This window comes from Oncorhynchus tshawytscha, linkage group LG23 (genome assembly GCF_018296145.1).
Source record: "Oncorhynchus tshawytscha isolate Ot180627B linkage group LG23, Otsh_v2.0, whole genome shotgun sequence".
Lineage (NCBI taxonomy): Eukaryota > Metazoa > Chordata > Actinopteri > Salmoniformes > Salmonidae > Oncorhynchus > Oncorhynchus tshawytscha.
In genome coordinates this window covers 15,645,818-15,786,662 of record NC_056451.1, presented here as the reverse complement: position 1 = coordinate 15,786,662, position 140,845 = coordinate 15,645,818, and the positions used below count along the sequence as shown (strand labels likewise).

Sequence of the window (140,845 nt, the reverse complement as noted above, 5' to 3'; positions counted from 1 at the left end):
GAAATATGCAGATACATGTGAGAACGTGCCAATAGGATCTCACTAGCTCGTGCTCGGCTCTGCCTACCTCCTTACTTGTTCAGCCCACTATGACTAATTTGTTACCATTGAAAACGACAGGCGGTGGTCTATCTTGGTTTAGTTATAATAATCTTTGGTAAAACCTTCAGCTAAAAAGCCTAACATACCAATTCTGCATCCGTATTGGCACCATATTCCCTACATAGTATTGCACTAAATAGGGAATGGGTGTAATTTGGGATGTACACCCAGGTTCCAAACAGGCCCACCAGGGGAGCCCAACAACCAGATCTGGTCTGTATTGAAAAGCAGCTCTGGGATCTGTCACAAACAAGTGCCAGTACCTTATTCAATGGTGCAGGGGTACTGGAGTTGTTGAGGTGGGTTTATACATAAAAAGTGACTGGTAGTAGGAGTATATAAATACTTATGGTAGTATACTAATGATAATATATACAGTGCCTTCGGAGAGTATTCAGACCCCTTGAAGTTATAGCCTTATTCTAAAATTGATTAAATTAACAATTTTTCTCAGCAATCTACACACAATACCCCAAAATGACAAGGAGAAAACAAGTTTTTGAAAATGTTGCAAATGTATAAAAAATAAATGAAACAGAAATACCTTATTTACACAAGTATTCAGACCCTTTGCTATGTTGCATCCAGTTGCATCCTGTTTCCATTGAGCATCCTTGAGATGTTTCTACAACTTGATTGGAGTCCACCTGTGGTACATTTAATTTATTGGACATGACTTGGAAAGACATACACCTTTCTATATAAGGTCACAGTTGATACTGCATGTCAGAGCAAAGACCAAGCCATGAGGTCGAAGGAATTGTTCGTATAGCTCAAGATTGTGTTGAGGCACAGATCTGGGGAAGGGTACCAAAACATTTCTGCAGCATTGAATGTCCCCACCTTCATTCTTAAATGGAAGAAGTTTGGAACCACCAAGGCTCTTCCTAAAGCTAGCCGCCAGGCCAAACTGAGCATTCAGGGGAGAAGGACCTTGGTCGGGGAGGTGACCAAGAACCCAATGGTTGCTCTGACAGAGCTCCAGAGTTCCTCTGTGGAGATGGGAGACCCTTCCAGAAGGGCAACCATCTCTGCAGCACTCCACCAATCAGACCTTATGGTAGATTGGCCAGACGGAAGCCACTCCTCAGTAAAAGGCACATGACAGTCCGCTTGGAGTTTGACAAAAGGCACCTAAAGACTCTCAGACCATGAGAAACTAGATTCTCTGGTCTGTCGAAACCAAGATTGAACTCTTTGACTTGAATGCCAAGCATTACGTCTGGAGGAAACCTGGCACCATACCTATGGAGAAGAATGGTGGTGGCAGCATCATGCTGTGAAGGTGTTTTTCAGTGGCAGTGACTGGGAGACTAGTCAGGATCGAGGCAAAGATGAACAGAGAAAAGTACAGAGAGATCCTTGATGAAAACCAGTTCCAGAGCGCTCAGGACCTCAGACTGAGGCAAAGGTTCACCTTCAACTGGACAACGACTCTAAGCACACAGCCAAGACAACGCAGGAGTTGCTTCGGGACAAGTCTCTGAATGTCCTTGAGTGTCCTAGCCAGAGCCCGGACTTGAACCCGATCGAACATCTCTGGAGAGACCTGAAGATAGCTGTGCAACAATGCTCCCCATCCAACCTGACAGCGGTTGAGAGGATCTGCAGAGAAGAATGGGAGAAACTCCTCAAATGCAGGTGTGCCAAGCTTATAGCATCATACCCAAGAAGACTCAATGCTGTAAACGTTGCCAAAGGTGCTTCAACAAAGTACTGAGTAAAGGGTCTGAATACTCATGGAAATGTGATATTTCACTTTTTTTTAAATTTTTTTTATGAATTTGAAAAAAAATTCAAGCTGTTTTTGCTTTGTCATTATGGGGTATTGTGTGTAGATTGAGGGGGGAAATTATTTAAGCGATTTTAGAATAAGGCTGTAACCTAACAAAATGTGGAAAAAGTCAAGGGGTCTGAATACTTTCTAAAGGCCCTGTACTTGTGAACAGGAGTAATGCTGACTAGTAGCAGGATAAATAGATACATGGTAATGGCAATCAATAATCAAAGAACGGCAGTGTAATGCTGGTAAAAAATCTAATCAATAATAATTTCAGAAACAACGTAGGTGTAAGGAGGTGAAAAGAGTGTCAGTTATCTGTGAGGGTATATGTGTGTGTGCGCGTGTGAGTAGGAGTGACAGTGAAGGTGTGTGTTTGAGTGGGTAGAGACCTGTGGATGGGCATAGAGTCAGTGTGGATAGTCTGTGTGAGAGGGAGAGCAGTAATTGTTAGCCATTTAACAGTCTTATGGCCTGGGGATAGAAGCTGTTTAGGAGCCTTGATGCACCGTTACCGCCTGCCAGATGGGAGCATGGAGAACAGTTCATGTCTCGGTTTTGCAATTTATCGGGCCTTTCTCAGACACCGCCCACACTGATGCTCTGGGCCTTCCGCACCCCCCTCTGCCTTTCGGTTGAGGGTGGTGCATTTGCCATACCAGATGGTGATACAATGCTCTTTAATGTTCTTTAATGTAGTCCATGATCAGCTCCTTGGTCTTAATGACGTTGAGAGAGAGTTTATTGTCCTGGCACCACACTCCCAGGTTTATGACCTCCGCCCTTAGTGAAACAGAACACCCATGTTGTGCGCAGGAAGCTAAACTGCAAGTGATAGATGCAGATGTAAGTTACACACAGTTGTATTAAAAACTGTTCCCAATCCCAAATGTCCCCCTAATCCAGCGTTGCCATTTCCCTATTAGACATTGTTAATTGGTAGTAGACTGGATAGATAATGTGTTTCGACACTGTCACAGACCCGAATGGGAAATCATTGCAAGTCATAAGAAGCTAATCTAATTTACAGTCATAGCTATATCGGAGAACCAGCGTATCCTGTTTCAGAGCTTGCGTGTAATGCTTGTGTTGAACTGTGCTTTGATTGCCGTAGTACCACATTGAAATGAGATTAGCACAAAGTGGCCCAGTCATTTAATCCTAATGAAGGTTAGTATTTCACAACTTTACATGCAAAGCCTACTGCCTATTGTATTATGTCACATCCTTTAAGGAGAACTTGCTTCAATAATATATTAGCATTAAGGCTGAAAGATATACTGCATTATGATGCTGTTATAACAAGAATAATGAACTTGTATAAATAATTATCATAACATGTAATAAAATATTAAACCTGTTAGCATCAAACAGGCTTCTCCCCCAGGTTTTTAAATCATCTACACATGGGGGACCTTAGCAGCATACTTTCAGATGACTGATTGTAGTTAACAGGAGAAAACGATGTCTAGTGGATATCAGACCTAGGGTCAAATAGTATTTTGAATGTTTAAAATACTTATACTGTGTTCGACTGATCTTGCCTGGCGCAATGGAATCATTCAAATCAATGGAATAGTCCTGATTTTGCAAACATCTCCTATCTGGCACACCAGGCAACCTCAACCAAACTGTCAAAGTATATGAAAAATGATTTGAACCCATATCTGGTGGATATCATGGATGGAATGTGGGCCTACTCCAAACAGACTGTCTTTTCTGAGTCATTCCACATTTCTGAGTAGTTGGGTATTTTATGGAACATACAGTGCCCTTTTCTTGTGATACATTGAACTGCTGGCTATCCAATGCTCCTCTAATAATACTGTCTTTGTATTGGGAGACACAAATAATGTACACACAGCAGAGATGTATCTAACAGTCGCATTTGCCTTACATCATTACATACTTTTCAGGAGTTAGTAGGCTACAATGTTAAGATAATGTTGGTAAGGTAACCTAACTTAGACAGATTTGAATTCAGCAATTCTGTCCCATAGCCTGGTATTGTATAGTGTTCCACTGTTTCAATATCGCATAACGTCATTATGAGAAATAGCATTTTTCAGAAAGACTAATTTGACACCTTAAATGTTGTTCTAGACTGAATTAATACAGTTTGTTAGAGGCCATTTTAATGGCAGTAGTCTCATAATTCATTGCTAGTTGATTCCTTGTGCTGCCGGCCGCAGAGAGACCATATATGATCTGTCTCTTCCCTAATGATCCTCTTTGATTAGCTTATCCTTCTGTTTTCTTTTGTGGCTCCTGACAGTCACCCAACCGAGGATCCAAAGAGCTTTCTGTTCTAATTGATCAGGCCACAAGCAAGACCACATACTATTCACGCTAGTGTCTTCTCCGAATGGGGAGTTTAGTGCACTCTGAGCACATTGAGTTCAATGTCATTCATTTTTGGGTCTATTCCTCTGTGGATTTCAGATGTTGTAAAGCAGTGTTAATGTAGTGAGGTTGATGCCGATGAACTGAGATAGAAGAATTTGAATAAAAAGGTCAACGGAAAGCCCTGTTACGAAAACAATGCATGGAGCATTTTGTAGTTGCAATGCGATCAAAGCAGATATGTTCCAAAAGGTAAATCACAGATGTTCTCAATAGATATTGTTGCAATGTACGTTGCATTTCAGTGCGCAACGTTGCATTGTTTACTGCAGGCCTTTTCTGTAGGTAGAGCTTGTATTAAAATTGTAAGACAACCGCGTAACTCCTGTTGAGGCAAGACAACGGTTCAGTTTGCGTTAACATTTTGAATAATTATGATAAAACAACTGCAAAAAATGTCTTTACTGTCACAGTGAAAGATGAGCACACACACACTCCATCAATTTGTGTTGCTAACTGAATTAAAGTTCACAATCTAAAAGACTGATGTTCGCAGGTGCTATTGTTTGTGTGCAGAGCTATGAAGACAGAAATCTTCAGTCAGTATAGGAGATAGTGGAGCCTTGCTAGCTTTCCTGCATCTTCCTCCTAAATCTAATTGTAAGGGGCTGCCTTTCCGCTTTCCTCAGACAAATGGGTGTCAGATCACACTCCCAGTAGCTAAAAATACCCCAGTAAATCTCTCTGCGTGATGAATCACAAATCAAATTCAGTTTGATCATCGGCCCTTGCTTTGTATTGTACTCAGCCTTGGACCGCACACGAGTCTAGTGGATTTCAATGCAGGCAGCAGTAGTCTAGTTAGCTGTCTTTGTGTGATACTTTCGACACTGCATATTGTTACTGTAGGCTATCAAAGGAAGCCTGTCCAGCCTGCCCTTCTGAGTGCTGTTTGAGGTTTATTTGTCCATTTATCTGTACAGCAGACAACAGCAGCATATGCAGCCTCCCTAATGACAGGTCCTTTCTCATGTGGTCTGTGCATTTCCCAGAAGATAAGCCCCACATCATAACGCAGCAAAGCTTCTCGGTTTGCTTACAAATACACTGTTAGGTGCATGTTCAACTGGTTTCCATGCGTGTGTATGTGGAGGTGTGTGCATGTATGTGTGCATGTTTTCAACTGTTTCTGTGTGTGGGTGTGGAGGGGGGTGCGTCGTAAGTGTGTGTGAAGCATGCCAAACATATTTGAGTGACAGATTAGTTAACTGTCGCCTCTGACAGCCCCATGGTGAGGCATGTTCATGCTGCTCATAAATGTGTCTTTCACCTTGGTTAGAATGGTTAGAATGGTTACTGTAAAGAGACCATCCGACTGGAGTGGTGTTAAGGTGCCAAAATACTGGACAAAAGGACTGTAGACAGTTGCAACTGTTTTTTTACATTTTCAAATGAGAATAGAGTAGAAAAAAATAAGAAACTTGAAATACCCTGTGCATCAACCAACCAAGGAAGAAACTCAAGCCTTGCACAGGCATGTTAGCAATAGCATGACTGGGAGGCAGCCCAGCTGCTCTCATTACAAATCCGGTGGTTTTTGTGTGGTAATTTGTTGGTGCCGCATTATGTGGTAATGTGCGTGGTAATGGTAAACTGTGTGGTAGCTGTATACCACTGGTAGTTTTTGACTAGGACGATATGGTCCTATGGTACATTTTGGCTAACTACTTGTCCAGTGGTAACTGAAACAATAAAAATGAGTTTAAACCAATAAAACCTATTGACATAATGTCATTAAAATCAGATGGAAAAAAAACATTTCTATGTTTTGTAGCAAAAAAGCTAGAGAAAGATAAGTGTTTCCCCTGACATCTTCAACCAATTAGTAGTCAATTAGTAGGCAATTAGTAGGCAATGCCTACTCACAATTGGTCAAAATCACACAATGCACACCAATGATGTTTTTGGAAGACGTCTTCCTCTATCATTTTAACTACAAAACATAGAAATGCACCATTTTGACATATTTTTATGTTCTGGTGGTGGTGGATATGATGAATATGAAATTGAACAATTATTAAGTTTCCCCTTTAACAATGCGAGGCTGCTCTCTGAATTCATACATCATATCCTGCCATTGTTCCCTTGAGCAAGGCACTTAACCCCATCACAAAGTAATATAACTGCACTGTTAGTTAGGCTACTGTATAAAACACGTGGTCAACCCTCCATCAGGAGCGCTACTCCTGCTTTGATCCAACCCTGAAACACACCCAAGTCTGTTAATCAAGGCCCTTTTGAGCAGATCATTTTTTTTGAATGTGGTGTGTTAGCGGGAGGCTGTATCAACATTTCAGGTGAACAAAAGAAAGTATATACCAGCGTTGGCCAACCTTGCTCCACTGATCCCTGATCTCCTGAGTGAGCAGACTTCTATTCCAGCTCAGCAATAGAACACTTGATTATCAACCCATTAGGTTCCATAAGTTGAATCAGGTGTGTTAGTGCTGGGCTGGAACAGAAGCCTGCACACCCAGCAGACATCCTGGAGTAGGGTTGGCCTGCTCCAGTTGTAATAGGGTTATACATTGTGTCACTTTTAACTGTATATAGCATTTGGTAACATGCAATCTTAGAATAAATGTTGCTATCTAGAACCTAAAAGGGTTCCTCCTCTGTCCCCATAGGATAACCCTTTGAATAACCCTTTTTGGTTCCAGGTAGAACCCTTTTGGGTTCAATGTAGAACCATTTTCACAGAGGGTTATACATGGAACCCAAAAGGGTTCTACTATGGGGACAGCTGAAGAACCCTTTAGGAACCCCTTTTTTCTAAGAGTGTAGGTATACATATAACCCGGTAAACAAGGATACAGCCTTAGTCTCTTGGGACATTCATTGGGACCTCTTCATCTGAAGACAGGCTTTCATACTGTAGCTCTCCGTATCTGAGGACAGAAAACATCACAAAGAAACAGGCTTCATTATACAAAAATTAGACGGGCACTGAATATTATATTGCTATTGTCTCTCTGTCCTAATAGTTTCCCTTACTAAGGACTGGAACTGGAGAATCTTTTCACAGTTTCCTCCCAGAAAATGACCTGCCTATCCAGTAGCCTACTCTCTCCCTTTTCTGACAGCTGGAGCTGCAGTCCTTTCACCCTCTTCCGTGGCATCTACATTGCATTTGTGGCTTGTGGTTTTACCTTACAATTCTAAGAACATCAAGTTAGCTAGCTAATAGGAAGTTAGCTAGCTGATGATATTTAATTCACTTAGCTCCACAGTAAAGTTAGCTAGCTAGGCAGCTCATACACAGTGGCCTATCTGTTTGCTTTACTTTCTCTATCAGGATATTACAGCATTGGTTCTACTCTACACTCTTAACAGTAAATGTGCCTGGAAGAAATTTTTGTAGTTAAAAAATTGCCACACCAGTGGAACCTTTCCAGGTCAAAAAGGTTCCACGAGGAACCACACTGAGAAGGGTCTTCAAGGAACCTCTGTGTAAAAGTACAAACCGCAAGCTTTTTGTGTTGGGAGAGATTAAATGTTTAACCTTTTTAATAATATATTGTAGAGGCGGGAGCCTATCAGAAGATTGGAGGCATAGCTTTCAGGTAGTTACTTTTGGCCACCCGTTAGAGTAAATGCCATTCCTGTTCATCATGTTAAGCTTGTACACGGCAAATGTCTATGTCCTTGAATATTTATACATGATACATATTCCAATATAATATTAATAAGGTTGCTGATTACATATTGTCTTAAAATGGTAATTATTCCAATTTAAGGATTTGCATAAGCTCTTGACGAATTCATAAGAGTGTAGAGTAGAACCAATGCTGTAAAATCTCATACCGTCCCTGGGAGGGGTGCGTCACCTGAGTGGGTTGAGTCACTGATGTGATCATCCTGTCTGGGTTGGCGCCCCCCCCCCCCTTGGGTTGTGCCGTGGCGGAGATCTTTGTTGGCTATACTCAGCCTTGTCTCAGGATGGTTGGTGGTTGAAGATATCCCTCTAGTGGTGTGGGGGCTGTGCTTTGGCAAAGTGGGTGGGGTTATATCCTTCCTGTTTGGCCCTGTCTGGGGGTGTCCTCGGATGGGGCCACAGTGTCTCCTGACCCCTCCTGTCTCAGCCTCCCGTATTTATGCTGCAGTAGTTTATGTGTCGGGGGGCTAGGGTCAGTTTGTTATATCTGGAGTACTTCTCCTGTCCTATTCGGTGTCCTGTGTGAATTTAAGTGTGCTCTCTCTAATTCTCTCTTTCTCTCTCTCTCTCGGAGGACCTGAGCCCTAGGACCATGCCTCAGGACTACCTGACATGATGACTCCTTGCTGTCCCCAGTCCACCTGGCCATGCTGCTGCTCCAGTTTCAACTGTTCTGCCTTATTATTATTGAACCATGCTGGTCATTTATGAACATTTGAACATCTTGGCCATGTTCTGTTATAATCTCCACCCGGCACAGCCAGAAGAGGACTGGCCACCCCACATAGCCTGGTTCCTCTCTAGGTTTCTTCCTAGGGTTTGGCCTTTCTAGGGAGGTTTTCCTAGCCACCGTGCTGCTACACCTGCATTGCTTGCTGTTTGGGGTTTTAGGCTGGGTTTCTGTACAGCACTTTGAGATATCAGCTGATGTACGAAGGGCTATATAAATACATTTGATTTGATTTGATTTGATACATCCTAGTAGGCCTCAATGAATCTACAAAACTGTGTTCAACCTCAACATGCAATGACAATACAATATAACAGATGAATAGGAATGTAATTTACCAAAAAATGTCTATCTGTAAGCCACGATCCTACTAAACCACGCCTCCAGTCCAGGGTTCCTCCAGGAACCATTTGCTACAGGAACCCATCAAACAACCAAAGTTGCAAATATGAACAAGTGACTAGCAATGGTTCCTTGAGGAACTCCAGGGGTTCAGAGGATCTCCAGGGTTCCTCGAGTCACCACAAATTTTAAGAGTGTAGTGTACTGTATGTTAAATAGGCTGGGTTGATTCACCTCACCTGTGTCGGATGGTAAAACTAAACTCTCTACAGACCCGATATTGGGTCGAATCCTAACTAATGCTCCATGCATTGTTTTCTTCACTGGGCTTTCCGTAGACCTTTGCATTAAGTCCTCTGCCGATCAACTGTAAATATTTAACTCAGGTCGTTATTGCAAAAGAGAATGTGTTCTCAGTGACTTACCCAGTTAAATAAAGGCTGTTGTGTGGTAGATTATCTCTATTATCTATTTCTCCTAATATAAGTTCAACAAACATCCCACCGCTTTCTTGATATTGGTCTTCTCAGATGGGAGGGGCCTCTGTTGGGTGTTGCTGGCCTGCGCTTGAGGCCCCTCCCTCTTGTTAGGCTGATCAATGAGGAATGAGGAGCTGTATTCTTCAGATCACTTACTTATGCTCTGCTGCTTCCAACTGACGGAAGGAAGATCCACACTCACTCTGAGGTAAGCTAACAGATCTCCTCATTCATTCAGAAAAAGACCAGGGGGGATGTATTGTTATCAGCAGGGTAAGATACTGTGTGAGATTACTCATTCTGACCTTCCATATTTAAGCCTATAACCTTCTATCTGTTTTTTGCTGTTGTGTGTATTGCAATTCAGTGAAGGTAATGTAATAACGATCAATTAATAACGATCAATTAATAATAACAATACGCTTTATTCCAATTTTGTATTGTCCTTTGAAGGAATACAGCTTCAAACCATACTATGTTTAGCTAAGCAAATGTGGAACTTTAAGAGATTGACAAAATGAACATGCATGTTTAACTAGGTAAAGAGGTGCAGAAGGACAGGTTTTGTCTTATTCCAAGCACCACAGCAAGAAACACTGTCATGGCGTGCATGTTCTCATGGAACTCTTTAACCATAGCAAGTTGTGAATAAAAACATAGCTGAGATTGTGCCTTGCCTTGGAGCGGAAACTGCTCAGTAGAGACGGAGAAGAGTAAGATGCTTGGGGCACAGTGCCGATAGGTTGGGGGAGGTCAACATCTCACCCTCAGACACTGAAGGCAACATGACACATAGAAAGCAGCGGTATAATGCATTCTCACTGTTCCCATTGAAAGATTGTTGGTTAGTTAACCTACTGAATTGATATGCATTCTACTTCAGTATGCACATTTCTCAGGACAGTTAACACACTGTGGTTTGTATTATCTCCATGTAAGAAGATGACAACGTGTTCTGTATCTGAATTCATTCAAATCAGTGATTATGTAAGCTCTTTCAAAGCAGGTATTTGCTTTGCGTCCTTGATTTTGTATTGACAGTGTATTACCTTTTATTTACCCAGACATCAAAAACTATCATAACAAACAGAAGGGGACAGATCAGACTGGGTGTTCTATGAAGCGCTACAGATTGCGCAATAGAAATGTAACGGTCATTTCAGAGACAGAAGACATATGCAGCGTTTACCGTGAATGCAGTCTCTGCTAATGTGGGAACATTGCCTTTAAATTTCAATCGCGCTGTAACACTGAAGTACTACGATACGGATTGAATAGAGCCCTGGGTATCTACAGCCTGTTAAGAACCAGGCCTATCTACAGTGAATGAGTGCAGTTAGCATAGATGGCATTATAAAGTCCAGCGTGGTGTGTATTCTTATCTCTATGTAAGAAGGTAAAGTGCCTGAAACAAGAATATGTGTTCTGTATCTTAATTTATTCAAATCAGTGATTATATTATGTAAGCTCTTTCAAAACAGGTAGGCCTAATGCTTTGTGACCTCGATTTTGTGTATACTCCATATATTTGTTGTTGACAACTTTGTAGTCATCCTTGGCATAAGGATGCAGTTACACCAGTGGTTACCAAGATGGTCTGAATTAAAAGGTCAGAGGTTAGGAATGTAACCTTGTATGAAACTTCATGTCTTTCAGCAGGTAAAAACTTAGAGTTGAGTGTTTTTTTGGGGGGGTGGCCAATATTACCACTACACTACATTACATATCAGATCCCTATGCAATTAGAAAAGGTCTACAGCAGGGGTACTCAACTGTGACCCTACAAGTTCTGGAGCCTGCTGGTTTTCTGTTCTACCTGATCATGAATTGCAAGCAACTGGCGTCCCAGGTCTAAATCAGTCCCTGATCAGAAGGGAACAATGACAAAATACAGTGGAACTTGTTTGAGGGGCCTACAGTATCCTTGTAAGAAAGAACAACAGCCTTGTTGTTAATTTAACATTATCAAACATCCCTGACAAGGTGTGAAACACATTGGATTACCTCTGAGTCTGTGAAAGGCTTCAGCTCTGGAAATAGCTCCCACAGAGTCTGTCATCTCACAAATGACAACTGTGACCAGTGTGCTTGTTCAGAGAGATAAACAGAAACAGTCACTTTATGGCTAAACTAGACCACTGACAGTCCTGTAGCTGATGACACAATGCCTAAGTCCCAAATGGCATCCTACTCTGTATAGTGCACTCATTTTGATCAGGGCCTTTAGGGCTCTTGTCAAAAGTAATGCACTGTGTAGGGAATAGGGTGCCATTTGGGACGTTCACAACAGGTGATGACACTGACACACAGAAGAAAGAGATACTAGTGATATAATTGCTGTATTTATCGGCAGTTGCAAGCATGTAATTACTGTGTCATAACCGTTTATAACCACACGTTCTCAAAAAAAAAAAAAAAAAAACAGACAGTGCATTTAGCTTATCAACCAGCTTATTATTAGAATCAGGTGTGCTAGACTATAGGGTTGGTGCAGAAACCTACAGGATGGTATAGCGCTCCAGGAACAGGGTTCAGCAGCCCTGCTTATTGCATTGGGGTTTGTTCAGTCTGTGTAAGACCTGGACAACATGATACTTGTCAAATGAAACCAGCTAAAACTGCCCTCTGCCCTACAGGAAATGGCTTGCAAGTTTGGGACATGTCTAGCTTTCTTCTTTCTCCTGGCAAGTCTGGCTGTCATCATTACAATATCCGTGATCCAGGGTCATAAGCGTGTCTTTGAGTCACGTCTGAAGGTAAAAACAACAACCACATTCCTGATCCTTCTCTTCTCAAATAGCTGTATTGACAGTGTGAAGCATCTGCTAAATGACTCAAATGTAAATGTATTACCTCAAATTTACCCAGACATCAAGACAATCATCACAAGCAGAAGGTGACAGATCAGACTGGGTCTCTACAGCCTGTTTAGGAGTCAGGCCAAACTACAGTGAATGGGGGCAGTTAGCGTAGATGGCATTATAAAGACCAGGGTGGTGTGTATTCAAGGCAGGTCTGTTTTGGGGAAACATTTGCTGTGAGTGGGACACACTCGAAAGGAAGGACGACACTTGACTAATTGACTTGATACAGCTTTGGGTAACAGGATTAATGCATGATTTCTTATTAATCAAAAGATGACTAATGTTTAACTCTGTGAAATGGAAACCAATCACCTTTAGTCAGCACACCAGGTCTATATATGAGAAGGGAAAACTAACTTCAACACTGCAGGAACTGAGACTCTGAGGTTGGTTCAAAGAGTGTTTGTTTTCTTTCCAAAAAATGTAGCATTGCTTTATTTAATCTTGCTTGACACAATGGAATGGTACTAATGGAAGTAATCCACAAAAGTGCAAAACCTGCCCATCTACCACTCCAGGACAGGCTCAACCAAACACTCAAACATAGCAAATACTTGGCCTGTTTTCAACCAAGCACTCAAAGATAGCAAATACTTGGCCTGTTTTCAACCAAACACTCAAAGATAGCAAATACTTGGCCTGTTTTCAACCAAGCACTCAAAGATAGCAAATACTTGGCCTGTTTTCAACCAAACACTCAAAGATAGCAAATACTTGGCCTGTTTTCAACCAAACACTCAAAGATAGCAAATACTTGGCCTGTTTTCAACCAAACACTCAAAGATAGCAAATACTTGGCCTGTTTTCAACCAAACACTCAAAGACAGCAAATTCTTGGCCTGTTTTCAACCAAACACTCAAAGATAGCAAATACTTGGCCTGTTTTCAACCAAACACTCAAAGATAACAAATACTTGCGCTGTTTTCAATCAAACACTCAAAGATAGCAAATACTTGGTCTGTTTGAATCCAGGTCTGAGTCTGGAATATGCATTATTCCTGCCTTTTTTACTTTATTAGGATCCCCATTAGCCAACACCAATGGCAACAGCTAGTCTTACTGGGGTCTGACACATGACATTTACATACATTTAAAAACAATAACATGTAGTGTGGGCATGTGTTTGCATCTATCAGTTTATGTCAGTACAAACACACAAAAAATACACACAATCAGTCCTTTTGGACTGATGTGAGGACAAACTTGACCCAGAATCTAGTTCTAGAGGTCAGAGCAAAACGTTTCTATGGATTTGTCTTCATGCCTGAGTGAGTGTTTCCTGTGTTTACAGAGTAGCTGCATTTTTAAAAAATGTATTCAGGTTCTGTCCCTGTTCTCAGCTTTATGGAAGTAATAATCACACCATAATGGAGTGCAATCATTGTGCTTCTAACCAATCAGGAACGGAGTGCAATAATTGTGAGGTATTTGATGGACTGTACTTTAGGGGATAGTGGTTGTTTACCATAACATACGTTATTGCCTTTCATTATACAACGTTCCTGATGAGTGAAGTAATCCTGCAGCAGGAGGGTTTGATCGTTCAAAAACAGAAAAAAGGATCATTTCTAACGGGAAATGAGTTTTGATAGGCCAGAGTAGGCTATAGTTTAGGTGTAGCCTATGGTTGCATTTCGGATACACTTGTATATCGTAGTGGAGATCAATGTCTATCTTGTGTTATTAAGCTATATGAAATAAAAGTTGTGTACGGCTGCATTTTAGATACATTTCTGTACATTTGAATGTTGCAGCAGTAGGACCTACAGTAGTAGGACATTTATTCTGTCTGGTGCTTTAGCGTTCGAGTGAGCGAGAGAGAAAGAAAACTGTGTGTTTTTGGTGAATTAATAATAAGGCTTATCTGTGACAACAAAGTGATCAAATTAAGACAAAACATCTGTATATGAACCAGCATCTTGAATATATAGTGTGATTTTCCTGCTCTCCTCTGTGTGCAGTATGGCATAGTAATTGACTCAGGCTCCTCCCGCTCTACTGTGCATCTGTATCAATGGCCAGCAGAGAAGCAAAATAACACTGGAGTGGTGAGCCAGACACTCAGATGCATGGTCGCTGGTGAGTCTGCATGTTTTTAAAATCTTTTTTATTGACCCAACCCCCTTCAGAGGACTAAAGTAACTTTATATTCACAGCTATTTTGTGAAATAGACATTTTACATACATGCTCAGTATTACAAAAACATAAATATTTTTGGGGGATAAACACATTAAATGTGGATACATAGTACTGAGACATATCCGGTGTACATGATAGGGTTTTCCATTATAACTAGGGTTAATTTTAGATGAATGTTGTGAACAGGGTTAATTTTAGATTAATGTTGTGATTAGGGTTAATTTTAGATGAATGTTGTGATTTTTCAACCACTCCTGAACCTGTGACCACAACAAGCTACGTGGGGGCAAAACCAGAATAAATGATCTAATGATTCTGTCTCTTCGCAGCTAAAACCTGCAGAGCTGAGATGGTTGTATGCCTCATATACTGTATGCTGTATAACATTCTGTTGATGACAAGAATGTTATATAATAATCTACATTTAAAAACGGAGTCTGTATGTTCATAATGAGAGGCAGTGTCACTGGTGAGTCTGCATCGTAATGTGATGAACCCGACAGTCTCACTCAGGTCACAATCTTGTCCTTTTTTTTATTGTACTTTATGCCCTTTTTCCTTCCCAATTTCAATCTTGTCTCATCGCTGCAACTCCCCAGTGGGCTCTGGAGGCAAAGGCCTTAGACCACTGCACCACTCGGGATGGCCTTGTCCCCATCTTTTTTATGAAGATGCCATAATACATTACTCTTTGGAAAAGGACTTGCATGTGAAATGCACTTATCCTCATACAGCCTTTCAGTACCGTGTGTCACACTCCTTGTTATATCATATGTTTAAGGGCAATTCCGCCACTTTTAAACCTCATATTCATCATCTCCAGCACCAACCAGTGTCTACATATGTGAAAAGGCGTGTTTCTATGATATGTGGTTAAAAAGATCAGAAAGTCCTAAAATAATGCTTCTCTGTGACATCACAGGGTATTATTAAAAGTTTAAAAAAACGGTGATTCTCAGAAGCAGCAACCTAAGTTTAGACCAATGGAGGGTATTTTCTTGCTCCCCCTGTCACCGTAAATCTCATAGTGTTTGAAAATCACCGTTTTTCACTTTTAATGAAGCCATCGGGTACAACTTTTTAACTTTATATTTTTTTCTACAAAACTTGTACCGTTTTCACAAATGTTGAAACTGGTATTGTGCTGGAGATAATGAAAATGAGGTTGAAAAGTGGTGGAGTTGCCTTTAAAGCACCTGGTTGAAAGCACTATAAACGTAATCCAGTTTTGTCTAGTGATGCAGTCTTGCTAGCTGTCTAGTGCACAATTTGCTTGTGATATAGATAACATGTATTGTATGACTCTGAGCTCAGTCTGATTTGATTCCCTAGGCCCTGGTATCTCGGATATGTTAGTTGACAATGCACAGGACCAACAGTCCTGGGCGTCGATCAGAGAATGTATGAACAACATCACAAAAATCGTCCCCGCAGACCAACACAATTCAACCGTCCTCTACCTTGGGGCAACTGCTGGGATGAGACTGCTACAGTGAGTTGTGGGTTTGTCTTCCTCCATTGTGAGCGTACCTCACCAATCTTCTAGGTATGGAGTCCTTTACAGTCTATCTGGCTGACCTATCTCTGTATTTGCACTTCTGGGAATGGATCCATGGTAGATACAGAAGTAGACGTGTGCATGCACACACACGCACACACATACTGATCCCACACACAGAATACTAATAGGTTTTACACCATATTTAATCAACCTACTGTAGACCTATTATTGACCTCTAAATTCTCCACTGGACTGGAGATAATATACAACCTCAAAATGTATCTCTCTCTTGATTACAAGTTCACAGAATGAAACCAAATCCAATGAGATCTTAAAGAACCTGCAGAACTACCTCCAATCCCTGCCGTTTAACTTCCAAAACGCCTCCATCATGTCAGGGAAAGAGGAAGGGCTGTACGGATGGATCACCGTCAACTACCTGCTGGGAAACTTCCTGGAGGTACATTCCAATTTTACATTAACTTCAAAACCTTTACAATAACTTTAGAATGACCTAAATAACTCTTAGGCATACTGTATGTATATGTACTGATGTGTGGGGAACTGTCAGTATTGTGTGTAAATGTATGTATAAACAATTTATTTGTTCTATTGCTCTTATGTTAATTGTGTGTAGTTCTGTCCTTGAGCTGTTCTTGTCTATTGATGTTCTGTATTATGTCATGTTTTATGTTTTATGTGGATCCCAGGAAGAGTAACTGCTGCTTCAGTCAACAGCTAATGGGGATTAAAAATAAAGACATAAAGAAATAATGGACATTTTAACACAAAATCAATATTGCAGATAGATTGTTGGTTATATCAGTGTAATAATTATATGGCAAGTAGAAATCAAAACTGGATGGTTTTGAAGGGAAATATATTTAAACAAATATATGGGGGATTGGAAATGATGCAGACAATTATTTCCAATCCTCCACATATTTGTTTCTTATTTTTAAAATATATTTTCCTTCTTTATTATTTGACCATAACCCTACCACCCCTCCCCTAATTGGAGTTAACTAATGGACGACAATACTTAGGCTTCTACTTCCAGCTTATACATATTATATACATTTTATGGACACGGTACAGTTTACATCAGTGATCTTTTATTTTCTATATTTTTTACCCTTCAGCTACCTTCAACCCCTCCCATTTATTTCTGAAAATCATCCAGTTTTGATTTCTATTTGCCATATATTCTTTAACTGTGATGTTTCACAAATGTTCTGAACCTTTCTATTCTCATAGTTTCTAGTTGTAAATTAAAGATGGGCATTTTTAATAAGACATCTATTATAGTATTGATCAAATGACTATGGCTTTTCATGTCACCCAGCAGTGCTTTTTGCAGAGTTAGCTTTAGGTAAATGTGGTGATTTCTCAGCTATTCCTGAACCTGCGACCAAAAACAAGCTACATATGTGCAGTACCAAAACAAGTGACCTAATGATTCTGTCCCTTCACAGCAAAATCTGCAGAGTTGGGTCGGTTGTATCCCCAATACATTCTATTGGTTGCAAGAATTTTGTATTATCATTTAAATTGAAAAGCTGTTTGAATCCAGTTTTGAATCCGGCGTTGTTTTGTATACCAGTTAATAAACCATGTGCTATGGAATCAGCACATCAAACATCTCTTCCCATCTACTTTGCAACCTGTATGGTGCAGCTGTCATTTTTTGTCCTTAAATGGAACTGGTATATTTTTTTTATTGATAAAAAAGAATTCGACCAATTTTGGTCTTCAATGCAGGGCCGACAGACAAGTTCCTTAGCTTCTAAGATTGTTTTGCGGCTCTATATTGAACCTTTTTGAGGACCATGTATGAAGCGAGCCATTGAACCCTTCAATATAGCAACATTTATTCGAGCAGTGTAGGGTTTTTATCAGAATGCATTTATCATAATACAGTACAGTTCTCATCATTGTTTTTCATAAAGATCATCATTGATTTGCAAACATCAATCTATCCTCTGGTTTGTAGAGAAACATATGGAACATGTGGGTGCGGCCTGCCGGAGGGAAGATGGTGGGCTCCATGGATCTAGGAGGGGCGTCCACCCAGATAGCGTTCACCCTCCCAGATCCCAACGCCCAGGGAACAGACATCGTACAGGTCTCCCTCTATGGCTACGAATACAACATCTACACTCACAGCTTCCTGTGTTATGGGAAGAACGAGGCAGAGAAGAGAGTCCTCGCTGCTTTAGTGAAGGTACTGTGTATAGGAAATCTGGGTTTACTTCAAATAGTATTTGTTTTCTTCCAAATACCTGATTGGTTATGCCTGGAGTGCTAAATGGGCTGGTTTTGGAGTTTTGGGACTATTCCAGCAGTAAAGAAAAATAAATACTATTTTAACCCAGAATCTGTTATCATGTCATCCCTCACATTCGTTCCTGGCAGCATTGTCAACATGATGATGATGATGATGATGATGATGCTTTTATACTAAGCTAAGTGCCTTTTTTTGTAATTAATGCAATCCTTCTGTCTAAGTCCATAACACCCATTAATATCTAATTACCAAATCCTAAGAAATCTGAGGACACCTCATTACCTTGACACTTTACTGTCTCTCGGAGATGAGGCAAAGTGCATTATGGTATTAACCGTATTGATCTGTCCATTTCTATATGGTTTTCTTTGCAAGCTTGGTCGAAAAGTGTCTGTTTTGCTAGGATGGTAGATAATGCATGCACAACTGAAGACAGCCATTTTGAGGAGACAATGTAAATAGTGGTCCCACTTTACTTATGGTTGTTCTTGTACCTGTGTAGTCTAGCAACGCTGTAATTACTACAGTAGAAAAGAGGTTCAAGCTCAGCTATTGATCCTTTGGATTCCTTCTTCATGAATGTTCAAGTGACATACTGTAAATACTTTTACTGTGCTCTCTTTCTCTCACTGATCAGAACTCTGAGAACGCTACACATGTGACCAACCCCTGCTTCAATCTTGGTTACAACATGACTGTGTCGGCTGAGTCCATCTTTGGGACTGAGTGCATAGAGACGCCTGCCGACTACGATCCCAAGCAGATGATCACCCTGAAGGGGTCATCAGACAACGGAGCCTGTAGGGACGTGGTGAAATCCATATTTGACCTGACCTGCACAAAGAACTGTTCCTTTGACGCAGTCTACCAACCATCCGTAGGACCGGGGGACTTTCTGGTACAGACAGACAGACAGACATGCTGTATATATATAGGGCATATTTTACAGTTATCTAATAAATATTGTGTCTGTCTGAGCTCCTAACCCATGTTCCCTCCCTTAGGCCTATGCTGGGTTCTTCTACACTGCTCAGGCTGTCGAGCTGAAAGGCATTTCACAACTGGACCAGTGGAACTCCTCTACCTGGGAATTCTGCTCTTGGGACTGGCCCACCGTGAGTCCATGTTGTTGTTGGTGGTAGTGGTCACTGCTCCATGGACTGGCCCACTGTGAGCCCTTTTACACTGACAGCTACTGATGTAGAATCTTAATTTGAGCCAGTGTGCTACAGCAGGAAAATAATCCTGCAGCATCAGGAAATGTGAATTATTAAGTCTGAAATTTCAAAGTGGAAATGACAAACTTTAGAATACACTACAAAATACACTGCAAGTTTCTCAGCAATGAAAGAGTGATCAAATTAAGATCCTACATCTGTATAGCAATTTTCACATTTATAGCTGTGACAGAGAAAGGGAAGAGCATGACATTAGCTAAAATAGGGGTAAGCATAGAAGTAAAATATGAGTAAATAGATGTTCTATTTAATGATGTGGTGTAAGCTTACTCCACCTGAGAAAAAGTGACCATGCATTCCATGACTATTGGGATCTGTTGGTATATAAAAAAGTGGACAACAGGTCAACTGTACTGTGCCATCTGAGGTTAATTTATGAGGACCTTTCCTGAGTGGTGTTTTAAATGGAACTACTGTACACACAGACAACAGATGCATTGTTTGTAAGACAGGGGTGCTGCCCAACCATTATCTAGGCTATTGCAATGTATTATTAGAAATGTATCAGAAGAAATGATTAGAGAATTGCCTCAACACATGGAAAATGTGATGGATAGACAAATGGAATGTTTGTTTGTTTTTCTTCTTTTTTTAGCTCAAGCTAAAAAAGGCCTGGATAGCTGAAAAATACAGAAAGTCCTACTGCTATTCAGCACATTACGTCCAGACATTACTTGTAAATGGCTACAAGTTCAATAAAGACACTTGGAAACACATTGACTTCCAAAAACAGGTAAGTGTGGCAGAATACAGCCAGGTACCTTGGAGGATCCAAACACGTGCTTCCAAATGAAAGTGCAAAAATTGTCATAGTTTGTAGTTACGAATGTTTTCATTGTCATATACTGTACTGCAAAAAGAGAATCAAACAAGTAGAGAGTGACTCATTCCATTGGAAACCAATATAAATGTTGGGTATACTATAATTAACAGAGGCCAAGATATTGACAAGGAAGTGGTTAGAATCGTTTCCTATGCCCCCAGGAAATGGAACTTGTGATGGAAGTCCAGACTGGAACTTCCAGCTGAAGTCTTTCAGTCTGTTAGACTCAATGAAGTGTAACATGAAGTATTTCTTTCAAAATCAAAGCACAATACAGACTGGTTACAGTAGCTTGTTTGACATTATGAGAAATGGGGGATTTGTCCCACAAGATGATGATTCTCTGTTTTTCATTCTTACAAACAAGCAAGCTACTGTCTCTCTGTCCTTTTGTGTTTTGAGTGTCAGGAAAAATTGATGCCCTCCGTCCCATCATCAGAGGGGGTTGAAAGACATGACTTCTTCAGTGGAAGGGAAGACAGATTTTTGAGTCATTTTCCCCCTGGGGGGCATAGTTTTCCTCAATTATTTATAAACGGCAAACATTCTTCTAACTTGTATTGTTCGTTATGCATTGTTGTCTTTCAGCCTTTTCCAATAGACTATTGATGTTAAAAAAGCAGCCAGGTCACCCGTGATACATGTCAGTATTCAACGTCCATCCATGTCTGAGGACGTCGGGAGATGACGTGGAAACCGGCCACTAGGGGCAACAGTGAGGCTGTTACTTTCAATTAGGTTTCGGTTTTGCTAGGGCGTTGTGGACAGGGATGGCAGATGGGCATAAGCATCTATAACTTCGAAATTTGACGTTTGAGAAATATGGATGATTCTAATTCTGATGTGAGACTGTGAGGGCTTGTAGCAAAAAATATATGATAGAGGATGCCAGAATTGGGAAAAGGGTCAGGATTTCTGAACACCAAATCGACCACTCGCGCCTACTCTCCCTCCACTCATGTAGATCAGAGAGGATTGGATAGGTGGAAGCAGTAAGGAGATATTTCCACCTAGCCAATCAGAAGGTAATATGAAGATATTGACATAATTTTTATACTGTATCCATCCAATCCTATCAGACTGAATGTAGTGCCTAGGATGTAGAGGCTAGGTGACAATTTGGAATTGAGCAATGACCTGTTTTAAGTCTGTTCGTCCCATAAATATTTTTTATCCCAAAGGCTGGGGTGTAGGAGATAGTGCTTTATAGGTGTGGCAGTGAAGCGTTTGAGATTTTGCAAAGATGGGTTTAAGCTTCTTCAACTAAATAGAGGCAATGCATTCCATGACTACTGTAGGTATTTAACTAAGGAGAATAGATCAGTTGTGCTGAACCATCTGGGGTTAATTTGTGAGGACCTCTGTCTTTATAGGGATGGCAGGTAGCCTAGTGGTTAGAGTGTTGGGATTGAATCCCTGAGCTGACAAGGTAGAAATCTGTTGTTGTACCCCTGAGCAAAGCAGTTAACCCATTGTTCCCCGGGCGCCAAAGACCTGGATGTTGATTAAGGCAGCCCCCCACACCTCTCTGATTCAGAGGGGTTGGGTTAAATGCGAAAGACACATTTCAGTTGAATATATTCAGTTGGACAAGGTAGGTATCCCCTCTTCACTCTGTTTTGTCTGTCCCCTAGGTTATAGAGGACAGTGGTATTCAAAGGTGGTGTTGACAAATTTAAAATTAAGAGTACATTCTATTTTATGGGACAATATACAAATGTTTTTTAAGAAAGATCACTTGAAACCTATAATTTTATTGAATAAATGTATTTTATAAGAGAGCTGAACATTTTATGAATTGAAGGTTATTTGGTGATGTGAAAATCAAAATGTACCGATTTTAAGGTTGTATCGTTAGATTTGGGGTAGAGTGGGATCGCCATAATTTCTAACGAAAAAAAATGGGGCACCCAGAAATTCAGGTGGAAGAAAAGGAGTCCCATTGAAAAAGTTTGAATATCATTGGTGTAGGGGTTAGGGGTCAGTAGTCTGTCTGTTTTAAGTGAGTCTGTCTTTCTTCATGCAGTCTTCTCCATCTCCTATGGTGTAATCTCTTGTAGGCAGACAACATAAACATAAATGCTATGTTTAAACATGGGCACCGATGGCCAACGAACAGCAATAGTTCCGGTGCTTAGGTTTTTCGGCACTGGTTATTTGGACAAATCACGATATCGCAGGTGTTAGCATCTTTGGAATTTCAAAAGGTGAGAGGACATTCAGAGGGGACATTCAGCCAATAGACTTGCCCGTAATATGCAAAAAGAGAGAGTGGAGCTCCTCTTTCTGGTTCCGGTCCTTGTTTTATCATCTTTTCATCTCTTTGTATGGGACCCAGAACTTAATCGAGAAGCTGACCAAAGAATTTAGTTTTGGGCTAACCCGAGATTACCTAGGGTGTAGGGCAGGGAAGACTAAACTGGGGCCTGTATATACAGTGCCTTGCGAAAGTATTCGGCCCCCTTGAACTTTGCGACCTTTTGCCACATTTCAGGCTTCAAACATAAAGATATAAAACTGTATTTTTTTGTGAAGAATCAACAACAAGTGGGACACAATCATGAAGTGGAACGACATTTATTGGATATTTCAAACTTTTTTAACAAATCAAAAACTGAAAAATTGGGCGTGCAAAATTATTCAGCCACCTTAAGTTAAAACTTTGTAGCGCCACCTTTTGCTGCGATTACAGCTGTAAGTCGCTTGGGGTATGTCTCTATCAGTTTTGCACATCGAGAGACTGAAATTTTTTCCCATTCCTCCTTGCAAAACAGCTCGAGCTCAGTGAGGTTGGATGGAGAGCATTTGTGAACAGCAGTTTTCAGTTCTTTCCACAGATTCTCGATTGGATTCAGGTCTGGACTTTGACTTGGCCATTCTAACACCTGGATATGTTTATTTTTGAACCATTCCATTGTAGATTTTGCTTTATGTTTTGGATCATTGTCTTGTTGGAAGACAAATCTCCGTCCCAGTCTCAGGTCTTTTGCAGACTCCATCAGGTTTTCTTCCAGAATGGTCCTGTATTTGGCTCCATCCATCTTCCCATCAATTTTAACCATCTTCCCTGTCCCTGCTGAAGAAAAGCAGGCCCAAACCATGATGCTGCCACCACCATGTTTGACAGTGGGGATGGTATGTTCAGGGTGATGAGCTGTGTTGCTTTTACACCAAACATAACATTTTGCATTGTTGCCAAAAAGTTCAATTTTGGTTTCATCTGACCAGAGCACCTTCTTCCACATGTTTGGTGTGTCTCCCAGGTGGCTTGTGGCAAACTTTAAACAACACTTTTTATGGATATCTTTAAGAAATGGCTTTCTTCTTGCCACTCTTCCATAAAGGCCAGATTTGTGCAATATACGACTGATTGTTGTCCTATGGACAGAGTCTCCCACCTCAGCTGTAGATCTCTGCAGTTCATCCAGAGTGATCATGGGCCTCTTGGCTGCATCTCTGATCAGTCTTCTCCTTGTATGAGCTGAAAGTTTAGAGGGACGGCCAGGTCTTGGTAGATTTGCAGTGGTCTGATACTCCTTCCATTTCAATATTATCGCTTGCACAGTGCTCCTTGGGATGTTTAAAGCTTGGGAAATCTTTTTGTATCCAAATACGGCTTTAAACTTCTTCACAACAGTATCTCGGACCTGCCTGGTGTGTTCCTTGTTCTTCATGATGCTCTCTGCGCTTTTAACGGACCTCTGAGACTATCACAGTGCAGGTGCATTTATACGGAGACTTGATTACACACAGGTGGATTGTATTTATCATCATTAGTCATTTAGGTCAACATTAGATCATTCAGAGATCCTCACTGAACTTCTGGAGAGAGTTTGCTGCACTGAAAGTAAAGGGGCTGAATAATTTTGCACGCCCAATTTTTCAGTTTTTGATTTGTTAAAAAAGTATGAAATATCCAATAAATGTCGTTCCACTTCATGATTGTGTCCCACTTGTTGTTGATTCTTCACAAAAATTACAGTTTTATATCTTTATGTTTGAAGCCTGAAATGTGGCAAAAGGTTGCAAAGTTCAAGGGGGCCGAATACTTTCACAAGGCACTGTATATCTTTATTTTTGGGGGGCTTAGTCAGAGTTAGAAAAGTAAAATACTCAAGGTGCAATTTCAAAATTTGGTATTGCATTAGCAGTCTACAGTTCTACTATTAATCATCGCCAAATTACAGTCCGGGCACGCAGGGCATGTGCCCACGAGCCCTGACCTCTAGGGGGCCCCATTGATTTTGTTAGTCACTCAGAAAACATATGAACATGGCATAAGTCATGGCAAAATGTGTAGAATGGCAGGAAATTCGCTTTAAAACTGCAACAACAACAAACAAACAAAATCATGGCAAAATGTGTAGAATATCAGGATATTACCTTTGAAACTGCAACATTTTCTCACCGTCCTATGGAAACATGAGTAGAATTGCACAGAATTTACTTTAACATTGCAAGAAACAAAAACAAAATACTACCAAGAGAGGGGGGCACTAAAATGTTTTGCCCATGAGGTGGGTGGGCCCCCAAAATGGTGCTTCATATAAACTTGGTGGCAGTTTCTGTGCCACAACGGTTACTTTGTTTCGTTCATCTTTAATACTGGTTATAAGAATGTGTTGATAGGTGTCAAGTTATATGGCTACAATTTGATTAATGTTTGAAGTGTGATTTTATGAGCGCTTACTAAAAGGTTATTGTTTAAATACCCTAAAAAACTATTGTTTACCTTTTATTTTTCAAAATAGATAATGTCTATTTGTTCGGCCTGCGGCCCACCACTCAGATTATATTTTTGGCCCACCAAGCCCAAACGTTTGTTCACCTCTGGTGTAGGGGCTATGGTGTAGAGCAGGGATTCCCAAACATCTTTGGCCTGTGATCCCATTTTGATATCAATAAAATGTTTGCCACCCCACCATGCAAAAAAAGTGATTTAATCAACGGCCAATATTAACTTTTTAAATTGGTGCTATGACAGTTTATTACAAATGAGTCTGTCTGTCTTCAAACAATTCTGTCTGTCTTTGTCAATTCTCTACTGTGTGGTGTGCCCCCGAGGGGTCTGTCTCTCCTCACGCTGTCTCTCTGTCCCCTCCAGGTACATAACACAAATATAGGCTGGAGTCTGGGCTACATGCTACATACATCCAACATGATCCCTGCTGAGGCCGAGCTGGTGCGTCTGCCCATGGCCAACTCTGTGTTCGGTGGCCTCCTCTTCCTCTTCACCGCCCTCACCATTGTCAGTGTCATGTTCCTGATCATCAAGGCTGTGCGCGCCTGCTACTGACCCCCACTAGAGGGCAGAGTGTTCAAATTACAGTTAAACCTAGTTAAACTTTCCCAAAATGTGTTTTTTTCCAGAAATCTGTTTTGGAAGATTCCTGGAATCAGGAGGGAATGGAATCCTCCAACCAGGATTTCTAAAAAACCTTGTAATTTTGGGAAAGTTCCAGAATATGTACAGCCCTAGTTAAACCCGATGGAGGAAAGTGCTTCTGGTCCGTCCCAGACACCGTTACAGCAGGCAACAATAGAACACTGACAGGTGCAAGGTATTATCACCAGATATTATCATCATCAGTTAAAGAGATTTAACAGGATCTTAAAGCCCACATAGTCTTATTCATTTTATTGTTTAAATCATCACTATATGTTTAATAAATCACTGTGTGTGTTTATTTCATGAAAATAACTCCAAATATATCTGTTATTATTTATTTAGAGTTTCCTTTACAATTGAAATGCTCAGTCTGATGATGTGGGTGTGTTGATATAAATGTAAATATGTTTACATACACAGCCCTGATTGGCAAATAGGATCATCTAGACTAGAGCCTACCCCGCTTACACCTTCAAAGTAGGATGATACATATGCTAATAAAAGTTGACTGGTCATTGATCAAAATAATCAGATCAGATTGTGATGTCATACTGTGGGCCAAACACTCCCTCCCAACCGAACAGTGTTGTTTTGACCTCATACTGAAAAACGGGAAATCACGTTTTGACTGCACTGCCTCTTTAAGCACTTACAAATGCATAACATATTGTACAAATTGGAATTTGTAATGTATCATATTCATTGCAGGGGTACTTTCAAAACCACTGGCTGAAATTATACAAAACATAATAATGTATCTTAAGCTGTTTAAAGGATCTCTATTCCATGTGTTTGTTTGAGTGTTTTCAGTGAGAAGATACACTCCAGGGTCAGTAATGCATTATAAGATCTTGTTCGCTGCTTTAGGCTCATCCCAAACAGACGAATGAGACAATTCTAAGATATTCAGTGACTTCAAATGCTCAATTGGTCTTTAAAGTAAAATAAAAGAGAAGTATTATTTGCATAATGAACTGCTGAGCAAAAATGATTGCCGTGTGCACTAAGTCATCGGCTATACAGTACTGTAGATCAGGAGGTTGAATGAAGGTTGAAGGTAGCATGGAAAACACCTGAAATGACTAAAAATCTCTTTATTACATATTTTGCTGGATGGCATGGCATTATCGGTTATGTAATCATCTTGCATGTTTCTCGTCTGATGTACTATATCATTAAATCCTTGTCATACAGTCATTTTTTGTTGGTTGAATGTCCCATATCAACAATAAACTGAACATCACCCATGATGTTATCATCTCCAGACTCCAGCTAGTTATATCCGTTTCCTCCCTCTTTTTTTACCTTACTTAGCCTACTTCCCCCTGTAGCCTTTGGGTATGTGTTCTGATTCTCCACAATTGCATGCACTTGTACTTTCCCCTTCAGAACGGTGGAGAATTGGGATGCATTTTCCTTTTTCTGCAATCTTCTCGGTCAGTAGCTACCAGAAGGGGGCAGTCCTTGGCCATAAAGATGTACTTTTTCTGCAATCTTCTCGGTCAGTAGCTACCAGAAGGGGGCAGTCCTTGGCCATAAAGATGTACTTTTTCTGCAATCTTCTCGGTCAGTAGTAGCTACTTTTTCTGCAAGTCAGTAGGGGGCAGTCCTTGGCCATAAAGATGTACTTTTTCTGCAATCTTCTCGGTCAGTAGCTACCAGAAGGGGGCAGTCCTTGGCCATAAAGATGTACTTTTTCTGCAATCTTCTCGGTCAGTAGCTACCAGAAGGGGGGGGCAGTCTTCTCGGTCAGTAGCTACCAGAAGGGGGCAGTCCTTGGCCATAAAGATGTACTTTTTCTGCAATCTTCTCGGTCAGTAGCTACCAGAAGGGGGCAGTCCTTGGCCATAAAGATTTACTAGCGAGCCAAGAATTGACATCCTTTGTCTGTTGTGTTTTAATCCGTTCATGGTTGAAAAGCACCTCATCTTCAGAGAAATGTAACAGTTTGTTCTTCATCTCTGAAGAGGATAGAACCATATGGGCCAGTTTCCCAGACACAGATCAAGCCTAGTGCTAGACTACAAATCACTTTCAATGGAGATTAGGTCTATCCATTGAGCATGTTTTTTTAGTCCAAGACTAGGCCTAATATTTGTCCCCCAAAAATAGCTCTATGTGTTATTAGTTAAGATTATAGACCTAGTTGGTAAGGGGTATCTGTTAGATCTGTCCCCTGTGACTCCAATGCCAGTGGATGGATAGTCAGCCTAGTACTTTACAATTCAAGCACACTTCAAAGTGGATACAAAGCAACATTAATTCGTTTTTATGGGTCTGGTTCTTATCATTTATTGCTCTCATCCATCAAGGCTATGTGCGTGTCTGTTATTTAAATTAGGCTTCATGACTCATTTAAAAACGTGCTCTGCAATTGCAAGGCGCCTGTATCCAATATATGGACAGCTAGACCACGCAAGCGCTGCGCGGGCAGGCCCGACTGCTCTCAAGCGCATTTCTAGAGTCTACCAAATACCCATCTAGTCCCAGAAAGAGGACTTTTACTGTGAAATAAACTTTCCAAAACGCACGGGTCCCTCGGGAGTGAGGGCTGCTTTTGATATGCCTTTGCTCCACTTTGCGCTAAAGCAAAACTGTAGGTTGGGATTTCTTCTGGAGAAGTAGGCTACCACAAAAGTTTGAAGCCACTGAAACGTACTGGAGACTACATAAGTATTGTGATTTGCGAGATGTATTGTTACCTTTATTAATGTCAAGGTACCCTACAATAATGACAACCGCAATGTAGCCTGTAGATGGAGATGAAACATAGCTCAAAAGTGATAGTATATGGAAAAAGCATTGCGGAGGGGCTTGGAGACTTTATGCACGCTGCATCTTCAGAACCAATGCTGTCCAGTCTTCAATACAGTTTGTGTAACCATATCTACATGGCGTCACCGGACGTGTTTGCACTATAGTAAAGGCTGTAAACGTTCCTTGTGGAATGCACCCGGGTGGGGAAAACGATGGTAAGTGTGGTTCATGTTTCCTTAAATCAGAATTCTCCTTTTGCTGCCCGATAGCACAATTTCAAACTTTTGTTTTGGCTATGCATCCACATGAAGGTGCTGAATTTGCATGCTCTTGCTGCAATTATGTTTATTCTGTTCTCGATAAAGTTGCAGAATAGCGAACTTCCAAACTGTTTGGCTAAAACAGCTAAATCAATTCTATCTGTAGGCTACACTATCGCCAAAATGATTATGTGCCTTTATTTCATGTGATACGGAATTGTAATCCAATTTAGCCTGAAGGAAAAGAAGCAAGAAAGTGGTCAGCTCAGAGCATTTGTTATTGTTCATATTTTGACACATCAGCATTAAGAGCTGACTTCCACTATCCATTCTGTCTGTTGTGCACTGACTCCTGATCGTTTGTGAAGTGTCATTACTTATGGTAATAGTATCAGTAGAATGAGTGGAGAAACTAGAAGTAATAAACGTTAATATTCTGATTATCTTGCATGTTAAGAAAGCATGAGAATGTATGATATTAATCTGATAGAAAATTATATGTTCATGCCTTACAAATATTCAAGTTGATAGTAAACCCACTTACATAAAAAGTTTTAGTCAAAACACTCTTTCAACTGGGTGATCAGGAATCAAGTCTCCCAGTTCCACCAGCCAGTCCCTGCAGTCTCATATTTTCTTAATTGATTCCATACATGTAGACAGGAGACCCTGGTTTGAACAGCTCCGTGGAATCCAAGAATAACTCCAACTTCTCATCTATTGGACCTTAAATGAAGCATATTGTGTCATGGATTTTACAACCTGTTAGTTATTGTGTTCTTTTTATATTTTGAGGAGCACTACTTCACTCCTGGCAACAACAAAAAAAGTGCTTGGCACCTTAAACTGTATTTGAATAGTGATCAGCTCCATCTGCATGCAATGTTTCTGTGCTCAGCCAGCTCAAGTGAGGTAGAGAGAGGCATCTTTTCTCTTCAAACACAAGCATGCACTGACTACACCCTCAACCTCAAGTCTGCCTCAAGTCATTCAAGGGGCCCCATTGGAATTCACTGCTGTGCTCAGGCACACAAAAAAACTCAAACCCCACAGGATATTGGTTAGACACAGGGCAGTGTGAGTGCCGTCCATCCATGGTTGTATTCTCAGCTGGGATTTCAGTTCCTGGGTTTGCTTTGAAAGTGAAAGCAGCACCGTAACTTTGTGCACTTAAAGGGAAGGCCAACCGTTGTCAAATAGCATATTCCAGGCAGTAGGTCTCGACGCAGAGCAGTCCAAATAATCCCATGGTTCCTGTCTCAGACAGGATGGAGTGCTTGTCTCAATGCATTATGAATGACCCATGTAATATTGCCTTCCAAGTAAATCTGTTGGGAGGACAGGACTCCACACCACTGCAGTTCAGGGGGGCAAAACAATGCCCTCTTAACACTTAACATTAGGTTTCCCTTATGCCATAGACTAAAGATAAGGTTAAGTACTTAAAATGATTGAATTGTGATGAAAAGACTGGAGTCAAATACAGTTTCATATTAGTCCTAAACAGGTTCTACAGTAGGCCTACCTGTGGATCTCTTTATATGTTCTAGTAGGACTGCGTGAAGTAGGCAAAATTACCATCCAAACACTGGCGTCTGAACTTTTGTAACTCGCACACTTTTCATCTGGGTTTTTGTGTGTGTGTGTGAGATCAGTGCACCCTATACACATATACACTTTCATAGGTTTCAGTGTGCAGGAATTCTACCTTGTGAGCTGGCATATTCACTAGGAAGAAAGGAACATGTCATAACAGCTCTGAGATCTGGCTACAAGCTCCTGTTTTATGAGGCCTGATGGGTTTGGAGCATCTTTACATCTCCCAGTCCCAGAGAGCATTAGGGGAAAGATGGCTCCTGGTAAAAGGTTGGTGGTTAGATTAGTCCGGTGATGTGGCTGCAGGACTGTGTGTGATACTAAGGGTTCCAGAGTGTATTTATTGATGAAAAAAACAGGTTGGTCCAACTGGGGACCAGGAAAAACGCTGACGGGTTGTAGATTGCTTATAATCTCAGTAATCTACATAGAAAATACATTTGCAGGAGGGGAGAGGAGATGATGGGAGGGGAAGTCTGGCAGGAGGTTTCTATCACCAAATAGTGGTGAATTTGCTTGGTAAATCAAGCTTTTGTCTTGTGTTTTTGCATTCTGATGATGAAAGAATGTAATGTTGCTTATTCTGGGCCAATGTTCCACCAAAAATGTAATCCTTCTTTCTAACATCCTTCTTCTGAAGTTCCTCTCTTGCCATGGTGTGTCAGATTAAAAGCAGACCTTCTTAAATGTGCTCACACACTGCAGCCATATGGTTAGAACATTCTTTCTCAGGGGATTCATGTTTTTCATAGCTGTAACTAAGGCCTGGCGTTTATAACATATATCACTAGGCATCATTCCTTAATTTACTAACATGCGTGATTGGTGGAAGCATGACAATTAAATCAAATTGTTTAGACTAGGCTTTTTTTGTGAAAGGTTTAGATTATGATTTCAACTTGCAACAATTGAAAGGGCAAAAATGCTTTCAAGTCGGTCCCATTATTTATCACCGTGCAGGCAGGGTCTGGCACGGGGCCTATAAAGGGCGCTGCAAAGAGCAGTGCCTCACTGACTACTATTAAGTCTCCTGATTAACGTCTCTATGTGAGTGTGTGCGTGTGTAATAAATCACAAATGTATTCAGCCGGCTAAATGCATCAACGGTGTGCCCCATGGGAAGTCAGTTGTCAGTATTCATTTACATGCATAGAATACAATGTTATCAGCAGCTAGCCACACTGCCACAGGACAGTCAATTGACCTTAAGCAGTTTATACTGCAGGTGGGTGATATCAATTTGTAATTCAAAATCACACTAGGACATGCTGCTCTCATACATCATTTGAATAACTGAAATATTTTACATTTAGTGCAAATAAATGCACAAAAGTGTCCCCCTTCAAATTGCCATTGTTCTTTGGGTATATCTTGACAAATAACTGACTGATGACCTCACTGTAGGCTACACTGATCCTCTTGTCTTATAGGCTTTACCTTGTAGATTTTCCTCTTGACACAGTGGCAGTATAGCCTTTAGGAATGTTTGGATCATGACTCTCCTGTATCTCACACATCCATCCATACAGTACTGCACATACAGTTTGCCTGTCACACTTAAGGATGTTTTCCTCTGTCATTCAGAAAACCTTCGGTGACTTGACTACTGTGATAACAGGATCTTAACAGTGATTCAGAGCTCTCCCCACCTATCTCTCCAGGCAGGCCCTGCTCTGCTCGTTGCTCGGGAGGGTGTGTGTGTGTGTGTGTGTGTGTGTGTAGAACATGTGTAGTTGTCTCTTTTGTGTCTGTGTTTACTTGATATAACCAGCACTGGGCTGACTTCTTCAGTCTCACACTGGGTGAATCATTTACTGCAGCAGATCGGCTGTTGTCACACTCCTTTACTGAGTACTGATGCCTCTGCCATAACAAAGAGGTGTTGCTGATCATGTACACGCATACACACAGACACGTATACACACAGGCATGCATACACACAGGCACACACACACACACACACACACACACATGCACACAGACACGTATACACACAGGCACGCATACACACAGGCACAAACACACACACATGCACACAGACACGCATACACACAGGCACGCATACACACAGGCACGCATACACACAGGCACAAACACACACACATGCACACAGACACGTATACACACAGACACGTATACACACAGGCACACACACACAAACACGCGCTCACAGGACAGGCTAAGCAGCAGATGGTTGCCCCACTTCTCCTCTTCCCCTCTCTATCTCCCCATCTCTCTTTCACTCTCTCACTCTATCTGTCCTATCTTTCTCTCACACACCTGCAGAGTTCCCTTTGTAGATTAACATCATCAAGTCATTACACTGAAGGTCTCTCTGTGTGCAGCGAAGAAGGACACCTGTATCAGCCTGGCTGTCACTCAGAGAGAGGCTTGGTTAAAGAGGACAATAAAAGCACTGTTGTTCTGTTTGGGCCCCTATCTCACCACTCTTTCTCCCAGGTCCCGGGGTATAAAGCAGAATATAGACATATGACTAGCCCATTATGAGAATGGCTCTCTGTGGTACAGTAAGAGACCAGTGGAAAGGAGGATATTGCTGATGCTGACTGAGGAGGAGAATGATGAGCATCAGTTTACATTTTAGTCTATGGGACGAGCAGGTTTCTTTTCCCATGGGATGGGGTCGTTGCAGTGAAATATGCATCATCAGGTATTGTCAAGGTCACATGGAACTCAGCATTGCTATAAATCTAGAGAGAGCGAGAGAGAGTGTTTGAGTGTGTGTGCAAGTATGTGTGTGTGTTGCCAGTAAGACTACTTTAATCCAGCCTAGGGCGTAATGTGCATTACTACTTCCACTCTAGTACACTTTCAAAACACCACTTCCTCTCTCTCCCACTCTCCCTCATGAATCTGTGTTCAACCAACCACACAGTTTATTCCTTTCCTTTCAGTATAGCCATCTCGCATAATGTTTTGCTGTGTTTTCCTCCATTACACTTCCGGTCAGTGTGATCTCTCAGGCAGCAGAGATGTGGTGACTGATTCAATTAAGATCTTCCCCTGTCTGATATCAGTGGAGAGATCTCATGCTGCCTTTTCTATGCCATCATGTCATATTACTGTCAGATGATGGACTTTGTTCTCCCTCACCACTACAGCAGAATTGTTTGTTGTGATGTTCTGTGTGGTTTTACAAAGCAGTCTGTGGATTTATTGCATTCTTTGTTAACCTTCTCGTTGTATGCGGTTTATAGAAAGGGAGGTCCTCGCTTATTTTTCTCTTTCAAAGTTACCTCAGCGCTGGGCTAAATGGTCATGTGAGACAAATTTTCCCTCTGACTAGAACATCTATTTAATGCACACAATAATACTCTACATGAACATAGAAATAATTAATTTCATGTTAGAAAATGTCAATACCCCCTAAACCTCCTGTGCCCATACAGACAGACAGACACACATGTGCACTCATGCAAATAGATATAGTTTTACACAATTTCACACATACAATTCATACATGTCCATTAACTGAGTAATATTCTGTGTGTAGTCACAGTGTATCCGTTTTGCCATGGTAGAATGGCGAGATAATTTACTCCTTTGTTCTGCCATGCAGGAGTTTCATTCTCAATGGGTGATTAACTGCAACGTATCAGCAGGAAAGAGAGAGAGCCTCCCTCCACATGCTAGTGTACGTGGTTATGCTAATAGAGCTGCAACCCAGTGCTTTTCCAGAATATGACTGTGACAGTAACTAAAGCCTGACCACGAAGCCAGTCTGTTCTCCTCCCACTGAACAAGACTACTTCGGGAGCTCTTTTCAGATGCTATTCTCTGTGTAATATTAGTGCTATTCGTCGACAGTATTCACCCTCACCCTTTCTCCCTTTTCTCTCTCTCTCCCCTCCCACTCTCTATCCCTACCTCCACCTTTCTCTTTTCCACCCTTCCTCTCCTCTTTCTCCTCCTCCCCCTCTCCGCTAAACACAGAAAATAATGAGACAGATTTTCTCCTAATCTTCTTTGAATCCTGTAATGCATTTGTTGCATGTCTCAGCATTCCTGCAAACCTGTCCTCGAGCGTTCCGTCTACTAAAGGAGAAGAGATGTAAAAAGAATGGAAGGTTACGGCATCAGACACCTGGCCTGCTGAAACGAGTGGGAGGCTACAGCCTATTAGGAGTCCAGCCTCGCGGTTGTCATAGCTGACATTAGACTGACATGGAACACAGACAAATGCTGAACAAATATTGGTAAAGATCACTGCAAGAAAGGTAATTGACGAGGAATACTCCACTAAAATAAAGTTAAGCTACTGTATATTTCCTGTATTCTTCTAGTGTTCTTTGTGTCACATAGGTGCTAAGATGTGTTGTGTGGCCATGTAAAACCATTCAACTGCAGCCATGCAAAACAACAATGACTTTGTGTCAAATTCAAACTATTTTGATTTTGTGATGATTAAAATTCCTATCAAACGTGACACCAAGGCATTTGTCTTGTTTTTCTGTGCTGTGGTTTGGTGTTGACCTGTGTATCATACCCCATTGATGTCCATGTCTGCTATAGAGAAGTGCTAAAGCCACAAAAAATCAACAAGATGTCTTCATGTTGACACAGTCGCACAGGCACACAGATACAACAGTCGCACAGGCACACAGTCGCACAGGCACACAGACACACAGACACACAAGGTGCTACATGACTGACCACTAATTAGAGCCGGTTGGTCAAACCACTGGGAAAACAAACTGATCCGACACTTGGCTTACATCCCGAATGGCAACCTATTCCTTAGATAGTGCGATACTTTTGACCAGGGCTGTAGTGCACTAAATAGGGAATAAGGTGCCTTTTGAGCTTCACCTGCCCGTGGCACAAAACCCACAAGAAAATAGACCCTGTGTGCGTCTCAAATGACACCCTGTTCCCTATGTAGTGCACTACTTTTGTGCAGGGTTTGGAAAGGCTCAAGACAGGGTGCAGCTGTGTCACTTCCACAAAATTCCAGGATGTTGGAACATATGTATAATGTGTTCTTGGAGAGCAGGTTTTATCAGTGAGTGTGAGTGAGTCTTCTGCCTTTGCCAGGTGGAGGCTGGTGCAGTGCGTCACAAGTGAGGGTGTTGGACCGTGGCATCGTGAAGCTTCATCCACCCACCGCCAAAGAATATCTCTGCTGCTCAGGAGCTTAGTACAATGTACATTACAGTATAGGTGCAGGACATATCTTATACAAATTAATCCATAGAGATACAACCTATGGACACTTCTTTAGATGTGAGAGGATTGGACCGGTGCAAGCAATATGGCGGGAATTTCACATGGCCTATCAGAGGTCAAGATGGAGCTACCACCATATTCTGGTGGTATACTATATTCTACCTATCCAACTATCTCAGATCTACACATATGCCTGGGGGGTAGGTGTTGATTTTTTTGCGTCCTATGAGTCAGCTGGGTAAGTAGTAGATCTTATTCAGACAGGGATCTCCACAGACATCTAAAAGCCCATCAGGACCCCTGACTCAGTCAGAACTACTGGCATGACATTCTTTCAGAAGAGCATAATGAAATCCATTCACAGGTGGGGTATGAGAAAGCTGTAAAACTGTCGTCAGCCACCGACTGGGAAAATATCTCATGGGTTTGAAACATTCCTTCCGTCGAATTCCCTCAGAGAGAGAGAAAGGAGAGAAGAAAGAAAAGGAGAGAGGCAGGCAGAGGGACAGCTGATGTATGTTGTCTTTCTGAGAGATGACTGCTTTCCCCTACTATTGGTTATATAAACAGTAGAGTTGCATTGTGGGCCAGTAAAGCTGATCCTTGATGGCAGTTTCTGGCTGTCACTCAGAGAGCGGCTTGGTTAAAGAGGAGAATATTCAAATTTTCATCTAAATGTAACTCAGACAAAATAGAAAAGATTAGAAACAAAAACATGGAAGAAGCTAAGTTATATTCATAATAATACTGTATGTACAGTTGAAGTCAGAAGTTTATGTACACCTTAGCCAAATACATTTATACTCAGTTTTTAATAATTCCTGATATTTAATCCTAGTAATAATTCCCTGTTTTAGGTCAGTTAGGATCACCACTTTATTTTAAGAATGTGAAATGTCAGAATAATAGTAGAGATAATAATTTATTCAGCTTATATTTCTTTCATCACATTCCCAGTGGGTCAGAAGTTTACATACACTCAATTAGTATTTGGTAGAAAATTTTCCATGAGATTGAGGTCAGGGCTTTGTGATGGCCACTCCTATACCTTGACTTTGTTGTCCTTTAGCCATTTTGCCACAAATTTGGGGTCATTGTACATTTGGAAGACCCATTTGCGACCAAGCTTTAACTTCCTGACTGATGTCTTGAGATGTTGCTTCAATATATCCACATAATTTTCTTTCCTCATGATGCCATCTATTTTGTGAAGTGCACCAGTCCCTCCTGCAGCAAAGCACATGCAGCGACCCCCGTGCTTCACTGTTGGGACGGTGTTCTTTGGCTTGCAAGCCTCCCCCTTTTTCTTCCAAACATAATGATGGTCATTATGGCCAAACAGTTCTATTTTTGTTTCATCAGACCAGAGGACATTTCTCCAAAAAGTACGATTTTTGTCCCCATGTGCAGTTGCAAACCATAGTCTGGATTTTTTAATGGCGGTTTTGGAGCAGTGGCTTCTTCCTTGCTGAGCAGCCTTTCAGGTTATGTCAGTATAGGACTCGTTTTACTGTGGATATAGACACTTTTGTACCTGTTTCCTCCAGCATCTTCACAAGGTCCTTTGCTGTTGTTCTGGGATTGATTTGCACTTTTCACACCAAAGTATGTTCATCTCTAGGAGACAGAACGAGTCTCCTTCCTGAGCGGTATGGCGGCTGCGTGGTCCCATGGTGTTTATACTTACGTACTATTGTTTGTACAGATGAACGTGGTACCTTCAGGTGTTTGGAAATTGCTCTCAAGGATGAACCAGACTTATGGAGGTCTACAGTTTTTTTTCTGAGGTCTTGGCTGATTTCTTTTCATTTTCCCATGATGTCAAGCAAAGAGGCACTCAGTTTGAAGGTAGGCCCTGAAATACATCCACAGGTATACCTCCAATTGACCCAAATTGACTCTTGAAATTTGTGGAGTTGTTGAAAAACAAGTTTTAATGACTCCAACCTAAGTGTATGTAAACTTCTGACTTTAACTGTATGTGAAGATCGAATGGAACCATAATATTTAGTCTTTATTGTTTTATTAGGATCCCCATTAGCTGTTGCCAAGGCAGCACATACTCTTCCTGGGGTCCGAACAGAAATGAAACATTACATCATTCAAAACATCATATAAATTTACTTTGCTCCATTATTACATTTCAAATTTACAATACTATATTATATTACTGAGAATAATGTGTTGTTGCTTGTGTGTGTGTGTGTGTGTGTGTGTTCAAAGTCAGCGTTGTGCCATGAGGTGTTGTTTTTTGGGTGATTTTATTTCTGATTTTATTGCTTGGGTTAACTGAGGTGGAAGAGAGTTCCATGTAGTCATGGCTCTATAGCTCTACCCCATAGGCTCTATAGCTATACCATAGCCTCTATAGCTATACCATAGCCTATATAGCTATACCATAGCCTCTATAGCGCTATACCATGCCCTCTATAGCACTATACCATAGCCTCTATAGCTATACCATAGCCTTTATAGCTCTATACCATAGCCTTTATAGCTCTATACCATAGCCTCTATAGCTCTATACCATAGCCTCTATAGCTATACCATAGCTTCTATAGCTCTGTACCATAGCCTCTATAGCGCTATACCATAGCCTCTATAGCGCTATACCATAGGCTCTATAGCTCTATACCATAGCCTCTATAGCGCTATACCATAGGCTCTATAGCTCTGTACCATAGCCTCTATAGCTCTATACCATAGATTCTATAGCGCTATACCATAGCCTCTATAGCTCTATACCATAGCCTCTATAGCTCTATACCATAGCCTCTATAGCTCTATACCATAACCTCTATAGTTCTATACCATAGCCTCTATAGCGCTATACCATAGCCTCTATAGCTATACCATAGCCTCTATAGCTCTGTACCATAGCCTCTATAGCGCTATACCATAGCCTCTATAGCTCTATACCATAACCTCTATAGTTCTATACCATAGCCTCTATAGCGCTATACCATTGCCTCTATAGCTATACCATAGCCTCTATAGCTCTGTACCATAGCCTCTATAGCGCTATACCATAGCCTCTATAGCTCTGTACCATAGCCTCTATAGCTCTGTACCATAGCCTCTATAGCTCTATACCGTGGCCTCTATAGCTCTATACCGTAGCCTCTATAGCTCTATACCGTAGCCTCTATAGCTCTATACCATAGCCTCTATAGCTCTATACCATAGCCTCTATAGCTCTATACCATAGCCTCTATAGCTTTACTATAGCCACTATAGCTCTGGCTTCTATAGCTCTGTACCATAGCCTCTATAGCTCTATACCATAGCCTCTATAGCTCTATACCATAGCCTCTATAGCTCTTTACTATAGCCACTATAGCTCTATACAATAGCCTCTATAGCTCTATACCATAGCCTCTATAGCTCTATACCATAGCCTCTATAGCTCTATACCATAGCCTCTATAGCTCTATACCATAGCCTCTATAGCTCTATACCATAGCCTCTAAAGCTCTATACCATAGCCTCTATAGCTCTATACCATAGCCTCTATAGCTCTATACCATAGCTTCTATAGCTCTATACCATAGCTTCTATAGCTCTATACCATAGCCTCTATAGCTCTATACCATAGCTTCTATAGCTCTATACCATAGCTTCTATAGCTCTATACCATAGCCTCTATAGCTCTATCCCATAGCCTCTATAGCTCTATCCCATAGCCTCTATAGCTCTATACAATAGCCTCTATTGCTCTATACCATAGCTTCTATAGCTCTATACCATAGCCTCTATAGCTCTATACCATAGCCTCTATAGCTCTATACCATAGCCTCTATAGCTCTATCCCATAGCCTCTATAGCTCTATACAATAGCCTAATCCTTTCATTGATATGTGATTCAGATAAATAACTGCCTCTGGATTTACCATAGGTTTGAATAACATTGAGAGCATATTCCATAGAGATCCATCTGAATGGATTTATCTCTATGGCATACATACTCTATATGCGATGGAGACTTTATGGAATGGGACCGGTTTGTATTTAGGCTCATGCCACAGAAAAGTAATTCATCATCACAGAGGCTGTAGTAGAAGTAAGCCATCCAGAATCTGTCTGTGTCCCAAATGGCACCCTATTCCCTATGGGCCTTGGTCAAAAGGAGTCCACTATATACCATTTGGCACGCAGTATCTGTCAGCACATTCTGGATGGTCTGGCGTGCAGAAGGGAATGCTACAATATCTATGTGTGTGCCATAATATTTGTCTCAGCTCAGGAACTGTAACTTTCCTACAGTATAAGCAGAGGAAAGCCCAGCTAATGGCTGAAAAAGGCTTTATTTACACTTGTCTGAGTGTAAACGAGATACATGTGGATCAACTCTCAATCTCTTTCTCTCTCACCTTAGTGTTTCAACAGAATAACTTACCAAATCTATATATTTTTTTGAAACACAGGTTGTTTAATTTTTTTGTTTACCCTCGTCCTTCAGTCTGTGTGCTGATATTTGCATTTGTCAACCTCTGAGAGACGTAAGTTTCCTCTTCTGTAAACATACACTGGAACCTGAGCTGTTCAGTTCAAGTGGCCGACCAGCGACCGTACAATTTAGAGAGTAAATATATTTTATTTATAGCTCTGCTCCATTATAATCATGGCTTTTTGGTGGTTTGCTCCCAACTACAGACCTAACTTTCTCTTTGTTTCCTGTTTCCCATGCATGCAGGCCTTAAGAATGTGGTCCAAGTTCTGCTGCAAGAGGTGGGCAGTGTGGGCCTTCCTCCTCCTCTTTACCCTGTCTGTGGTGGTGATCAACACCCTCCCCTTCCCCCCCTCTGAGACACGCAGGCTGCCCTCACGAGGCCTGAGCTCTGCTGGAGCCGGGGGGTATAAAGCGAGGGTAAAACCCAGGGAAAGGGCCACATTGGCCCCTCACCACCACCACCACCATCTTCCTCTACCCCTCAACGGTCACAGTGGAGGTTGGAAGCAGAGTGACAAAGTCAAAGAGTCCTCCAAGCATCACCTGGTGAAGGACCAGCCCAAACTGGATAGGAGAGCAATTAGCATGACAGGTGAGAGAACTCACAGCAACTACAAGAAGAATCGTAAAACTAAGGGCATCGCCTCCAAAAGGAAAGAGAAGAAAGAGATGCCGCCAAGTTCTATTAGAGACAAACAACATGATACCGCGCCATTGACAGTCAATGCTGTGCTAATAAGGCATGATGGAAGCCATCTAACCAACTGCAGTGGTTCAGAGCTCTCCACCCAACCACCACCTCTTCCCAGACAAGGGAACGTCCACCCAGCCGTGACTCAAACTGTAGCTCGTAGCCAGAGCCTCCCTTCTACTGCAGACCTCGGCCTGTCTGACTCTGAGCACAAATGTACTCCAGATGAACAGAGACAGGACCAGGGGCACACCGGGCAGGCAGGGCAGGCAGGGAAGGCAGGGAAGGCAGCGAGGAAGAACTTAACCAAGCAGCAGGCTGTGAAAAAGGTCCCCAGACAACTCAGGAAACATGACAGACAGCCTTCGTCTGGGCGTAAAGAGACCCGGCCCACAGCGGAAACAGCAGCAGAAGCAGAGAAAGGGAGTGAGGGAGGGGGCCATTGGTGTAAGATGTCAGCTGGAGAGAGGGAGTTTCCAGACACTGACACACGGAGAATAAGGACTGAAGACACTGACTCTGTGCCATGGCTCAGCAAGGATGATATTCACAAGATGGAGTTCCTCTCGGGCAGTGAGGTTGTCAGTAAGGCCAGGGTCCCAGCCCACGGACAGGTCCTCCATGTAGGGCTGGGTGCCCCTCATCATCCCCCTTCTCTTGGGGCTCCATTGGCTGACCACAGTGGACACTGCCAACAGGGTCTGTGTGCCCTGATCAAACGTCCAGACGACTGGTTCGAAGTCTTCGCTTTCCATTTAGACCGTGTTCTCGGCTTGAACAGGAGTCTGCCCACAGTGCTCAGGGACTTCCACAGTGGCATCCTGCCTTATAAATACACCAGAGGGGCAGCCAGACCCGTGGTGTGGTGGGACCCAGGCATCCAGCACCTGGCTGATGATGACAATGACCAGAACTCGTTCCCTCTCACCTGGCCCCAGTACCAGAGCCTGCTGAGGGCCAGGTGTGGAAGTGGCAGCGGCGTGGCCCTCAACGAGACCCCCTGTGTGGGGGTTCACCATGCAGAGTGGGGGCGCCTGGCACTCTTTGACTTCCTCTTACAGGTACACTGTATAGAACAACTGATAACGCTGTATCCTCCAATCACACTTGTTAAACCCTTTTATTTAACTTATTAATAGCATTGATTTGAACTTTTAAGAGATACATTGGCTAGAGTAAAGAGGTCAGAAAAACTGATAGGTAGTGAATATGTGACTGTTAGATTTTATATGGCTCCTAATGTCAGGCATTCTAACCCGATCTTAATTCCTAACCGTATCCCTAACCTTAGCCATAACCTTAACTCATTTTTATCCTGATGTGCCACTCAAACTTACACATCCAAACTGATAGCGTTCTATATCCTTTCAATCACACCATGTGAAGACAACCTATTGAAATAATGCATATAGAGTTCTGATTGAAATCTCACCTCACCTTGAGAGATGTAAGTTTTGTAGTTGTTGTTCCAGTACGCTGTATAAACTGACAGTTAGCTAGTGATTCACTTAACGTCACTATGGAGGGTCCAGTTGATAAGGACTCATGAGGTCAGGCAGACTGGGAAAACTCATGGTGCTATGGGCCCTAGTCTAAAGTAGTGCACTACAAAGGAAATAGTTTGCCATTTGGGATTCAGCTCTTGTTTTGCATTTATATTAAAGAACATTCTCACTGGATGAAATCCACCGACCTCGTCTAATAGTAGGCTGGCAGTCCTTGATAATGAGCCTATTTGAGCACTGGATTGTATTGCCAAGGTCTTATCATCTGAAGAACTCTACTCACTAAACTGCCTTAGATTAAAAGATGCCGGCCAATGAAAAGAGTGTGACTTTCTCTGTCTGGAGCGATAAATGTAATTGATTATCAGATAATTATGTTTTTTCATGGTGAGTGCATCCCGTCAGCTTACTAGACATGAAACATAATAAGTCATTATCATTCTTCCTACTAGATGAATGAACATTATCATTCTCCCTACTACAGTAGATTAATGTATCAGCGCAGTTCAATAAAAAATCAACACAATGTTTGTCTCTAATTTAGCTTCAAACTCGTTTATGATCTGCCAGTGATTTATAATGAAGTTGGAGATCTTAATTGTGTAAGAAATGATGGCTCATGGTCCTTGTAAGAGCCAGATGGAGGACCATGTGTGTGTGTGTGTGTGTGTGTGTAAAGCTGAGACATCCTGAGAGGATGTAATTAATATGGGATTGATAAGGCCAGCTCTGCCACAGTCCCACTCTAAATGGAGTAGTATGTCAGTCTAACTCTGCATGGGGAATATCTAAGCTCCCATTAGGGAATGAGAGGTGGCAATGAAGCCAACAACCCAATGATGTTTATTGCAAGTAAGAGAGAGTTGGTACGTATGGTATAGACAGAGTACAATGTACAATATTTGATACACACACACCAGTCTCGGTCTTCATCAGGCCTCTAAAGACCCAATGTCTGGCCCTTGGCAGTGTGAAGTCAAAGTCAGGGTTGCCATGGTGATGCTCGGCAATCACGGATGCCTAAGTCCACATTAGGAAGGACTGAGAGGAAAGTGATAGCAGCTGCTCCTCTCGCTATCTGTCTCTATAGCCAAAAGAAAGTCCATTTCTTTGTTTAGAAAACCCCCCCAGAAGAAATAAAGAGTGTGCTGGTGCGCTCTGATGGGTGAAAACTACAAGGCCATGGAGACTTAGTATTAGGTGCTCTTTGAAAAGGGTGGTCTATGACTGGCAGAAAAATGATGGGGATGAAGGACACCACATAGTAAACAAAGCATTTAGAAAAAATGTCATGGTGCTTACATTTTCTATCCATTACTTTGTTACTGCAGTGTGAACAGTCATCGTTACATAGCCAATACAGATTGGGGGCAGAATACATATTGTTTCAGAAAATAATATCTCACAATGAGAAGGAAAAGAGGCCGAGCAAACAAAAACTATTGGAAAATGTCTCTAAAAGAGATGAGTCACAAATTGCGTTCTTTGATTGTGTTCAATCTATATTCTCTCACTTTGGAGGCTATTACAGCGTTTTATCCATGCTACCCATTCTATTAAAAATAGAAAACTATTCAATAGAACAGCCAGCCACTGAACCAACTCAGCTGTAGAAAAATCTGATAAAGACAAAGAAAGACTGCCTTTTCTCTGTGAGATGGAATGGAATAGGTAACCGAACTGTGGGGGGAGAGAATAGTGGCTGAATACAAAATGGAACCCTATTTCCTAAATAGTGCACTAGATTTGACCGGCTCTGATCAAAAGTAGTGCACTATATAGGGAATAGAGTGCCATTTGGCGAGCCACTGTATGAATAATACATGAGTAGTCTCTTTGCAGAAGTCAATACTTGTAACATGGCCAACTGTTAATAGCATTGTATTGATTGTATTGATTCAGTGGAATTGCTGACTGGGACCCTGTAACACTTGTTCCTACCTGCTCATTTAACACATCTAATGGCTCTGATATGGAACCTAACACCAATTAGCAAGGGGAACAGTGTGAAGGACACACAGTCACACACGCACTTCGCCTGGGGAGTACAGAGGAGACAGAGGAGACAAGTGTCCTTGTTGCTGGTCATTGCCTTGGATGCTTTGAATTGCCATTGTAGGCTAAGAAGGCTACTGATATATTGCTATGAATTAGTTGTGAGTAGGCTTGTTGTTTCACTTGTGATGTTATTGTGTGTGATATAGACCGTAATAGCATGTCCTGTTTCCCAGAGACTTGGTGATGGTGTAATACTGTATGTCAACAATGGAACTGTATCCAGGAGACTCTGGTACTCTGTCCCTACGCGAATGAGTGTATTCTAGTGTCAGGGTGAAATGTAGTAGGGATGTGAGAACTCCTGAAGGCGCTAAAGAAGTGAAGTGAAATGGTGTGGTGTGAGTTTTACCACAGAGAGGCCCAGACAGACCTGGGGGCATATCTCACCTTGGTAACACTCAGAGGAGTGTGGCAATGCCTTCACTTCTCAGTTTAACAACAAGGACGACATTGCTCCCTTCCTCCCCCGATAGTTGGTTTATTCTGCGGTATAATGAGGAAGAGAATGGTACCACAGGTATTGATGTTGCGTCATTATATTTAGGGATTTTTTGGTGTGAATATGCAATAAAAAAACAACTGCTGTGAATACATGCATGCATGAACAACTGCTGTGAATACATGCATGCATGAACAACTGCTGTGAATACAAGCATGCATGAACAACTGCTGTGAATACATGCATGCATGAACAACTGCTGTGAATACATGCATGCATGAACAACTGCTGTGAATACATGCATGCATGAACAACTGCTGTGAATACATACATGCATGAACAACTGCTGTGAATACATGCATGCATGAACAACTGCTGTGAATACATGCATGCATGAACAACTGCTGTGAATACATGCATGCATGAACAACTGCTGTGAATACATGCATGCATGAACAACTGCTGTGAATACAAGCATGCATGAACAAATGCTGTGAAAATGCATGCATGAACAACTGCTTGAAACAAAGCATGCATGAACAACTTCTTTAAACATGCATGCATGAACAACTGGTGAAGTGGAGATGAACAGCCTGCTGTTAGAATAGATATGCATTTAAAGTACACTTAAATGTTTGATGAACAACTTCTTGTTCATACATGCATTGAACAAATGCAAAATAAATGAGGTGTTAAAACAAAGAGTCTTCCTTCTTTAAACAGCTAGATTATCTGAAGTTTGAAGTGGAGGAATTGACCTGAAGTAATGAATAGATATACATTTAAAGTACACTTAAATGTTTGACTTTACTACAGGGGTCTTGTTCATAGAATTGGACTTAATGCAATAAATCACCACTCCTGCTCTCACCAAAAAGCAGTCTTACTGCTTTCGCCAGCTCCTGCTCTGGTTTGCCCTCCCTGCACTCCTGATCTCACCACCATAATGACTGATCCACCTCTTTACTGTAGTCAAAGTTCCCATTCCAGGGGTCTGTCTCACACAAGTAACTCCCTCCTCACCACCACCACCCCCCACCTCCTCCTCTCACCTCCCCCCACTCCTGCTCTCACCATTCCACTCCCTCCTCTCACCTCCCTCTCGCTCCTGCTCTCACCATTCCCTCCTCCTCTCACCTCCCTCTCGCTCCTGCTCACCACCATTCCACTCCTCCTCTCACCTCCCTCTCACCTCCCTCCTGCTCTCACCATTCCACTCCTCCCCTCTCACCTCCCTCTCGCTCCCGCTCTCACCATTCCACTCCTCCTCTCACCTCCCTCTCGCTCCCTGCTCTCACCATTCCACTCCTCCTCTCACCTCCCTCTCGCTCCTGCTCTCACCATTCCACTCCTCCTCTCACCTCCCTCTCGCTCCTGCTCTCACCATTCCACTCCTCCTCTCACCTCCCTCTCGCTCCTGCTCTCACCATTCCACTCCTCCTCTCACCTCCCTCTCGCTCCTGCTCTCACCATTCCACTCCTCCTCTCACCTCCCTCTCGCTCCTGCTCTCACCATTCCACTCCTCCTCTCACCTCCCTCTCGCTCCTGCTCTCACCATTCCACTCCTCCTCTCACCTCCCTCTCGCTCCTGCTCTCACCATTCCACTCCTCCTCTCACCTCCCTCTCGCTCCTGCTCTCATGCCAAAGGCTTAAGCTGTAACTGTCACTATCTCTACCAACACTTAGGCCTTACTTGGCTGCATTTGGATTTCTGTCAACAAAATGATCAATGACTGCATAGCAAACAAGCGGTAAGAGTTATTTGCTATGGTTGATGATTTCAGAAAGTAAATACATTTTCTACTTGTTTCTTGTAGTCACCCTTGATTTTCCTCTTGGAAAGCTGTTCTGAAGTTCTTTATAAGAAAGGACTGAAGAGATCCTATAAATCAGGAGTTCCCAACCTTTTTTTACCAGGCCCCCTTTTTCACATGTAAAACATGAATTTGTTTCATTTGCGGTACCTAGGAAAATGGTGTTGTTTTGAAGCTAATTTCCTGCAATTCTAGGTTTTTTAATGATAATAATCATAATAATGGAAAAAGAAAATGAAGTCTAAACCGTTATCAAATATGTTTTATTATGATAATTTATATGAACACTCAATTAAATTATTCACATTCTATTTTGCAGAAAGTGAATAGATCAATTGACAGCCACAGAGTCAGATTGTATAAGATTACTTCCCAAGCAAAGTCTAAAACAATGCATAGTCCAATTTCTTTCACTCCTTAACTTTAGAAGGTTGTAGCTCAGCTTCTGAATGTCATAGAGACCAATCAAATATAATCCCATGTGCATCAGAGCTGTATCTTCCTTGAGTGTTGTACCGCTTGTTTGTAGCCTAGATTTTCACATTTATGTGTTGTTTTAGATCGGTATACAATCAGGAATTGTAAAAACAATAACAATTGGGAACCCCTGCGATAAATCACAGTCCTGTATGTACTGTAATTCTATGGAAAAGTCATTGTTGATGATCAATCCCAACTAATCCATGTTCTTCCATCCCCCCGTGCAGGTGAATGATCGTCTGGACCGGTACTGCTGCGGTTTTCAGCCTGACCCAGCAGAACCATGTGTGGAGAACCTGCTACATTCCAAGTGCAGGAACTCAAAGGATCTAGTGCTGGTTCACATCCTGGTAACTATCATATCACAACCAAGAAAACATCACATGGACATAATGTATGGGCCATTCTGGCTCAGACAAGGCTTACTTACTTACTTGGACATAATGTAAAATAATAGCCTGAAGGAGGTTTATGAGGAGGCTTGTCTAAATAATCTAATTGGACAATGTAAACAGACCTCTACATGTATTAATATTATTACTACTATCCAGACCTTTTCTTCTTAACAAAGAGAATTCCGATGTTGGACAAAGATGATCACTATTCTTTTACAACTGCTCTGTGGAAAAATGACTCCCTCGTTCCACTGATCCTGCTGAACTCATTGCTGATATTTGGTACTTGCTCTTGACAAAGACAAATATAATTCTATTAAGCGCATTCCGCTTTATTATTTCAGCTGTTGTAGAAAGGATTAGGAGTTGACTTTGTATCTATATACTGGATTCTTGACCTAGCTCACTGTAATATAGTGTATCTTGTGATGTGCATATCATTCTTAGTCTATCTTCTTGATGTGCAGTATAATACCTGCCAAACTGTGTATGTGACCAATAAACTTTAGTCACTGATTTATAGTCTGATTATATAGTGAGTAATATCTAGTTTAAAGTTAGTGTCCCGAGCGTTTATCTAATTCCATAATTACTATATTAATATCTTATTAAAGAGATACAGTTAGTGTTGATGACACTTTATGCTAAACTATACTGTGTCTGTCTATGTTTTTTCTACAGGTGAGGAGGGTAGAGCCTACCAGACTGGTGTTTATAGACAATGCAGGCAGGCCAAATCATCCCCATGACAACCTCAACTTCCGCTTAGTAGAGGGCATCGATGAGTGAGTACAAACATCTATAATCCAATCTCTATTCAAAGACAGACAGAATCATGGAAATAGGCTTAGTCTGCCAGAACTCCGGCCAAAAGTATTGCACTATATAGGGAATTGGGTGCCATATAGGAAGCACATTAGTGTACAGAAGCTCAGTTGAACCCTACATCAACCCCACATCACACAGCCTTAATGTGTGTTTTATAAATCCAGTGAAGCGAGTGGGCGGATCTTCATAACTCTAGCTATGCAGTGTTGTTATTTCTTTCTGAATTCTTCAGAGATGAAGTATAACTGTTGGTAGATGAAACTAAAATAGGCCACATCACCACAATATGCTCAGTCAGTTGGGTTTGATATCCTTTGTCTGGTATTTGTCTGGATTTGACAGTCTTACTGTATTTTCCTGGCAGGTTTCCAGAGAGAGCCGTATCAGTTCTCCAGTCTGGCTGTTTGGAGAGCATGCTCCTGAGCTCCCTGTATATGGACAAGCAATTCTGGGAGAGCCGAGGGGGGGCACGTGGCCTGAAACCTCTCATCCACACTGTTGAGCAGAGAGGGAGGATTCTGCTGCAGCACATCCACGACAAGAGACTGAGACTGAACAGGGATCTGTGAATCCAATGGCCCAGAAAGCACCCAGCAGTACATTCATTTCATCCAGGCAGGGGGTGCCTGTGACAGACGTAGAAGCCTCCTCAAGGTCCCGGGCAGCCTAAAGACACCATATGTGTCTCAAATGGCACCCTATTCCCTATATAGTGCACTACATATGACCACAGCTCTTCATGGTCTATAACACCCTACCCCTGGTCAAAGGTAGTGCACTATATAGGGAAGAGGGTGCTCTTTGGGCTGCAGATCCAGTATGCCTGTTCCATGCTGGTTGTGGTTCCCATCCATGTTGTATCCATACATCTTGTCAACATCCCTCAAGGCAAGCAAATTATGTTATTGAAATTGCACCGTCTTCTTCACTGCCTGTTTATGAGGTGAGTTTTGTATTTTCTAATAAAAAATAGCAGATTTAACGATTGATGTCATGTCTGTTTTATGAGATAAGCATTCAGCTGTAATCTTAAAATGAAAGATTTTAGATCAATGAATAGCTTCTGAACTGGATCCAGGAGTCTTGTCGATAAGAAAATACCAAACCTTTTATAAAACTGTGCTCCTAAGGCAACACTGAGGAAACAAACTCAATTGGGTTAAGGAACACTATTATTATTATTATTATTGCTGAACATTGGACTTATTGAATATGTTCCAGGACATTTAGACAATGTTGACTCCACGCCAATTAATGAACAATGGACAATATATTGAAGTGACCTACAGACCGGGGTTGCTTCCTTGTGGGGCTACAGCACATTGCATTCCTATGGGCTAAACCGTTTAGGATAGACGGCCAGTCCCATAGACTTCGACACAATTCACTTATTTAACATGTTTTTCTATGTTTAAGGTTATTTAGACTATATTGCTAATAATAATGAGGATATTTGACTGTTTAGGCTTGCATTTATGTTGTTATATTTAGCCTACTTATTGACTCAAGACATTTCAGTTTTTCATTTTTAATTCATTTGTAAAAAAAAATCTAAAAACATTATTCCACTTCGACATTATGGGGTATTGTGTGTAGGCCAGTGACACAATCTCAATTGAATCTATTTTAAATTCAGGCTGTAACACAAACAGAATGCGGAAAAAGTCAAGGGGTGTGAATACTTTCTGAAGGTACCTCTATTTTCTTCCATCAAGAAACTAGATATTCGACATATGAGCTTGCCTGACCAAGCTCATACTTTAAATTTCAGAATCTCCTTAAAGAAACACAAGAATTATTACAAAATTACTACACAATCCTAATTGAACTAAATAAATGTACAATGATCAATAGAAATTTGGTTAATGACACCCAGATTCTATGGGATACCACCAAAGGTTTTATTAAAAATAATGCAACTGAATTTGCATCTAGGTTGAATGAAGATATCAGAATTGGAAATGTTGCTAACTGTGTTAGAGCGTTCTAAACAAACACTCTTTTCAGACCAGGTAGTAGGTATTATTCTTTCCAAAGTTAAGACAGCATTTTATTTATTGATAAGACAGAGAGCAGAATAGCCATCCATCGAGTATGACTCAACCATTACTTCTATGGTAATTGTCCTAGTTGTTTCCTGACCAACAAACTACGCAGTAATGATCAATTAGCTGATATAGCAACTATTGAATCTGAAACAGAGGAATACCTATCAAAACCCAAATTAATCAATCAAAGATTCTCCTGCTTCTATAAATAACTGTAGACTTCTGATTGTAAACCAAACCAGACTAAGGACTAGATTCAATCAGATCAAGCCTTAACCGGTGATAGCAGACACCTGCATAAATCAATGAGCAGCTGCTCTTGCAATCTTTGTCACGAAGCACACCTGCACCACTTGAGTTAGAAGTTCAGAATTTGTAGGCTATATAAAAATAATTATGTTCAAATTGAAAAATCATTCAGCTAAATAAGGAAGATTTCTATCATCCTAATCGAGGTGTAGATTACATTTCAGCTTTTACATTTTTTTTTTTACAAGTGTTTGAACTTGTAAACAAGGCTGCATGGGATTTCTTTGTGCAGAAAATGAGAATGTTTGCTTTAGGTATAATTCCACGAGCCACTTGTGGATGTGGCAGCTCCAATGCAGTTCCACCTCTGACACCATCAAAAACAACCGCTATGTGGATGTCGCTTAAAGCGGATCTGATTGAATAGAGCCTTTCTAAAATAATGAAGAACTCTTCTTCTCTTAACAGGGGAAGCCATTTGGGAGCCCAAATCTCTCTCAATGAACTCAAAAGGGCAATGGATAGCATGATAAAGGAAAATCAAAGGTCTATTTAACATTTTGGAATCAATTAGGTCCACTATTGCTCGAAATTATTAATACAGGTGTTCACAAGAGTTCATTTAGGAAAGATGTGAACACAGCACAAATGTAGCTTTTATTTAAAAAAAAAGGATAGGATGCCACCAGTGTTCTCATTATCGCCCCCTATCTTTGATGAACACAGATATTAAACTGTTTTCCAAAATGTTATTGTCTCGTCTCGAGACATATTTACCCAAATTGATCCACACGGACTAAAGTGGGTTTGTTAAAAAGTGTTTATCTCTGTCGACTAAATATCTCTGTCGACCTCGGTATTACATATCTTAGATGCTTAATCAGAAACAACAGCTATTTGGGCTGTATTATCTCTTGATACAGAAAAAGCATTTGATCGAATAGAATTGTAATATCTATGGTCTGTTTTGGAACATATGGGAATTGGCTCCAATTGTTCAAATAATATATGCCAATCCCTCAGCTGTAGTTATAACAGGCGCTATCTGTTCTGCATCGTTCAGAGTCACTAGAAGCAGCAAACAAGCAGATTCAATTCAAATGAATCTAACCAAATCAGCCCAACTGTCTCTCAAGGCCCTGATGGAGGACTCCCTCTCTACTTATGGAATCACAATCATTTCCTATTTAAAATATTTGGGACTATATATATTTCCTTCTTTAGATAAAACCATTACCAGAAACTTTAACAGAATCCTCAAATCAATTCAATGTGACCTCAGTAGATGTAATAATATCCCAGTTGCTTTAACCAGCAGAAGATCTACTGTTAAAATGAATATATTGGCACGACTGAATTCATATAGTTCAATGCTTCCCATGGCTCCTTCTTCTGGCTATTGGGATAAAATTCATAGTGTGGCTTTAAAAGATATATGACAAGGTAAACTATCCCGGATAAAATGTATACATTTACAAACAGGGAAGACGTAGGAGAACTATCCGTTTCAAAATGTAAAATGTTGTATTTTCAGGCTTGAGCATTTATCCCCATCCTTAATTGGTTTAGACATGATTCTTCTGCCCCCTGGCTGAGTATAGGGATAAATAAACAATTTAAACTAAGCTTTGGTCCTGTTATTGTTCACACAATTTCTATTTGACGTAAAATTGAAAACCAATGTAACTGGGAATCAAAATGGCATGCTCATACTTCAATATTCCTCAATAATGCCTTGCGATCTGGAGGATGCCCTTTTGCATTACCGCAATGGTCCAAATGTGGAATCCGTACCCTTATCGATGTAGTGGTTTGAGAACATTCCAAAATGTGAGAGATACATACACATTACCAAGCAACTTCTTTTTCTATAATATTTATAATTTCAATCAGCTATGCTGGCCTATGGTGTCTCTTGGGAAACCCAACTACCGAAACAGCCAATGATGGGATTTATAAATAAATAATCTCCCAAAAAGACTATTTATAATATATAGACAACTTTTGGAAAGCTTATATTCTGAGCTGGTCATTAAAACAGTGTGGTCCACAGATCTAATTGAATCTTAACAACCCTTTAACTGGAACAGAATATATGACCTTCGCATCCCATAATCCGAACCATCAATTCATACATTTTACATTTGTTCACAGGCTGTATTTAACACCAAGTAAACATTTTACAATTCAATTTGCCCCATCTCCCAACTATTCACTGTGTCACCTAAATTAGGTAGGAACATTCCTTCATGTGATGTGGGAGTTCCCTGCAGTTAAATGCTTCTGGGGCAAAGTTACAACATTCAATGCTTTCCATCTATTATGTTACTTAACGATGATAGTCCTTTGAGTCTCTCAATCCATCCCAGAAGATTACTGCTGGTAGGCAGCACTGCTGCGAAAAATAGTTGGCTCTAAAATGGCAACCACCTCACTCTTTCCCATTTAACCAGTGGATTCAGTTACTTTTTTTCATTTAGCCTTTATTTTACCAGGTAAGTTGACAGAGAACACATTCTCATTTGCAGCAACGACCTGGGGAATAGATACAGGGGAGAGGGATGAATGAGCCAATTGTAAACAGGGGATTATTAGGTGACCATGATGGTTTGAGGGCCAGATTGGAAATTTAGCCAGGACACCAGTGGTAATGCCCCTACTCTTACGATACGTACTATGGGATCTTTAATGACCTCAGAGATTCAGGACACCCATTTAACGTCCCATCCGAAAGACGGCACCCTACACACAATCACTGCCCTGGGGCATTGGGATATTTTTTTAGACCAGAGGAAAGAGTGCCTCCTACTGGCCCTCCAACACCACTTCCAGCAGAATCTGGTCTCCCATCCAGGAACTGACCAGGACCAACCCTGTCTAGCTTCAGAAGAAAGCCAGCAGTGGTATGCAGGGTGGTATGCTGCTGGTATTAGAAGTTATAACATTAGAATTATCACCAGCGAGAATGAATGATGATTGTCAAGCAACAGTTGAGGCCTGGACAAATATACTTGATTCTGTAAAAAACAATCTCAGCTAATGCCCCACACATACAAACCAATGTTACTTTCTTTGCATTCAGGCCCATGGGGAAGGGGTGGTACAGGGGGGGGTCTCTGGTAGTTCTGGGGGTGAGTGCAATAAGCAACCCCGGTTACTGGGTGGGATGGGAAGTGGTTGGAGGCATGCTTTCTTCGGGTGGGGGTTGAGGTGGGAAGCATGGTTTCCAGCCGGGAAGAGAGGATGAGGGCAGGTGGATGGATGGGGACCAGAGCATGTGAGGGGAGTTGAGCTGTTGGAAATCCCGCTCATGGAGCAGTGCCTTTGAGTTCATTTTTAGAATTCATTTTTATAAACATGAGTTTGGCCACTCTGTGGCTTCATGCGATGGTGCCTGGAGAGCCAGCCCGCAGCGGAGAATATCCTCTCCACACTTGCAGAGCCACTGGGGATGCTAAACACCCTTTTGACCACTCTTGCCAGACTATGCAGAGATGCAGAGTTTGTATTTATTTTTCGAAAGATTTTTAGGCAAAATAACCTAATCAAAACAAAAGCTCCTTGAACGTGGGAATATGCCAGGCCTATTGGGCCAAAATCAAATATGGCCTATTGTGTAGATAATTGAATGAAAATGAACAAAATGTTTTAGAGATCTGATCTTTAGTTTATAAATACTTTGCTACAATGACACACTTAGTTATCTACCTACCTTGTTCGTTTCTTTTAGCATGTGCATGTATCATGGGATACGTGTCTCTTCAGATTTTATGCATAGATAATAGGTAATAAACAGTGTAAAAACAAAGGGGAGTGTCAATGTAAATAGTACGGGTGGCCATTTGATTAAATATTCAGCAGTCTTATGGCTTGGGGGTAGAAGCTGTTAAGGAGCCTTTTGGACCTAGACTTGTCGTGAAGTAGCAGAGTGAACAGTCTACAATTTGGGTGACTGGAGTCTTCGACAATTTTTTGGGCCTTCCTCTGACACCGCCTAGTATATAGGTCCTGGATGGCAGGAAGCTTGGCCCCAGTGATGTACTGGGCCGTACTCACTACCCTCTGCAGCGCCTTACAGTTGGATGCTGAGCAGTTGCCATACCAGGCGGTGATGCAACAGGTCAGGATGCTCTCGATGGTGCACCTGTAGAACTTTATGAGAATCTGTGGACACATGCCAAATCTTTTCAGTCTCCTGAGGGGGAAAAGGTGTTGTCGTGCCCTCTTCATGACTGGCTTGGTGTGTTTGGACCATGATAGTTTGTTGGCAATGTGGACACCAAAGGATAGGCTGTCTCGTGGTTGTCGGTGATCAGGCCTACCACTGTTGTTTCGTCAGCCAACTAAATGATGGTGTTGGAGTCGTGCTTGCCCACACAGTTATGGGTGAACAGGGAGTACAGGAGTGGACTAAGCTTGCACCCCTGAGGGGCCCCATATTGAGGATCAGCATGGCATATGTGTTGTTGCCCTTATCATATTGGGGCGGCCAGTCAGGGAGTCCAGGATCCAGTTGCAGAGGGGGGTGTTTAGTCCCAGGGTTCTTAGGTTAGTGATGAGCTTTGTGGGCACGATGGTGTTGAATGGTGAGCTTTAGTCAATGAACAGCATTCTCACATATGTTCCTTTTATCCAGGTGGGAAAGGGCAGTGTGGAGTGCGATTGAGATTGCACAATGATGATTTAGTGTCCACAACTAAAGAATCATTGTGGAATCTCAATCGCACTCTAGTCTACTCTCTTCTTTAGTTGTGGACACTAAATCATCGCACTCCCCCTTTTGCTCTTGGTCCTCATCTTGTAAGTCACCTTGATTGAGCACCTGTGTGTTTTTATTAATTTCTTTATGAAAATATTAAGCAAACTCTATGACAGTAGCTAAGGCAAGGGCTATAGCAGCATACAAGTAGACTAAAAATGCATGCTGGGCCGGGTTTGCCCTCAGCTCCTGAAGTGAGCGCTACTGGAATGCTACTGGATCAAACTTGGAGCGGGTGAGAAGGCCAAAGCTCCAGCCTCACTCCACGCTACAGTCAAATTGGGCACGCTCAGCTCCAACTCTGCTTCACTCACATATCTGATGGGGACTGAGGTGGGAATCGCTCGGGGTTATCTTTGTATGCTTTTATTTTGTTTTTGTACCTGTAACCCTCTTTTGAAAAAGCAAAATTACCAAACCAAATTGGGCTCCTTGACAATTGATCCTTTGTACACTTTACTGTATATGATTTAAAGGGAAAAACACGTTTGTTTGGGCAGGAATTCACTTGTGTCTGCAAGTATGAATATGTTTATAAATGTCTTCGCAATAAAGCGGTTCCTTGGAGTTATGCCAATGACGGTATATAATGGACTAAGCCATCGATCATGTGACGCCATTCATTCCTTTATGAAGACTCAATGGCAAACTGAAGCCAAATGAAGTCGGTTAAGATGGATATTAATGGAAACATAACATTCACAGTTTGAGATGCTCCAAGAAGGGACGTTGCAGACAAGTTTAGTGCTGCCTCTCTCATTGAGTAATTTAAGTTGAAGGATGACCGGGATACTGCAGGCTGCCATTAGCTACAACATTTTCCTTATAACTTCTTATGTGTGTGATTTTAAAATAATCGGTTTAAGGACATACATATGGTGTAATAGAAGCAATTATTAGTACCATAATTGTCATAGATTTTTATTTTATTTACACAAAGATTGACCATGAAGATTGACATTTGTCCATTCACTATAATGGGAGATCCTGTTTTCTGCCTTGAACTTCCATGGCTTCAATGAGAGGGGGCAGTCGTTCTCCCCTGGGTCAAGCACAGATGGTATGATTTACATGTTTTCATATTTTCATATTGTTGACTGTTATGAATGAACAATTATATTTGCGCCACACAACAATCACACATTTAGTTACTGTACCCAACAGTGATTGAGAAGTGATCATGTTATCAATGTTATATGAATAACAAACCTTTCCTGCATTTCAAGAACATGACGTTTCATTCTGTACTACTGAGTGAATACAATTGACTGTTATTGACGTACGGACGGAGTGTACTGTTCTTCGTATCCCTGTGCGTTCCAAATGACCCCCTATTTCCTTTATATTGCACTACTTTTGACCAACAAATAATACATTATATCAGGAATAAGGTGCCAGTTGGGACACAGGCCATGTTTCATCTCCAGCTTTAATACCTCAAATCACTCTAATCCACTGTGTTGCTAGTCCATGTGGCACAACATCAAAGTACTTTAATTACTGTTCTATTTTTCACACTTTCTCCACTAATATCCTAGTTGCCATATTTGATCAAAATAACTGTAAGTAACAGTAGAAGTATTGTTGTCTGTTAGTTTACTCCAATCAGGGTAGGGATGGTAGAGATGGTAGGGATGGTAGAGATGGTAGGGATGGTAGAGATGGTAGAGATGGTAGGGATGGTAGAGATGGTAGGGATGGTAGAGATGGTAGGGATGGTAGAGATGGTAGAGATGGTAGGGATGGTAGAGATGGTAGGGATGGTAGAGATGGTAGGGATGGTAGAGATGGTAGAGATGGTAGGGATGGTAGAGATGGTAGGGATGGTAGAGATGGTAGGGATGGTAGAGATGGTAGGGATGGTAGAGATGGTAGAGATGGTAGGGATGGTAGAGATGGTAGGGATGGTAGGGATGGTAGGGATGGTAGAGATGGTAGGGATGGTAGGGATGGTAGAGATGGTAGGGATGGTAGGGATGGTAGAGATGGTAGGGATGGTAGAGATGGTAGGGATGGTAGGGATGGTAGAGATGGTAGAGATGGTAGGATGGTAGAGATGGTAGAGATGGTAGGGATGGTAGGGATGGTAGAGATGGTAGGGATGGTAGAGATGGTAGAGATGGTAGGGATGGTAGAGATGGTAGGGATGGTAGAAATGGTAGGGATGGTAGGGATGGTAGAGATGGTAGGGATGGTAGAGATGGTAGGGATGGTAGAAATGGTAGGGCAGGAAAGAAAAGATGAAGAAAAAATATTAGATCCTTCATACAGTATCTCCCTATGATCAGATAATGGTTGGCACCTTAACCCTGAGAATCTGCAGTACACAGATGTTAAACAGGGCTGTGTCCTAAATAGCACCCAATTTCCTGTAGGCCCTACATAGGAAATAGGGTGCCATTAAGGATAAGGACTTAGTCGTATTATTGTAATGCATAGCTAGGTGAGTTCTCATCATGGTGGATGTGTCGTGAGTAAAAGACTCTCTGGTCTGGTGTCTTGTCAAAGCAAGAGGAGTAGGAGGGAGAGGAAGAGGAAGAAGAGGACGAGGGCAAAGAAGAGAAGGAAGGAGAGCCATCTCTGATGAGATTAGGGCAACACTTGTTGATCATGTGATCAACCACGGTTTGACCATGAGAGAGGCTGGACTGAGAGTCAAGCCCAACTTGAGTCGATTTACAGTGGCGTCCATAATTCGAACCTTCAGACATGAGAACAGGTATGCAACTATCTAATGACTATTTTAGCATTACAGTAATGTACTGTAAAATACGTATGACTGCATAGTATTGCATAAACATTTGAAACTCTAAGCCATCCATTTACTGCACTGCATTGAATGAATGAGGTTGGTTATCATGCTGTACTACATATTCTTTGTAGATTGTTTACAGTTCCTATGCTGAACACATACTGTGTTTGAATCCTTTACAGAGTGGAAAGGCAAAGACATCATGGAGGACAAGGACACTTGTTTACAGATGTACAAGAGACTGCAATTATAAATATGGTTTTGGCCGACAATGCAATTAGGATTCGAGAGATAAGAGAGCTTATCTTGAATAATGACACCATATTTAACAACATCAATGCTGTAAGCCTGTCGACCGTACAACGCATCCTCCAACGGCACCGAGTGACGATGAAACAACTTTACAAGGTGCTATTTGAGAGAAACTATGACAGTGTCAAGAATATGTGACATGACTTTGTAGAGGTATGTATGCAACACTACTTCCAGTACTTCAGACCATATTTACTCATCTGTATATCCTTTTGTCTGTTACAGAGAGTATTGGAGCTGGATGCCCATGTAATTCGCCATAAATTTATTTATGTGGATGAGGTTGGCTTCAACCTCACCAAAACCAGGCACCGTGGACGAAATGTAATAGGACAGAGGGCAATTACCAATGTCCCTGGACAGCTTGGGGGTAATATAACTATGTGTGCTGCCATCACTCAAAACGGGGTCCTCCATCACAATGCCACACTGGGTCCGTACAACACCGGCCATATGCTCACTTTTCTGGATGCAATTTACACAATGCTTGTCCCTGATCCAGATCAGGAGCCTGCTAGATTTGTGGTTTTATGGGACAATGTTAGTTTTCACCAGGCTGTTCTGGTCCAAAACTGGTTTACCACCCATCCACAATTTGTAGTTTTGTACCTACCCCCATATTCACCTTTTCTAAATCCCATAGAGGAATTCTTCTCAGCCTGGCGCTGGAAAGTGTATGATCACCATCCCTATGCCCACATGCCCCTTCTCCAGGCAATGGAGGACGCATGTGGGGACATAGAGGATGCCTCTGTCCAAGGTTGGATATGCCATGCTAGGAGATACTTCCCTCGATGTTTGGCAAGAGAAAACGTATCTTGTGATGTGGACGAAGTATTGTGGCCAGACCCAGAAGAGATGAAGCTTAGCACTGGTGACTGCCCCCCTCCCCTACCAATTCCTGGACTCTCCCCCCCGCGACCCCACACACACGATTGTGTTCTTTACTGTATTCTAAAGAATATACTTTTGGTTTACATATGTTTATGGTTTTGTTGTATGCTACTGTATACAACAGTAATGTTTGGCCCAATAAATATTTTCTGTTTCTACATTGCATTGGTGTTTACAGTGTACTTGTTACCCCTCTCAGCTGATTACTTTCACTGTAGAACATTGTATTGAAATGTAAATATAAGCCTACGAAAGACCAAAGAGCTTTACATTTAGAACAACAGTTTTTCCATAGTATATCCAAAAATGTACTATTATGAAAGCAGTGTTGGCCATTTGATGCAAATGCTTCATTCTGACATGTGTTTTTGTCATTTTGAATGCAGTGTTACATTTTGAATGAGATGTGAGGCATTTTGCATTTTGTGTGTGCAGTTTTGGGAATTGTGTGTAGAGATTTGAAAAAAAGGAGACAGTTTTGAAAACTTATGTAAGCAGTTGGAAAAAACTGTAATAATAATATTTTTGAGGGTACTTATATTTGTCCTGTTACACACAACCCACTGGGAACACACTGGTTGAATCAATGTTGTTTCCACGTCATTTCAAGTAAATTACGTTGAACCAACGTGGAATAGACTTTGAATTGATGTCTGTGTCCAGTGGGTGGTGTGTCATGGAAATATGTTTTTTGCATATTCCAACTCCCCCCTGAGACACCGCAGGGATTGGGGTCACAGCCAGGGTCACCATTGAACAGTTCCCCTGGAGCAATTAGGATTTACTACCTTGCTTGTGCCATTCGGGACCGTCCCATGGATGGTGGTATCCATCTACAGTCCAATGGCTTAGCAGTCAGTCAGTTCACAGTTGTGCTCTTATTATAAGAGCTAACCTGATCATTGGTAAAACATTTATGGCAACTTTCTTGCATGCTATGTGCTAAAAAAAATGTTTAGTGCATGAAGTTACTTCATATCTACAGATTTAAGTAGTCTCTTCCTCAAAAAAATATTCAAAGCTTCAGACAGTGATACTCCCAATCCATGTGGAAAGATTTAATTGGATCACAGATATTGAGGAATAGTGATTGAGGTTGCTCCCTGAAATCACATTCACGTTGATTCCATATCGTTCCAACATGAGAGGAAACGCCTGAATCTGAATGATAACCGTTAGATCTCTAAAGTCTGTCTTTTGTTGTTAAATAAAGTTGTGCACTTTTTAAATTAATCACGATAAGAGGAGTGTTATCATATTTTCTTGTCAGTTTGATGTAAATGTACAGAAAGGATTTTTGTCAGTGCTTCTACTATAAATCATGATTATTCCAACAGTGCAAAGCTTTAGGCTCAGCTCATTTTATAATCTCTGCGTTCCCCCTGAAATCTTCCCTTAATTGGTAGTCCATTCCCTGCATGCTCTTATTACTGCTACCCAGACATGAATAAAAGGATGTTTACACATTTGCTGTCATCTTCAGCTTTTACATTTTCTTGACAGACGTTAATGTACCACAAATAAACCCTAGCAGAGTGCTTGTGTAAGAAGGGGTCCCGAACCATGGTTGCCTGATGACTAACCTTGCATGAGATTTGAGGACTCGCATTAGCTCCCGTGAGCTAATGCCTAGGCTTCAGCTCAGCGGGCTAACTCAGTGTTGATGCTCGGAGGACTTGCCACTTACCAGTTAATTTGCATGTAAATGTTAAAGTTAATCGTTGCAGATAAACATGGCCCTGAGCCACCTGTCCCTCCCTCTTCAACCTGACTCATCCTCTGCCATTGGGCCACTTTGTAATTTGGCCTTAGATAAGAGCAACATTTTAATGGTTTAAAAAAAAGCAATGAACACTTCTCATCTCTGATCTTCAACTGGCAATCATTATTTATGGTCCTCTTTTATTATTTTCAATCTCCTCTGTCATGTCTTATTTTTCTATGATCTGTTTGCCAATGGGTATGTATAAGCCTTTCCACAAAAGTTGCATTTTAGTGGATCTATTTACCAAAACGAATATTTAGTCTTTTAGGGGAGAAAAACCACACCATCAGACATAACAGAAATAAAGGCACAGCCTCCAACCAAAAAAGAGGACATTCAACAGGACAGAAATTCACACTGGAGAACAGAATGTTATTTTCACAACTTACAGTACACTCTCATTCTGCTCACTCCCTCTCCCCTCTGGAAAGTATGAACTGTTCTGGTAAATTTGCCAGTTTGGAAGCGTTCGGAGGATATTAACCAGTGCACTGGCAGAGCTAGTTTCCTGTTACTAAATTGCACTGACTACACCCAAGAGTGTTGGGACTATGTCAGCTGAGCACAATATAATATTATGGGGCACCTTGCAACAAAAGCTCATAATGCTAAGGGCTAGACGCTAGATGTTGTAGCGGTTGCCATTTAAAGGTCATTTCCAACTGAGCCGACATATGCAGCTTTTACCGTGAATGCAGTCTCCGCAAACACGGGAATATTGCCTTTAAATGTCAATCACGCTTTACTCTGATATTTCGCGCTATGGATTTAATCTAGGCCCAGGTCATGATAGGTATTGCTAAACTGTACATAAGGTTAGGGTTGAGGCTTCATGTCCACATCCCAGTTCAACCCTAAACCGATCCTCAACCACAACCCTAACCCTAGCTTCATGTCCACATCCCAGTTCAACCCTAAACCGATCCTCAACCACAACCCTAACCCTAGCTTCATGTCCACATCCCAGTTCAACACTAACCCTAGTCTCAACCACAACCCTAACCCCAACCCTAACACTAGCCTCAACCCAACCCTAACACTAGCCTCAACCACAACCCTAACCCTAACCCTTAGCCGTTAACACCAACCCAAGCCTTAACACCCTCTTTGTGTGAATACACTGTAACAATGAGTAAATAGAATACAATACTTGTTTCACTGTATTTATATAAATAAGTACACACTAATCCTAGTGGTCAGAGCGTTGGACTAGTAACTGAAAGGTTGCAAGTTCATGTCCCCGAGCTGACAAGGTACAAATCTGTCGTTCTGCCCCCGAACAGGCAGTTAACCCACTGTTCCTAGGCCGTCATTGAAAATAAGAATTTGTTCTTAACTGACTTGCCTAGTTAAATAAAAATAAAATAAAAAATAACACAGTAATAACAGTAATACCAACAATGCAATGTAAAGCGTGACCAACAATTAACATTTTAAACCCATTTTTGTAACACTGGCAAACTCATCACTCTTTGCCCTCGGAATCCATTTGTGATGTTCTACCTGTTTATGGAATACTATTTTCTGGCTCTTGTTTTTTTCCAATGGTCTTTGCTTTGTACCTCACTTACAGACTCCACTCTCACTCTTTGCATTGGGGTATTTAGTAACGGCACACCACCACGTCGTATTGATGATGACATCTTTGGGCTTGTTCCCTCGGCTTGGAGGTGAGGATGGAGAGATAAGGAAAAGGTCATGCTGGAACAGAGGGAACGAAAGGAAAGGAAGGGAAAGGAAGGTGTCACGCCCTGGTCGAAGTATTTTGTGTTTATCTTCATGTATTGGGTCAGGCCAGGGTGTGGCATGGGGTTTTTGTATTGTGGTGTGTTTTGTCTTGGGGTTTTGGTGTTGGTATTGGGATTGTAGCTTAGTGGGGTTATCTAGCAAAGTCTATGGCTGCCTGGAGTGGTTCTCAATCAGAGGCAGGTGTTTATCGTTGTCTCTGATTGGGAACCATATTTAGGCAGCCATATTCTTTGAGTTTGTCGTGGGTGATTGTCCTTAGTGTCCTCTGTGTTAGTTTGCACCAGTTTAGGCTGTTTCGGTTTTCACATTACGTTTATTGTTTTTGTAAAGTTCGTGTTTGTTTATTATTAAATAAACATGGATTGCAATAGCCACGCTGCATTTTGGTCCGATCCTTGCTACACCTCCTCGTCCGAGGAGGAGATAGAAGAAAGCCGTTACAGAAGGGAAAGGGAAAGCAAAGGAAAGGACAACAATAAAAGGGAAAGGAAAAACTCATTCCTTTCTATTATTCCAGGTACTGTGACTTCAGAAAGTTCACACCCCTTGACTTTTCCCACATTTTCTTGTGTTACAGCCTGAATTTAACATTTTATTAAATTGATATGTTGTGTCACTGGCCACAATGTTAAAGTGGAATAATGTTTTTAGAAATGTTTGCAAATTCATTCAAATGAAAGCTGAAATGTCTTGAGTCAGTAAGTATTCAATCCCTTTTATTATGACAAGCCTAAATAAATTCAGGAATAAAAAGGTGCTTAACAAGTCACAGAATAAGTTGGATGGACTCAACCTGTGTGCAATAATAGTGTTTAACATTATTTTTGAATGACTACCTCATCTCTGTACCCCAGACATACAATTATATGTAAGGTCCCTCAGTCGAGCAGTGGATTTCAAACACAGATTCAACCACAAAGACCAGGGAGGTTTTCCAATGATTCGCATAGATGGGCAGCTATTGGTAAAAATATAAAAGCAGACATTGAATATCACTTTGAGCATGGGGAAGTTATTAATTACACTTTGGATGGTGTATCAATACACCTAGTAACTACAAAGAGACATGCGTCATTCCTAACTCAGTTGCCGGAGAAGAAGGAAACCTCTCAGGGTTTTCACCATGAGACCAATGGTGACTTTAAAATAGTTACAGAGTTTAATGGCTGTGATAAGAGACAACTGATGATGGATCAACAACATTGTAGTTACTCCACAATACTAACCTAAATGACAAAATGAAAAAAGGAAGCTTGTACAGAATGAAAAATATTCCTAAACATGCATCCTGTTTGTGGCAAATAAATTAACTTAATGTCCTGAATACAAAGCATGTTTGGGGCAAATCCAACACAACAAATCACTGAGTACCACTCTTTATATTTTCATGCATGGTGGTGGCTGCATCATGTTATGGGTATGCTTGCCATTGGCAAGGACTAGGAAGTTTTTTTAGGATAAAAATAAACGGAATAGAGCTGAGGACAGGCAAAATCCTAGAGGAAAACATGGTTCAGTCTGCTTTCCACCAGACACTGGGAGACAAATTCACATTTTAGCAGGACAATAACCTAGTTGCTTACCAAGACAACATTGAATGTTCCTGAGTGGCCTAGTTACAGTTGTGACTTAAATCGTCTTGAAACTCTATGGCAAGACTTGGAAATGGCTGTCTAGCAATGATCACCAACCAACTTGACAGAGCTTGAAGAATTTTTAAATAATAATGTGCAACTATTGAACAATAAAGGTGTGTTAAGATATTAGAGACTTACCCAGAAACACTCCCAGCTGTAATCGCTGCCAAAGGTGATTCTAACATAAGTATTGACTCAGTGCTGTGTATACTTACGTGAATGAGATATTTCTGTATTTAATTTCCAATAAATGTTCAAACATTTCTAAAACATGTTTTTACTTTGTCATTATATGTAATTGTGTGTAGATGGGTGAGAAACACAATCAATTTAATCAATTTTGACACATCAAAATGTGGAATAAGTCAAGGGATATGAATACTTTGTGAGGAAATGTACTCAAGTCGGAGACTGCCTGTGATAATGATGAGAGAACCTTTACGGCTCCTCTCTCACCTTCTTCAGGCTGGTCTCAGGTGTTCTGCAAATGAACATGTCAACGTGCATGTTTTTGAAACTTCTCAGGTGTGCTGTGGGAAAATATCAGGTGTGGAAATGAAATCCAACTCAAGCTTTCAATATCAAGTCCTGAACATGGTTTGCACATTAACCAAACCAGGCCACAAGGTGTTAATTGCTCTTCTTCTGCTATAGAATTTTGTTAGCAGCATATTTTGTCAAAATAACCTTGAGTTTACTATGAGGATATTATTGTGACATCACAGAGGAAATGTATTGTATACTACAGCACTACATTATGTTGTGTGCTAAATCCCCAAAGTCACCTAAACCCTTTACTAAGCAGTTCAAAGATAAATCACAGAGAGATGGAAAAGCTGCATTATTTTGAGTTCAAAGCAACCTTGAGTAGCTTTCCCTTTTGTGTATAGTCAATGAGACATAACCCTGACTTCAAAAGCCGGCAGATTAACCTTCTCCCCTTGTTTCAGCGTTGGGTCATTTCTGCAAGTATAAAAAAACTACTGGTGAGTTACTGCTCTCTTTTGGAGGAAAAAGAGCCACTGGTTTAACCCCGTCTGAATACAAATAAGAAAGACACATCCATTCCCTCTGCAGTCGGACACACAGGCCTATACGAGCAGTTCAGTAGCTGCTACCTGCCAACTTCTGACTTCCCTAAATAACGTATTTTGCACATTGAGTGGCTTGACTTGTGTGAGGCTCACTGGTGGGACCTTGAGCAAACAAAAAAAATATATATATTTCTACACCCAGGCTAGTCCTTTGTGACCAGCTGATTAGAGACAATGCAGCTGACACCCTTATATTTAGACTGACACCAAGTCTGCATGGATAAATGGCTTTCCAGAAGGTATATCCCCACTTCGGCTACCATCACATCAGGCTCGCTTACTGCTTCGTGTCATGGGGAGGGAGTAGAAGAGTCCTACAATTTTTATGATGAGCATCATCCCACAAATCATATAGTCACACTATATGTTATGTCTCTCCAGCTTGCTTTTACACTGGGTAAGGTGACAAACTCCAAACTTCTAGCGCTGAATGTTCTTCATAGCCACTGTGAGAGTTCTTCTCATTCTTCCTCCATTACAGCCATTCACTCAGAAGCTGAGTCTGAAATGGCACCCTATTTCCTACATAGTGCACTACTATTGAGCAGAGCCCTATGGTCAAAAGTAGTTCACTTTATAGAGAAAGGGGTGCAATTTGGGACGCACATTCATTCTGCTATGCTCTGCCACCCGGCTCCCCCCTGTCACTCCTCCACTCTGGGGGCAGGCCACTGTCACTTACCCCCATACGCCAGTACTGCCCATCTGGGCTTGTCAGAGCGCATCTCATCTCCCAGGCTAAGCTGGCAGAAAATAGCCCCGTGGAGAAGAGGGAAGGATGGTAGGGAAGAGAATGAGGGATGCCAGGAGGCAACTTGTCTTCCAAGGGAAATGCCGGTAGGTGGACATACCATTGTCATAGGACAACGTATGATGATGAGACCAAGAGTGCATGCTCTCACTTTCTGTCTCAGATGTTTTGTTATAATTACATTTTGATGCAGTACAGTTTTTTCTGGGGGCCATGTGTAACTAAAAAACCTGTATGTATGGCCTAAGATATCATTAGAGCCCCAAAAAATGAACCAAGGTAATGCCCTTATTTAGAACCTAAAAATAAGCAGGTAAATACTGCTTTGAGTTTGACTCAGTCTAGGAGTATCAGTTATAGAAGTTATCTAGGTCACTCTTCTTTTTCGTGTGTGCAATTTACTTCTCAATCAAAAATTATATTGATTACATATGTAATATGAATGTCATTGCTTAGAATGATTATTCTCATGAGATGGTTTGCCAGAGCTATGAAAAAGGACAAAATATACAGTACCAGACAAAAGTTTGGACAAACCTACACATTCAAGAGTTTTTCTTTATTTTTACTATTTTCTACATTGTAGAATAATATTGAAGACATCAAAACTATGAAATAACACATATGGAATTGTGTAGTAACCCAAAGTGTTTACATATACATACATACATATTTTAGATTCTTCAAGGTAGCCACCTTTTGCCTTGATGACAGCTTTGCACACGCTTGGCATTCTCTCAACCAGCTTTGCCTGGAATAATTGTCCAACAGTCTTGAAGGAGTTCCCACATATTCTGAGCACTCGTTGGCTGCTTTTCCTTCACTCTTCGGTCCAACTCACCCCGAACCATCTCAATTGGTTTGAGGTCGGGTGATTGTGGAGGCCAAGTCATGTGATGCAGCACTCCATCACTTTCCTTCTTGGTCAAACCAAAAATCTCAAATTTGGACTCATCAGACCAAATGACAGATTTTCACTGGTCAAATGTCCATTTCTCGTGTTTCTTGGCCCAAGCAAGTCTCTTCTTCTTATTGGTGTCCTTCAGTAGTGGTTTCTTGCAGCAATTTATCTATGAAGTCTCCTCTGAACAGTTGGATGTTGAGATGTGTCTGTTACTTGAACTCTGTGAAGCATTTATTCGGCCTGCAATTTCTGAGGCTGGTAACTGTAATGAACTTATCCTCTGCAGCAGAGGTAACTCTGGGTCTTCCTGTCCTGTGGCGGTCCTCATGAGAGCCAGTTTCATCATAGCGCTTGATGGTTTTTGTGACTGCACATTTTCTGGATTGACTGACCTTCATCTCTTAAAGTAATGATGGACTGTTGTTTCACTTTGCTTATTTGAGCTGTTCTTGCCATAATATGGACTTGATCTTTTACCAAATAGGGCTATCTTCTGTATACCACCCATACCTTGTCACAATACAACTGATTGGCTCAAAGGCATTCAAAAGTTAATTTGTGGAATTTCTTTCCAAGGCACACCTGTTAATTGAATTACATTCCAGGTGACTACCTCATGAAGCTGGTTGAGAGAATGCCAAGAGTGTGCAAAGCTGTCATCCAGGCAAAGGGTGGCTACTTTGAAGAATCTCAAATCTATTTTTATTTGTTTAACACTTTTTTGGTTACTACATGATTCCGTATGTGTTATTTCATCGTTTTGATGTCTTCACTATTATTCTACAATGTAGAAAATAGTAAAAAATAAAGAAAAACCCTTGAATGAGTAGGTGCCCAAACTTTTGACTGGTACTGTATATAAAATCAAGTTTTATTCAATTACTCAATGCGCTTATTTTTTGATCATTATAGTAAACATAATACATGTACACTAGTTTCTGACACACTTCAGTCTTAGCAAATATAATTTATTTACTGGAGGTGGTATACACAAACTAACAAGCATTACAAACACACAAAATACTACATCACATTGAACAACAGTTCAAAATAATCTCTTGAATCCCAACACTGACAGAACTGTATTTGAGAACATTTTTTTTTTTTTTAAACAGTTCAAGTTTAGACTTTCAAACCGAAACATATCTCAATCAAAAAGGGATCAATTCCAATTAATGAGGAATTTAGTTAATTGGTAAGATACCTCAATGGGTACAGCACAATAGGTAGGATATTCACATACTAGCCAGTAAGCACTACATTTAAATCCCTTGATTATTATGACACCACTAATGTCCATTAAATTGTTACACCAATACACGCATTGCAAAGTCCATGAATTGGCACTGGCAATCTGTGTCACTCGTGCTGTTCTAGGGGAAGAGAGAAACCCAATCCAATGCTATTGATTCACAGATTCATGTCACCACTCTCAGTTGCCTCAAACCGTCAAACTCGTTTCAAACCTGTGACCTCTGCTGAAAACTCAACCCCGGGACAGAAAGATCTGGGTCCGCATGTCAATTGTCTCAGAGTAGGAGTGCTGATTTAGGACAGTTTAACCTTTTCGATCACAATACAGTGCCTTCAGAAAGTATTCACACCCCTTGACTTTTTCCACATGTTGTCTTACAGCCTGAATTTAAAATGGATTTAATTGAGATTTTTCCACTGGCGTACACACGAAACAGCATAATGTCAAAGTGGAATAATGATTTTCAAAATATTTCAAAATTATACTGAACAAAAATATAAACGCAACATGTAATGTGTTGAGCTCATGTTTCATGAGCTTAAATAAAATATCCCAGAAATGTTCCTTCCAATTTTGAGCACAAATTTATTTTAAGTCCCTGTTAGTGAGCATTTAACCTTTACCAAGATAATCCATCCACCTGACAGGTGTAGCATATCAAGAAGCTGATTAAACAGCATGATCATTGCACAGGTGTACCTTGTGCTGGGGACAAAAGGCCACTAAAATGTGCAGTTGTCACACAACACAATGCCACAGAGGTTGAGGGAGCGTGCAAATTAGCATTCTGACTACAGGAATGACCACCAGAACTGTTGCCAGAGAATTTAATGTTAATTTCTCTACCATATGCCACCTCTAACATCATTTCATTTTTCAATTTGGGAGTATGGCCAACCGGCCTCACAACCACAGATCACATGTAACCATGCAAGCCCAGGACCTCCACTCCACATCCGGCTTCTTCACCTACGGGATTGTCTGAGACCAGCCACCCGAACAGCTAATGAAACTGAGGAGTATTTCTGTCTGTGATAAATCCCTTCTGTTTAAATTTTAAAAATTCTGATTGGCTGAGCCTGGCTCCCAAGTGGGTGGGTCTATGCCCTCCCAGGCCCACCCATGGCTGCGCCATTGAATATCCCTTTGAGAAGCTGTGGGAGGTGAAAACTGAGGATGGATCAACAACATTGTAGTTACTCCACAATACTAACCTAATTGACAGAGTGAAAAGAAGGAAGCCTGTACATAATTAAAATATTCCAAAACATGCATTGTTTGCAACAAGGCACTAAAGGAATACTGAAACAATGTGGCAAAGCAATTCACTTTTTGTCCTAAATACAAGGTGTTACATTTGGGGCAAACCCAATACAACACATTACTGAGTACCACTCTCCATATTTTCAAGCATAGCGGTGGCTGCATCATGTTATGCTTGTAATCGCTAAAGACTGGGGAGTTTTTCAGGGTAAAATATAAATGGAATGGAGCTAGGCACAGGCAAAATTCTAGAGGAAAACCTGGTTCAGTCTACTTTCCACCAGACACTGGAAGATTAATTCACATTTCAGCTGGACAATAACCTAAAACACAAGTCCAAATCTACAGTCGTGGCCAAAAGTTTTGAGAATAACAAATATTAATTTTCACAAAGTCTGCTACCTCAGTTTGTATGATGGCAATTTACATATACTCCAGAATGTTAGGAAGAGTTATCAGATGAATTGCAATTAATTGCAAAGTCCCTTTTTGCCATGCAAATGAACTGAATCCCCCAAAAACATGTCCACTGCATTTCAACCCTGCCACAAAAGGACTAGCTGACATCATGTCAGTGATTCTCTCATTAACACAGGTGTGAGTGTTGACGAGGACAAGGCTGGAGATCACTCTGTCATGCTGATTGAGTTCGAATAACAGACTGGAAGCTTCAAAAGGAGGGTGGTGCTTGGAATCATTGTTCTTCCTCTGTCAACCATGGTTACCTGCAAGGAAACACATGCCATCATCATTGCTTTGCACAAAAAGGGCTTCACAGGCAAGGATACCGCTGCCAGTAAGATTGCACCTAAATCAACCATTTGTCAGATCATCAAGAACTTCAGGGAGAGCGGTTCAATTGTTGTGAAGAAGTCTTCAGGGTGCCCAAAAAAGTCCAGCAAGCACCAGGACCGTCTCCTAAAGTTGATTCAGCTGTGGGATTGGGGTACCACCAGTACAGAGCTTGCTCAGGAATGGCAGCAGGCAGGTGTGAGTGCATCTGCACGCACAGTGAGGTAAAGACTTTTGGAGGATGGACTGGTGTCAAGAAGGGCAGCAAAGAAGCCACATCTCTCCAGGAAAAACATCAGGGACAGACTGATATTCTGCAAAAGTTACAGGGATTGGACTGCGGAGGACTGGGGTAAAGTCATTTTCTCCTTTCCAATTGTTTGGGGCATCCGGAAAAAAGCTTGTCCGGAGAAGACAAGGTGAGCGCTACCATCAGTCCTGTGTCAACAATAAAGCATCCTAAGACCATACATGTGTGGGGTTGCTTCTCAGCCAAGGGAGTGGGCTCACTCACAATTTTATAAATAAAGAATGGTACCAACACATCCTACAAGAGCAACTTCTCCCAACCATCCAGGAACAGTTTGGTAACGAACAATGCCTTTTCCAGCATGTTGGAGCACCTTGCCATTAGGCAAAAGTGATAACCAAGTGCCTCAGGGAACAAAACATCAATATTTTGGGTCCATGGCCAGGAAACTCCCCAGACCTTAATCCCATTGAGAACTTGTGGTCAATCCTCAAGAGGCGGGTAGACAAACAAAAACCCACCAATTCTGACAACTCCAAGCACTGATTATGCAAGAATGGGCTGACATCAGTCAGGATGTGGCCCAGAAGTTAATTGACAGCATGCCAGGGCGGATTGCAGAGGTCTTGAAAAAGAAGGGTCAACACTGCAAATATTGACTCTTTGCATCAACTTCAAGTAATTATCAATAAAAGCCTTCGACACTTATGAAATGCTTGTAATTATACTTCAGTATTCCATAGTAACATCTGAAAAAAATATCTAAAGACACTGAAGCAGCAAACTTTGTGGAAATTAATTTTTGTGTCATTCTCAAAACTTTTGGCCACGACTGTACACTGGAGTTAGACAGTGAATGTTCCTGAGTAGCTGAGTTACAGTTTTGACTTAAATCTGCTTGAAAATCTATGGCATGACCTGAAAATAGTTTGCTAGCAATGATCAACAACCAATTTGACCGAGCTTGAAGAATTTTGAAAAGAATAAAGGGCAAATGTTGCACAATCCAGGTGTGAAAAGCTGTTAGAGACTTACCCAGAAAGACTCCCAGCTGTAATCGCTGGCAAAGGTGATTCTAACATGTGTTGACTAAGTGGGTTGAATACTTACGTAATAAAGATATACTGTATTAGTGTTTTGTTTTTTTACAAATGTTAGTATTTTTCTTCCACATGACATTACAGATTATTTGTAAATGAATTTAATTGTACATTGTTTCAACCATTTTAATCCCACTTTGTAACAACAAAATGTGGAAAAAGTCAAAGGGTGTAAATACTTTCTGAAGGCAATGTATATACGCTTAGTAGGACAGGAGGGCTGCAGCAAGACCTGATCCTACATCAGCACTCTTACTCTGGGGGCTTGGTACATACTGGGAAGCTAGTCATTACTTTAGTTTTGCACACCACAAGGCAATGCAAAGTAACAGGCAGCATTGCACACTATCATATAGACCTCCCAAAATCAGCCCTATTTTTAGGCTCTGGTCACCTTTATAGGTCTTGGTCAAAAGTAGTACACTATAAAGGGAAGAGGGTGCCATTTGGGATACAAACCCTGCATCACGCATGGTTAGCAGCACTGATGAGCCATAGAATGGGTTATTCCTCCAGCTTGATTTGGGGCAGAGCAGTCATTACCACCCTTTCAAATTAAAAGCATAACAGGCTAATTATAGTCAAGTTCATGCATGCATATAACCTGCGCAAAATGTAAATGATCACAATCAGAAATGGTACCCATTAATAGTAAGTAAGAAATTCTGATCATTTTCTGCAACTGTGTGGACTGAATAACAAAAAAATAGGACAATTGAACTCAGAATTGCTGTAATGGGGACACTGAAGTGATATGAACCTTTTTGTATTTATCATTTGACACACAGGGCAATGACAAAGAAACTGATTGAAGAAACTCCAGTTTTTCTGAAAGAAATAGAACTACCCCTCGCATATCTAGTGACCGCACAGCAACAGAACCTTTCACATAAATACATGATAATAGAATCTCTTAATTTTCATTTAGAGGAACCCTGTTCTTAAAAGACTGCTACATTTGAATGAATAATGCATGTTTTAATCAGCATCTTTAGAAAACTGGCAACATATTTTCCTGGACACACTCTTTGAAAATGTTATCTGCCTTGAATTAATATCTCAAATAATCTAGAAGGGGAAGAATTTATTATCCATGGGCCACAATAGTTCAAAACGGTAAATGGCAAATATTAAAGCCTCAATGAAGCACAAGATAATCCAAATCACATCTAATAACACATACTTAAATGGTACTGTAGACTGGTGACCATATTTTCAAATTCACTTTGGTTTCTCTTAAAGGAATACTTTGGGATTTTGGCAATGAAGCCCTTTATCTACTTCCTCAGGGTCAGATGATCTCATAGATACCCTTTTTATGTCTCTGCGTGTGGTTTGAAGGAAGTTGCAAGCGCCACTAGTGTTAGCACAATGACTAGAAGTGTATGGGTACCTGCAGCAAGCAGGTCTGGGCAACTCCAGTCCTCGGGGGCCTGATTGGTGTCACACTTTTGCCCCAGCTAACACACCTGACACCAATAGTTAACTAATCATGAGCTCCAGTTAAAAACGCAATTAGTTTAAATCAGGTGTGTTTGCTAGGGATCGGGGAAAAGTGACACCAATCAGGTCCCCGAGGACTGGAATTTCCCAGGCCTGAAGCAGATACCCAGCTAGCAGATGCCCATAGACTTCCAGTCATTGTGCTAATGCTAGTTAGAAGTAATTTCGCGAGCCAATCCTAACTTCCTTCATACTGCACGCAGAGGCATAAATATGGTACCCACAAGTTCATTTGACTCTGGGTAAGTAGACAATTGCCAGAATCTCACAGTATCCCTTTAAGGTTTTGGCAACATTCTGCAATTATGTAAATTGCCAATTAGAAAGGCAACGTGACAAAGCTACAACTTTGTGCAGGAGGGTAGGCTAAGCCACAAAGGTGTGATTTATCAGATAACTGTATAACAAATCACAAACCAATCAAGTATGAAACCAAGACCAAGTCATCCTAAAGTCCCACCTGGGCTTTGCTGAAAACCGACATTACACACTCAAATAAGTACAGGTATAGATAGATAGATAGGTAGGTTCAGTGTTTAAGACTAATAAAAAAAACACATGAATTTATACTATACATTTTTGCTCATAAATAAGTATATTAAAGAAATTCCTATATCTCCAAAATACATGTTGTATAGCACTTTCTGCAGGTACAGACAATGCATCCTTAAATCGTGACTCATGTATTCCCTCGTCCCATGCTAAATGCCATTGAATTTCTACTGCATTTCACTCTCTGTGAGGACATGGTTGTCTCATCAAACAGCACAGTCTCTCATCCTAGATACAGATTACATCATATCAACTATCCTCAAATCGGAGACAATCCTCAATCACAGAAGTTCCTTTTAAAAAGAGATTGAACGGGATCTTAAAGCACTTGCAAATTCATAACATATCATACGAATTGCAGGAAACATACATTTATCGTGCACGACGTAACATGTCATGCAAAATGAATGACGTCGTATACAATTGTGCACCATTTTCCGGGACCCATTTTGTCTCGTGAGCGCTACTTTCAAAACTACTGGCTGAAATTATACAGAACCTTTCTAGCATCACCTTCAATAATCCAAAGCCCCAACATCTGATCATCTGGAACAAGCAGTCACATTCTTGAAACTGTAAATATCAACTCAAATTATGTCCTGCACATGAGTACATCTGCAAAGGGCCCCAGGAGGTTTTTGTTAAAGATGCAGCGCACCCACACCAGGTACGTCGTAAAGGGTTTGATGTTTTCAGAGAAGGTATAGTTCTGGTGGGGGAGAATATAAGGCATGTATGTGTTCTCTCCTTGCTCCTGGATCCACACTTCGTACTTCACCTCCCTGACTTTCAGGTACTTGAGGTTCCAGGGGATTTGCCACGACACAGTCAGCATGGCCTCGTTGGTGGCCTGGACCGACGTCTGGCACTGGGGCTCTCTGACCTGGCCTGGGTGGACCGTGCTGGCAGGCTTGGCCTTCTTCAGGTTGGGCCTGGTTTTCACTGTCGCTCTGAGAGCCTCTAGTAAAGAAGGGATGTCCACTATGGTGTCCTGGTAGATGCGATAGAGCCACTCTGGGTTGCGACAACACAGGTGTCTGGGCACTTCCTTACTGGCCAGGATGTGCTCCTGGTCTTCCTTATCCAGGTGGGCTATACCTCCCTGCTCCCAGGGCCTCTCTGGGTAGGCCACAGAGTTCTCCTCCACCATGTTCCTCCAGGCCACATACTGCAGGTCCATGCCTGGTAGAGAGGCCAGGGTTTTGTAAGGGGTGTACTGCTCTGGGTTGACCGCATAGGGGAAGAGCTCCACTACGACGGCCCCCCGGGAGAGGAAGAGAGAAGAGACCAGCTGGGCCCCGTGCATGCTGACCAATATGGAGGCCCCGCTGATGACCTTGATGATACTGGGGAAGGTCTGCTCCTCCAGAGACACCATCACCGCTCTCATCTGGAACTCCTGCGCTAACGCCAGGATCAGCTCCGCTTCATTCAGGATGAGTCTGTTGATGGAGCGACTGAACACTACGATGTACTCGTCCTTTTCCTCCGCTGCGCTCTCCTCTCCTCCTCGCGTGGTGATATTGAGCTTCTCCATCAGCGATGAGGCAAACTGCCGGATCTCGTTCCCAGAGACCAGGATGTTGGCTTTGGGACCCTGTGGCTGGACAAAGCCATACTGGTACCATGTGGTCATCTTGGACAAGCCCACGTAGGACTTTGTGAAGCACATAAGTTTGCCAAAGTTCCTCAGCTGTTCTTTGAGAAGTGGCTGCTTGCTGCTCAGCAGGCGGTAGAGGTCAAAGTGTGCGCCCTCACCCCAGCCCTCCATGAAGACCAGGCGGGCCTCATCGCCCAGGTCTGAGTACTGCTGCATGGTGTAGAAGATGGGAAGCAGGTCATCGTGGAACACGTGCATCAGATTATCCGGATTGAACCGGTTGAGGATGAGGGTGACGTCAGGGATGAACACAGGCTTGGGCATGAACTTGAGGGCAGCTGCGGGCAGCTCCAGGAAGTTGAAGTACTGGGTGTTGTGATCCTCTACAGAGGACAGGTCCAGCAGGGCTGGCTGGAATCGCCGGGGCCCCAGGTTGGGCAGCATGAAGGAGGAGTTGCTGTGGAAGAAGACAAACTCTTCGGCCTCGGTGCAGTAGCACAGGTAGTCGAAGCGGCAGATGCGATCAGTGTGCATCTTGCCGGTGCAGACCATACGGGTGCCATACTCCTGGAGTGCCAGCAGAGCGGCGTGGTAGTCTATCCGGGCCTGGGACAACTCCTGGGACTGGCGGGTCAGCTGCAGCTCCTCCTCCAGTACTGCAGCGTGCTCGCTTAGCCTCACGTACTTCCAGAGCAGTGCTGCCACCACCGACACCAGCAGACCGTTCAGTATCGCCGCCACGTTCATCCTGCAGCTCGCCGCACGCATCACAGCTCCACGTCCAATTTGATCTCTGACCTCACACGCATGCTTCGACTCCCGCTAGCCAGGCGCCGATACACCTGGAGAGGAGAGAGAGGGGGGGGGGGGAGGGAGGGAGATTATTTTTAGCAGATTACTGATATTGTGTTTCCAACTGAACATAATATTTCAGACTTTCCAAATTCAAATTACATTCAAACTCAAAGTAATCATATAAATAATATCAAACAAAGCGCAAGCCTATTATTTACAGTGCTATTGATGAAGGTCTACATACCGGTAGAACAATTTCAATTTTAGGGATCAAAGCATGGCTCAGAGCCCCTTTCCCTTGGAGAAGCATTTGTCTGTGTCCCAAATAAATGGATACTCCGGGATTTTGCCAATAAAGCCCTTTACCTACTTCGCCAGAGTCAGATGAACTCGTGGATACCATTTTTGTGTCTCTGCGTGCAGTTTGAAGGAAGTTTCTCACTAGCGTTAGCTCAATGGCTATCTAGCGTTAAGGCAATGACTGGAAGTCTATGGGAACTAACAACACTAGTTAACATAGGCTCGCAATACTACCTCTTAACTTCCTTCATACTGGACACAGAGACATGCAAATGCTATCCACAAGTTCATCTGACTCTGGGGAAGTAGACAAAGGGCCTCATTGCCAAAACCTCAAAGTATTCATTTTAAGTGCACTACTTTTGACCAGGACTCATATGGCTCTGATCAAAAGTAGTGCACTGTATAGGCTAGGGAAAAGTGTGCCATTTGAGACATATCCTTTGTTTACCTTGGTGGATAAGCACAGGCTTTCCAGGAATCTCAAATCACACTCCCCTCCTGGTTATGTCTTGATGAATGACATTGTGAGGAGAGAAAGGGGAAAAGAAAAGTTACTCTTAAAACTACACTAATCTGCATATTGAGAGAACAAGTGAGTCATGTGGTGAGACAGACCATCTGCATCCTAAATGCGATTCCCTATATAGTGCACTACTTTTGATCAGTCCAGGATCTATAGGGCTGCAATAAAAAGTAGTGCACTATCTTGGGAATACATTGCCATTTGGGATCCCAAGCAATTGCATCCAGACTATGGGGGTAAATAGTCATCTAAAGGTTAACTGCTACAAGAACAAATGTTTCTATAGGCTAGCCTCTGCCTGAGATACTATAAATATCACTTTCCATAATAGCGGTTGAGATTAAAATAATAGAATTATTCCAGTATTAAAAAGTTGAGGGTGTTCACTGCTTTAGATCACCATAACTTAGCAATCCTCAAAAAGAAGAGTCAAGAGAGTTAGTCCGTAGATGCCAATGACTACACTATCTCCCTAACCTTCAACTTTGGGCTGCAGACACTAAATACACTTCATTCCTCTCCCTGGAGCCAGACGGTCTGCAGTAGACTTGGTCGGTATACTGTATATGCCGTATTCCAGAGTATTTGGTAATAGCCACAGGACTCTGCCTAGAAGGCCAGCATCCCGGAGTCGTCTCTTCACTGTTGACGTTGAGACTGGTGTTTTGCGGGTACTACCTGCCAGTTGAGGACTTGAGGCGTCTGTATCTCAAACTAGACACTCTAGTGTACTTGTCTTCTTGCTCAGTTGTGCACCGGGGCCTCCCACTCTTTCTATTCTGGTTAGAGCCAGTTTGCGCTGTTCTGTGGAGGGAGTAGTACGAGATCTTCAGTTTGTAGCGGTATTTATTAGAGAGGGGTAAAGAAAGATTTTGTTCGGGCGCCAGGCAGGTATTAACCATGCCGAAAGGAAAAGAGTAGAATAGAGAGAGTACCACTACCAGACCCACACACATCAGCAGAAGAGACTGCCTAGAGTGTAGCCTGTTTACCAGATAGCCAGTGGAGAGAAAATAGAATACACACATCACAGCACCGGGGTAACCCCAACAAGGATACCTCATACAATAATACTAATAATGGCAGAGCAATTTCACAGCAACTTCATACAAGAACGAACCCAGTCATCAGAGGATTTGCAATAATCTGTATTATTTTCTAGTGGATGAGTGCAGAGGGTATGAATGTGGGGGGTGTTCATCGACACAACAAAGGCCTTAAAATGTCCACAGTCTTCTCGGCCACATGTCATTAGTACACCCCACCTCAATACAGTTCACACAATATACAACTTGCAAGCAACCTCCCTTTCAACTAAAATGTCCATCCAAATACTTCTGGCAGGGCAATAATAGTCCAGCTCTAATGAACTTCAATGGGAAGTGCATTGGAAAAATAGAGTCTGTTGCAGGGTAAAGGACTGGAACGAGAGGGAAGAGAAAGAGAAATCTTAGCTGTGATCTTCAGGCGTGCTGGTGTACTGTCTGACTGTCCGATGGTTTGTATGTTAAAGCTTCGCAACAATGTTGCTACTAATCAATGCGATCCATAACGGGCGCGGTCCCAAACAAAAACAACCACGATCTAGAGCGATCACACCGATGATTGAGTTAAATACTTTATAAACTACACACGCTGAAAACAAACAAAACTTCTGCAGCACAGCACACACAATCAAACTGTCGCGCCACCCAAGAGCCCCTCCCCAAAGAGCTCTCTTTATTTCCTCCTTCCTTACTGCTCATGCGCTCTTAAAGTGGCAGCGCACGGTGAAGGCTCCGAGCAGATTTCGCCACAAGTTTCTTGGCAATTTCTCGCATGGAGTAGCCTTCATTTCTCAAAACAAGAATAGACTGACGAGTTTCAGAAGAAAATGCTTTGTTTCTGGCCATTTTGAGCCTGTAATCGAACCCACAAATGCTGATGCTCCAGGTACTCAACTAGTCTAAAGGAGGACAGTTTTATTGCTGCTTTAATCAGGACAAAAGTTTTTAGCTGTGCTATCAATTGCAAAAGGGTTTTCTAATGCTCAATTAGCTTTTTAAAATGATACACTTGGATTAGCTAACACAATGTGCCATTGGAGTGATGGTTGCTGATAATGGACCTCTGTACGCCTATGTACAGTTGAAGTCCGAAATTTAAATACACCTTAGCCAAATACATTAAAACTCAGTTTTTCACAATTGAATCCTAGTAAAAAATCCCCTGTCTTATGTCAGTTAGGATGACCACTTTATTTTAAGAATGTGAAATGTCCGAAAAATAGTAGAGAGAATTATTTATTTAATCTTTTATTTCTTTCATCACATTCCCAGTGGTTCAGAAGTTTACATACACTCAATTAGTATTTGGTAGCATTGTCTTTAAATTATTTAACTTGGGTCAAACGTTTCGGGTAGCCTTCCACAAGCTTCCCACAATAAGTTGGGTGAATTTTGGCCCATTCCTCCTGACAGAATGGTGTAACTGAATCAGGATGTAGGCCTCCTTGCTCGCACACACTTTTTCAGTTCTGCCCACAAATTCAGGGCTTTGTGATGGCCACTCCAATACCTTGACTGTTGTCCTTAAGCCATTTTGCCACAAATTTGGAAGTATGCTTGGGGTCATTGTCCATTTGGAAGACCCATTTGTGACCAAGCTTTAACTTCCTGACCGATGTCTCGAGATGTTGCTTCAATATATCCACATAGCATCATGAGGGAGGAAAACTATCTATTTTGTGAAGTGCACCAGTCCCTCCTGCAGTAAAGCACCCCCACAACATGATGATGCCACCCCCGTGCTTCACGGTTGGGATGGTGTTATCCTCCAAACATAACGATGGTCATTATGGCCAAACAGTTCTATTTTTGTTTCATCATACCAGAGGACATTTCTCCAAAAAGTACGATCTTTGTCCCAATGTGCAGTTGCAAACCGTAGTCTGGATTTTTGATGCTGGTTTTGGAGCAGTGGCTTCTTCCTTGCTGAGCGGCCTTTCAGATTCGGTCGACATAGGACTCGTTTTACTGTGGATATAGATACTTTTGTACCTGTTTCCTCCAGCATCTTCACAAGGTCCTTTGCTGTTATTCTGGGATTGATTTGCACTTTTCACAACAAAGTACGTTAATCTCTAGGAGACAGAACGTGTCTCCTTCCTGAGCGGTATGATGGCTGCGTGGTCCCATGGTGTTTATACTTGCGTACTATTGTTTGTACAGATGAACGTGGTATTTTCAGGAGTTTGGAAATTGCTCCCAAGGATGAACCAGACTTGTGGAGGTCAACAATATTTTTTCTGAGGTCTTGGCTGATTTATTTTGATTTTCCCATGATGTCAAGCAAAGAAGCACTGAGTTTGAAGGTAGGCCTTGAAATACATCCATAGGTACACCTCCAATTGACTCAAATGATGTCAATTAGCCTATCAGAAGCTTCTAAAGCCATGACATAATTTTCTGGAATTTTCCAAGCTGTTTCAAGGCACAGTCAACTTAGTGCATGTAAACTTCTGACTAGAGGTCGACCGATAATGATTTTTAAACGCCGATACCGATTATTGGAGGACCAAAAAAGCCAATACCGATTAATCGGCCAATTTTTAAAAATGTATTTATTTATAATAATGACAATTACAACAATACTGAATGAACACTTATTTTAACTTCATATAATACATCAATAAAATAAATTTAGCCTCAAATAAATAATGAAACATGTTAAATTTGGTTTAAATAATGCAAAAACAAAGTGTTGGAGAAGAAAGTAAATGTGCAATATGTGCCATGTAAAAAAAAAAGCTAACGTTTAAGTTCCTTGCTCAGAACATGAGAACATATGAAAGCTGGTGGTTCCATTTAACACGAGTCTTCAATATTCCCAGGTAAGAAGTTTTAGGTTGTAGTTATTATAGGAATTATAGGACTATTTATCTCTATACCGTTTGTATTTCATATACCTTTGACTATTGGATGTGCTTATAGGCACTTTCGTATTGCCAGTATAACAGTATATCTTCCGTCCCTCTCCTCGCCCCCAGCTGAGCTCGAACCAGGAACACAACGAAAACAGCCACCCTCCAAGCATCGTTATCCATTGCTCCACAAATGCTGCGGCCCTTGCTGAGCAAGGGGAACAACTACTTCAAGGTCTCAGAGCGAGTGCCGTCACGGATCGAAGCGCTATTAGCTCTAACTAGCTAGCCATTTCACATCAGTTACACCAGCCTAATCTCGGGAGTTGATAGGCTTGAAGTCATAAACAGCTCAATGCTTGACGCACAACGAAGAGCTGCTGGCAAACGCACGAAAGTGCTGTTTGAATGAATGCTTACGAGCCTGCTGCTGCCTACCACCACTCAGTCAGACGGCTCTATCAAATCATAGACTTAATTATAATATAATAAACACAGAAATACGAGTCTTTGGTTATTAATATGGTCATATCCGGAAACTATAATTTCGAAAAACAAAACGTTTATTCTTTCAGTGAAATACAGAACCATTGCGTATTTTATCTAACCGGTGGCATCCCTAAGTCTAAATATTGCTGTTACATTGTACAACCTTCAATGTTATGTCATAATTATGTAAAATTCTGGCAAATTAATTACGGTCCTTGTTAGGAATAAATGGACTTCACACAGTTCACAACGAGCCTGGCAGCCCAAACTGCTGCATATACCCTGACATCTTGCACGGAACGCTAGAGAAGTGACACAATTTCCCTAGGTAAAACGAAAGTCATGTTAGCAGGCAACTAAATATAACTAAATATGCAGGTTTAAAAATATATACTTGTGTATTGATTTTAAAGAAAGGCATTGATGTTTATGATTAGGTACACATTGGTGCAACGACAGTGCTTTTTCGCAAATGCGCTGGTTAAATCATCACCTGTTTGGAGAAGTAGGCTGTGATTCGATGATAAATTAACAGGCACCGCATCGATTATATGCAACGCAGGACAAGCTAGATAAACTAGTAATATCAACCATGTGTAGTTAATTTGTGATTCTGTTAAGGTTGATTATTTTTATTAGATAAGTTTAATGCTACCTAGCAACTTACCTTGGCTTCTTGCTGCACTCGCGTAACAGGTAGTCAGCCTGTCACGCAGGCTCCTCGTGGAGTGCAATGTAAGGCAGGTGGTTAGAGCATTGGACTAGTAACCGGAAGGTTGCAAGATCGATTCCCCGAGCCGACAAGGTAAAAATCTGTCGTTCTGCCCCTGAACAAGGCAGTTAACCCACCGTTCCTAGGCAGCCATTGAAAATAAGAATGTGTTCTTAACTGACTTGCCTAAATAGGTTATGGTAAAAAAAAAAAAGTCCACAATCGGTGTCCAAAAATGCCGATTACCGATTGTTATGAAAACCTGAAATCGGCTCTAATTCATTGGCCATTCCGATTAATTGGTCGACCTCTACTTCTGACCCACTGGAATTGTTATACATCGAATTAAGTGAAATAATCTGTCTGTAAACAATTGTTGGAAAAATGACTTGTGTCATGCACAAAGTAGATGTCCTAACCGACTTGCCAAAACTATAGTTTGTTAACAAGAAATTTGTGGAGTGGTTGAAAAAGGAGTTTTAATGACTCCAACCTAAGTGTATGTAAACTTTCGACGTCAACTGTAGGTATTCCTTTACAAAAAAATAAAAAATCTGCCGTTTCCAGCTACAATAGTCATTTACAACATTAACAATGTCTACACTGTATTTCTGATCAATTTTAAGTTATTTTAATGGATAAAATGTCTAGCTTTTCTTTCAAAAACAAGGATGTTTCTAAGTGACCCCAAACTTTGAACGATAGTGTATGGAAATGTCATATTTCAGTTTATTTTATTTCTAAAAAAAAAACATTTTTTCCCATGTCATTATGGGGTATTATTGTGTGTAGGTTAATGAGGAATTATTTATTTTTAAATACATTTTGGAATAAGGCGGTAACGTAACAAAATGTGGAAAAGATCAAGGGGTCTGAATACTTTCTGAATGCACTGTAGATCCAAGTTGGCTGACTTTAAATATAAAGATTCACTAGCACGTAGGCTTGTGCTTGAGAGATTTATGAAACCAGTATTAATTTTCTATAATGCCTGCTACCGGAAATTGGTTATTATTAGTGGATGTGCATTGTACATTATTCTGGTTAAATTTGTAACAAAAAGGGCATTTTCATATTTAGCTTTGAAAGCCAGATCAGTGATTATTACAAAAAAGCAGGTTAAACTATTTTGATAAATAAACCTACCATGCGGTCTAATATTCATTTTGTGCATGCAGAAAACTGTGAGTAGCATTTTGTTTGTTACTTTTATAAACTTTATGAGCTGTGATATCTGTCCTGCAAACAGTTTATCAGAGACTATATCAAATAATTGCATGCGCTAGTTTGCATTTGACTAGCAATCTCTATGGTATTTTCTATGTATTTGTTAGCATTGCTAACCTTGGGATTAGAGGCTAAGCGGGGTTTGAAAACAGCGCCCCTTGTGTCCGGTGCAGGTATTACCGAATATCCCAGGATGGCACAAGGTTGGTTTGAAGGTAGGACAATCTGGATACCCCCCAAGCCTACCTTGCAGCCAAGCCCATCTGTCCTTCAATCCCAGGTTAAGTAAAATAACTTTAGCCCTACCTCAATGTCTCTAATGCTTTGAACAGCAGACATTATGGAGCACAAGATTCATACAGCAGATATCAAACATAATGAACGGTCATTGCCACTTCCAAAACATATTTGCACAGACACACATGCACCTCTGATTTCTTCATTTTTTCCTTGGATCAAATCGCTCTATCCTAAAAACTCCTTGAGAATCCTCCTTTGCCACTAGCATCCCCAGAGAGTAGCCATCCCCCCACGGTCTTCCGGTCTCTCTCCTCTCCAGACTGAGCTCATAATGAACTCCAGTATCTCCGGCCTGACTGTCTAAATCCCAAATGGCACCCTATTTTCTATTTAGTGCAATACTTTTGACCAGGGCCCATTGGACACAGCCAGCCTTACACTCTCCTAAAGCCCCGGACTCTCTCTCCTCCAACAGCCAGCCAAGCCAAAGGCCCTGGAGGAAGAAGCCAGATTGAACAAAGACATAATGGCTCCATCTCTCCCTCCCTGCTCTCTCTTTCACTCTCGCTCTTGCTGCTCTCATTCCATATCTGCGCTCATATGCTGCAATAGAGACAGGCTAAAAAGTCCTCAGGCTATTTTGACATCCAAATACCTAGGCTACAATATGTCAGTGGTAGTAGTAGGCTCAGTCGTTGTGGTAATACCCTGCAGTTTTAGCTAAGTTACAGGAAAAAGATCAGTTACACAAGAGCTTTTTCCACTTGTTTTCATTACGACTTGAGATTTGGTTTACCAAAAGAGCATGATACTAATTCAGGTGAGAAAAGTCTTGGGGAAGCCCTTATCTCCATCTATAGATACAATATGATAGCAATGCAGACGTATTGGTACTCATGATACTCATATGTGAACTGCACTACATTTGAAGTTAAACTGAGTGAATCCCATCGTTCATTTGTCATCCATACCCGGGCCTCCTTTTTTCTCCTCTCCCCAAATGTTTGACTTGGATCGCCATTCGCCAAGGGCATTGGCAGAGGAGACAGGTTTGGTTAACTCACCTTTGCCCACTGATCCATATTGTACTGACAGGGGGCTAAAGCCCATAATTAGACACCGCTGGTGACCTTGACAATTGGACCTATAGGCTTCATGACCTGGGTGTCATCAGGAGTGACCTGATCAGAAGTAGTGCACTACAAAGGGAATGGGGTGCCATTTGGGAAGTGACCTCTGGCTGTCCCTAAACAAATTAATTTACCGACATGGTTCTTCTGAAGTTTGACCAAGCCCCCTACATGGGATTTAGGTCCAGAAATTACTTCTAAGATTTTAAATGTACATGTATAGGTAGATAGCACAAACCCCTCGGCTTTCCCTTTTAGCCTACCCATTTAACGAATTCCTACAAGTTGGTATGCCATTCAGACAATACCACTTCATTTTACTAACAGGTTAATAGTGCTCAATGCATTTTTCTGCTGCTTAAATGTCACAGCATGAAGACCTAAGGCAGCATTTCCCTCCAATCCATGAGGACAAGGGCAATGGTGCCAGTGCCAGTGGTGAGTGTTAATTCTCCTCGATGCACACAGGCAGCCCACAGGGATGCATGCAGGGCCTATTGCAATTCCACTGTGCCAAGTACTGAAGGGCATTCCAAAGGTCAGCCTGCCTCTGTGATAAATTAGCAGGCAATTCCATGGCACCATCTTCAGCTAACACTGCACCGAGCCGTTGAGGTTTCAGGCTTGAGATTGAACATTTTTGTGAGCGAAAATGTGAATCAAACTCCACTGCTCAGCTCTCCAGTGTTCTCTCTACAGAGCAGGGATGCAATCCGGTGAGGGCCATAAAAGGCTTCTTTTTTTTTACACTGCGAGGGGGAAATGCAGATTTTAACTAATTAAACAACAAAAGAATATGACCTACGTGCTCATTCTGTGTGTGTAAAATAAAAAGTGGTTAATGTGAACCTAACTCACAACAAAAAAAATGTAAAGAAAGCAATCCAATGTTATTTGCTGCCTAGACTTTACTGCAATGACACTCAAGTCTCGAGAAAAAAAAACAATACACTAATATTGCAGTTAGCCATGACAGCCTTTATAATAGAAGGCTTGTGACCACACACATCTAAATATTGCACTTGGGAAAACATATTAAAGTAGAACTAGAATGAAACAAACAGGCATTCTATTTTTGCTCAAAATAATTGCCCACTATAGTAGAGATCGATCAAGTGCACAAGGCTACATGTGTGCAAAGATAATGTTCACTGAGTAAAACAAATAACAATCCCCCTCACTCACACACCACGTTACTGTCAAGTTCATCGCAACAAAAGCAATATCTTTGGGCTACACTGCACATTATTACATTTTACACTTTCTGCCTGTGGACATCTGTTCTACAATATGCCAGCAGAGCATAATGCCCTTTGTTGGCATAATTGAGCTCTTTCAGGCAGAGAGTCACCCTTTTTATCCACTGTATTGACGAAGTGAGAAAGAGGGAAAGTGTGTGGTGTTCCTTTCACCTCTATAGAGGCATCCAGTTTAAGCCAGGCCCAGCTACACTTGATCTCTGAATCCACTTGTTTAACAAGCAACGCCTCATTTTCACCTAATTCTCTCATTCTGAAAATTAACCACATATTGTAGAGGGAAAACAGTTCACAGTTCATAGTAGTTAGTTCGTTAGCTTTGCCAGGGTCCAGTAAGCAACTAACGCATTATAACTTGAGGAACGGTGTGCTGAAAAGCCCCCCCCCCCCCTTCACATGAATACGCACACACTCAATTCTTCATTACTGTGACTTGTTTGCTAGTTGAGATTTCTGATCACGTTCGGCTGTGTTTCATTTCATTTTTTATGTCGGTTTGATCGCGGGGGAGGCACTAGTAATGTCTGCAGTTTTCAGTTTGGCTATTTGTTTCAAGTGTGTTAGTCTATAAATAAATCACTGCCAAAATGTGTCATCTCTCCCATGTCTTATTTGACTAGTAGTTGTTCTGAAATGTTTATTTCTTGCCTACATTTTACTCCCTCCTCTATGTTTAATATAACACACATACATTAATTATTAAATGGGACTGCAAGGCCTAGGACACTTCAGAATCCTTTTTGGTGACCTAACATGCCCTCTGATGTGTGCCACAGGAATGATTAGACTCTAGTCACAAAAGGAAGTGGTTATTTCAGCAATAATAGTTTTCAGAGCCATCTACTGTTCTTTCTACCCATCCCTCAATCCCCCATCCCATCATGCTTTTCCCTCTTATGGCTTTTCCTACATTGTTTTAAACTTTTTCTGTTTTAGTTTTTAGAATGTAGGTACAGTAGTAATAATAAAATAATACAATTTGTACTCTGCGCAAAAAAGTTCAAATATATAAGTCAACATGAGTGCATATCCATAATCACAGTCAACTGTTAAAATAATACAATTTTTTTTAAAGTATAAATGTATAATAATATAATAAACAAAAATATGACAATGTGCCTCCATGAAGAATCCTCTCCCCAATAGGTCCCTTCGCCCTCAATAGGACACCCCCAGCACCTCCACCATCCCCATCAACCTCCGCCCGCCCCTCAAACACAATAATGATAATAATAGAAACAATATATATATATATATATATATATATATACACACCAAGATATACACACATGCACAGTACATATACATACGCACAGGACTCTCAACTTATCTCTTTTCCTACATCAGATATACAGGTGACATTTCCACCTGGATGACAGCACATAATCAGCAAGACGGAGATGCTCTTCATCCGAGGGAATGCCTGCCCGTTCTCAGATGTTAGATAATGATTATCACGTCATTTACATTCCAGCCCTTGTCAGCTCCAGATTTGACTACTACAACTCACACCCTGCTGGAATCCCTGCATTCTCAGATTCCCCTCTGTTATTCATCTCTATATTGTAATCAATAAAGTGTTCCAAAATGCTGTACTTTTATTAACATATATGTTCAGATCATTCCTGAGAGAGAAGGGGTGTAATATCTCCAGATGGGCGTGTGGTACCCTTCCTCACCCATGCCAACAAGATGTTACTTCTTGTGGGGTCTTTGCCTTGAAAGTAAGTATGAGTACAAGTAATGTACAATTAACCTACTGAAAGTATACTGACCAAAAGGCAAAACAGAACTGTCAAATTATATTATAGCTGTGTCGTTGTATACTTGCGAATTAGAATTCTAAGTGCAACATAATTTTGTTGAGGAAAACTGAAATGCCCATCACATTTTTTCCCCAGTTTGATGAATGTGTTCTGAAGGAGGAGTCGATTGTCTTTTCAAATATGGACAAAGATGTTAACGTCATAAGAGAATAAATAGCAGTCACTCTTCTCCAAAACACAGGTATGTTCAATTTCAAATGTAATATAATTGTAGATAAAAATAAAACATTTATATGGATCTTTCAAGGTTATCTTTTGATCCAACTTCTGACTAGACAGCCACTAAAACACATGTATTTAAATAAGTATGTTACAAGAAACCTACACTATTCCCTTGTTCCCTGTTTTCTCAGAAAAATACATGTAAAGATGTATAGACTACTTGTCATTATGTTTTGCTAGATAACCGGAGACAATTGTGCCACTTATGTGGGGAGGTGGACAATAATGAGAAAGACACTAACTGGGTAATTGCTTGTTCACTTCTAAAAAGGCACATTTTTAGGAGCATGAATTTGTATAAGCAGTAATATTTCTAGAGGTAGCATCATCCACTGTGTCTGATAATTGAATAATTGTAATTCAAGAAAATGTATTGAATGTTTAATATTTAAAAATTTTCATCATCATAAATTTCAGATTGGTTGTGACCGCTGCCCACGATGGTTCCACCAGTCCAAACCATCACATCATTGGAGGATTATGTCTGCGCAGCCTGTCAGGACTAGGTTAGGCTTGAGTTAAAGTGGACTAAATGTTTAGTCAAGCGTTTGCAACGTTCCAATATTTGTTTATTTGTCTTTTTATATTTGATTTATTATCATTTTATATCTTATGCAAATCGACATTTGTATTTCTTATGTAATGCTTGTTAACAAACGTAACTTTCTGTGATGTTGTGTTAGTGTGATAGTTGTGTAATTATCATTATTTTCTTAAACATTACAAAATGTTTCTAAAATAAATGTTTGTTTCTTTATACTCTAATTTTGTTTCCTGTGGCACACACTACTGGTCAACATGAGCTAAAAAAATGATTCTGAAGTGTGCCAGGCCTTGCAGTCCCAAGATAGAAGGGAGGGGGATTTGAGTGCGTTCACGCAAACTTTTCTGCACAAGGAGTCGTACGCCAGTTAATACTGTAATGACCTGACTAGATCATAAAGGAACAAGGGTCCAGACAGAGGCTTGAGTTTCCGAATTTACGGTTTATTAACCCAACTTCACACAGGCTACTGTTTGGCCGTAGCCCACGCCAAATAAATGATGGATACCCTATAAAACAACCGTGACCTTCTGGCCAGACGTAAGAGAGGGAACAGAACCATGGCTAAACCCGGTCTTAAAACCCAATGCTCAATCCTCCCTCCACGCCACTCCGCCATCAGAACATTTGAGGCATTCCTGTTGTTGGCAGATAGCAGGTCGATTGGCATGTCGGACCCCGCGAACACTGGATACTGGTAAATACAACACAGCCAACCAATAGCCTAACACATAACACACAGCTGTCCGTGAGGGTCGCTACAATTCCATAGCGAATTGGTTAGGTTACTAATGTTAGCTTATCTGATGTTGTAACGTTAGCGGTCTGACTTTATTAGCTAGTTAATTTTCACACCATAAACTAAATTATTTGTTGGCTAATGTTGCTCAATATTTCTCTGGCCAGCTAACGGAGAATTCGATCCATCTAGCAAGATAGCATTTTTAATAAAGTTAACATTACTTGTTCCACCACACTTTCTCCCTCACCTCTAACTTTACAAATGCCAGTCGTTTTTCGGGTTACAGCTCATGAAGTACGCTTCCTCACCCCCATCTTCGTGGTCAGGTTTCTCACCTACCTCTTCGTTATGTTCAAGGCCAGGGACACCCTGCTGTAAATTAACTGGCAAACTGCCATTCCACTCTCCGCTGTCTTTCTAGAGTGCGCACTGATGCTGTAACTAGCACATTGGTTGTCCCTTCTCTCTTCAGTCGTGTACTGCATTCTGTTGTTATGTGAATGATTGGCTGAGCCTTGGATACAATCAGTATTGCTCGAAACGCGCATCACTCGTTCGCATACAGACAGTAGTCATCCAAAGCCCTTCCTACCCCGAAACGTTTCTCATCGGATTGACAAGAATCACGTAGGTCGCATAGTTTGGATTCAAAACGGCTAATTTGCCGAAAGATGACTAGTTTGCATCCCTGTACAGAGGCGCCCCATGATGCTTTCCATATTAAAATATCTTGTTGTGTAATAGCTTAATTCAATTCTAAATGATACAGATGAATAAAAAATGGTAAGATGTATTTGGAGATGCTAGTACTCAGGACAAAACAGAACAGTCTCAATTCAAGACGTGGATTATTAATGATTACAAAGCGTAATGGAAAGTCTTCAGATTTATTGTCAAATTGTGCACTTTCTAAGAACCGTGACCAGCATGCAGAAATTACAGAACAAGTTAAACAAAAGCTTGGTCATCCTGTTACTAGGAACACAGAACTAGAAAAAGATTATATATAAGATTTGTTGCACCACGGTTCACTGTCATAACCATTCAGGCACAATGACTTCAATTAGCCGAAATTTGTGCTCCAGATAATATTGCGGTACACACACTACTAAGAGACGGCCTTGAAGTCTATGAAATGTAGCTAAATACATGTTCTAATGTAAAGTGTAAAGTGTTTTTGTGAACAACAGACAAAGTAGGCTATATCTAATCTAGTTTATCTGACTAAATCAGGGGTTTTCAAAATGGGGGGGAGGGGTCTTTTGGGTGATTGTATGTGAAAAATAATTGTATTAATATCACTAGCTGCAACAGAATACCACAATGGCAGGGTTTCCGTTAGGAGAATGTGGCACCTGACATTTTGACCAGCAGCATTTAAATCTACCGGAAATTTGAGATATTTACCAGACCCATATGCAATCGCAAATTGTTTGCATCGTCAATTTACACAGAGCTCTGGCACACACACTTAGCCCACCACACATGCCACCAGGGGTCTTTTCACAGTCCCCAAATTCAAGAAAGCGTACAGTATTATATAGAGCCCGTATTGCATGGAACTTCCTTCCATCTCAAATTGTTTAAATAAACAGCAAACCTGGTTTCAAAAAACAGATAAAGCAACACCTTGCGGCACAATGCCTCTCCCCTATTTGACCTAGATAGTTTGTGTGTATGCATTGATATGTAGGCTACATGTGCCTCCTAAAATTTTTTTATGTAGTTCTGTCCTTGTTTATTGATGTTCTGTATTATGTCATTCTGTATTGTTTAATGTTTTGTGTGGACCCCAGGAAGAGTAGCTGCTGCTTTTGCACCAGCTAATGGGGATCCTAATAAAATACCAAAATACTACATTTACTTTTCCTCAGCCAACAAGACAAGTAACGAACAGCAAAATCACTAGCCTATGTCAATCTACTATGCCCCATAGTAGGACAGTTGACCTATTCTATTGGTCAGCTTGTTGAGAAAGAAATAGCCTAATAGCGTGAATGTTTGTTCCATAATGCAATTAGCAATAAAACCTGTCAAAACCTGGCTAGGATACTTTGAAGCAAGGTAAGACCTGCACGTCATATGTATTAAAACTTTCAGGTTTCAAACAATTAAGTATATGTTTTCAAAATGCATACGGTCTTCAGCTCATTGCAAAGTGGTGTGTGACACACTGATGAAGCCTTGCCTAAGCATTTGCTGTTTGAGATGCTGTAGCAGAAGCTCTCGCGCGGTTTGACCGATTTTCCGCTCAAAGGCTCTGTATATGTATGCTGTACGAGTGCGATAAGATACATAACAAATATACTGTACACACGCCAATTTAATTCCACTAAATTATGCAGAATAACAGACTGATAAGCATGACCAGTCAAATGTACACTGAACAAAAATATAAAATGCAACATGTAAAGTGTTGGTCCCATGTTTCCTGAGCTGAAATAAAAAATCCCCAAAGTCTTCCATAAGCACAAAAAGCTAATTTCTCTCAAAGTTTGTTCACATTTAAAACATTTTTTATTTCACCTTTATTTAACCAGGTAGGTTAGTTGAGAACAAGTTCTTATTTACAACTGCGACCTGGCCAAGATAAAGCATAGCAGTGTGAACAGACAACAGAGTTACACATGGAGTAAACAATAAACAAGTCAATAACACAGTAAGAAAAAAAAGTCTATATACATTGTGTGCAAAAGGCATGAGGTAGGCGAATAATTACAATTTGCAGATTAACAATGGAGTGATAAATGATCAGATGGTCATGTGCAGGTAGAGATACTGGTGTGCAAAAGAGCAGAAAAGTAAATAAATAAAAACAGTATGGGGATGAGGTAGGTAAATTGGGTGGGCTATTTACCGATGGACTATGTACAGCTGCAGCAATCAGTTAGCTGCTCAAATAGCAGATGCCTAAAGCTGGTGAGGGAGATAAGTCTCCAACTTCAGCGATTTTTGCAATTCGTTCCAGTCACAGGCAGCAGAGAACTGGAAGGAAAGGTGGCCAAATTAGGTGTTGGCTTTAGGGATGATCAGTGAGATACACCTGCTGGAGCGCGTGCTACGGGTGGGTGTTGCCATCGTGACCAGTGAACTGAGATAAGGCGGAGCTTTACCTAGCATGGACTTGTAGATGAAGTGGAGCCAGTGGGTCTGGCGAGTCAGTATGTTGGCAGCAGCCACTCAATGTTAGTGATGGCTGTTTAACAGTATGATGGCCTTGCGATAGAAGCGGTTTTTCAGTCTCTCGGTCCAAGCTTTGATGCACCTGTACTGACCTCGCCATCTGGATGATAGTGGGGTGAACAGGCGTGGTTGTTGTCCTTGATCATTTTTTGTCCTTTCTGTGACATCGGTGGTGTAGGTGTACTGGAGGGCAGGTAGTTTGCCCCCGGTGATGCGTTGTGCAGACTCACTACCCTCTGGAGAGCCTTACGGTTGTGGGCGGAGCTGTTGCAGTACCAGGCTGTGATACAGCCCGACAGGATGCTCTCGATTGTGCATCTGTAAAAAGTTTGTGAGTGTTTTTGGGGACAAGCCAAATTTCTTCAGCCTCCTGAGATTCAAGAGGTGCTGTTGCGCATTCTTCACCACGCTGTGTGTGGGTGGACCATTTCAGTTTGTCCGTGATGTGTAGGCCGAGGAACTTAAAACTTTCCACCTTCTCCACTACTGTCCCATTGATGTAAAAATGGGGGGTGCTCCCTCTGCTGTTTCCTGAAGTCCACGATCATCTCCTTTGTTGACGTTGAATGTGAGGATATTTTCCTGACACCACACTCCGAGGGCCCTCACCTCCTCCCTGTAGGCCATCTCGTCATTGTTGGTAATCAAGCCTACCACTGTAGTGTCGTCTCAGTTGGACGCGTGCATGGCCATGCAGTCATGGGTGAACAGGGAGTACAGGAGAGGGCTGAGAACGCACCCTTGTGGGGCCCCAGTGTTGAGGATCAGCGGGGTGGAGATGTTTCCTTCCCTCACCACCTGGGGGTGGGCCATCAGAAAGTCCAGGACCCAGTAGCACAGGACGGGGTCGAGACCCAGGGTCTCGAGCTGAATGACGCCTGAAAATAGCTGTGCTGCAACACTACCCATCCAACCTGAGAGACATTGAGAGGATCTGCAGAGAAAAATGGGGAAACTCCAAAATAAATCAAATCAAATTTTATTTGTCACATGCGCTGAATACAACAGGTGTTGACCTTACAGTGAAATGCTTACTTACAAGCCCTTAACCAACAAGCAGTTTTAATAAACCCCCCAAAATGTCAAAAATATAAGAATAACAAAAAATGTAAGAGTAGCAGTAAATAACAATAGCAGGGCTATACACGGGGGTACCGGGACAGAGTCAATTTGTCAATAAGCAGGGCACCGGTGATGTACTGGGCCATATGCACTACCCTCTGTAGTGCTTTGTGGTCAGAGGCCGAGCAGTTGCCATACCAAGCAGTGATGCAACCAGTCAGGATGCTCTCGATGGTGCAGCTGTAAAACCTTTTGAGGATCTGAGGACCCATGCAAAATCTTTTCAGTATCATGAGGGGGAATAGGTTTTGTCGTGCCCTCTTCACGAAGGTCTTGGTGTGCTTGGACCATGTTAGTTTGTTGCTTCACTACAGCCCCATCGATGAGAATGGGGGCATGCGTGGTCCACAATCATCTCCTTTGTCTTGATCACGTTGAGGAAGAGGTTGTTGTCCTTGCACCACACAGTCAGTTCTCTGACCTCGTCCCTATAGGTTGTCTCATCGTTGTCGGTGATCAGGCCTACCACTGTTGTGTCATCAGCAAACTTAATTGATGGTGTTGGAGTCGTGCCTGGCAGTGCAGTCATGAGTGAACAGGGAGTACAGGAGGGGGCTAAGCACGCACCCCTGAGGGGCCCCCACATTGAGGAAAATAGTACAAATAATACTACCTTGAATGAGTGTGTGATATTTATATTTATACACACACACACACACTTTATTTTGTATAATACCATCTTTGAGAACTAACAATAACAAAAGCTATACAGCCAAGGAGAAAAGAAACTGGGCATTCTGGGCACATGCCCATTGATTTACTGCAGAGGAACACAGCAGTTGCCATTGCAAAATACATAGAATTGCAGGAAATTAGCTTTACAACTGCAAAATTGTCTCAGCTCCATGCAAAACGGTGTAGAATGTCTGGAAATTAGCTTCAAAACTTCAAAATGTTCTCAGCTCAATGGAAACGTGTAGAATGTGCCTTACAACAGCAAAATTCTCTACGCCGCCAAGATACCTTTCGAGCTAATAGACTATGTTAGCTTACAGTTCCTCTTCCAGTGAACTGTGGGGATGTCAAAACAACTGTCTACCAAATCTCTTCACTTTTAAAATGTTGATTACTTCTACTTGCCATTATCATTCACTGGGACCCCCTGGCCAGGGGTCTCTGGGCAAGAAAAGTTTGAAAACCCCTAGACTAAATAATTTAAAAAATATATAGTATAGAACTACACTTCTACTAAACAAATGATTAGGCCTAAATAGACATTGACAGCCTAGATTGTTTGAAAACTGATGTCCTCACATAGCAATAGAAGTTAGGCTATGGGGAATAACACAATCTGGATGAAGAGTAAACAGAGCGCTTTTTCCTTGACATTTTCTGTGTGAGGAAGTAAATGTTGCCTTAAGAGTAACATGATCCAATTGGAGAAAGGTCAGCATAGTTCCCATCATAATCATATGCATGCATGAACTCGGGCTACAACTGGGAATGCTTCACATTTATATTATATTTCTGTCTGGCTTAATGTTACCGCTCCAGCTCCACTTCATCAGTATTCAGTCTCCCTAGAGCTCCCACCCACCCACCACGCTTCTCAGTCAACCACCTCGCCCACATCCGCTTTCCCCTAATCGTCCCAAAATCTTTGTTATACTGAATGCTGCTTATAAATAATGAAACAGGCATTAAGAAAAGTAAATAGTCCCTTAGAAGGCAGCAGGCAGGCGATACAGTAAGTAAATATGCCGTGCGTAGAAAAACTGTTAAACCAGCCAGACTGGACAACACATTTCTAGCCTGATGTTTCACCTGACTTCTCTCTATGCTTTTACAATAGAAATGGCTTTCTACCTTTGTCTCTCTGAGAAGAGAAAAAGCCTGAAGTAGTTCTGTCATTTTGAGATGTCCCTGGGTGACCTAGTAATGCCTAGGCTCTTTCTCAATTGTCCTCCTGATTCCTCACATCCTCTCTCTTCACATCCTCAAAATGCACAGAAGAGCCTAGGTTCCTTTGTCTAATCTTCTCCTCCAATGCATTTTGAGGAGGCAAAGAGAGAGGACGCGAGGAATCAAGGAAAGACAATTGAAAAAGAGCCCTTGTTTCACAGAAGCTGAAAAGGTCTTTGAAATAGTAAAGACAATTCAGCATCTGGGCAATTCCACAGTAGAGCTCAGCAGAGTACAGCACAGCAGAGTGCATTCGAGTACAGTACTCTAGTGTATTTAACTTGTGTGCTCTACTGAACTATACTCCAGGTATTTACTGAACAGTACTGCCCTGTGCTATACTTTTCTGTACTCTACTTTGCTGTCCAAACTTGTGAACCCAACTGTGTTTTGTGACTATTATGATTTCCCTCATTGTAGCCAATAAACTGCAGAAATTCAGTTAGCGAACAAGTTTTCACAATTATTAATAAACAAAATTGATATCAATAAAACACTGACTAATTAATAGATCTACCTTTATTGGTTACTTCTGAACGTTCATTATCCTCCCATCCTAATGAGGGAGAGCAATTAGAAAATATCTTAAAGATATGTGGGTTTTTGCTAACAGAATATTAAGGCACAAGGCAATTGTTCAACAACGTACAGAAGGCAGACAAATATATCCAAAACTAAATATAAAGTGTTGATATTTGTTGGCAAAGGGTCTTTTACTTCAATATGAGTGTTATGTATTTCTAATACCTTTAAACTATTTCTGGTAGATGTTTTTTTTTTTAAATACCCCTTTTCCATCTTTGCTTATTCCTACATTTTAAGATGTAAAATTGTAAAAACAATTATATATCCCTTAATAAAAAAAGACATCTTAAATTTGACATGCTCCTATGAACTTCACATGTTGCTGCTCATGGGTTCTTTTAGATGGAAATCACTATATCCTTTTCACATAGTCACCATTCTCTTTCATCTATACATGATCACACCTCTGACATTTGTAGTGATGTGAGCAGGAGACAGTAGTGTTTCCAAACTGCTCCTATATGGGTTTGGTTACAAAAGGGTGAGCAGTAGCAGCAGTAACCAAGGCGAATGTTATTAAGCCTCTCTCTGATGACATCAAAGCTGTAGCAACTGAGCTAAGGCCGAGAGTGCCAGGTCTCTTCTATCAGGACTTGGCTGACAGGCCTTGCACGGCTCCCTAGTGTTTTTTTGTATTGCCGTTTGCCTTGGAGACGATAAGCACCCTGATGATGGGGATGGGAGAAGTAGCGTAGAGCGGAGCAGCCTGGAGATTCTAATGCATTTTAATAAGGCTCCCGCTCCACGATAGGCAAACAGCGCTGTTAGTATCTTACTCTGGCATTTCTCCTCACTTCCTGTCGCTGGCTTGTCCCTTCAGGATCACCTTGGAGATTTCCTCCCTGCTCTGTATCCTCATCCTTTTGAAGGACAACTTGTTCACCTCTCCACTCTCACAAAGAACCACTTAATAGGCCTCTCTTCTCGGCTGCTTTATTGCCTGTGTCCTCCAGGCTTGTCATTTTTATTCCTGGCCCAATTGTGGCATGTCAGGTTGGATCAAGCCTCCTAGTGCTCATGTTAGCTAGAGCTACAGCCCAATGCACAACAGTGGCTGTACCATACTCTCCCTCTCTTTCTCACTGCTGGGGACACACTGTCAGCCTGCCACAACAATCCAGATACAGTTAAAGCCACTGTAGTCTGTAAGGTTTCCAATCATTCTAAAATAAACCACTTAATAGCCTAGATTATTCTCCTTAAAAAAAATCTTCCAGTTTCCTTAAAGTTAACGGTACTTCGTTTAATTTAGAGGTCAACCGATTAATCGACATGGCCGATTAATTAGGGCCGATTTCAAGTTATAACAAATCGGTAAATCTGCAATTTTGGACGCCGATTATGGCTGATTACATTGCATTCCACGAGAAAGCTGCGTGGCTGGCTGACCACCTGTTACGCAAGTGCAGCAAGGAGCCAAGGTAAGTTGCTAGCTAGCATTAAACTTAACTTGTAAAAAAACAATCAATCTTCACATAATCACTAGCTAACTAACACATGGTTGATAATATTACTAGGTTAACTAGCTTGTCCTGCGTTGCATATAATCAATGCGATGCCTGTGAAGTTATCATCGAATCTCAGCCTACTTCGCCAAACGGGTGATGATTTAACAAAAGCAAAATCTTTGCACGAATGTACCTAACCATAAACATCAATGCCTTTCTTAAAATCAATACACAGAAGTAGATTTTTTTTAAACCAGCATATTTAGTTAAAAGAAATTAATGTTAACAGGCAATATTAACTAGGGAAATTGTGTCACTTCTCTTGCGTTCATTGCACACAGGTTCATGGTATATGCAACAGTTTGGGCCGCCTAGTTCGTTGGGAACTAATTTGCCAGAATTTTACATAATTATGACATAACATTGAAGGTTGTGCAATGTAACAGCAATATTTAGATTTAGGGTTACCACCCGTTCGATAAAATACGGCACGGTTCCGTATTTCACTGAAAGAATAAACGTTTTGTTTTCAAAATTATAGTTTCCGGATTTGACCATATTAATGACCAAAGGCTCGTATTTCTGTGTTTATTATATTATAATTAAGTCTATGATTTGATATTTGACAGAGCAGTCTCACTGAGTGGTGGTAGACAGCAGCAGGCTCGTAAGCATTCATTCAAACAGCACTTTCCTGCGTTTGCCAGCAACTCTTAGCAATGCTTGAAGCACAGTGCTGTTAATGACTTCAAGCCTATCAACTCCTGAGATTAGGCTGGCAATACTAAAGTGCCTATTAGAACATCCAACAGTCAAAGGTATATGAAATACAAATGGTATAGAGAGAAATAGTCGACGCATCATAATTCCTATAATAACTACAACCTAAAACTTCTTAACTGGGAATATTGAACCAACCGCTTTCATTTGTTCTGAGCAAGGAACTTAAATGTTAGCCTTTTTTTACATGGCACATATTGCACTTTTACTTTCTTCTCCAACACGTGTTTTTGCATTATTTAAACCAAATTGAGCATGTTTCATTATTTATTTGAGACTAAATAGATTTTTATTTGTGTATTATATTAAGTTTTTTAAAAAGTGTCATTTTTTATATATATATATAAATTCAAAACAAATCAGCCAATTAATCACTACCAGCATGTTTTGGTCCTCCAATAATCAGTATCGGCGTTGAAAAATCACGATCGGTCGACCTCTAGATTGTTTCCAGTCGTTGCCCCAGGTGCCCATGAGAAATGGGTGCTGATGCATCTATTCTGCAGGGGGTGAGGAGAAATGTCAGCACACAAGGGAGGACAGATCATCCTATGGAAACATTGCAGCATAGCACAGAATTCAGCCACATGACAGACTCCTAAAAGGCCAGAAAATTAAATGCAATAGTATGAAATAGTCCAGAAGAAAATCTATTTTATTTTTACCTTTATTGAACTAGGCAAGTCAGATAAGAACAAATTCTTATTTTCAATGACGGCCTAGGAACAGTGGGTTAACTGCCTTGTTCAGGGGCAGAACGACAGATTTTTACCTTGTCAGCTCAGGGATTCGATCTTTCAACCTCCCGGTTACTAGTCCAACACTAACCACTAGGCTACATGCCGCCCCAATTATAGGTCTAAGAAGCATTGTGTGCATTACACAGATCTTCCTAAAAAGCAGAAACTGAGTATTGTCAATAACACACCAATGAATTAGCTGATATGCACACACAGTGGGGAGAACAAGTATTTGATAACCTGCAAAATCGGCAGTGTTTCCTACTAACAAAGCATGTAGAGGTCTGTAATTTTTATCGTAGGTACACTTCAACTGTGAGAGACGCAATCTAAAACAAAAATCCAGAAAATCACATTGTATGATTTATAAGTAATTAATTTGCATTTTATTATATGACATAAGTATTTGATCACCTACCAACCAGTAAGAATTCTGGCTATCACAAACCTGTTAGTTTTTCTTTAAGAAGCCCCCTGTTCTCCACTCATTACCTGTATTAACTGCACCTGTTTGAACTCGTTACCTGTATAAAAGACACCTGTCCACACACTCAATCAAACAGACTCCAACCTCTCCACAATGGCCAAGACAAGAGAGCTGTGTAAGGACAACAGGGATAAAATTGTAGACCTGCACAAGGCTGAGATGAGCTACAGGACAATAGGCAAGCAGCTTGGTGAGAAGGCAACAATTGTTGGCGCAATTATTAGAAAATGGAAGAAGTTCAAGATGAAGGTCAATCACCCTTGGTCTGGGGCTCCATGCAAGATCTCACCTCGTGGGGCATCAATGATCATGAGGAATGTGAGGGATCAGCCCAGAACTACACGGCAGGACCTGGTCAATGACCTGGTCAATGACCTGAAGAGAGCTGGGACCACAGTCTCAAAGAAAACCATTGGTAAGACACTACGCCGTCATGGATTCAAATCCTAAAGCGCACGCAAGGTCCCCCTGCTCAAGCCAGCGCTTGTCCAGGCCCGTCTGAAGTTTGCCAATGACCATCTGGATGATCCAGAGGAGGAAAGGGAGAAGGTCATGTGGTCTGATGAGACAAAAATAGAGCTTTTTGGTCTAAACTCCACTCGCCGTGTTTGGAGGAAGAAGAAGGATGAGTACAACTCCAAAAACACATCCCAACCGTGAAGCATGGAGGTGAAAACATCATTCTTTGGGGATGCTTTTCTGCAAAGGGGACAGGACGACTACACCGTATTGAGGGGAGGATGGGTGGGGCCATGTATCGTGAGATCTTGGCCAACAACATCCTTCCCTCAGTAAGAGCATTGAAGATGGGTCGTGGCTGGGTCTTCCAGCATGACAACGACCCGAAACACACAGCCAGGGCAACTAAGGAGTGGCTCCGTAAGAAGCATCTCAAGGTCCTGGAGTGGCCTAGCCAGTCTCCAGACCTGAACCCAATAGAAAATCTTTGGAGGGAGCTGAAAGTCCGTATTGCCCAGCGACAGCCCCGAAACCTGAAGGATCTGGAGAAGGTCTGTATAGCGGAGTGGGCCAAAATCCCTGCTGCAGTGTGTGCAAACCTGGTCAAGAACTACAGGAAACTTATGATCTCTGTAATTGCAAACAAAGGTTTCTGTACCAAAGTAAGTTCTGCTTTTCTGATGTATCAAATACTTATGTCATGCAATAAAATAAATGAATTACTTAAATCATACAGTAATTTTCTGGATTTTTGTTTTAGATTCAGTCTCTCACAGTTGAAGTGTACCTATGACAAAAATTACAGATCTCTACATGCTTTGTAAGTAGGAAACACTGCCGATTTTGCAGGTTATCAAATACTTGTTCTCCCCACTATACATACATACATTACTCACACACACCTCATCAACTCCCCCAGACATCCACTTCATCTACCTCACCTACAGGCTGCCAGCTGAGCTCTCATTCATTATAGATGACCTTCCTGACGGAAGTGCCAAGGCAATGAAAATTAGGCATTCATATTTAGGACAGGTTGGCTGTTTGACACTACCATGCTCCCCCACTACATCATGATATGTAGGCTATAGCAGCACCCACTCATCTGAGACCAAGAGCAACTGGTGAAAGAGGTCCATATTGCAGAAGAAGTCATGATAGCCTACTTAAAAAAAAATATATGAATCATTCATATGGTTGGCTAGGCCTATTTGTGGAACTATCATGTGTATTCAAAAGGGGGATTCAAGTGGGTCTGGGCAGGTGTGATGTTTGTTTGGATGTAGTCCTGTGTATGGGTTGTATTGTTTAAGAGATCAAATAAAATCTCATGTAAATAAAGGTAGATTCAAAAATTATGAAACCCTTGAGTTATAATGCTGGTTTTCAATTTTATTTGGTGGGATTTTCATAAGTCATCCTCAGTCAACATGGATTTAGGTAATTGTTGAAAATCTAAGGGATTAATTACTTGGTTTGTGATTGTCCTAGTCTAGCTGAATCTCTCCAGGATGATTGATTTGAAGGAAAAACATTCAATCCCAGACAATACTACCTGACCAAACTGTGTTAGAAGTTACCATTTAAGTCATCCTGAATTGAGATGAACACACATAACCCTAGTAATGACAGATTTAAAGCAAGGACAAATTAGTGTTTACTACTTCAGTCTTGTTTAGGCCTAGACAAAACTGTGTTCATGAACAATCGCGATGGATAAAAATGTCGGGGTTCAGATTACCATAGTTATGATTGAACAAGTATAGCCTAGCCATTGTAGGAATAAATTTGATTGATATTCATAAAGACTCCATGAGCTACTTAGATACAACTGGTCCTGTTCATATTTGAAGCCATAACGTAATTTGTCCAGGCAAACTGTTAACTTTACACTCTTGCATTAAAATAAATTATGTGTCATGCCCATGAGCAGAATGCATGGGTAGCGTCAAGATACAGTAGCGTCAAGATAATTCGCCAAGAGCCACAGTGCTTTTGAATTCGAAACTTTGTCCTGAAACTAAAAGTTTTCAAACAGCACATTGAAAACATGACATGCACCGACAATAAAACGTCTTTATTATTCTTACCGGGGAGTTTCGATAAAACGGAAAGGTATTTTCTTTTCTTCACTGCAGCTGAAACGTTTCAGCTAAGGCAGCATTACAAGCTCCAGAGCATACTCTCCGCAGAAACCTTCCAGAGGTTTGACGTGATAGAATGAACCTCCTTAACGATATGCCTCAATGCAGGTGCAACTGTACGAAATACCAACGCATTCATTCAAGTTTAAAGTTACACAGTATTTTCTTTATGTTAGCTGTCAAAAAGGCGATTTCGATTCAACTTGCTATCTTGTCTCCACCCACTGCAAAGTCAAATCCCATATCCAAACCTCGCGAGATGTTATCGGCGTTTTCTCCACACTCCCTGATGATGTGACCATAACGATAACATAAGAGGATATAAAATGACGTCCCAGAATTTGTACGATTATAATTTATGGCGACAAAAGTATGTAAAATGAATCCTTCTCTCTTGTATTATGTTTATCTTGCATAGACCACTAGTTACAATTCACTCACATGCGAACTACTTTGTTTTTCAGGACAAGCTATATACACATATCACAAATTGCATGTAAAATGTTTATATAAGAAAACATTTGCACATACTGCATTTCTCCTCACAACTCCATATTACCTTTGGCATTTCATTAATCCTAGCTTGCACCCTTCTGACAGGGGGTTAGGGGACATTACTTTTGCATTAATCATGCTCAATCTCTAAATAAATGGAATCTACAGATTTCACATGACTGGGAATACAGATATGCATCTGTTGGTCACAGACACCTTAAAAAAAAAAAAAATAGCACGCTTTTCCAGCGTGCCAGTGGCCATCAATGGTGAGCATTTGCCCAATGAAGTTGGTTACAATGGCGAACTGCAGTCAGGTCAAGACCCTGGTGAGGATGATGAGCATGCAGATGAGCTTCCCTGAGATGGTTTCTGACAGTTTATGTAGAAATTATTTGCCTCTGCAAACCCACATTTTTATCAGCTGTCCGGGTGGCTGGTCTTAGACGATCCCACAGGTGAAGAAGCCGGATGTGGAGGTCCTGGGCTGGCGTGGTTACACATGGTCTGCGTTTGTGAGGCCGGTTGGACATACTGACGAGGGGAGAGTGAAACAAATGCTCAAGTAGGACTGCTTTCCTACTGCCATATACAATAATACATTGATCTCTGCCAGAAAAAGATCAATGGAAATAAAATGCAGAAACAAAACAAATCTGTAGTGGTAACATGATCAAATACAACGACATCCACAGATTTCACACATTCATCTCATATGTCAACATTGATTGCATTGGTCTCTCAGGCAGTCATTTCTGTTCTGTTGACACGAGTCATAAGCTACTACAACAACATAATTATGGGGAGCAGAATTGAACACAAATCGGGATTGTACTGACCTGGATTAAAACATGTGACCCTTTAGTCAAGGCCCCAGCGAGAATTGAACTCGCGACCCCTGGTTTACAAGACCAGTGCTCTAACCACTGAGCTATGGAGCCTTACCTACTCACACCTCGAGACAACAGGCCATTTACATATTACAACGGATCTTGCCAATTCACAGACAGAAGGCCACACCTCATGCCACTCACTCCACCACACAGCTGTTAGTGCAGTCTCGCCCAACCAGCTAAACAGGTTGTTAGCATATGAAGCAAAGTCAACTACTCCAGGCTTGAGTGTCTGCTGCTTTTCAGTCTTTCTGTTACATCATGATCTACATGAGATTTAGACCAGAAAAACATAATACACATTTTTACATGCCAATTGGACCTGTGCAATAAAAACACACACACACACACACACACTACTAGAGAGCAGCAACAGACCATAAAATGCTTTGCCATTGCCAGAGAATGGCCTTCAAATGATTACTGCATTTTATTGTCTGTTGCTGCGCTCTAGTGGCGTGTCCTAGCAGTGCCACAGAGTGTTTATTAGTCACATGCGCAGGGTTGCAGATGTAAATGCAGGGTACAGTGAATATCTATAACTCCTACAGTGCAGGTCAAAGGGAAGTGAATGAAACAATAGCAACATAATAATAATTACATGTCTACAACTAACATGATAAATGTCCATTGGGTGGGGGCAGGTTAAATGTCAGATGAGTTGGTGGTGGTGGGGGGAATCAGGATCAGCGCAATCAGGACTATTGGACTTGGAAGGAGATACTGGATGGAGAAGGACCCTGGACGCAGCCGGGGGAATATCGCCGCCCCAAGGCAGAGCTGGAGGCAGCCAAAGCGGAGAGGCGGCGGTATGAAGAGGCAGCACGGATGGAAGCCCGAGAGGCAGCCCCAAAAATTTATTGGGGGAGGCCACCAGTACCACCTGGCCACCAGTGCGTCTCGGAAGTCCAGTACGCCTTGTTTATCCTCCCCTCACTCGCCCTGAGGTGCGTGTCCTCGGCCCAGTACCACCAGTGCCGGCACCAGGCCACCAGTGCGCCTCGGCAGTCCAGTACGCCCTGTTTCTCCTCCCCGCACTCGCCCTGAGGTGCGTGTCCTCGGCCCAGTACCACCAATACCGGCACCACGCACCAGGCCTATAGTGCGCCTCACCAGTCCAGAGCGTCCGGCAACAGTGCCCAGTCCAGAGCCTACGACGGGCCGCAGACCGGAACATCCTACGACGGGCCGTAGACCGGAACCTACCACGACGGGCCGCAGACTGGAACCTCCCACGACGGGTCGCAGTCCGGAACCTACCACGACAGGTCGCAGTCCGGATCCGCCAAAGTCTCCCCTCCAGTTGGGATCCGCCAGAGTCTCCCCTCCAGTCCGGATCCGCCAGAGTCTCCCCTCCAGTCCGGATCCGCCAGAGTCTCCCCTCCAGTCCGGATCCGCCAGAGTCTCCCCTCCAGTCCGGATCCGCCAGTCTCCCCTCCAGTCCGGATCAGCCAGAGTCTCCCCTCCAGTCCGGATCCGCCAGAGTCTCCCCTCCAGTCCGGATCCGCCACTCACTCCAGACTCGACCATCAGTCCAGTGGCGTCCTCTAGGCCGTGGTCGGCGGTGAGGGTTCCCGGTGAAGGTTCCCGCTCCAGAGACATTAAGTATTATTATTTCCAAACATTTGGAACAAGCTATACTTTTCATTGGTGGGTTTTTGCTCTCTTTCTCCAATTTGGAACAAGCTAAAGCTCTGATTGGAGGAGAGGACTAATGGAACAATATGGGCATTTGGAACATTTGGAACAGAGAAGAACGCGCTGCAAATAGCGCAAGGATGACACGCATAACCGGAAGCGTTTCCAAATTTTCTCCCCCTGAGGGGTAAAATGGTATTTTTCAGACCTAAAACATTGTGTTTTCTGTATTCAGTGTGTGGTGGAGAAAGCAGGCACTCCTGTGGATGTTTGGTACCCTCAAGTGGTCATGTTGGGTAAGTGCAACAGGACAGCTGAACTAAACCCAGACCAATGTAGGCAGAAAATCACTTATACCCATACTAAACCACACCATATAATTGCAAACAGGCCGTGAGTAATACATTTATGACAATTAATTGTGACAACACGGGGGAAAACGACAGCTCCCTCCTTGAGTCCCTTGAGGACCAGAACCCCCATGACTCATTCATTCCTTCATTAGATGTAAGATTCAACTTGTTTTTGTGTTTTACACTATTCCCGTGTTAAAGCTATTCGTTATCCTGCCAAGGTTTGTTTCTGTGTGAGTTTGGCAACCTAGATTGATATTTAGTATTTTAAAAAGCACCGAAAGTATCAACATTTAGAATGTTATTGTATTGGAACATTTGGTGCTACTGTACATATAGTTTAAAGGGATTTTCCGGTACTTTTGAATACCGTTTAGCCAGTAGTTCTGAAAGTAGCGCTCATGAGCCAAAAGTTGTCCCCGACAATTGCGTACTACATCACACATGTGCAGATGTGTGCACCACGTCATTGCGCTCTCTCTCGCTCTACTCTGATTCTTGCTAGCTGTCAATCAAGTAGAGAGGCTGAACTCATTGACTGGAACACAAATTGATAGGGGGCTGGCCCACATGGGGGGAAATCTAGGGAAAATGGAATGGCACAGCTTTCAGAAAACAGTCGCTTTCAAACTAGGAATTTTGTGGCTAATTGAGGTAAGGCAGTAATTCTGCTCATAGATTATGCATGTGTGAGCTACACTATCCATCATTTCTTGTATTAGTCATCTCAGGGATGCTACTTGAAAACATCAGAAGCAATTTCCAGTTTTGTTCATCACTAATCAGTCAATAGACATGAAATCATAAAATTACACTGTGTAGGACATTTAAGTGATAATGCCCGAGAAGCCGGTGATTGGAGGACATATTGGCATGGGTGTTCGACTCGGCCGGCAAACCGTCCCAATATAACCTGCCGAACACTGGCTTCGAGGACATTATCACTTTTATACAACAACTTTTATTACCAACATATTCAAATAATGATCGATATATTTTCATTAAAAACTATATTTTGATTAATTTATTTGTACTATTTCATCCTTCCACAAGATATAGTCCCGACACAAATCTAGGGTTGCTAGAGATGCGACCCAGTCATTCATTGTTTTTGTTCTGTATCTATGGACGCGACCCAGTCATTTTGTTCTGTACCGACGCCCACTCACTGACATAATCTCTGTCGCATCTAAACCAGCATTGGCCAGTTTCTGGACTGTCGTGGTCCTGATGCTGTGATTTGTGTATGTAGTTGTTCCCGCTGCCCTGCAGATCTTGGGTAGAAGTGCTGCCAGATAGTTCACGCCCATCGGCCCTGACGTGTACCAGATCGAGTCCCCGATACACTCCCCTCCTTGGGTGGAGATAAAATGCAAGGCTGTTCTCCAGGCATTTCAGTTGATATTTCTCCAGTCATGCCACTGGGCATAGTGGGTTCCCTGGCTGCTCGAACATGAATCCCCTCATGGACTCCCTGCTCCTCTCCCTTGGGTCCAGACGATTCTTTATGGCCTCGTTTATATGCGAGAGTGGCGTATCTGAGAGAGAGAATGCTTTGTTATAGTATTGCTTTCCAGTAGCCTATTACGAGTGCAACTTAGAAATAAAACAAACAGGCTATGAACAACATACCTTAGACTGTTCTCGTCTGTTTTTACGAGGAATGAGTTGGGCTTTAGTTGTCTGTTCCCCTCTTTTCGTCTTTGACCCAGATGTAACTGGAGGTCGAGCCACACTTTCTGGACCAGACCCCTTGGTGTATGGGGATTCAGAGCCTGGAAGTTTTGGAGCTGGGCCATGTCCTTATCAGTGATGGGAGGGTGGCTGTTTGTGATATATTTGCCTTGCCTTAGTTGTTTGATGTTGGCCAGAAATGCATGATTCGAGGTGGTAAATTCTGTGTCCTTCATAAGGCACTAGCTGCGACTGGTGGTTGGGTCATTTAGAAACCCATTGAGCCCACTCCGGAGTGCCAGATAGCTACTTATGCTGTACTCCTCCCCTTCCCATGCCATCTCTTTTTCCCAATTATTCCATAGTCATGCCGCCCAAAAATGTTCCACTTATCCATTTTAGTTTTGGCAACAAAGTATCGAGTTAGCCAGCCAACTGAAAAAAAGTTTTGTATGTTGCTACTGTATGACAACCAGCTCAATTTGCCGTGTGTCTCGTTCCGACACATTCACTTTATGAGACGGTGGAGATCGCAATTCAATATTGAAAAGGCCGGAGAGACAGACCAGTTTATACAAATGTAACGATTGTCTTTGGGTGAAAGAGAGGAGGACCAAGATGCAGCGTGATGATAATCCATATTTAATGGGAATACTTAAACACCGAACAAAAACCCGACAAAAGGAACAAAGACGAAACAGTCCCATAACTGGAACAAAAAAAAAAGAGGTTTTGTATGTTGCTACTGTATGACAACCAGCTCAATTTGCTATCTGTCTCGTTCCTACACATTCACTTTATATGAGACGGTGGAGATCACAATTCAATATTGAAAAGGCCGGAGAGACAGACCAGTTTATACAAATCTCTGCTGTTGAGAACTAAATGCTAGTCTAAAAGAAATGGGAGATAATGTCTAGATGCTTTTTATAGTGGGGATAAAGTTTATACATTGATGCTCCCCTAACCCCCCCCCCACCACCACCACCTCATCTAACATTTAACCTGCCCCCATCCAATGGACATTTATCATGTTAGTTGTAAACATGTAATTATTATTATATTGCTATTGTTTCATTCACTTCCCTTTGACCTGCACTGTTGGAGTTTAAGATATTCACTGTACCCTGCATTTACATCTGCAACCCTGCGCATGTGACTAATAAACACTCTGTGGCACTGCTAGGACACGCCACTAGAGCGCAGCAACAGACAATAAAATGCAGTAATCATTTGAAGGCCATTCTCTGGCAATGGCAAAGCATTTTATGGTCTGTTGCTGCTCTCTAGTGGCAAGTCCTGGCAGTGGCACAGGTGTGTGTGTGTGTGTGTGTGTGTGTGTGTGTGTGTGTGTGTGTGTGTGTGTGTGTGTGTGTGTGTGTGTGTGTGTGTGTGTGTGTGTGTGTGTGTGTGTGTGTGTGTGTGTGTGTGTGTGTGTGTGTGTGTATTTGTTTGTTTTATTGCACAGGTCCAATTGGCATGTAAAAATGTGTATTATGTTTTTCTGGTCTAAATCTCATGTAGATCATGATGTAACAGAAAGATTGAAAACCAGCAGACACCCAGGCCTGGAGTAGTTGACTTTGCTTCATATGCTAACAACCTGCTTAGCTGGTTAGGCCAGACTGCACTAACAGCTGTGTGGTGGCATGAGGTGTGGCCTTCTGTCCGTTGTAATATGTAAATGGACTGTTGTCTCAAGGTGTGAGAAGGAAAGGCTCCATAGCTCAGTGGTTAGAGCACTGGTCTTGTAAACCAGGGGTCGTGAGTTCAATTCTCGCTGGGGCCTTGACTAAGTGGTCACATGTTTTAATCCAGGTCAGTACAATCCCAATTTGTGTTCAATTCTGCTCCCCAGAATTATGTTGTTGTCGTAGTTTATGTCTCGTATCAACAGAACAGAAATTATATTATCTATATTTATTTGTGGCGAGTTACTGGGTTTTATGCCTTCAGTCATGGCTCCATAGCTAAGTGGTTAGAGCACTGGTCTTGTAAACCAGGGGTTGTGAGTTCATATCATGCTGGGGCCTTCCTTGAGGGGTCATATGTTTAAGCCCAGCTGATGTGTGCTCCAGTAGCACTACACACACTGCCTCTGTGACAACCTGTGTAGCCTAACATGCAGTTTTGTCTACACATTGCATTGCAGTAAAACAATGTGATTATTAGCAACATACAACTGTTAATTTTCCTCTCAATGATCATTCAATGCTACACAATTTGATGGACATCATTGACATTTGCCAGGGTAGCCTACTGTTCCACCTGTGGGCAGATTTTTTATTAACATCTTCAATGCCTGGATCGGGAGCCAGGGTGGGGCATGTGTGTAGCTTTGTCCCCGGGGGAAGGGCCTTGCTTGAGAGACCAATGCAATCAATGTTGACATGAGATGAATGTGTGAAAACTGTGGATGTCGTTGTATTTGATCATGTCACCACTACAGATTTGTTTTGTTTCTGCATTTTATTTCCATTGATCTTTTTCTGGCAGAGATCAATGTATTATTGTATATGGCAGTAGGAAAGCAGTCCTACTTGAGCATTCTACCTGCCCTCCAGGACACCTACACCACCCGATGTTACAGGAAGGCCATAAAGATCATCAAGGACATCAACCACCCGAGCCACTGCCTGTTCACCCCGCTATCATCCAGAAGGCGAGGTCAGTACAGGTGCATCAAAGCTGGGACCGAGAGACTGAAAAACAGCTTCTATCTCAAGGCCATCAGACTGTTAAACAGCCACCACTAACAATGAGTGGCTGCTGCCAACACACTGACACTGACTCAACTCCAGCCACTTTAATAATGGGAATTGATGGGAAATTATGTAAATATATCACTAGCCACTTTAAACAATGCTACCTTATATAATGTTACTTACCCTACATTATTCATCTCATATGCATACGTATATACTGTACTCTATATCATCGACTGTATCCTTATGTAATACATGTATCACTAGCCACTTTAACTATGCCACTTTGTTTACATACTCATCTCATATGTATATACTGTACTCGATACCATCTACTGTATCTTGCCTATGCTGCTCTGTACCATCACTCATTCATATATCCTTATGTACATATTCTTTATCCCCTTACACTGTGTATAAGACAGTAGTTTTGGAATTGTTAGTTAGATTACTTGTTGGTTATTACTGCATTGTCGGGAACTAGAAGCACAAGCATTTCGCTACACTCGCATTAACATCTGCTAACCATGTGTATGTGACAAATAAAATTTGATTTGATTTGTTTCAGTCTCCCCTCGTCAGTACGTCCAACAGGCCTCACAAACGCAGACCATGTGTAACCACGCCAGCCCAGGACCTCCACATCCGGCTTCTTCACCTGTTGGATCGTCTAAGACCAGCCACCAGCTGATGAAAATGTGGGTTTGCAGAGGCAAATAATTTCTACATAAACTGTCAGAAACCATCTCAGGGAAGCTCATCTGCATGCTCATCATCCTCACCAGGGTCTTGACCTGACTGCAGTTCGCCATTGTAACCAACTTCATTGGGCAAATGCTCACCGTTGATGGCCACTGGCACGCTGGAAAAGCGTGCTCTTTTATTTCTTTTAAGGTGTCTGTGACCAACAGATGCATATCTGTATTCCCAGTCATGTGAAATCCGTAGATTCCATTTATTTAGAGATTGAGCATGATTAATGCAAAAGTAATGTCCCCTAACCCCCTGTCAGAAGGGTGCAAGCTAGGATTAATGAAATGCCAAAGGTAATATGGAGTTGTGAGGAGAAATGCAGTATGTGCAAATGTTTTCTTATATAAACATTTTACATGCAATTTGTGATATGTGTATATAGCTTGTCCTGAAAAACAAAGTAGTTTGCATGTGAGTGAATTGTAACTAGTGTTCTATAAAAATAAACATAATATAAAAAGAATAAGATAAACAGAAAAGGATTCATTTTACATACTTTTGTCGCCATAAATTATACAATCAAATCGTTGTACAAATTCTGGGACCTCATTTTATATCCTCTTATGTTATCGTTATGGTCACATCATCAGGGAGTGTGGAGAAAACACCAATAACATCTTGCGAGGTTTGGATATGGGATTTGACTTTGCAGTGGGTGGAGACAAGATATCAAGAAGAATCTAAATCGCCTTTTTGACAACTAACATAAAAAATACTGTCTAACTTAAACTTGAGTGAATGCTTTGGTATTTCGTACAGTTGCACCTACATCGAGTCATATCGTTAAGGAGGTTTGTTCTATCGCGTCAATGCTCTGGAGCTAGTAATGCTGCCTTTGCTGAAACATTTCAATACAGTGTAGGTTCCGTATTAGGATAGGTCCCTAGTGGGGGTATTCCCCTGCGAGGTCTGTAAAAGGGACAAAAGTCCCAGTTGCAGTGAGTTTTTGTAAGATGAGAGTTCTAGAAGCTAATGAGTTAAAAAACAAAATGGAAAAATAAGATATTTGAACATTGCTTGATTTACGTGTAGTAGCAGTATCAATACGGAGAGGGGTTGGTTTATGCCCTATGGGGAGGGGGAGCCATGAGAGATGAGTTCAGAAGTTTACATACACTAAGTTGACTGTGCCTTTAAACAGCTTGGAATATTCCAGAAAATGATGTCATGGCTTTAAAAGCTTTTGATAGGCAAATTGACATAATTTGAGTCAACTGGAGGTGCACCTGTGGATTTATTTCCAGGCCTACTCAGTGCGTCTTTGCTTGACATCATGGGAAAATCAAAAGAAATCAGCCAAGACCTCAGAAATAAAATTGTAGACCTCCGCAAGTCTGGTTCATCCTTGGGAGCAATTTCCAAACGCCTGAAGGTACCACGTTCATCTGTACAAACAATAGTACGCAAGTATAAACCCCATGGGATCACGCAGCCGTCATACCGCTCAGGAAGGAGTTGCGTTCTGTCTCCTAGAGGTGAACGTACTTTGGTGTGAAAAGTGCAAATCAATCCCAGAACAACAGCAAAGGACCTTGTGAAGATACTGGAGGAAACGGGTACAAAAGTATCTATATCCACAGTAAAACGAGTCCTATCTTGACATAACCTGAAAGGCCGCTCAGCAAGGAAGAAGCCACTGCTCCAAAACCGCCATAACAAAGCCAGACTGGTTTGCAACTGCACAATGGGACAAAGATTGTACTTTTTGGAGAAATGTCCTCTGGTCTGATGAAACAAAAATATAACTATTTGGCCATAATGACCATTGTTATGTTTGGAGGAAAAAGGGGAAGGTAGGCAAGCCGAAGAACACCATCCCAACCGTGAAGCACGGGGGTAGCAGCATCATGTTGTGGGGGTGCTTTGGTGCAGGAGGGGCTGGTGCACTTCACAAAATAGAGGGCATCATGAGGAAGGACAATCATGGGGATATATTGAAGCAACATCTCAAGACATCAGTCAGGCAGGAAGTTAAAGCTTGGTCGCAAATGGGTCTTCCAAATGGACAATGACCCCAAGCATACTTCCAAATTCGTGGCAAAATGGCTTAAGGACAACAAAATCAAGGTATTGGAGTGGCCATCACAAAGCCCTGACCTCAATCCTATAGACAATTTGTGGGCAGAACTGAAAAGGCGTGTGCGAGCAAGGAGGCCTACAAACCTGACCAGTTATACCAGCTCTGTCAGGAGGAATGGGCCAAAATTCACCCAATTTATTGTGGGAAGCTTGTGGAAGGCTACCTGAAACGTTTGTCCCAAGTTAAACCATTTAAAGACAATGCTACCAAATACCTATTGAATGTGTGTAAACTTCTGACCCACTGGGAATGTGATGAAAGACATTTCTGAAATAAATCATTCTCTCTACTATTTTTCTGACATTTCACATTCTTAAAATAAAGTGGTGATCCTACCTGACCTAAGACAGGGAATTTTTACGAGGATTAAATGTCAGGAATTGCTGATTTCATTTTGTTTTTTTGTTTCGTTACAAATTTCACCAGATTGGGATACTTGAGTGTGGGATTATGCGAGGGGTTATGGTGCTAACTTCATGATCTGGTAACTCTTCAGAGAGGTCGCGAGTAGAATAAGGGAGTATGGACTAATGTTGAAAATGGTTTTAGCAATAACAGTAGTTTATGCTCTTTGACATTTGTCGCAGAGATAATGTTATTAAGAAAAGGTTAATGTGATAATTCTTCATATTGTCAATGCTTTTCTGGATTTCCTGAAACAGAATTGAATTGAACGAAACTGTTCTGATCTGTGCTTTTTTGAGGTTATGGAAGGTGACGTCAGATCGTGTCTTAATGCATGGTAGGAATAATTTGACCACAAACAGTATGTGTCAACCCTCCCTAACCGGCTGAAGAAAAAGTGACGATGGCGTGCAATGCGACAGTGACTTTTTAACACTTCTATCTGAGTCTGAGCCATAAACCAGAGTGCTGAGAACAGCTCAGGTGAGAGATTTGTGTACGTGAGAGAAACGGATGTATCTATTTGGATGTTGGCAAGAGTTACATGTACCGTTAGGAAGATGAACTGTAAACGATATCTGAAATAGACGGGCTAGAATGATAAATCCTGGAAGAAGTACGGGGGTGGTCTACACACTGCGAACAATTTAGACTAAGGATCCATTGAGATACTGATCTTTCATTACCAGGCCATTCTTGACAGGATAACAGGGACAAAGGAGGGCTATAATGAGAAGAGTTATTACCGGCAATAAAAGGTTTAATTTATAATTGTACATTCTAACAAGGATGATGTGTGCTCTGTTTAGAAGCTGGAATTCGAGTCCTATACTCAAAGTAAGCACTAAGGACTATAATTTTAAATTTGTGTTGGATAATTTATCAAATATTTTAGTTATGATTTGGATACAGCGAGAGAGAGTTGCTACAAAACGGTGAGAGGTGGGGGCGATGCTAAAATGTATTTGGCCAAGGGAGGCTCCAGAAACCTTATCTGTAAGTGTCCTCCGACAGGGAGGTTGTTTGTTAGTGAAATCACTGGATGATAACTTTCATGGTTGACCCAAGCTTTTTTGTTCTCTTTTGTTTTACCGTGTAATCAGAATTTGAATGTTAAATGCATTAATGGGTGGTGTGAAATTATTAAACATGTACTTTTTTCTCTTTCCTTTTCAAGTCAATATGTTTTTAGGTTTTGTGGAACATGAGTGATCATTGTTCCAGAGAAGGGATTGATACAGGCAGTTAACCCACTGTTCCTAGGCCGTCATTGAAAATAAGAATTTGTTCTTAACTGACTTGCCTAGTAAAATAAAGGTAAAATTAAAATTAAAAATTAAAATATATTCACTAATTGATTTGAGGATGTTTTAGTATGTTTATAACTGAAGAAGTGCATTAGGAGTAGTGACAAGTGTGTTATGGGTTAGATGGTAGTGTATGTGCAAATGTGTCTGTAGCAGGAGGTGAGGTGTTTGAGACCATGTTTACATAGAGTTGTTAAGTGGGAGGGAACGTGACTGCAGGGGAGATCTGTTGGAGCTCATAAATTAAGGTTATGGTGAGAATAGAAGAGATAGTGGTGGCATTTCAGACACTGTGGTAAACTTTCAAGAAACTGTGACTCTTTTGTTAGGTTGGATGTTCTTCCAACTAATTAATATCTTTCCCAATTTCTAACAGCAAGCGAACATGTTGATGGAATTTATATGAATGACTAGAATAATCCACTCTGAACCCTGAAGCCGTATAATCGTATGAGTATGAAATTGATTAGAATTATGTATGACCATAGTCTGTACAATATGTCTATAAACCTCATTTGAATAACAGACAGACTGTCTGAGCAAGATTCAGGGCCGACCTTGGCTGGGGCGACGGAATCCCCTTATCTTTGTCTGCTGGTTAGTGTGAATGTGTGTGCGTAGCAGGACATTGTGTGCTAATGTTAGCGTGAATGTGTGTGCGTATGGTGGGGTGAATGTGTGTGCGTGAGAAGTCAGTATAAAAGGAATTGTTTTGTATTCTTGACTTTAGAACGTTCCCGTGAATAAACATTTGACTATTTTAGCTGGGCCTCTGTCTGTTTTCATTTCTATCAGTATCCTACATATCCTGATATAGCAGACTGAGTAGTTGAATTGAATTGGTTGATGAACATGAGAACATAATTCTCGTAACAATTGGTCCTTTGAACCGGATCTCAATACCTGCCTCTGTTGTCCCAAGGAACTGCTGAAAACCATACACGGGTGGATCCAGGATCCGTAAGACAAAGACCTGACCTCTGAAATGAGGGATTTACGACCCCTGGAAAATAGCTTGTTGTATACGGGTGAGACCTAATGTCCGATCGACACCTCTATAGATATAGTTTCAAGAAAGGAATTTAGCAACATAGGCGCAAAATAGGTCCACGACTATTCCACGAAAGGAGAGACCCACATAGATTAAGAGATTAAAGAGACCACACACATAGTCAGGCAGGAGAGCAACTATAGTAATTGGATATAATTAAAGAGCACATACATAGATCATAGAAATACATACACATAGATTGTGAGAATGAGACAGATACATGTGGTTGAGGGGTAGCACTCTTCCCTACAATGCGGGAGACTCGGGTTCGCATCTCAGCCTGGGCACCAATAGACTAAAATTCATTCAGGTAATTCAAGGTTTTGCCTGGAAAGATACGTTTGTTTAAGATATAAACTGAACGTTTTAATAGCTTGTTTAGATTAAATTGAAAGACTAATTCATTCAAAATAAGTTCTCTTATACTCACAGACATGATTCAAATAGTTTTAGAAACTTCAGAGTGTTTTCTATCCAAATCTACTAATAATATGCATATCTTATCTTCTGGGGATGAGTAGCAGGCAGTTGAATTTGGGCATGCATTTCATCCAAAATTCAAAATGCTGCCCCCTATCCAAGAGAAGTTAAAGGGGTACACTCACATATGGAGTTTTAATTAAACACATGAATTCTGATAAAGGGGATGCTCTGGGAACCTGTAGAAAATGTTTGATGGTTTTTCTTTAAGTTGTATAATATAGTATGGAACACTACTGTAAAAGGGTGGTATGACCTTTGACCTCTATCATGGCTTTCCGTTGTGGTCTGATCAGCCTCATGGGAGGGCCATTTGGATAATGAATTTAAGGTCATTTGTGATACTGATTTTAATAACAACACTGTCATCTCAGATTTTCAAAATATGCTTTTCAACCAAAGCTACACAAGCATTTGTGTAAGAGTATTGATAGCCTAGCATAGCATTAAGTCTAGCATTCAGCAGGCAACATTTTCACAAAAACAAGAAAAGCATTCAAATAAAATAATTTACCTTTGAAGAACTTCGGATGATTTCAATGACGAGACTCTCAGTTAGATAGCAAATATTCATTTTTTCCGAAAAGATTATTTGTGTTGGCGAAATAGCTCCGTTTTGTTCATCACGTTTGGCTAAGAAAAAGACCGGAAAATGCAATCACTACAACGCCTAACTTTTTTCCAAATTAGCTCCATAATATCGACAGAAACATGGCAAACGATGTTTAGAATCAATCCTCAAGGTGTTTTTCACAAATCTATTCGATAATATATCAGTTGTGACAGTTGGTTTCTCATCAGAAGCAAACGGAAAAATACTGCAGCTGGAGATTACGCAATAATTGCAACGGAGGACACCAAGCGACCACCTGGTAGATGTAGTCTCTTATGGTCAATCTTCCAATGATATGCCTACAAATATGTCACAATGCTGTCGACACCTTGGGGAAGCGACAGAAAGCCTAAGCTCATTCGTGGCCCATTCACAGCCATATAAGGAGTCATTGGCATGAGGCGGTTTCAAAAAATGCAGCACTTCCTGATTGGATTTTTATCTGGGTTTCGCCAGTAACATCAGTTCTGTGGCACTCACAGACAATATCTTTGCAGTTTTGGAAACTTCAGAGTGTTTTCTTTCCAAAGCTGTCAATTATATGCATAGTCGAGCATCTTTTCGTGACAAAATATCTTGTTTAAAACGTGAACGTTTTTCATCCAAAAAATTAAAATAGCGCCCCCTATATCCAAGAAGTTAACCCTTCGAAACAGCCCCTCTGACACCATTTAAGGCACTTCCGGGTGGTACAGGAAGCTATAAGTCAACTCATATCCTGATTGGGGTATGCCTTTACAGAATCCTGAGTGTTAAGTGTTTACGTTAAGAACTGACCGATTTACACAGGTTTGAATGCACTATTTATCACAAACTGCTGGTTGGGTATGGAAAAACACGTTTAAGGTGATTATAACCACTTCCGGTTGCTTCAGGAAGCTTAGAATCAACACAGGTAGACCTCATAGTGTCCTGATGGACTGCCATTGAAGACAGGTTCATAAGGCATTCATAACCCACATAGGCTTCAGGTTGACTTTAGAGGAGCAGGCAATGTATTCCTCTGGGGATAGATGTCATTGTAATCTGTGAGATCAAAAAACCTGATTAACTGTTAAGGGTTAATGCCACACGGTCAAGGTTAGGCTTGCACAGATCGGGAGGACCTCAGGAACGTACCTGAGGTCAAATTGTGCTTCTCACCCTAATGGTTCTCTCACTGTCACCCAAAAGCAAATGACATTTAGGGCCAGGCTTAATTTTGGGCCTACTTTTTTTCACGGTCGCTGCACTCAGAGCGAGCTACGGTCAAGCGGGGCATCTCGTTGAACTCGGAACGGCCTAGAGAATATGGAAATGACATTGCAGGCTCTGTGTGTCTTTAAGCACCGCACTTTGTCACTCCATCCTTGCTGTGTGTGTGTGTGTGTGTGTGTGTGTGTGTGTGTGTGTGTGTGTGTGTGTGTGTGTGTGTGTGTGTGTGTGTGTGTGTGTGTGAGAGAGAGAGCTTTTCTTTGACATCTGTTGGGAGACATTACTGACTTACAGTTCATGGGGGTTGCCTAATCACACATATGAAGTTTTGAAAAGATCTGACCTTTTTAACCCTTCGAAACAGCACCTATGACACCATTTTATGGCACTTCCGGTTTACACAGGAAGCTGAAAGTGAACACATATCCTCCACATATCCTTTAGTGAGTGTGTGTTATTTCAGAAAATCACAGAAAATCACAGAAATCTTGCAGAGCTCCGAAGCACACTTTAAAAAGATCTGTAACTGTTTAAAAAATAAATAAAAACTGTTTTTGAACATCACCTATTTGACATTGTACGATTTCTCTTAAATGACGATAGATAAATGGCTGGTTCTTTTTTTATTGACACTGGAGGTTCCTTGACTTTGACGTGAAGCGGAAAAATTATTGCTCTATTTTCATTTTGGACTTTAATCCCAGAAAAATGGCCATAACTCAAAAACCGTTGAGGCCTAGACGCCATCTTGTTCAGAGCCAACTGTCCATTATGCCAAACCTATGCTTACCAAGTTTCTGCTTCAAAATATTTTCCGATTAGGAGAACCACGTCGTGATTCGTGATGTTTTTTATATTTGCAATATGATTCCATTCGCCCTCTTGTGGGATTTACCCGGACAGCGGAAAAATGACCAACATTTCATTATTTTATAAAAACAGAAACCGAATGTCCGGGAGAGTTCGTTTGATGACTTCCTGGAAGATCCGCCCCTGCCGCACGGTCCGATGCCGTCCGCGAATTTTACAAACGTTTTCGGACGTCTAGTAAGGGACCGTACATTTGCAATGTGGTCTTTCTCACTAACCATATGGCGAATGTCAAAATGTTCCCTTAAGGTATGTAAATGTGGCTTATAGGAAATCTCACATGAAAGTATAACATTTCTTTTTAGATGTTTTGCAATTTGAGGGAAAACAATGAGACGTTTAATAGTTTTGAGACTATGAAATGTGTTTCAAAATGTCTTTCACCCAGTAAAATAGTACCAGAGTAAAAGTAAAAAAGTATTTGGTTTTAAATATACTTAAGTATCAAAAGTAAAAGTATAAATAATTTCAAATTCCTTATATTAAGCAAACCAGACGGCACTATTTTCTTATTTTTTACATTTACGGATCTCTAACACTCAGACATAATTTACAAATTAAGCATGTGTGTTTAGTGAGTCCGCCAGATCAGAGGCAGTAGGAATGCCTTGGGATGTTTTCTTGATAAATGCATATATTGGACCATTATCCTGTCCTGCTAAGCATTCACAATGTAACGAGTCCTTTTGGGTGTCAGGGAAAATGTATGGAGTAAAAAGTACATGATCTTTTTAGGAATGTAGTGAAGTAAAAGTTGTCAAAAATATAAATAATAAAGTAAAGTACAGATACCCCCAAAAACTTCTTAAGTAGTACCTTAAAGTATTTTTTACTTAAGTACTTTACGCCACTGTGTGTATCTAATTCGATGGGTTCCGCGTATAGACATAAAGACCAGGCTCTGCAATTTAAAAAAAGACGACTTAAAGTGCCTTGAAACAAGCAGACCAATCGCAGCTTCATCCGACAATCATGTGACACCGGTATCTTTGATGAGGTCATTTTCTTGCGACTATTGCTGACAGCTCCATGTGAATGTCGCCTTCGTCCACTAGCTATTTAGCTTATTTATCAAGGTAAGAACAGTCCTTTAAAGATAGAAATGGCATCTACATGTAGTTATGTATCCACAAGACCCGTTATAGGTGTACTTGGGAATGCAGAGAATGTTGCCAGTTTGAGTTTCATAATTGTAATGGCTAGAACGGCATAAACCCTATTCGGCAAGGTCAGAATACGCTTGATGACATCTCAGCTTTTGAGACAGGAATGTTGCTAGTAACGTTAATTCAGTTCAGTCTACTATGACTAGTTGCCACAACCGTGTCTATTCATTGATTTCTACACGATTGTTGACACAACGTTATGTTACGCAACACAATCCCCGCGTTACTGTTACTAATTGCTAAAGCGTCTCAAGATAGCTAGGCTAAGCTTGTTGACAGCAGTCCGTGGCCGGCAGACTACGGAGAATAAGAATATATAGTCTTTATCATAAAGTTGCACATTATGGGGTTGTTTGGGCATAGCAACATGTGATTGTAGGTCCAGAATCCCAAAAATAATGAGAACCACTGAGTGATATTCACTCTCTTGAATTAACTCTCTCTCGCTCTTTCCCTCTCTCACTCCCTCTCAGGTGTTAGCATGGTGACTCTGGCTGCTCTGTTGTGAATAGGATTCTCGCTGCTCTCTCTGGTCTCGTGCTGCTCTCTCTGGTCTCGTGCTGCTCTCTATTCCTCCATGACCAGCCGTCTGCTGGGCCGATGTGCCCGTCTCCTCCCCAGGGCCACCCCCCAGGCCTCAGCCACCGCTGCCTTCCTGCCTACCCCTGCAACTGGGCCAGCAGAACCGCTGTGGGCACAGGCCTGGCGGCAGCCTGTGGTAAAGGGACTATGTGAGGGCAGGAGTTCGTTCAAAGAGGAGTATCCCATCGAGCCCAAACGCACCCAGCTGGATGAGCTCTTAGAGAGGGCCCAATCTCCACAGGATGTCCTGCAGGCGTGGGCGGCACAAGGAGGAAAGGCCAATCAGGCGGCTAAGACTCTGGTTCAGCTTGTCAGATTGGCTGGGAGAGAGAAAGGTGGGGCTAAAATGGACCAATTTGAGCTGCTGAATGATCCCAGACTGCTGGACATAATGGACACAGTTACTGCACAGGTAGGAGAGGGTGTAGTAAGAAGTGGCAGGGGACAGGTAGGATGAGTAGATAAGTGGAGGGTTGAGAGGGTATGAAGATGGGTAAGGAGGGGAGAAAGCAAGAGACATGGGGCAGGTTACAGTTAGTGCAGAGGGCGGCTCAAAATATTCAAAACTTCGGTGCTCTCAGTTTCTTTTGAGTGTTTGTAAATTGACTGTCTCTTCCCCCAGGTAGCGTCAGTGTGGAATGGTACGCTGGTCTCTCTTCTGCGCTCCCTCTCTACTCTGGGTGTTCCTCCTACAGCTGCAGTACAACGCTCCATCCAGACAGAGGTGCTGTGGCGTGTACGCAGACTCTCCTACAAACAGCTGGCTTTCCTGGCAGACTGGGGAGCAGGGCGGAATGGTCAGATGGAGGTGTTGCTGGTGAGCGCAGCGCTGAAACAGCTGGAGCTCCGCTGGACTGAGATCGCTGACGCCAGAACAGTCAGTACCCTGATGGCTAGGGCTGGACACCTCAGTCCTGCACTGATGGACAGACTGGAGGATAAGGTAACGAGCACCTACAGTGGATTGCGAAAATATTCACCCCCCTTGACATTTTTCCTATTTTGTTGCCTTATAACCTGGAATTAAAATCGATTTTTTTTTTGGGGGGGGGGGGCGTTTGTATCATTTGATTTACACAACATGCCTACCACTTTGAAGATTCAAAATATTTTTTTATTGTGAAACAAACAAACAAGACAAAAATTTTTTTTTTTAATTTAGCGCCATCCATCATTCCTTCAATTCTGACCAGTTTCCCAGTCCCTGCTGACAAAAATAACATCTCCACAGCATGATGCTGCTACCACCATGCTTCACTGCGGGGATGGTGTTCTCGGGGTGTTGAGAGGTATTGGGTTTGCGCCAGACAAAGCGTTTTCCTTGATGGCCAAAAAGCTCAATTCTAGTCTCATCTGACCAGAGTACCTTCTTCCATATGTTTGGGGTCTCCCACATGCCTTTTGGCGAACACCAAACATGTTTGCTTATTTTTTTCTTTAAGCAATGGCTTTTTTTTGGGCCACTCTTCCATAAAGCCCAGCTCTGTGGAGTGTACGGCTTAAGTGGTCCTATGGACGGATACGCCAATCTCCACTGTGGAGCTTTTCAGCTCCTTCAGGGTTATCTTTGGTCTCTTTGTTGCCTCTGATTAATTTCTTCATTGCCTGGTCTGTGAGTTTTGGTGGATGGCCCTCTTTTGGCAGGTTTGTTGTGGTGCCATATTCTTTCCATTTTTTAAATAATGGATTCAATGGTGCTCCGTGGGATGTTCAAAGTTACAGATTTTTTTATAACCCACCCCTGATCTGTACTTCTCCACATCTTTGTCCCTGACCTTTTTGTAGAGCTCCTTGGTCTTCATGGTGCCGTTTGCTTGGTGGTGCCGTTTGCTTAGTGGTGTTGCAGACTCTGGGGCCTTTCAGAACAGGTGTGTGTGTGTGTGTATATATACACTGAGATCATATGACACTTATATTGCACACAGGTGGACTTTTTATAACTATTTATGTGACTTCTGAAGGTAATTGGTTGCACCAGATCTTATTTAGGGGCTTCTTAGCAATGGGGGTGAATACATATATACTCACCACTATTTTTTTGAAACCCGTTCTTTTTTTTTTCATTTCACTTATTCACCAATTTGGACTATTTTGTGTATGTCCATTACATGAAATCCAAAGAAATAAATGTAAATTACAGGTTGTAATGCAACAAAATAGGAAAAACGCCAAGGGGGGTGAATAGTTTTGCAAGGCACTGTATACTACTAACCCCACACTACGCTTATTAAGTTATCAAATATACATACACTACTGTTTATGTATTTGGACAGTGAATAAAAATACATTTCAATTGTCGCAATACTCCAGCATTTTAGATTTGAGACAGAATGTTTCATATTAGGCGCCAGTAAAGAAACTTTTATTTTAGGGTATTTTCATATCTGTTTTACTGTTTAGAAATGAAAGCACCTTTATGTATCTAGTCCCTCCATTTAAAAATGCATAAGTATTTGAACAAATTTACTTACAGTGTATTAAAGTAGTCAAGTTTAGTACTATTTGTCACGATATTCCTTGCACACAATGATTAGGGATGGGCATTTTACATTTTGACTGTTCGAATACTCGCATAATTTTTTTCTGAGTACTCAAATACATTTTTCTAAATATATTTTTAGAACACAAGGACCGCACTGGAAAGAAATGTGCACATTTATCTATAGGCCTATGCCAACAGTGCTCGACAATGCCACATTTATCATAGCAATTAGGATTTGTTATCTATAATGGTTCAATTGCTCCATATACACAGTGTTCAGTCAATAAAAAAAGCAAGCGCCATTTAAGATTCATTTATTGAAACCTTAATATCAACTGGTAATATTATATCATGGAACACGATCTTCAAAAAGGCAGTAACCTCAGCAGTGGCGCTTGCTTGTAGAAACATATGTCTGTGCAATGGCATAGGCTTGCTTTGTTAATTTAGCAGACAAGATGCTATTATTTCCTGAGCCCTTATCACAGTCAAGACACCTATTATATAGTAAAACAAACCTGATGTAATGTACAGAATATTTTTCCAAATGAAAAAAAGTTGCCTCTGCTAAGTGATGTGTCTCTTGGGATCTGGAACAGTTATTCTCAGTGATCATTTGAAGCCGGCTCAATAAATGTTTTCTAAATCTGTCTTTTCAATATACAGATGTTCTATTTAGTTTATTTTGCCTGTTCTTTGTAATTGGATGAACAATTCTACATTGAACACTGCATGGTGAGGAATTACGGCCACCACTTCTGTTTGGTGAGTAGGCCCGCTCTTTAACTTTATCAAACTAATGTTTTTGTGTATTTTTTTCTGTTTAGAGGGGTTATGGCTCAGGCTAAACAATTCTAAATTGCACTAGCAAGTAGCCTCAGCAGAAAATAGACGGGACACAATTATTCCAGAACTGCAGCTCGTTGTTGAAACATATTTTCCAACATCAATCAACCAGTCAATTTTGAATAGGTGATAAAACTGTCGTCATTTGGCAAGGAATGTAGCTGGTGTATCCCATCAGTTAGATCCGTTTTTATTATTTTTTTATAGAGATTTTTTTCTGTAGGCCTAACTGCAGCTTGTGTGTGTAGGGAGTGGTCAGAACACAAAGTGAATGAGACATGTTGGGGAAAGGGAATTTTGGGAGAGAACTGTGTGATGCTTGGATTGGTTTCTTTGTTGTTATGCTCTGCAAATGCACATGTACAAATGGAACATTAGAGTCAAAGCAAATTGACTTTGTCAAGAAAGCATTTAGAAAAGATTTGGGCCAAAATGTTACTTGCCTGTTCAGGCAGTCACAAAGCACATTCTATTGAATAGGTTTACAATATTCGATTTAAAAACAAATCTCTGGTAGAAGATCAAGACTTGACGTCCATTGAGTGCTCGATTACTCATGCCCATCCCTAGAATATATCAAGCATGTGACTCAACAAACTTGTTGGATGCATTTGCGGTTTGTTTTTGGTTGTGTTTTGGATTCTGTTTTGCCCAATAGGAACTCAATGGTGAATAATATCTTGTGCCATTTTGGAGTCATTTTTTTATTATATGTAAGAATGGATGTTTCTGATCACTTCTACATTCATGTGGATGCTACGATGATTATGGATAATCATGAATGAATTGTGAAAAATGTTGAGTGAGCAGGTTAGAGGCACAGAGATCCCCCAAAAAAAAGAACTGCTAACGTTAGAGGTTACTGTTCTTCATTCGGACAAGCATGGGTCAGAGACATTGTGCAAATGAACAAAGTTATCGTTAACATCCACTTGTAAATGTCCAAACTCACCAAAAATGGCATTTCGGTAGCTCCTACCTATATACAGTGCCTTCAGGAAGTATTCAGACCATATTCTAAAATGGATAGAAAATATACACTACCGATCAAAAGTTTGGGGACACTTAGAAATGTCCTTATTTTTGAAGGACAAGCACTTTTTTATTTTGTCCACTTTAAAATAACATCAAATTTATCAGAATTAGTGTAGACATTGTTAATGTTGTAAATGACTATTGTAGCTGGAAACGGCAGATTCTTTTCATGGAATATCTACATTGGCGTACAGAGGTCCATTATCAGCAGCCGTCACTCCTGTGTTCCAATGGCACGTTATGTTCGCTAAGTTGATCATTTTAAAAGGCTCATTGATCATTAGAAAATCCTTTTGCAATTATGTTAGCACAGATGAAAACTGTTGTTCTGATTTTAAAGAAGCAATGAACTGGCCTTCTTTAGGCTAGTTGAGTATCTGGAGCATCAGCATTTGTGTGTTCGATTACAGGCTCTAAATGTCCAGAAACAAAACTTTCTTCTGAAACTCATCAGTCTATTCTTGTTCTCAGAATTGAAGGCTATTCCATGCAAGAAATTGCCAAGAAACTGAAGATCTCATACGCTGTGTACTACTACTTTCACAGAATAGAAAGAGGAGTGGGAGGCCCCGGTGCACAACTGAGCAAGAGGACATGTACATTAGTGTCTAGTTTGAGAAACAGCGACTTCAACTGGCAGCTTCATCAAATAGTACCCGCAAAACACCAGTCTCAACGTCAACAGTGGAGAGGCGATTCTGGCCTTCTAGGCAGAGTTCCTCTGTCCAGTGTCTGTTCTTTTGCCCATCTTAATCTTTTATTTTTATTGGCCAGTCTGAGATGTCTTTTTCTTTGCAACTCTGCCTAGAAGGCCAGCATCCCGGAGTCGCCTCTTCACTGTATACTACAGAGTTCCTCTGTGTGGAGATGGGAGAACCTTCCAGAAGGACAAATACCCTAAGCATCCAAGACAATGCAGGAGTGGCTTTGTGACAAGTCTTTGAATGTCCTTGAGTGGCCCAGCCAGAACCCAGACTTGAACCATATTGAACATCTCTGACAGAGCTTGAGAGGATCTGCAGAGAAGAATCGGAGAAAGTCCCCAAATACATGTGTGCCAAGCTTGTAGTGTCATACCCAAGATGACTCGAGGCTGTAATCGCTGCGAAAGGTGCTTCAACAAAGTACTGAGTAAATGGTCTGAATACTTATGGAAATGTGATATTTAAGGCCTTGTAAGTAAGCATTTCATGGTAAGGTCTGCTCCTGTTGTATTTGTGGGAATATGAAAAATAAAATTTGATATTTCAGTTTTATTTAAAAATGTATCCAAAATGTCAACCTGTTTTTGCTTTTTTATTTTATGTAGATTGAAATATAATTTAGTACATTTTAGAAAAGTGGGAATATTCAAGGCGTCTGAATACTTTCCGAAGGTACTGTATGTATAACTTTGAGCTGGATTGCCTGTCTTTGCAATTCATTTATTTTAGTTTGCGCTCATTAGCATATTTAGCTAGCAGCCTCCATGGAAATTCTCTATTACTTGTGCTAATTTTGTTAGCATTCTGGTAATGGATGTCAATGGGCTTTTTTGCATTTTTTTTCTCGCTCCGTTCTATACTAAGCCGGTAATACCGTAGATCCCAGAGTGAGAAAAGGACGGTATGACGACATGAAAATCTGGATGCTGCTCAACCCTTCCATCTGGTCCTGTGGCCTTGTGAATGTTAACCTGTTTTAAAGGTCTTCATCACATTGGCTACGGTGAGCGTGATCACACTGTCATCTGGAAAAGCTGGTGCTTTCACGCATGGTTCACCGTTGTTTGCCTGGAAGCGAGTGTAAAAGGCATTTAGCTCGTCTGGTAGGATCACGTCACTGAGCGGCTCGCGGCTGGCTTTACCTTTTGTAATCTGTGATAGTTTGCAAGCCCTGACACATCCGACAAGCTTAAGAGCTGTTGTAGTAGGATTCAATCTTAGTGCTGTATTGATGCTTTGCCTGTTTGATGGTTCATCGGTGGGCGTAGCAGGATTTCTTAAGCGCCCGGGTTAGTGTCCCGCTCCTTGAAACGGTAGCTCTAGCCTTTATCTCAGTGCTGACGTTTTCTGTAATCCATGGCTTCTGGTTGGGATATGTACGTACGGTCACTTTAGGGATAACGTCATCAATGCACTTATTAATGACGTGACGATGGCGTTTACCTCATCGGATGAGTCCTGGAACATATTCCAGTCTGTGCTAGTGAAACAATCCTGTAGCTTAGCATGAGCTTCATCGGACCACTTCCATATTAAGCACGTCACTGGTTCTTCCGGTTTGAGTTTTTGCTTGTAAGCAGGAATCCGTTTCCGAGAAACATAGGATATTACAGTTCTTCAGGTCATTTTCAGGATTAATTTAGTAGTTTTCAGAAACATCTTATCTACTCATTCAGACAGAAAATTACTCCAGTCAACATTTACCATTCAGTTACTATTGGGCAAAACACAAACCAAAACAAACCGCAAATGCATCCAACAAGTTTGTAGAGTCACAAGCTTGATGAAGTCATTGCATTTAAGGAATATGGGACCAAATGCTAAACGTTTGACTTTGATATACAGTAGTGTAAGTGAATTTGTCTAAATACTTCTTCACATGGGCAGACTAAATACATAGTGCTTTCATTTCTAAACACTAAAACATATGTATGAAAATACCTCAAAAGGTGACATTCTGTACTGTTGGCTCATATGAAACACATCTCGTAATCTGAAATGCTGGACTATATAGACATTTAACAAAAAAATGTTTGCTTCACTATCCAAATATGCAACTGTAACTGCCACCACCAACAAATCTATCTCAACCCAACGCTCCTTTTCTTTTCTCTCTGTTCCCACCCCAGGCGTTAGAGCTAGCTGAAGGGTTTGGGGCGGAGGATATCCGCAGGGTGTCTGTGTCTCTGGCGTCTCAGGGACGCCGGTCAGTGCCTCTGCTCAGAGCTCTGTCCTACCATTTCCTACAGAAACCCTCAACAGACCTTACCACACCGCTACTGTTGGACCTCGCCTACGCATATGGTACATAGACACACTTGACTAAAATATTTAACTTGTTGTGGATATTACATTTGTTTTATTTTCTGACTGTTATTTCAAGTCATTTCATCTCCATAGAGCTGCTGCCTATGCTGTCTGACAGTCACTATTGGGTAGTTTTTCAAAGTAAACAAGGCATACTGTTTTTCTCTAGTGAAACTGTGCAATGTGCGCATTGAGCTCACAGGAAGAAAAAAAAATGGGGGAAAAAATAATATAATCTATGTAGGTCAATAAGTTGTTTAAAAACCGAACAATAACCGAAATAACTGCTGAGCAATTAACAGACATCTACACTGCTCAAAAAAATAAAGGGAACACTTAAACGACACAATGTAACTAAGTCAATCACACTTCTGTGAAATCAAACTTTCCACTTAGGAAGCAACACTGATTGACAAATTTCACATGCTGTTGTGCAAATGGAATAGACAACAGGTGGAAATTATAGGCATTTAGCAAGACACCCCCCAATAAAGGAGTGGGTCTGCAGGTGGGGACCACAGACCACTTCTCAGTTCCTATGCTTCCTGGCTGATGTTTTGGTCACTTTTGAATGCTGGCAGTGCTTTCACTCTAGTGGTAGCATGAGACGGAGTCTACAACCCACACAAGTGGCTCAGGTAGTGCAGCTCATCCAGGATGGCACATCAATGCGAGATGTAGCAAGAAGGTTTGCTGTGTCTGTCAGCGTAGTGTCCAGAGCATGGAGGCGCTACCAGGAGACAGGCCAGTACATCAGGAGATGTGGAGGAGGCCATAGGAGGGCAACAACTCAGCAGCAGGACCGCTACCTCCGCCTTTGTGCAAGGAGGAGCACTGCCAGAGCCCTGCAAAATGACCTCTAGCAGGCCACAAATGTGCATGTGTCTGCTCAAACGGTCAGAAACAGACTCCATGAGGGTGGTATGGGGGTCCGACGTTCACAGGTGGGGGTTGTGCTTACAGCCCAACACCATGCAGGACGTTTGGCATTTGCCAGAGAACACCAAGATTGGCAAATTCGTCACTGGCGCCCTGTGTTCTTCACAGATGAAAGCCGGTTCACACTGAGCACATGTGACAGACGTGACAGTCTGGAGACGCCGTGGAGAACGTTCTGCTGCCTGCAACATCCTCCAGCATGACCGGTTTGGCGGTGGGTCAGTCATGGTGTGGGGTGGCATTTCTTTGGGGGGCCGCACAGCCCTCTATGTGCTCGCCAGAGGTAGCCTGACTGCCATTAGGTACCGAGATGAGATCCTCAGACTCCTTGTGAGACCATATGCTGGTGTGGTTGGCCCTGGGTTCCTCCTACTGCAAGACAATGCTAGACCTGATGTGGCTGGAGTGTGTCAGCAGTTCCTGCAAGAGGAAGGCATTGATGCTATGGACTGGCCCGCCCGTTCCCCAAACCTGAATCCAATTGAGCACATCTGGGACATCATGTCTCACTCCATCCACCAACGCTACATTGCACCACAGACTGTCCAGGAGTTGGCGGATGCTTTAGTCCAGGTCTGGGAGGAGATCCCTCAGGAGACCATCCGCCACCTCATCAGGAGCATGCCCAGGCGTTGTAGGGAGGTCATACAGGCACGTGGAGGCCACACACACTACTGAGCCTAATTTTGACTTGTTTTAAGGACATTACATCAAAGTTGGATCAGCCTGTAGTGTGGTTTTCCACTTTGATTTTGAGTGTGACTCCAAATCCAGACCCCCATGGGTTGATAAATTTGATTTCCATTGATCATTTTTGTGTGATTTTGTTGTCAGCACATTCAACTCTGTAAAGAAAAATAACAATATTTCATTCATTCAGATCTAGGATGTGTTATTTTAGTGTACCCTTTATTTTTTTGAGCAGTGTGTGTGTGTGTGTGTGTGTGTGTGTGTGTGTGTATATATAAATAAATAAATAATCTGGGGATGTGACACAGGGTTGAATGCTGGTACCATTGTTATCCTCCTCCTTTGTTAACAATCTACCTAACATCAAACTCAATGGATATTTCAGCTGTGAATTTTTCAGTATTGCAACTGATTTAAAGGGGGCAAGTATATTGATGTTTTGACACTGAGGTTAAAGTAACACTCTGTAATTGTGAAAATGATAATATGCACTTTTTGTGTAAGATCTGTTTGAAAAAATGCCTGTGGCCTCATTTTTTTTTTTTTTTTTTTTTTTTCAAGGTGAGTGCACAAAAAAAGGATTTAACCTTTCATGCACCAGTTTTCCCATAAAGGTTGGTATTTATCCATTTTGAACTTGATGGGAAAGTGTGCATCTCCACTCATCTCAAACCATGCGTGCACACAACTTCTAGTGGTTCACACATGAGTAGCTCGGCAAACAATTCTGAATGTACATGCAATTTTCACGTGCTTCACTGCAAATTTCTTCTGATGTAATTTAGGCATTGACATGGATTCTGAACATCCAATTTCGTTGGTTCTCTATGAACAAATGTAATTTTAAGAGTGAAATTAAACAGAGAACATAATTTGGGAAAATATAAAACATATATTTGGGGGAAATCTCATTTTATAAGGGAATAGGGAAGAGTTGCAGGGGCAAAGCAGGATATCTTATAAGTGTCTGGATTAGTGTCCCGCTCCTTGAAAGCGGCAGCTCTAGCCTTTAGCCCAGTGTGGATGTTGCCTGTAATCCATGGCTTCTGGTTGGGCTCCCTACAGACACCCAAGTTTAAATAAATAAATGTACGTCACTGTGGGCATGACGTTGTTAATGCACTCATTGATGAAGCTGGTGACTGAGGTAGTATGCTCCTCAATGCCATTGGATGAATCACGGAACATATTCCAGTCTGCTAGCAAAACAGTCCTGTAGCATAGCATCCGCGTCATCTGACCACTTCCATATTGAGCGAGTCACTGGTACTTCCTACTTTAGTTTTTGCTTGTAAGCAGGAATCAGGAGGGAGAGATTTGCCAAATGGTTTGCTAGGAAGAGCTTTGTATGTTTATTTTGTGACATGCTTGTGGTAAATCAGATTTAGGTTTGCCACACTATTTGCCAAGAGTTTTCATGCATACTTTTCGTGGCTGTTTATTTACCAACACAGATGGATGCTGGCACTAAGACTGCACTCAGTCAGCTGTATAAGGAAATAAGCAAACAGGAAACTGCTCACCCAGAGGTGGCGCTCCTACTGGCTGGGGATTTTAATGCAGGGGAACTTAAATCAGTTTTACCTAATTTCTTTCAACATGTTAAATGCGCAACCAGAGGGGAAAACATTATAGATCACCTGTACTCCTCACACAGAGATGCATACAAAGCTCACCCTCGCCCTCCATTTGGTAAATCTGACCCCAATTCTATCCTCCCGATTCCAGTTTACTAGCAAAAATTAAAGCAGGAAGCACCAGTGACTCGGTCTATTAAAAAAAGTGGTCAGGTGAAGCAGATGCTAAACTACAGGACTGTTTTGCTAACACAGACTGGGACATGTTCCAGGATTCTTCCGATGGCATTGAGGAGTACACCACATCAGTCACTGGTTTTATCAGTAAGTGCATCGAGGACGTCGTCCCCCACAATGACCATACGTATATACCCCAACCAGAAGCCATATATTACAGGCAGCATTTGCACTGAGCTAAAGGGTAGAGCTGCCGCTTTCAAGGTGCGGGACTTATAAGAAATGCTGCTATGCCCTCATACGAACCATCAAACAGGCAAAGCGCCAATACAAGGCTAAGGTTAAATTGTACTACAGCAGTTCCAACGCTCGTGTTATGTGGCAGGGCTTGCAAACTATTACAGACTTACAAAGGGAGGCACAGCCGCAAGCTGCCCAGTGACACAAGCCTACCAGACGAGCTAAATGACTTCTATGCTCGCTTCGAGGCAAGCAACACTGAGGCATGCATGAGAGCGTCAACTGTTCCGGATGACTGTGTGATCACGCTCTCCGTAGCCGATGTAAGACCTTTAAACAGGTCAACATTCACAAGGCTGCAGGGCCAGACGGATTACCAGGACGTGTGCTCCGGGCATGTGCCGGCCAACTGGCAGGTGTCTTCACTGACATTTTCAATGTCCCTGACTAAGTCTGTAATAACAACATCAAGCAGACCACCATAGTCCTTGTGCCCAAGAACCCTAAGGCAACCTGCCTAAGTGACTACAGACCCGTAGCACTCACGTCCGTAGCCATGAAGTGTTTTGAAAGGCTGGTAATGGCTCACATTAACACCATTATCCCAGAACCCCTAGACCCACTACAATTTGCATACCGCCAAAACAGATCCACAGATGATGCAGTGTCTATTGCACTCCACACTGCCCTTTCCCACCTGGACAAAAGGAACACCTATGTAAGAATGCAGACTGGTTGCAACACTGCCTGGTACTGCAACTGCTCGGCCTCCGACCGCAAGGCACTACAGAGGGTAGTGCGTATGGTCCAGTACATCACTGGGGCTAAGCTGCCTGCCATCCAGGACCTCTACACTAGGTGGTGTCAGAGGAAGGCCCTACATTTTTTTCGAAGACCCCAGACACCCTGGTCATAGAATGTTCTCTCTGCTACCACATGGCAAGTGGTACTGGAGTGCCAAGTCTTGGACAAAAAGGCTTTTCAACAATTTTACCCCAAAGCCATAAGACTCCTGAACAAGTAATCAAATGGCTACCAGGACTATTTGCATTGTTGTGTCCCCCCCAACCCCTGTTTTACGCTGCTCTCCCTCGCCCTTATCATATATGCATAGTCACTTTAACTATACATTCATGTACATACTACCTCAATTAGCCTGACTATCCGGTGCCCCTGCACATTGGTTACGGACTATCTGCATTGTGTCCCACCACCTGCCAACCCCTCTTTTACACTACTGCTACTCTCTGTTCATCATATATGCATAGTCACTTTAACCATACCTACATGTACATGCTACCTCAATTAGCCCGACTAACCGGTGCCTGTATATAGCCTCGCTACTGTTATTTTTCACTGTTCTTTTTACTGTTGTTTTTATTTCTTTACTTATCTATTGTTCACCTAATACCAATTTGTTTTACATACTTAAAAATGGTTAGGGACTGTAAGTAAGCATTTCACTGTTGTATTCGGCGCACGTGACAACTTTGATTTGCTTGTGTTGATTTACTAACTCGCCTACGAATCCTCACAAGGCACCCCGACCTTCGCCCTCTGTATTTCCGTCTTTTCTTCACGCGAATGACAGGGATTTGGGCCTGGTCTTGGAGAAGCAGTATATCTTTCAGGTCGGACTCATTTAAAGAAAAAATATCTGAAAACGTGTATGTTGCTTGCCTGTGACAGTTTGATAAATCCCTTTAATTTGAAGTACATGCAAATCCTAGAATCTCCAAGTACGCCAGACTTGAGAAAGAAATGTACACACGTTTGATGAATGAGGCCCCTGGAATTTCAGCCTGTTCAGGTAGGATGGAACTTATGGCCCATTTCATGATCTGATTATAGTAGACCAGTGATTGTTCATCTGGGTAAGTGGTGGGCTCTAGACCATCCTATCAGCCAATCAGGGCTGTGTATGTAAATATATTTATTTTCTAATGCCCACACAATCTGACATTTTCAAGTTTCAAAGGAGGTTCAGACACAGTCATTTATTAGACATAGTGTGATCATTTCAAAATAAAATTACAAAGACTGCATGGGGGCTTTAAATTCTCTCTCTCTCTCTTGCTCTATCTCTCAGGGAAGTTGAATTTCCACCACTCCCAGGTCTTCCAGCGATTGGCAGCCGAGTTGTTACCCAGAATGCCAGAGATTAGTTCTGCCGATGTCACTCGCTGCGCCAAATCACTAGCCTTCCTCAAGTGGCTCCATCTCCCATTGTTTGAGGCATTCGCTGAGGTCCGCACACACTAAGACACTGTTAAATACATCTTAAACTGATAGGATCATCTCCTAGACCTCTTGATCAACCAAAGTTGCTTAACTCATCCTCTTATTTTCTTCCTTTGTTTTATAAAAAAAACTATTCAGCACTACAGCGTGAACAGTCAGAAGTACAGCACACTGCAGCTTTGTAACCTGCTCATGTCATTGGCCAGGCTCAACTTCCAGCCCAGCAAAGGGGAGGAGTTCTACAAGAAGGTAAACAATGAGAGTAGCAATTTGTTTATTTACCTTTATGCTATTTATTTATTTGGAAACCTTTTATTTAACTAGGCAAGTCAGTTATGAACAAATTCTTATTTACAATGACAACCTACCCCGGCCAAACCCGGACGACGCTGGGCCAATTGTGCGCCGCCCTATGGGACTCCCAATCACGGCCGGATGTGATGCAGCCTGGATACTTGAGGATAAATATTTTGTAGAACAGACTGGGTTCTCAGTCATGTAGAGTCATGTCAGTGTTGCACATTACATTTCTATCAACTTTGGGTGATGAGGGGAAGAGGCTTTTTGCTAGAGGACTACATTCTGGGAAGGTATGTGTTTATCATCTGTCTCCTTCTGTGTGTATGTAGGTCCACTCTGCCCTGGAGGGTGTTCTCCCCAGCCTGGAGGCGTTCCTGCAGACAGACGTGGTGTGGTCTCTGTGTGTGTTACAGCAGGCCAAGCCCCAGCACATCACGGCCCTCACTCAACACACACATGTTGCCAAACTCTCAGGTAAACACACACGCACACTCTAGTACTGGTCCACCCCAGGAGATAGCAGCAGAGGACCGATCCACTGATGTTCTGTGTTAATAGCCCTGTGCTTTCTCAGCTGCACAGACTTGGGTGATTCTGAGGATTTTATGTTGCGTTGCTATATTGCTGTTTTACAGAAGGCAGTCTGTCTCGAGTGGAGAACTATCGCCTGAAGCTCCTCCACATCATTGCTACCCTCCAGTTAGAACACCCAGAGTCTCTGTCCTCCACCCTGCCTACAGAGGCCATGTTGCTTCCCTCCACCCTGGGCCGGGACTCCCCCCTCTCCCCTCTACAGACTGGGCTGAAGGGGGCCCTGGGTAATCTGGTGGGGGGGAAAGCAGAGGCCCTACGTACCGGGGTCAACACTATATATGGCTGGACCATAGGTGAATACACGTGTACACACACAAACACTTTAAGGCTGGAACAACAGGTGACTGATGTGTTGTGTCCAATAAGATGGAGAGTTGGTGGTGGACAGTGAAAATAAGCCAATGGACCTGGTGACCCTGACGGCCCCTCACCTGCCTGGAGGAGGCGGAGCCAAATCCTTACCTGAGGGGGCATGCAGGTGAGGGAGACGGTTGTCTGTGTTGGTGCATGTGTGTGGGTGTGTGCGCATGTGTTCTGACAGTCCTTCTCTTTGCAGGTTAGCATTCCTGACCTGGGAGTTTCCTAACTATGGCTCCAGGAGTAAAGATCTGCTGGGACGATTCACCATGATGAGACGGCATCTCAAACTGGCTGGCTTTATCCTTGTAGAGGTATGGAGAGAGGGGGCAGTGGACTGAAAGACATTCTGACAGTCATTATGACAGTCACTGTCCATCGCACATACAAACCCTAACCACAGCATACACACCACCTCCACTTTGGGTGGTGACCATTCTTGATACTCCGGGGAAACAAAAAGAAAGGAGGACCAAGGCACTCTTCATATAATTAATTTAAAATGCATTTAAAAAATAAATAATATTTAACCAGGTAACCTGGCCAAGATAAAGCATAGCAGTTCGACACATACAACAACACAGTTACACATGGAATGAACAAAGCATACAGTCAATAATACAGTAGAAAAAAAGAAAACAAAGTCTATACAGTGAGTGCAAATCAGGTCAAATAAGGGAGTTAAGGCAATAAATAGACCATGGTGGCGAAGTAATTACAATATGGCAATTAAACACTGGAATGGTAGATGTGCAAAAGATGGATGTGCAAATAGAGATACTGTGGTGCAAAAGGAGCAAAATAAATAAATACAGTATGGGGATGAGGTAGATAGATGGGCTATGAACAGGTGCAGTGATCTGTGAGCTGCTCTGACAACTGGTTCTTAGAGCTAGTGAGGGAGATGGGAATCTCCAGAGCTAGTGAGGGAGATGGGAATCTCCAGCTTCAGTGATTTTTGCAGTTCTTTCCAGTCAGTGGCAGCAGAGAACTGGAAGGAAAGGTGACCAAAGGAGGAATTGGCTTTGGGGGTGACCAGTGAGTTATACCTGCTGGAGCGTGTGCTACGAGTGAGTGTTGCTATGGTGACCAGCGAGCTGAGATAGGGCGGGGCTTTACCTAGCAGAGACTTGTAGATATACTCGTCGCCAAACCCACTGGCTACAGGTTGAAGCGAGGGCCAGCCAACGAGAGCGTACAGGTCGCAGTGGTGGGTAGTATATGGGGCTTTGGTGACAAAACGGATGGCACTGTGATATACTTCATCCAGTTTGCTGGAGGCTATTTTATAGATGACATCGCCGAAGTCAAGGATCGGTAGGATGGTCAGTTTTACGAGGGTATGTTTGGCAGCATGAGTGAAGGAAGCTTTGTTGCGAAATAGGAAGCTGATTCTAGATTTAATTTTTGATTGGAGATGCTTAATGTGAGTCTGGAAGGAGAGTTTACATTCCAGCCAGACACCTAGGTATTTGTAGTTATCCACGTATTCTAAGTCAGAGCTGTCCAGAGTAGTGATGCTGGATGGACGGGCAGGTGCGGGCAATGATCGGTTGAATAGCATGCATTTAGTTTTTATTTGCGTTTAAGAGCAGTTGGAGGCCACAAAGGAGAGTTGTATGGCATTGAAACTCGTCTGGAGGTTAGTTAACAGTGTCCAAAGAAGGGCCAGAAGTATACAGAATGGTGTCGTCTGCGTAGAGGTGGATCAGCGAATCACTAGCAGCAAGAGCGACATCATTGATGTATACAGAGAATAGAGTCGGCCTGAGAATTGAACCCTGTGGCACCCCCATAGACACTGTCAGAGGTCCGGACAACAGGCCCTCCGATTTGACACACTGAGCTCTATCAGAGTAGTAGTTGGTGAACCAGGCGAGGCAATCATTTGAGAAACCAAGGCTGTCGAGTCTGCCAATAAGAATGTGGTGATTGACAGAGTCGAAAGCCTTGGCCGGGTCGATGAATACAGCTGCACAGTATTGTCTCTTATCGATGGCGGTTATGATATCGTTAAGGACCTTGAGCGTGGCTGAGGTGCACCCGTGACCAGCTCGGAAACCAGATTGCATAGCGGAGAAGGTATGATGTGATTCAAAATGGTCAGTAATCTGTTTGTTTACTTGGCTTTCGAAGACCTTAGAGATGTAGGATAGATATAGGTCTGTAGCAGTTTGAGTCTAGAGTGTCTCCCCCTTTGAAGAGGGGGATGACCGCCTGTCTGTGTGTATTGGTTCCTAACTTCCCTGAAAAGTTGCATATCACGGGGGCTATTTGATGCTAATGCAGAACGCCACAGGATGTTTTTGTGCTGGTCAAGGGCAGACAGGTCTGGAGTGAACCAAGGGCTATATCTATTCCTGATTCTACATTTTTTTGAATGGGGCATGGCTATGTAAGATGGTGAGGAAGGCACTTTTTTAAAGAATATCCAGGCATCCTCTACTGTCGGGATGAGGTCAATGTCATTCCAGGATACCCCGGCCAGGTCGATTAGAAAGGCCTGCTCGCGGAAGTGTTTTAGGGAGCGTTTGACAGTGATGAGGGGTGGTCATTTGCTCGCAGACCCATTTACGGATGCAGGTAAGGAGGCAGTGATCGCTGAGCTCTTGGTTGAAAACAGCAGAGGTGTATTTGGAGGGTGAGTTAGTTAGGATGATATCTATGAGGGTGCCCGTGTTTACGGATTTGTGGTTATATCTGGTAGGTTCATTGATAAGTTGTGTGAGATTGAGGGCATCAAGCTTAGATTGTAGGATGGCCTGGGTGTATCTATGTTTGTATGGTATGTTGTATGGCATGTTCTGACGCGTTTCGGCTGCATGGCCTTTGTCAGGGTTCTACTCACGGGGAAACTGTTGAGTGTGGAAAAACCCAGCAGTTCTTGACACACAAATCGGTGCACACTTAAATATTTTGCACACATACACAATCCATCTCAAAGCTTAAAAATCCTTCTTTAACCTGTCTCCACCCCTTCATATACACTGATTTGAAGTGGATTTAACAAGTGACAATAGGGGGTCACAGCTTTAATCTGGTCTGTCATGGAAAGAGCAGGTGTTCTTAATGTTTTGTACACTCATTGTATAAAATATTGTGAATATAGCTTGGGAAATAGAATAATGGGACTCTGGGTAACGACATGTTTGTTTCCAATTTTAGTACAGTTTTCCTCAAGAAATTAATTCTAGTGGCCAATGCTGGCTAGCGGTGTATCGTATGATGCTAAAGTTGGCTAGCTAATGCTGATGTAATGCTGCATCATGCAGGGCCAGGTTGGTCTGTCTCCCTGAAGGATGCCAGCTATAAAAAGGCATGATAGTCAGTCAGGAGCCTGGAGAATAGCTACAGCTCTCTCATCTAGGCCAATCCCAGCTCTCTCTCTCTCACTCTCACACTCATCTATCCAGGACAATCACGTTAGCCAATCTTACCACTCTATCATCTAGGCCAATTGCGTTAGCCTGAGCACTCTGTGGTGCATGCTGGATAAACTAGTAAACCGATGCGACTGTCCTTCTCTACTCGCACGTCATTAGGCAAATTATGTTTACAGTGTTGGATCCCAAAATAAATGTGTGAAGTGATCAAAACAAATTAGATGTGCGGTACTTTTTATAAATAAAATAGTAAGTAGCGTATCGTTTTACATTTTTTACATTTTTTTATGTAGATGTATATACAGTACCAGTCAAGTTTGGACACACCTACTCATTCTAGGGTTTTTCTTTTTACTATTTTCTACATTGTAGAATAATTGTGAAGACATCAAAACTATGAAATAACACACATGGAATCATGTACTAACCAAAAAAAGTGTTAAACAGATAAGAATATATTTAAGTAGCCACCCTTTTCTTGATGACAGCTTTGCACACTCTTGACATTCTCTCCTGTTGCGGCTGGCTGTAACACAGCCTGGGATCGAACCCGGGTCTGTAGTAATGCCTCAAGCACTGCGATGCAGTTAGTAGGACACTCGTCCTACTAACGAATTGACACACTCCTCAAACACTTATTGGTTTCTGGGGGATAGAAGACTGAGGATGGACTTTTGCCCAAATGAGAGAACCCTCTAGATTGTCTCCAAACCTGATTTGCATATAAACACTACTGGTGTATGTCAACTATAGTATTACAAGGTAAAGAGTATTATTGATAGACAAACCACTGAATCTGTACTTTCTGTCCCTCTCTAGGTGCCATACTATGAGTGGCTGGAGCTGAAGTCTGATTGGCAGAAAGGGGCGTATGTGAAGGATAAGATGGGGAAGGCCATTGCTGAGGAAATGGCGAAGTGAACGAGGCCAAACAGCAGAAGTCTGGTTCAGTTCTAGACTCAACTGGACTGGAAAGAGGAGAGCCAGGATGGCTCACCAGAAACAATCTGGTCTCAAACAACTCTGAACAGCAACCACACACACACACACTAATCAACCCACTCTAAAACAAGCCGCTTGGTGGAAAATCTCTTTTGTCGTTTTATCTTTGGTTGCCTTGCCGATGCGTGGGGCTTTCCTTGTTACCATGGAGACGCCGCCTGAGAGTTCTGTATGCTGAAGAGAGCAAACAGAGGGAGAAAGAGAGAGTGGGCCCTACAGCAGAAAGCAAGGGAGGAAAGACCTCTGTTGCTAAGGATATGTGTCCCTAAGTGACACTCAAAGAGAATAGAGAGCAGCATCATAGAATGAATGTTAAAAGCTGTGAATCACCTGTGAATAGAGTGGTCTAATTAAATTATCAATATGAGCTTTGAGTGATATGATTGAAGAAATTATTTTACGCTTTAATTTTGATATACATGTTCCACACACTGTCTTCCATGTTGGCACTGATGTTCCTTGATTAACATTGGCTGTAGAGGAGAGTAACAAATCTGTGATCCATTGTGGGTCAATTGTGACTGACTGATCTACAACTAACAATAAGTCATTATTTATGATGCAAGGTTATTTGTAGATCAGTCAGACATCATCTGCCTGCACTGTGGAACATCTATGGCTCTGGTAGGTCTTGACTTCCCTCACAGTGTGTTTAGAGAGGACATTGGGTTGGATGAGCTTCTATGGTATCATTGGCATCCTGATGGAGGTGTGATATTCAGCCTGAGGATGCTTCTCTTCACAAGTTACAGCTAATAATACGTATTTATTGTCAAACGTCATGGGTCAGCGGTGTGTGTGTGTGTGTTGTGGGGGGTGCTGAATGTATCCAAGAGGGATCGGCTCACACACAGCTGTTGATGTTGTCTGCCGCACAGTGCCTTCAGAAAGTATTCATACCCCTTGACTTAATTTACATTTTGTTGTTACAGCCTGAATTCAATAAAAACTACACACACTACCCCATAATGACAAAGTGAAAACATGAAAATGTATGTCTCATGCACTTAAGTTTCCACACCCCAGAGTCAATACTTTGTAGAAGCACCTTTGGCAGCGATTACAGCTGTCTGGGTATGTCTCTAAAGCCTTGTTTATACTGCAGGTCTTAATGCTCAAATCAGTTTTGGGATACAGACTGTCCAAACAGCAAGTTACAACTGACCAAATCGGATTTGTGTGTGTTCAGATAGCAGTCATTTGATGACATGGCTATGCTAGTTGCCATAGTAACGACATGTGTGTGCATGGTAGTGTAGGCTGATTGGTGGTGGTGCTCATGCTTCCTATCATGCAGAAGTTATGGAGCAAGCTAAGGTGACTGCTTGCCATTGCCTATTTTCCAGTTGATTTGAATATTCAAAATCCAAGTATAAGAACACTGTTAAAGCCTCAAAGGATAAGATTATCCAACTTTCGAGACAAGACCTTTTTGACTAGCCAAGGCACTCCACGAGCTAGCTGGATAGCTCTTTAGCATTCTAGTACATTCACTAATTTGTTTGTAAACAATTAAAAAGCTAA

At 41.8% G+C, this 140,845-nt stretch overlaps 4 protein-coding genes and 2 non-coding genes across 8 annotated transcripts; 4 read left to right on the top strand and 2 right to left on the bottom strand.

Annotated features, from left to right (window-relative positions):
• The first annotated feature begins 9,614 nt into the window (after positions 1-9,614).
• On the top strand, positions 9,615-26,994 carry LOC112222813 (ectonucleoside triphosphate diphosphohydrolase 3). 2 transcript variants are annotated; one of them, XM_024385602.2, is made up of 10 exons: positions 9,615-9,699; positions 12,128-12,247; positions 14,318-14,435; positions 15,829-15,988; positions 16,298-16,457; positions 17,991-18,221; positions 18,922-19,182; positions 19,289-19,399; positions 20,118-20,255; positions 25,450-26,994. In XM_024385602.2, the coding sequence occupies exons 2-10, from the start codon at positions 12,131-12,133 to the stop codon at positions 25,639-25,641; spliced, it is 1,488 nt and encodes a 495-aa protein (XP_024241370.1). In that variant the 5' UTR covers positions 9,615-9,699; positions 12,128-12,130; the 3' UTR covers positions 25,642-26,994. The 2 variants fall into 2 exon arrangements, with proteins under 2 accessions (XP_024241370.1, XP_024241371.1); XM_024385603.2 differs by lacking the exon at positions 9,615-9,699 and adding an exon at positions 9,715-9,764.
• A 1,226-nt stretch (positions 26,995-28,220) lies between these two features.
• On the top strand, positions 28,221-49,178 carry LOC112222814 (Golgi-associated kinase 1A-like). The gene is made up of 5 exons (XM_024385604.1): positions 28,221-28,706; positions 40,228-41,736; positions 47,201-47,323; positions 48,050-48,153; positions 48,561-49,178. The coding sequence occupies exons 1-5, from the start codon at positions 28,704-28,706 to the stop codon at positions 48,763-48,765; spliced, it is 1,944 nt and encodes a 647-aa protein (XP_024241372.1). The 5' UTR covers positions 28,221-28,703; the 3' UTR covers positions 48,766-49,178.
• Positions 49,179-71,754: 22,576 nt separating this feature from the next.
• Positions 71,755-102,407, bottom strand: LOC112222815 (protein O-linked-mannose beta-1,4-N-acetylglucosaminyltransferase 2-like). 2 transcript variants are annotated; one of them, XM_042304708.1, is made up of 3 exons: positions 102,135-102,407; positions 76,972-77,031; positions 71,755-76,267 (listed from the first exon to the last, which is right to left on the bottom strand). In XM_042304708.1, the coding sequence occupies exon 3, from the start codon at positions 76,191-76,193 to the stop codon at positions 74,418-74,420; it is 1,776 nt and encodes a 591-aa protein (XP_042160642.1). In that variant the 5' UTR covers positions 76,194-76,267; positions 76,972-77,031; positions 102,135-102,407; the 3' UTR covers positions 71,755-74,417. The 2 variants fall into 2 exon arrangements, with proteins under 2 accessions (XP_042160642.1, XP_024241373.2); XM_024385605.2 differs by lacking the exon at positions 76,972-77,031.
• A 1,144-nt stretch (positions 102,408-103,551) lies between these two features.
• On the bottom strand, positions 103,552-103,624 carry trnat-ugu. The gene has a single exon. It is a non-coding gene; the product is annotated as a tRNA-Thr (tRNA).
• Positions 103,625-108,957: 5,333 nt separating this feature from the next.
• On the top strand, positions 108,958-109,030 carry trnat-ugu. The gene has a single exon. It is a non-coding gene; the product is annotated as a tRNA-Thr (tRNA).
• A 10,640-nt stretch (positions 109,031-119,670) lies between these two features.
• LOC112222817 (FAST kinase domain-containing protein 4) lies at positions 119,671-139,695 on the top strand. The gene is made up of 11 exons (XM_024385606.2): positions 119,671-119,775; positions 120,339-120,859; positions 121,070-121,390; positions 127,644-127,818; positions 133,534-133,691; positions 133,824-133,934; positions 134,315-134,459; positions 134,621-134,872; positions 134,946-135,057; positions 135,136-135,250; positions 139,139-139,695. The coding sequence occupies exons 2-11, from the start codon at positions 120,443-120,445 to the stop codon at positions 139,238-139,240; spliced, it is 1,908 nt and encodes a 635-aa protein (XP_024241374.1). The 5' UTR covers positions 119,671-119,775; positions 120,339-120,442; the 3' UTR covers positions 139,241-139,695.
• The last annotated feature ends 1,150 nt before the right edge of the window (positions 139,696-140,845 follow it).

Excerpts from the sequence above, each read along its gene's own strand:
- LOC112222814 (XM_024385604.1), top strand. Across the intron at positions 47,324-48,049 it reads TAGTGCTGGTTCACATCCTG|GTGAGGAGGGTAGAGCCTAC; the intron begins GTAACTATCATA and ends TTTTTTCTACAG. Across the intron at positions 48,154-48,560 it reads TTAGTAGAGGGCATCGATGA|GTTTCCAGAGAGAGCCGTAT; the intron begins GTGAGTACAAAC and ends TTTTCCTGGCAG.
- LOC112222815 (XM_042304708.1), bottom strand. The coding sequence starts at position 76,193 with ATGCGTGCGGCGAGCTGCAGGATGAACGTGGCGGCGATACTGAACGGT.
- LOC112222817 (XM_024385606.2), top strand. The coding sequence starts at position 120,443 with ATGACCAGCCGTCTGCTGGGCCGATGTGCCCGTCTCCTCCCCAGGGCC. Across the intron at positions 127,819-133,533 it reads GGACCTCGCCTACGCATATG|GGAAGTTGAATTTCCACCAC; the intron begins GTACATAGACAC and ends TCTATCTCTCAG. Across the intron at positions 133,935-134,314 it reads GGGAGGAGTTCTACAAGAAG|GTCCACTCTGCCCTGGAGGG; the intron begins GTAAACAATGAG and ends GTGTGTATGTAG.
- LOC112222813 (XM_024385602.2), top strand. The coding sequence starts at position 12,131 with ATGGCTTGCAAGTTTGGGACATGTCTAGCTTTCTTCTTTCTCCTGGCA. Across the intron at positions 14,436-15,828 it reads ACTCAGATGCATGGTCGCTG|GCCCTGGTATCTCGGATATG; the intron begins GTGAGTCTGCAT and ends TTGATTCCCTAG. Across the intron at positions 18,222-18,921 it reads TCCTCGCTGCTTTAGTGAAG|AACTCTGAGAACGCTACACA; the intron begins GTACTGTGTATA and ends CTCACTGATCAG.